This window comes from Amia ocellicauda, chromosome 4, assembly GCF_036373705.1.
Source record: "Amia ocellicauda isolate fAmiCal2 chromosome 4, fAmiCal2.hap1, whole genome shotgun sequence".
NCBI classification, from domain to species: domain Eukaryota; kingdom Metazoa; phylum Chordata; class Actinopteri; order Amiiformes; family Amiidae; genus Amia; species Amia ocellicauda.
In genome coordinates, this window is record NC_089853.1 from 20,503,846 (window position 1) to 20,648,024 (window position 144,179).

Consider the following 144,179-nt stretch of genomic DNA (forward strand, 5'->3'; position numbering starts at 1 on the left):
CAATCCTAAACGTACTAAAGGATTGTAAGGAAATGTAAGACAATCAGCAATATTTTGTTAAGTGGGTAGTTCTACGGAATAAAAACAGTAAAGCAAAACAATTGCACTCAAAGACTATGATACAAAGCGATTCTCAAAGATGCTTTTTCTCAGGACACCCCATATATAATCCTGATCAAGGCCTCTGTGCATGTAACACTCAATTTCCCATGGGAACCAATCAAATCAATATCACCTGGCATCCCGACCCGTAAATATAAAGAATACACCACGTATCATCAGACCACCTTGACTTAGAGGTCCAAGGCAGTGAAGCTGTCGGTGAGAAACATTTAACAGTTCAGAAAAAGTAAAGGGAGAAGGCCCATAGCAAGCAGACCTGTCAATTTTAACCCAATAAAATACAGAACTTTCTGCAGGATACTAACAACTCCCTACAGAGTATTGTATCTATTGGACAGAATAATGGAAAGAACAAATGTCCTTCAAAAACCGAATGAAGTTCACGTGGAATTGTCTGAAGGACAGTTGACTAATTTGGGCCAAAAACCTGCCACTCCCACTCTGCTTGATTAGTTCACTTGCACACTTTTTTGGCATCTTCTCATAATCCCTCACTGTCTCACTTTTTGAATCTTCAATTGCTGCCAGCAAGTCTGTCTTTACTGTTGTTTTCTTCTGAAACTGAACAAAAAGCCCCACAGTACCAAGTGCTGTTCCCAGGCAGGCACTAGCAGATTGTGGTCTCTGATCCCCCTGTTCAGACAAGCTGTTTAGGCCATGCCACCTGAGACTGTCTTTAATCTCACTGTCCTCTGTGTCGTCTTCTACTTAAGCCTCCTGGGACGCTCTGTGCTGCAGCTCCTTCTGAAGCCTGTTCTTTTTGTCAGAGCTGAGTAGCGGTGTGACTCAGCAGAAACTAATCATGATGATTCCAGAAACAAATATTAAAAAATAACATTTCGAGTTTTCTAGTTTTAAGACATCTCTACAAAACATAAATGGATATATGCTGAAAATCACATGCCTCAAAAGAAAGAATTTGAAGCATCTGAAGATACTCATGTGAACATTGCATAGGAGAACGAATTGTGCTCGCTGAGGAGGGGTATCTGAATGTTTCACCATTGGTTTCAATTACATGTTTTTGCTTTTTCATCATGTTTTTTATTATTGAACATGTTATTATTAAAAAAAAAAAAAAAAAAAAAACACACACGCACAATCATCGTACTAGGTATTAGGGTAAATCACTGCACCAAGTTTGCACCAAGCTGTGGGATTGTGATTGTACGAACGGATGAAGAGGAATCTTCCAGGAGATCAAGACTGCATGCTTTAACATGCAGACTAATAAGTCTCATGAGAGATCAGCACACTGCCAGTTGTCATATACAGACTACAACACCCTTGGATACGTGACACCAGTTAGTGTGTCACAAGTGTTGTACAATGTAGAGGTGAAGAGCATGTTGTAGGGGACAGAAGTGTGTCATGGGAGACTGATGTACTGCAGCCTCTTCTTTGGCCCATAGTATATACCCTCTTTTTTCCCATATCACCTGGTGTGTGTTTGTGTTCAGTGTCTTGGTGTTTATCAGATTTGGGGTTGTGTGTGTCACCCAATAGACACTATCAGATCTCCAATTCGCCATGATGCAGTGAGCACAGCGGGTGAGATGAGCACTAAGTCTGTATTACTCACGCTTTCCAGTCACTGATGTCTTCTTGCAGAACGCTGCTTTAGAGCATAATCATTATGTTACATGGAAAGGACAGAGGTACTTTGTTTGACAGTCATGATATTATAATTACAAATAAAGGCATTTGTAATAATTAATTTGGGTTTGTGGCAGTTTAATATCGATATAAACTGTGCTGGCAACTATGGAAACTTAAGCAAAGGTAAATAATTCAAATTTCACCACTCTACACGTTACAAGGTTTTTACCACAGTGCGCTACACATTACCATGTTTTTACCACACCACGGCTCTCACCGTCTGGTTCAGAATATCGCAGTAAGGTGGAGAGATTGGCCATTGTCTTCTCTGAAGCAGTTTGAAACTTTATGACTGCTCTGTTATGATTTTGGTATTTGAGAATTTACCATATATACAGTATTCTGAAATCCCTTGAAAAGATGTCTGGAAGTATAATGCATCATTATTCGTCCATTGCTGCAGTTACTAGTGAAGTGAGATATCTTGGGCTCTACAGTGCCTTCATGACTTGGATTAGTCTGGTGTATTACTGTCCACTGCACTCCCATAGATAAATACATTAAATAGTTAGATTGGAAGAAATATCCAAATTATCTTTGAAGATATATTCACAAGCATTTTTAAGTTGAGTATTAATGTTTTTTGAAGTGGAGGGAATGTTACCTACTTCAGCAAAAAACACCTAGTTAATTGTCAGTGTCTTAAAATGCATTATGTACAGTAGTCTTTGCAAGGGGGAGATATGCAAAGACCGCTTGGTGTAATGAAGCTCCTGCAACCTCAGAGTTCATTTGCCTCACTATTCCACCTGCTGCAAGGTCTTTTCTTGAGTTTCGGTCAATCTTTGGTCTCAGATACGTCGGTGAAGTAATGTCTGAACGGCAAACAATATATAGTTGTTTCAAGGTCTTAAGCCGTTTTGCTTGGGGTGTGGGAATGGGCAGGGGGCTATGGGGAAGGGACAAACAGACAACAAAACAAACAAACAAACAAAAAGTACATTCTCAGCAAGAAAATAAAAATCTGATCACCACAGCCTGGCACATGCCACAGCAGGAGGCCCAGTGGTTGTATTTTCATGTAAATGTTTCTGTGGCCCAGGCCGCAGTGCTGGCAGTGTGTTTCAGCATGTGTGTGTCTCAGTCACTGATTTTCCTCTTCCGGTGCCCGTCCCTCCTGCCCTCACAGCGCACAAACACCTTCTCCTGCGACGGCTGCAACTGCATCTGATCGTCATTCTGGGAGCAGAAGGACGTCCTGCAGAGAGAGGACCATATTTTACAGCCAGTATTGAACACAGACCGAGCTCATCTACAGGGGGGCAGCTGCTGCTACTAATTATTAACATCTCGTGGTGATTGGTCAATGTATAGGGGAACATTTGTTTTATAAACTATTTTCTTTTCTTTCTCAGAAGCATCATATCTGAGCCCCTCCTCCTTCCATAGATTCATAATTTTATTTATTTTCATTATAAGAACATAGTTTACAAAAAAGGAGGCCATTCGACCCATCATGCCTGTTTGGTGTCCATTTATAGCGATATAGTATATATTTATAGTGATTCAAGGATATTATCCAGTTGTTCTCAAATTCTAAGCTTCAACCACATCACTGGGGTGTTTGTTCCAGATTGTGACGACTCTGTGTGAAGAAGTGTCTCCCGTTTTCCGTCTTGAATGCCTTGAAGCCCAATTTCCATTTGTGTCCCCGGGTGCGTGTGTCCCTGCTGATCTGGAAAAGCTCCTCTGGTTTGATGTGGTCGATGCCTTTCATGATTTTGAATCCAGTCCCCACAGACTCCTCTGTTCCAGGGTGAAAAGGTTCAGTTCCTCAGTCTCTCAGTAGGACATTCCCTTCAGACCTGGAATAAGTCTGGTTGCTCTCCTCTGAACTGCCTCTAGAGCAGCGATATCTTTCTTGAAGTGTGGAGCCCAGAACTGCACACAGTATCCAGATGAGCTCTAACTAGTGCATTGTACAGTCTGAACATTACTGCCCTTGTTCTCAATTCTACACTTTTGACAATATACCCTAACAGTCTGTTTGCCTTTTTATTGCTTCCCCACATTGTTTGGATGGAGAAAGTGATGCGTCCACATAGACTCCTAGGTCTTTCTCATGCGTTACTTCATCTAGTTCTATTCCTCCCATAGTGTAATTATAGTGGACATTTTTGTTACCTGCATGTAATACCTTGCACTTGTCCACATTGAATTACATCTGCCAGGTGTCGGCCCACAACTGAATATTATCTAAGTCCCTTTGAATAGCCTGTGCTGCCGAGATTGTATCTGCTGAGCCACCTATTTTAGTATCATCGGCAAATTTGACAAGTTTGCTAACTATCCCAGAGTCCAGATCATTAACATAGATTAGAAAAAGCAAAGGCCCTAACACTGATCCCTGTGGAACTCCACTAACAACCTCACTCCAGTTAGAAGCAACTCCTCTAATCGACACCCTCTGTTTCCTGCACATCAACCAGTTCATAATCCATCTACTTACATTACCCTGAATGCCTGCAGCTTCCAATTTGAGGATCAGTCTTTGGTGTGGGACCTTATCAAAAGCTTTTTGAAAACCTAAGTATATCATATCATATGCTTTCACATGATCTACAGCTGCAGTTGCATGTTCAGGGAACTCTAATAGATTAGTAAGACATGATCTGCCTCGTCTAAACACGTGTTGACTGTCTCCAAGAATATGTTTTTTATTAAGATGCTCCTATATTTTCTGTCTAATCATTTTTTCCAACATTTACAGGTAATGCAGGTGAGGCTGATTGATCTGTAATTTCCTGGCTCAGTTTTGTCCCCTTTCTTGTGGATTGGTGACATTTGCTGTCTTCCAGTCAGTTGGCACATCCCCTGTTCTAAGTGTCATTTGGAATATTTTAGTTAGCGGCCTATACATAGCGGCCTGTACTTCCAACATAAGTACTGTTGGAAATATACCATCTGGCCCAGGTGATTTATTTGTTTTTAATTCTGCTAGTCTCTTTAGTACCTCCTCCTCATTTATCCTGCTCTCTCTTAGGGTTTGCCTGGACTGATTGTTGACCTGTGACATGTTATCCCTTATTTATTTTGTAAAAACCTTTGTGAAATACTCATTTAGAATATTTGCCATGTTTTAGTTCCAAGAGCTATGTTTCTTTCTATTTCCCTCTTTGCTTTCCTGATCCCTTTCTTAAGATCTCTTTGCAGTTCAACATATTCTTTGTATTTTGTTTTGTCTCTATCCCTTTTGTATGTGCTATACAACATTTTATTTTTGCATACCTCTATTAAACCATTTTGGCCAATGTTTTGTGGTACTCAATTTGTTACATTTATAGTGCAAATTTCTCCTTTGATCTGAGAATAGTATATTCTTAAAATATAAGCATTTTCAACTGAATCTGTATGCAGTGTCCTCCAGTCTACCTCTTCTAAGTGCTACCTCATACCTTCAAGGTTTGCTTTTCTAAAATTGTAGACTTGGTCCTTGTTTTTTGAAAGAATGCCTCAAAGCTAATCATATTGTGATGGCAGTTTGCCATTGGTTCTCTAACTAGTGTCCCTCTGACTCTATCTTGTTCATTTGAAAAGATCAAGTCAATGCATGCTCTCTCTCTGGTTGGTTGCCTGACAAATTGAGTGAAAGCAGTCATTTACCATCTCAACCATTTCTATTTCTGCTTCTGTAGTCCCAACTGGGCTTTCCCAGTCTATGTTTGGGAAATTGAAATCCTCCATTATAACAGCCACATCATTGCTACATGCAGTCCTGATTACACTGTACAATGCAGCATCTTTCTGAATATCTGAGTTGGGTGGCCTGTAACACACTCCTACCACTAATCCTCCAGATATTTTATTCAAAAGTTGAACCCACAAAGATTCTGTTTCGTTACTAGGATCTAATTTGAGTACTTCTGCCTCAGTCATTTCTGACATATAATGCCACCCCACCACTTCTTTGATTTTGCCTGTCACTCCTAAACTTGTATTCATCCCCATCATTTTTTGTACACCATGTTTCTGTCAACATCATAGTCACACGGCAGCACTGTGGCTTCTAGGTCTAACATCTTGTTCCTTATACTGCTGGCATTGAGGTACAAACATTTCAGGACTTTCCTACTAGCAGTTGTTTCCCTTTATTTTCTTTCCTTAGTGGAACATCTCCCATTGTCAGAGCTCCCTTCCCCCCTGGTCCCTAGTTTTCAATTACTCTGCACATACACTCTCCCAATGCATTAGCCCCCCTTCTGTTTAGAAGGGACCTGTACAAACTGGCCATTAAGAAAGACCAATGCTCCATACATCTAAAACCCTCTTCCCTACACCAAGACTTCAACCATGTGTTCAACTTTCTAATCTCTTCCTGTCTCTGACCATGCATGTGGTACCAGAAGTATTTCAGAGAAAACTACCATGGAAGTTCTGCTCTTTAGTTTCTTTCTTAACTCTTTAAATTTGTCTTGCAGAACCTCTGCCCTTCCTTTTCCTATGTCATTGGTTCCAATGTGGACCATGACCAGTGGATTTCTCTCCCCCCGGCATTGGCCAATAGCCCATCTACTAGTTTAGGGAGATCTGTAACCTGAGCACCAGCTAAGTACCCTTTTGTCTACCTGTCTGCAATTCACACCTAACTGCCTCCAACTGGATCCAGCTGGCACAACTCACTTAACTGAAATCCTGCAAGTCCTAGACTAAATCACCTATTTACTTTCAACCAACTCAGCAGCTGAACTGAATTCACTTAAATTAAGGCAAACTACAGACAAGATGAACTGCAATTAAGGCAGTTAAAACAAAATGAGATAAGACTGTCTGAAACTAGGAACACAACAAGATGGCTGCCTCTCACCTGTACTGTCCTGAGTCTGTCTATGGCAGGGGTTTTCAAACTGGTCCTGGAGTATCCCCTGACCTACTGGTTTTTGTTCCAACCTAGGTCTTAATTACTTAATTGAATGGTATATTGCTTTTTTAGGTCAATTAAGGATTCAATTAAGCAATTAAAACCTCAGTTGGAACAAAAACCAGCAGGGCAGGGGGTATTCCAGGACCGGTTTGAAAACCACTGGTCTATGGCAACTTGTAAATCCTTCTGTAGAGAGAAGCTGACCTCCAGACAAGTCAGTGTTATGGAGGCATGCAGTGTAGGTCTTTGTACACTAGAGGGAGCTGAGCACATGGGTCATACGGATCAAGGAGTCCTACAGAAACTGTCCCAGATCTTGCTTGTTCTGTTTAGAAAGGATAAACAAATTCAAATTCCCCTTAACCTGTAACATATTAACCAATGGGAGATTACATTGAGGAAAGAACATTTGAAGTGCTGAAGCAAGTAAAATTCTGTGCGGTTAAACTTCACAGATTTGCATCGGAGACCATTTTTCCATCAAACTTTTTTCCTGGATAAAAGTGATCTGGATTTAGAATCTTATTTTCTCATCTTCTGAAGTTTACTTTTATCTGGATCATTTCAGTATGTTTTTTTATATTCTGCTAACATGCTATTGCTGCCTAATTATTTTATTGAAATCAATAAGAAAACAACATGAGATTTTAAATCTAGATCACTGTTACCCGGATTAAAAAAATTAATATAAAAATTGGCATTATCCAAGTTATTTCTTGGCTGCGTTGCCATTCCAGCAAAGGCCACTGTAATTAGGTTTGCGGAGTAACCCGTACACCACGCAAAAGTCAATCGCAGCATGGGTTTCATATTGCCTTTGGGATTAAGTGCTTTTTATTTCTGTTTCATTGCGTAACTGAAAAGCTGCCATCGATATCTGTGGCTCTGGGTTATGTAATATTACTGTCGGGGGAGAAGCGGAGCCCTTGTGTCTGCCTCTGGGGTGTTCACAGCCGGTTGATGAACTTCAGTGATGTGCGCTGACGAAAGGGAGAGTGAACGATCTCGCCACACCTCCCCCCCCGCCCCACCAGAGCCAGACAAACCCAAACACTTACTTCTGCTGGGTCTCCCCGGCCTTGACCCGGATTTTGCCCACAGTCAGCTCCGGTCCCCTCTGTCCTTTCCTCCAGGGCATTATGGTCTGCATCTTGTTCCAGATGTGCGCCCACACTGCGTTGCCCTCCCACTTGAACTTCAGCACCATCAGCTCCCCGATGTCTTTGTCCAGCGTGATGAGGAACGTGTAGGTCTTGTTTCCCGATATCTCTTCGACGCTGTGGAGGAGAGAGACAGCAACACAGACTCATGAGATCCGCGGCCTGTTAGTTTGGGCCTAAATGGTTTCCACATTCTGTACTGCGGTTCAAACCATCATGTAATTTTTTCCTATTATTTAGGAAAGTCTGTGCTACTGCAGATGAATAGATACAATAGATACACATCTGTATTTTTCCATGCGGTTCAAGTCACTCTTGGCCTGTTTTCATCGGGCTCTGTTTGTGCTGTGTAGTCCACCAGTGCAGCGCCCTTTGACCCCCTTCCAGAAGAAATGTATACTCTGCTTTCTCTGTAATGGGGCTGTTTGGTAAGTTTGCATCCCAAGTTAGAGTAGGCCCCCTCTTGGTACAGTAGCAATGTATTTTGTTTAATGCTTTTCATGCTAAGGTATCTGAATTACAGAATTACAGAACAGATTTTTGGATCTCTGGGTGGAGCCATTATCTGTGTGATGGCACTACTACTGGTTAATAAACAAGGGAAGATCAACCAGGGAGGAATATCTCAAACCTGAACAGTGTAAAAACAAAAGGCTCTGTGTAATGCAGGGCCCCCTCTTCTTATTAGAAAGTTATTAAAAAGCGGATGGTGAGGGAGACATTTTCTCTACCAATATATTCCTGCAATGTATTCTAGTCCTCCAATATAAAAACATGATCAGCGAAAATAAATGAATGCGGCTGGCGGCAGCTAGCGTGGTAACGATTCTCGACTATAGTGATGTGTTGGCCAGGCCCGTGGCTCTCTATTGACTGGCAGCTATTTCTGCATTGACGGGCTGAGCTGACCTAACAAGGACAAATCAGACATCAGAGAGATCAGCCTGTATACTGCACGAGCACAGATCGGACCTCGCGTGGCAGCTGCTTTGGACAAAACAATGAGCACATGGTTTCAAACACCCAGAGAGAGAGAGTGAGTATTTTGAAGGGGTTGCAGACCTGTGTTGCCTTGTGTATAGTTACCACTTTTGCCAACGAATTCATTCAATTATATATTTTTTCTTTTTCTTGGAAGCTTGCTTGCATTTCCGCCCCCCCTCACACAGTGCACACCTCAGTGACCCCTCCATTGCACCATGCAAATTCCTGACCACCTCTTGGCCCATGGTGGAGAATGTGCTGCAGAGGTACTTCTTTATCTGTGACAAGGTGCTGGTGTGAGCTATGGGACTCGGGAGAATGCAGACGGGGGATGAGGCTCTGAGAGGAAGACGCTGTTTGACAGAGGCAGAGTACTCACAAAGTGATGGGCAGGTTGGCACTGTCGTCTTTGGTTCCCACGAGTGAGATCGTGAGGGTGGGTTCGATGTGTTCGATTTGGTTGATGAACTGGATTTTGAACTGGTAGTGATAGACTGGTTGGAGAATCAAAAAGGAAAAGTGGCATTAGGCGTTGTTTAGGTTTAGTTTTATCTGTCACTGTAGTAATGTCCCATTCAACCTAGCATGTGCTTGTGAAAATTACAAGCCCCCATGGCCTTTGCAGATCGCCGCAGCTGCATTTATAGTCGGAAATGAGTGTTTGGGTGAGGATGGCAGCTATGAGCAAATGCTGTGGAGTAGACAATACCACAACCAAAACATTTACCGGTGCTGATTGAATTAATCGAGTAGCAGCATCTGTGTGTATCTTATTCACTAGAGAGAGACAAACCCTGTCGCAGAGAGAGAGAGAGAGACATAAAAGAAGAAAAGATTTCTGTTGCCGCCACTCACCTTTGTAAGGCATGTGGGAGCGAGTTTTCAGATAGAGACGTTTACTGGTTGCTGTCCGGACCTTCTTGATGTTGTAGCCCAGGGTGTTGCAGCGGTTCTTGCGGCAGTCCAGGCAGATGCCCTTGTCGAAGGATTTGTTGTCGTTGCACCAGTAGGCCGTACTCTGCTTGTCCTCATTCAGCAGAGAGTCGATGAACAGGTGGACTGACCTCTCGTGGGCGCACTTCACTGACTGCTGAAATCCTAGGGAAGGTAAAAGGCGAGAAAAGAGTGCAGAGTTAATGAGAGTCCAGCGGCAGACCTATTATGTAATAGCAATTAACTTCCTCTAAACAGCAAGTCTGCTACAAATGAGGTGCCAGTTTGCTTGTTTTGTTTGTTGAGAAGCCTTTTGATTATTATTATTATTTTATTATTATTATTATTATTTTTAAGTTTGTCACAATATCTTGTCAGTGCTGAAACAAATGACACGTTATTTTGTCTTTGTAAAGAAATCTGCCTTGAAACTATTTTGCAGAGAAGCCATTCTGTTCAGTTTCCAGTAAATGCCTTGGCCCTCTGGAGGCACAAAAACCCATCTAATTATAATGTAAGTTTGACGGCTGTTTTATATGCTTTTTTTTCGTTTTCTTTTTTGACTCTTCTAGGCAAATTTGATTGAAAGCATCAAAGTCCTTCCTTGAAGAGTACTGACGGCTTTTTTCCATTATTCCCTCTCATTATTTATTGTCATTTGACAGATTTGTCTTTTGGAACGTATTCTGCACAATAATAAATAATGTGAATGTCTGTCTTCCTCTTAAATAGATACGGAATTGCTCTCGCCAATTACTGCTACAACAAAGCAACAGTACGAGTTTACGTGGTTGTCTTTAGCTGTGTAGGAATTCAAATGTAATACTAGTAAAAAAAACTACACTTGCTGGAACTCTATAATTGAGGCCCCCAGCCTTTGCTTTGACCCGACAGCATTACAGTAAGACACCTACCTAACAGGCCATACTGGGCCAGGTGCAGATAGAGGTCCTTGATGTGGCAGCCAGGCTGGAAGGTGCCTCCATTGGGGTAGAAGTCATAATGGGCCACGGGCTGTTTGATGCCCACGCTCAGGCCCATGTGCTGCTGTGTGAAGGTGTGAATGGCATCCACAAAGTTGGCGTCATCAGGGGAAAGGCGGTCAGTGTAGGACATCCCCTCAAACAGCGGGCCTGCAGGGTCCAGGCCTGGATGGAGGCCACAAACAGTGTATTAGCAAAAGCAGCATCCAGCCATTCCATAATGAATTCCAGTAATGACACAGGGCCATTGGGATGTCAACAAGTTGATTATTTAATTTTTCAGTGAAAGAGGAATCCTGAGTTTTGACAGGCGGGCGGATTAAAAAAAATATATATATGTAGTACTCATGATGATGGCAGTTGAACCAGTTCAGTCAGTCCGGTGCTGTGTGAAATTGTGAGAAGAGAAATTGCAGAGCCCCTCTGGTTTTGAGTAGGAGACAGTGACACTGAGCAGGAAGCTGAGGGTTCATGGCAAGGGGCAGGCTGTTCTCATGGCAGGCATTCAGAGCACTACCAGTAACAATAAACTGAAAACTGTCCAGCTTGAGTGACCTTTATTGATTTAATCCAAAGGACAGTTTGTGATTACGTGGGCTCTGCTGGCAACAGAGGAGAAGAACTGGGTGATTGAACCAGAGCTTGAAGAAATCCCTGTTTCTCATGACCAATTTCTGTCCCTTTTATGTCATAGGCTGTACTGGGTAAGTGTCAATGGTTAATCTGTTGACGAACTGCGTGTGTGTTTAGACGGCATATTTATTTTGTTTGCTCAGTAAAGCCAATATGGTGAAAGCAATTGCAATTGATTATCAATGCAACTAGAGCTGAATAGCAGGAATTCATATGCACCCTGGAAAAAACAAAGCAAATGAGCAAAACTCTCTAGGCAAAGCAACAGCGGAATTATCCTAGTGTGTTGCAGCATCTTTGTGCTTTTGTCCAGTTACACAGTGTTAGGAAATGAAGGTCATGATGTTCTCTTATCTCCTAGGGATAGATTCAGATTTGAACTTTTCCCACTTTTTACTGGACCCTCCCTTATAGTGTGATTGGTGAGAATAAATCGGCAGACGTGGGATGGCTCAGAGGGAGGGGCCAATATTGGAACACAAAGTCCATTCCATAATCTGACTTATGAAGAGGAGCATGTCACCAAGAAAATCTAATTCAGACAACAGCATGATGTTCTATTCTGTTACTTAAGTATTTAACCAGAGATTGCACATAACTGTTCCATCTGCTACATTTAGTACACCATTTCACAAGCTATTAAGCAATCAATTCACAGTAATTTATGTAACTTGTGAGCTCTGACAGGATAATGCTGTGATCCCACTTGGAAGATAAATTTATAGCTTAAAGCTAGGATCTCTAGAATGTTGCCTATATATTCTGAAGTAGGGAATATCTTAGTATCGGAATACTTCACCTGTAATCCTTCCAATCTTGCGGGAGCCACTGACATAAGTCCCAGCAAATCCTGAAACGTGAGCGCCAAGGCTGTACCCGATCAGGTGAACCTTTTCCGAGGGAAACTGGTAGGACTCCTATTAGGAACACAAGGGACAATTGTTTAAATTACAATTTCCCTTTCATACAGCACAGGCCTGAAAGGAGTGGCTTGCAACAAAACTAAAAGGTTAAGTTCCTCCTAAAAGTGCAGCCCAACATGGTGTTACGCTTAATTAGGGGCACTTAGGCTCAGAAGCAATGGTCTGGACTCACCTGAAGCCATTGGAGCAGGTCTGCAATCTCTTGGCCCACCACCCTGGTGTTCTGCACTGCGATGGGGTAGTGCTGGTGAGCCAGCAGGAGCCAGTCCGTGATCACCACGTTGACGTCCTTCAGAGTGGACTTCAGAGCGGCCGCCATCTTCGTCACCCAGCTCTCCATTATCCCATTCACCTAGACCAAGAAACATCTTAGTTTTACCCCCCTGAGTCAGATGTGATGTAACCAAATCACTGAAGGGTCAACTCCAGTCACAAGACAAGTGATTATTTCTTTCCTCATTTTGTCCTAGCTGCTATTGTCCACACCCTTGCTCCGAGAGCTACAGGGCTCTAATCATGCTTCCCCTCTGACAGACTGATTGCAGCGTGGATGTCTCACAGCAGGGAAACCATCTCCAGGCATAACATGACTGGGGTGAAGAAAGAGATGCACTTACCGACCAGCCATGGATGATGATGACCAAGGGGACAGAGGTGTTGAAGTGGCAGGATTGCAGACTCTCAGGCTGGTAGGGCAGGACTGTACAGGTGTCGTCGATGGAGTCTCCTTTAGAGTACAGCAGAAAGTTGGACTGGGGGACGTAAGGCTCCTTTCTTGTCACTGGCAGCAACTGTCCTTCTGGGGGGTCTGCTGTGTGAATGGAAAGAATGTTATGATGGGATAGATGTAGCGGTGGCTGCCATTGGCATTGTCTTTGCCACCCTTAAATGTTCTGCTAACCCTGAATGACTTTGTTTTTGTATGCCTCTTGAGCATTCTACCCAAACTAATAAGGGGTTTCACAAGGCATGATGCTTAAATATCTCACAACATTTATTTGTCTACCAGGAAAGCATTTTTGCCCTTCCACAACACATTGCATTGATGTCTGGAGTTAATGTTAAAAGGTACTCCATTTCTTCACAGACCCACATTAACTCCCTGACATGTCATTTAGAGTTTCAACGTGGCCTGCAATTCAGGTCCACATGTTCTGTAAGATGGTCCAGCATTGGTTAGGGATGCAGATCTTTTATTCATGATAATATTACAACTTGTTTTAATATGCTTTTAATATGCTTGTTTGAATGTGTCTGTGAGATCTGACCACAGAGATCCTGCCCTTTTAAATATGCATGCAAGAGCTCTGTTACAAATGTTTTAGAATGTTTTATCTAGGCCTAAGGGTGTGTAAACACACATAGTACATTCCAGTTTTGGAAGGAGTAGCAGTAAATATTGATTTAGCCTTGAGACCATATCAAGGTGTTGTCCTTTTAATTGATTTTTTTTGTCCTGGAAGTGGCTTCTGTTGGTGCAATAGGATAGGAATGGTGACCTAGCAGTTCTGGCTCAGCATCCTGAAGAGAGCATGGAAAGGTGAAGCTGTTCCTGTGGTATCCAGGAATCTAAGAAGCATAAGCCCGCCGTTGCCCAGATCATGTGTAGTAGGTGAAAGGGGCGTTGTTCCTGACGTCAATATGAACCCAGTGCCCTTCTTCGTTCACTTTGGGACCGTTTCTTTACATTTCACAAATAAGGAGGGAAGTCCTGGCCCTGGCACTCTCTGCAACCCCAGCCGCTGCACCATTGCAGTAATCCGGCTGTGTTTTCACATCCAATGCTCTGTCTTCTCTGTGTCAGTGTGTTTTTCTGTGATTTCTCATACAGCATTGTCCGGAGACTGTTGACTGTGATGGTTAATGTTCGCAGTGCATAAGGGAAGGTCACTGGTTAGACACAACTGCAGCTTATCTTTCTTTTTTCTTTTTTTTTTCAAAAGCTGTTGGAGCAGCACAGACATATCAGTGTGGGGGGGATCCAGCTCTCCATGTTGCCAGTCGGTTCAGCAGACTGCTCTCTCTAGCCCTTCATTAAAACCAATCACTGTACGCATTGTGTTGTTGATACATTTCCTGCAGTTTCTATGCTTCAGGGGTTTCTACAGTTTCTACCAAGTGTGTACATGGTGTACCAATGCTTATTGGAGGTGATAAGCAAAACATGGAGGTGAAAATACTGAACGATGTGTGTATATATATATATATATATATATATATATATTACATTATATATAAATTCAAATGATTTTTGTCATTTGTTTGGTTTAACCTCAAAGCATGACCTTTCTGTTTTCTTGCACTTTATCAGCTTATGAGACAGCATTAATTATTAACCCTGCAGCCTCACTGAATCAGACTGAGATTTTGAGAAGTCCTCTATCCTGGAGTATGTGCCCAGTGACAACAACAAAAAAGAGTATTTTGGGGAAACCGTTCACAGAATGCTCAATGCGTTTTGTCAAACACAGAAGCAGTAATGAATTTGATTATGCCATATGCAGATATTCACTTGCCTTGTTAATCTTGTTAAAATGCTGTCAATTAGCTTCTGTTATTTATTTATTATGTAAATTACACTATGTGATAGGTGTACATAATTAAAAAAATAACAAAGCCATAGCAAAAGCAAAAATATTAGTACACTACAACAGGATATGAGTTTACTCACCTGTTTTGGTGCCTCTTAGCCTTTTTCCATCACTCAAGTGATATATGACCAGTAAAGATACCAGGATCTTTGTAACACCCATGTCTCCTGTCAAGGGATCCTACTGCCAGAGGAACTGCTACAGTAAAGGAAATATTTAACTAGAGAATCGTATGTCTGCTGGTTTCTTTTTTTTTTTATTCCGTTCCAGATTGTGCTGTACCTGGCCTGGGGCTGGAGCTCGAGTGTGCTGTACCTGGCCAGCTGTAAGGTGCAGGCTGGTGGCCAAAGGCACAGTGCTGCAATGTCAGGGGGTGTATCTGCAGTCAGAATGAAGGTCAGGGGGCTGCCTGGCAAAATGTATCTGATTGGCCCTGGCCCTTATTGGAACACATTGCGAAAGGACTGACCGAGAGAGAGAGAGAGAGAGAGAGAGAGAGAGGGGCGGGGGGTTGGCTTTGTCCAAACTGCCCTTTTATATCACCAATATTTGCAAGTATATCTATAAAATACAAGGATGAAGCACTCCAAAATCTTGTCAATTTAACTTCTGCTTTTGATGGTTAGTTTCTTGCTGCTAAGGCTCTTCCTAGATTTCGGGATATTGCAGGACACTGGGTAATTATGGGGGTGGACTAAAAAGAAATGACAACTAGAACTTGAGGCCTATGTATAAAGCTGCTGTATGCACTTATGGATCTTTCTTTACACTGGTGCATTTTTGTGCATTCATCCATCTTCCTATCCATCAGGTGCATCTGTCGATCTGTCTCTGTAACAATGCAGCTGTTTCATGGTTTCCAGTGGAGTGGAGTTCCTACAAATGCAGATGGATGGAAAATCTCTGGGAACTGATCTCAGAATGACTCTCTGCACCAGTAACACCTGATAACATACCTGGGTCAGGTGTGTCCTTCTTCTGATGAGACATTCTGTCATTTGTACAGATGAAAAAATCACCACACGCAAAAAACTTTTTTAACACCAATTTACTCTTCTGAAAGTAATATTTTCAGAAACACTGTGCTTGCATTGAGAATTACAAATATATAGTCAGTAAGTTCTGAAAATGTATGAGGGTCATTATTCACTATGGAATGTAGTAAAATCTATTTACCTCTCATTTAAATGCATTGAGTACAGTGAATCTATTAATAGGTTTATGAAAACATGTCTTCTGTGCCTCCGGAGCCACTGAGAAATCTTTCGAACCACCCTCAAATTGGCAAACAGCTTTTTTTCCCCCTTTGAATCTCTGCTGATTGCAATTGATTGTTGTGGTATCCTCCTGAAAAAAGAAAGCATAGATCATTCATTTTATTTAACTGAAACACATCAGGACAGATAAATTAAGGATTTTTCGCAGCGGGGCCAGGATGTAGTTTTATCGATGTGTAAAACACTGCCAACAACTGAAGTAAAGACCAGACTTTCTAAGAAAGATTCTAGCTGTTTGTGACCTTAAGCAATTAGGGCTAATTCTAATCTGTCTCAGTGACATCCTCTTTACAGGTATTTTTTTAACAGTGAATTTCCATGTATTCAATACTGGTGGAGAAGAACAGATATTTCCTAACTAAGAGACAACAGACATGCAAACCCAGTGATCGAGGTAAGTTTTGCAAGCCTTTGAATCCACTCCAACACTGTGAATATTGCCAGTGTGACCTCAACATAACCTTGAAAGGGTAAAGAGCTCTCTTACGTTATTAATTTCTTTCTTTTGTGGTGTCACTTTTCATTGGTCCCTTTGCGTGTGTGCATGTGTTTCATTTTATTATTTTTTTACAGTGTTTTTCTTTTTGCCTTGTGTCCATGGCTGAAAGCAGGATTCCCATTCAATTAACATAATGAGATATACACACCACCTTCTTCTGCATCATGTGTGAAGTCTCATCCCAGTTTCCCTTTTGGTAGGTTTGGATTCCTGTGAAAATACAGAAACAGGCACTGGGGTTGAAACATCATGGCTTTCTAAAACACTGGTCGAGTCGAGTATATCCTGCAGCTTCTTGTTCCCTTTGAAAGCTTCGGCGGCATCGTGCTGCACATCAGCAGCTTTGTCAAAGTTAATGAGTGAGCCCACGTAATCCTGCGCTAAACTCTTCTTTTAACTCCTTAAATAGGATTTCTCCTTCTCAGTAAGGCCAGGGAAGCAGTAATTCTGTTAGAGGTCCGAGCTTCCAGCGCTGACAGAGTGTCGGGCTCAATAAACACTGCGTGGGATTTATTCCATTCTTTATTATTTTATTAATTTTAAAATTTCACCCTCCCACCTGCCTTTGAAGCAGCGGCTGACACATAGTCTCAGTGCCTGTCTTTCTTCATTAAGGCACTACTAGTGTGATTTATAGGTATCCTTCCTTTTGTCGTGTACAGCTACAGGCACGGAATCAGAAACTGCACATACATGTATGTATTCTTGGGGAGAATTCATTAGGGAACAGTATGAAAGTGCACTAATTAATTGTTAGGAACCCAGGGTGGCACTGTATGTCACAATACAGAGACCTGATGAATTGCGACAATATATATTTTGTCAAGGCTCTTTGTGGCATATATATCACACTGGGTTAAAGTACCAGGAGCGGTGTTCCTGCACATGATTTCCTGCAGATCAGAATTAGGTCAGGGAGCAAGACCAACTCAGCTGGCTTGTTTTGAGTTTATTTAATAAAAATAACACACGAAACACATGAAGGCAGGTTTATTAGTCACTAAACCACCACCTGATTGGCCACAATGATGGCTGCTCCAGTCCATGGAGACTTACTGGGAGCAGAAGAAATGCCAAATATACCTGGATTCAGTTTTTCCTCAGTTTTCAAAATGAGGAAAAGGAATGAGTTTTAAACACATTGAAGTCTGAAGAGTACAGCAGAGACACTGAATCAGAAGTGTGACACGAGCATATCAATAGCAGAGCAGGGTATGGAGGCACATCTAGATGCATACAAACTTGTTGGAAGGGGAGAGGTTGCGATCCAGAGAGTGAGAGGGCTGGAGGGTCCCTTTGCTCCCTGTCACGTCCTTCAGTTTACTCAATATCCTCTCCCTGGGGGTAGACGATGCATCCTAGAGCAACACAGACACGCACACACAATCTTAGTCTTTTTCTCATAGGTCAGCAACACCATGGAATACATATTGGGCAGAACAAAACAGAAAAAACAACCAAAAAAAAATAAATCCCAAGTCACCAATGAGTGAATATGTGTTCCAAGGTCCGTAAAAACCAAAACAATTGTTATCTAAAAAAATTATTGTGCAGATCTAGAGCAGCCAGCTGAATACTCCTAATATGCACCACTGAAGGTACTGAAATTGTTTTCCTCATTTGCTGGTATGTTACCAATAACATTTTTATTGTTGGGGCTTGAGGATCCAGGTCAGCTTTTCTTTTTTAAAATCTATTTTCAAATTAGTCCCAACTTATTATTTAGCTGGTGATGTGTGTATGTGTGTGTGTGTGCGTGTTATATATAAATCAGGTGTGTGACTCATTCAAAATATATCATATTGTTTTTTGTTCTTTATGAATTGCTTTAAAGCAGTCACCTGTGACACCTTGAGAAAATTAACTGACTTTCAACATCTGTAAAATCCACACCCAATATTCCTCCTAAGTGGTCTGAAGTGACTCCAGAGAGGCACACAAGAACCCTCCGATACAAAAGAATTCACATGCAGATGGTGTTGCTCCTAAACACAAGGCACAAAATAAGTCAAAAAGACCCTTTCATCTGCATTCAGAGCACAGGGTAAATAGCAAAAACAAACACAGTGTACCTTCGACTTTCCAAACAGAGTCAGCGCTTGTTTGTAGTATGATATGGCCTGTTCTGTGTTGCCAAGGCAGAAGTGAGTGGCTCCCAGGCCCTCGCACATCTGCCACTGCCCCTGTAGGTCTCCTAACAAGAGACAAACAGCATTAGCTTGTCCACATGGTTCAACAAACTAATACTTTACCATCGCAATTAGGCACAGCTTTGTTTTTAACACAGCGCATTTAACTTTTTGTCATTTTTACAGCCCCCAGCCAGACGTAGATACACAAGCAGAGTGCTTTGGGGAGATACTAATGTAGGAGTGCAGGACCATCTCTTTGGTGATGTTAGCATCTTCTCTGATGTTGACAAATGTAATTTTATGTATGTATGAGTCAGAGGGGCCTACATTTATATTTGTTAATTGAAAAATAAATTGGCATTAGGCGATAATTGTGTAACCTGTTGCACCTGCCTGGGAGACATGAAAACACACACATACAAACGGCCTTGTGGCAAACCAGAGTACAGACACAGGGCTTTCCCAGAGCTGACCAAGCACCAAGTCTCCACTGACTCTGTGTTACCGGAGCCTGAAGATTGACTGCCTTTTCCATGCAGTGCAAACTGTTAAAGTCAATTTGTCTCCAGGATATGAATACTTATTGGTATGAAATTGCTGTGAAATGGAAGGAATACAGAATTCGTAACAATGAAACTGATGGACTCTGATAGAAACTGAGCCGCTCTTAACCAGGAAAATATAAACATTAGTCTTTTCAATGTATTCAGTAAGAATGGACAGACTTCTAAATATTAACTGGAGTGAAAAATGCTACTCTGAGAAACTACAGATTATAACCTGGCATTCATTTTTGATTGGATAGAGAAGGTGGAATAGACATTTATTTAGCTCATATGTAACAAATTATATGGTGCAATACTGTAAAGATTTACATACAAATAGTCTGAAACTCGCCACAAGTGAAGAAAAATACTGGATTTTAATTGCATTTATATGAATATGGTCTATGCCCTGTGTGACTTTTATTATGTATGTATTTATTTATTTATTTTGAAATGCTACATTTTGCCACTATGGCCATTTGAAGACGAATGAATGCCAAAAAAGAAAAGAGGAACTCCTGAACCTTGCTCAAGCAAATGAAAAGGAAGATTCTCATTAAAAATTGATGTTCTTTTTTTGTAATATATAAATAAATGTATTATGGCTAGTTCCTTAAACATTGAACCATGCTTTAAAATAGAAATATGAAGTCAGAAATCCATTAAAATGCAGATTCTCTCCCTAAGGAACCAAGAGTGTAAATACATTATTTTCCACACAGTTAGCATATTAATGAGGCTGCATTGGCTGCAGCCCATAGAAATTGTATTTCTGCAACCCAGGCTTTCACACCTTAAAATCCTTGGTGCCATGCCTGGATATACAGCCCAGCCATCCATTACCGAGGAAGTGGTTTTTATATAAACTTCCCATAAACAGATAATCATAATAATAGCTAGCATACTCCTGATCACACAGCTAATCAATAGCACTATGTGGGTCATGTCTGCCATTTTAGTTTATTATTAACTTAAAGTCAGATGTCTGTAACTGTGCTTTTAAACCAGAATTCAAACACATTTCTTAGAAGCCATTTGTCATACAGGGGATTGTACAGGTGAATCATTAGGGTTATACCTGAGAGAGCGGCCAGGCAGACCGTGTTCACTCGCTTCTGTTCCAAGGTCATACATGGTCTACTCACTTTTTTGTGTGTGAGAGAGTGTGTGAGCTCATTTTGATATGACTATCTCCTCTGTTCCTGGTCTTGACTAGTAGTTAGGCCCTAAATCTCAATTTACCTGGAGTTCAAACTTTCTTATAACTCATGAAAAAAAGCCTTTTTGTTTCTCCCCCTTTGTACTGCTTTACATAAGAAAAAAATATATACACATTTTTCAGCACAACCTTGGTAAGATCAAGTACAATATTATGATTTTAACAAACTATTGCTGCTTTAGTGCATTGTTGTTCTCTTTTAGGTGGATCTCAGGAACAAGCCATCAAACTGCTTCCAAGTGAAGATTTTGAAGAAAACCCAAAATTAATCTTCATGTAAAATATATATATTTTTTCCTTCAGGGAAACTATGCAACTTCAAATCTTACCTACGTCACTGAATGCTTGTAGAGCCCCACGATATAACAACACTGCAGACTGATAATTCTTCATCTGACTGACCGCATAAGCCAAGTTAGAAAGGCACTCACCCTGACCCTTCCTCTCCCCCCGAGCTCCTGCAAAGAAATGGAGCAGATTTAAATGCATTGCACGACAAACAAAAAGGCCCATGCTCATTGAATGCACTTTTTGTCCCAAAAGACATTCGGTTGTTGACTTGAAGTTGTACTCTGCCTGAAGAGGATTTCAAGTAGCTGGGGTTGTTAAAAAATTTAGGAACTCATGGGGAATTTTAATGTAGTCCCTTTTCTGAATCGAGGTAGTGAAACAGTCCCTCACTGGCCTGGAGTGTGTAAGTGTATCTGAGCATTGTTTACATTTCTAAAGGTTTTCGGGATTACACACTTGTACATTTTTTAACATCACAAAATTGTTACATAATAATACTGGGGAATTAAGTTTTTATTTATTTTTTAATTTAACCAAATGTAATATGTTTTCAGCAACTTTTTTTTCCCCCTCCACTAGAAAGCACACCTCTGTGAGACACAAACTGTCACTGAGAAAATACATTATTTCTGGAGGAAAAAAACATATTTCTTCTTCTATCCTAGTTCAAAAACGCTAGTGACAGGTGAGTACACACAGTTTTCTCCCAGACGATTTAATTAAGGATGCTTTCCAGAAGCAAATATGCCACCCCTGCTCCATAAGCTGGTATCTCTAACAAAATGACATCCCTTCAAACATCTCAGCTCTGTAATAAGGACCATACCGGGTGAGATGCAGTCAGTACTGCCTGTTACAGGAGTGTAATATCTAACTACCTGTACTCCAGGGAACCACAGATCACTATTCAGGCTTGTTTCCTTTTTTTATCACCTGCATGCGTAATAAAGCCCCCCAGGCTAGTATCACATTTGTTGATGACTCATTTTAAAGCTTATCAATTGTCTGTTGTTTTGTTTTCTACAAGAATACCTTTAGTTCTGTTTCATTTCCACTTAATAAGGATTTTAAATGATGACAATGGAAAAATCTGCAGAGACGCAACCCTAACCCTGACGGAAAGTACCCCCACCCTGCTCTGAGCCTTTGAAATGTAATTGTTTGGTCAACGAAGGGCCCTAGTGTGGAGGTTTGGGCTAGGCCTGGGATGGATAGTATTGAGCCTAGAGTGGAGCTGAGAGTCAGGTTTAGGACTGGGGATTGTGGCTGGGGTTAGGGTGAGTGTCAAGCTTGTCTGCACAGATGTGATGTGAGATTTTATCTTTGAAGTGCACAAAGCACAGCATGTGCTTTGTTCCCAGACATTTCTGAAGGCATATCCGTACTGTACATGTCTGCTGCCTCGGCGTGGTACTGCAGGGACTCGGGGTACTGTGCCAGGGCGTTGTGCATGGCCCCGATGTTCTGCAGCAGCACGGCCCTCTTCCTAGCACTGGAGCTCTGACCCAAAGAGCAGCCCAGAGCCTCCTGGAAGCACTCCGCAGCCTGGCAGAAACTCAGGAGCTCGGCGTAGTGCAAGCCCACGTCATTCAGCAGCTTTCCTGGGGGAGACATGAGGCCAATGACAAAGGGGATCTCTCTCTCTCTCTCTCTCTCTCTCTCTCTCTCTCTCTTTAATTAATTAATATGCATTGCTTATTAACATAAACAGAATTATTTAAGGGGATTCAAGGGAACATTATTATTATTAAATTGGATAGAAAATTATATGGAATTGATATAATTCTACAAGAAGGCAGCTCCCTCCCACTCCCCCTTCAGAGTTAATTCCCTCTCGATCATGTGGCTTCTGTGGGGTGAGCTACCTCTCAGACTGGGGTCAGCAATGCTCTCACACATCTGCAGACACTCCCTCAGCGTGTCCAGCACCTGCGCTCGGGGGACAGAGCCGCCACCATGCATCGCGTGATTGGCCGACTCCCTCAGGGCCACAGCAGCGTCCTCCATCCTCCCCGCCCCCTGGTAGGCTCGTCCAGCCTGCCTGAAGGAGCTGGCTGCTGAGTCCGTGTCTCCCAGACTGACGGAGCAGTAGCCCAGCTTCAGCAGGGTGTCCCCGAGGCAGACCCCCTGCCCTGGGCTGTAGCAGCTCACCACTTTCTGGTAGAATCGGGCGGCCTTGGCGTACTCCTCCATGTGGTCGTAGGCAATGGCGATGTTGAAGTGCATGTCAGCGTTCCTGTCCTCGGGATCCATGAGCTTGCACTTCACAAAGCACTTCAGGCCTTTCTTGGCATTGCCTGCCGCCACGTAGGCTGCCCCCAGGTTGAACAGACACATTCTCTTGGCTCGGCCTTCCAGCAGCTTGCAGGACAGCAGAAAGGCCTTCTTGAAGAGGAACAGGGCCTGGTCCTGCCGATCATCCTTCATTGCCTCCTTGCCAGCCCTGGTGAGGCGTTCAATTTCAGCCCGAGTCGTCACCTCCTCTTCCCCCTGCTTGGCACTCACTGGGACCGCACTTGAAGTCATGTGTCTCACCCCCAGAGCTCCACTAGAAACTAAAAGTTAAAAGCCACATTGGACATAATTTAATTGAACAGCTTATGCCTGCTAACAGCAAAATATTTAATAAAATATATTATCTATCTTTATAGGCAGGACAATAGAGGCAAGGGTAATTACTGTCACCTGCACCCCGGCCTCTACTGTCCTGCCTATAATGTATGTATGTTTTCCTCCAACTGTAAGAGAATATTAGAAAAAAGGAAATTGTGTGTATATTTTGACAAAATTTGACAAAATTGTTGTCAGCTCTGGCAGAATACACTTGTTTTAAGAATACAAATCTGCATTAGTGATTTATAATGTGTTTAGAAGGCAGTACACACACTACCCTGTGTCACCGTACTGTGAGTTTGTTTCTTTTGAAAAACAGCTTCTGTGAACAGAAGCTCGGAAAACACGTTACTGAAGCAGCAGTCTTTCAGGTAGAAGAAGAAGGGAAAAAACTTAGTACTTACCACTTTTATATTTGTCACGAGCGGGGCGTGACTGGCCTTAATTATCATTTGGTGTGTTCTTTTTTTACTATTCATTATTGTGTGCACTAAATTATCTTATTTTACTGTTTCTCTTTGTTATTTTCACTTACTAACAACCTTGTTTTGGTTTCCTTTGTTCTTTAATTCTTTGAAGTTATTAGCTAATCATATGCTGCCTGGTCGCATTCCCATATGGACTTCCCCGCATCACCTCCTTAATTACTGTCACCTGCACCCCTGCCTCTATTGTCCTGCCTATAAAAGCAGGGAGCTCTGCTACTTTGAGAGGAGACACAAACCAGCAGCACCGAGGAGGGATACCATGCAGCACCTTAACCACAAGCCCGCACTGGAGGAAGGAGCGGGGGAATCGGACAGTGATGTAAACAGATGCAGGGGACCTGGAAATGGCAAACCAAGTTTTCATTTTGGGAAATCTTTAATTTATTTAAAGATATCTTCAAGTAATTCCAGATATCTCTAAATCATTTAAAGATATCTGCAATGATCTTGATCATTGATCATTGACATTTTTCTGATACAGATTGTTTAATTATTTTCCCCCAAATTACATGTGCAATTAAAATTCATAAATGTTCCCTAAAAGAAATGTATAGGAGATAAATATGATTTTGGACATGTGTTGTTTTCATTGGTGTTTAATTTTCTTCTGTGGCCCCCTCATCCATGCAATCTCTGTACATTGGCCCTCCATCACCAGACATCTGGAACCCCTGAACTAATTGGTTTGCAGATCTCTCTAAATCATATAAAGATACGTTTCAATGATCTACAGATCTCGAAATATTTGAAGATACCTTGAAATGCATTTAGAGATCTCGAAATGATCATTTGGCTTGCCCAAAGGAAGAGCCGTGAGAGTCGACTAACTGTTCGTGAACCAGAGACGTGACCTTGGGAGGCTGTGGGGTAAACGGGGACCTGCCCTGCCTGCATACATGCCTCGTCTCCATACACAGGGAAAAGTTATCAAGACCCTAATAGATTTAAAACACGGCACTTAGCGCACTTTATTTAAAATACGACGGAAAGTGGCGAAGGACGGTCGCTCTCCTTCTGGAACTGCAATTGCGTTGTTTAACCGCTGCGGTCTTCCCTCGCTCCTCTATGGTGGCTGTCCCGGGATTTACACTCTGAAATGGGAAAAGGAAGAGACTTTCGTATTTGCTAATTGTGCACAGACTGTTTTAGTAGGAACACAACTGACCCGTATCTCTCCTACAGTCCGAGCTCCTGCCTGACCCAGAACATCTACCGGCCCTGCAGGCAGCGAAGAGAAACCGCGTCCCGGACTGGACATCTCGCTACCTGGGTGGCTCATGGGTGGCTGCTCCCTGACGACCCATGATTTGTTCTTTCAGGTTAGTGTATTATTTTTTATGCGCTCCGATTAGTAAAGGAGGATTTTATGTAGGTTTTATCTAGTGTATTTATTACAGCCAGCGAAGACCAGGTGTTTATTTGCCCTCTGTGTTGCACAGCCTTCGTGCTCTGTGCGCGTCAAACCAAACCTGTTTCAATAAAATAATGACTTACCACCTGCTGCCGTCTTGGTGTGATGGAGCTGAAGGGGGTTGCGAGTCCCTCTGGCTCATCGGTTGGGCTGGCGTAGAGGTTTCACGCTGAGCCCCCCAGGTGGGACGCTTGTATTTCCTGCTGCAGCCTAGTCGCTGCTGTGAAGGACTGCCGTCTGTGTTGACAGCCGCCCTGGAGACGCTGGTGAGGGTGTACAACCTGGGGGCGCAAGACTTGGCACACCCAGCACTGGGACGGGTGTGAGGGGCAGGTTAATTCCACAGAACTGAAGTTACCTTCAGCTGAACTCTGCCCAAGCCTCTTGCATTTTCTTTTTCATATGTATTTATGCATTTGCTTTATGCTGGCAGTCAGTAGTATTGTCAGGAAACTGTGCTGATTAATGGAGGGATCTGCTCCTGTTTTGTAGCCTGTGGAGTTCTGCAGTTTGTGCAGAATGTGACAGGCTTTCAAGCATACCTTTTTGTTAATACATACTGAATTCCTTGGCAGATGCCATTATCCAGGGTGACTTACAATTGTTACAATATCATATTTTTAATATGATCACCCCTTCATATTTTACTTTTTTTTTTTTTTTTTAACCAGACCTAGATCTAGGTAATGTTTAAATCATTTTTTGAAGACCACTATAAGCAGCAATGTACTCTTCCTTCACACTTGTTTACAAACTAAGGGGTTGATGCATTTTTAGTGAGGTTCCCGACTGAAAACTGTAATCCATATTACAACTCGTACACTATTTTGGTCTAAGTGATTTGTATATATTGGGTAAGTAAAACGAATCCATGATATAGACTTTGAATAGCTGTACAAGTGAAAGTAGGGTTGGGGTTGGGGTTGAGGGGGGCACAACACAGGGATTGTCAGGGTAATTGAATGAGGATTTAAAAAACAAAAAACACAACCTCTGCAAAACCACAATACTTTGAGTAAAATATGCAGCTGCAGATTAATATTGATTAGAGTTACTGCCCAGTGCAGGATAGCAGTGAGAATTTTTGCTTGTGTTTGTTTCATTATTATTCTTCTACATAGGATTGTAAACATTCGGCCTGTAGATGGGTCAATCAGCTCCTCTGCCTGTGTGGAGGTCAGTCTTTTGCCGCTGTGCATGGTCTCCTTGGTGGCCATAGCCATGGTGCCTCTCTTGCATTGTCTGAAATCTTCAGGAGATTGTGGCTGTTCAGTCTCTGGTGCCCGAGAGGAAAAGGCGCCGTAGTGATAGTCCCCCAAGGCTTCTTTGACATCTTAACATGGAAGAGCATACAAGATGTAATTGCTATTGGCGAAATGTGATATCTTATCTTATACCATCTTTAAATCCCTGGATTCATTTCTCTGTGAAATCTTTTTTTTTTTTGGGGGGGGGGGGGGGGGTCTGGATTTATTCTTTTGCAAAATGTAATTATGTATAATTAAAAACTGAATAAAGAACCGAAATGAAAAATTAAATGCCACTAAAGAATCAAAGCCTAACTGATCTGAGCAGCAGTCCATGCTCAGTTTAAGCTGTCGAAGTGTGCAGGGCTGTGATCTTTTCGTTTCATTTGTGGAGGTGTTTCTGATAGAATAGCAGATCGTTTGACATGGGGTTTAATTATACATTATAACACTATGATGCAATGAAAGGCTCCAAGTAAGACACCCACACACAAAAGCGACTTCTCTTACCTTAGCAGTGGATTTAGAGACAGGTTTGGGAGCGGAAAAGATATGGTCAGGAACGTGCAACAATTAAATAAGTGTAGTTATGAAACTGTATCTGGGTGTGACTGTACATGAGCCTGCCTGTTAATCTTCGTATTAAGTGTTGCCAGGATATACTGTAAGTATTTGCAAAAGTAACCGCATGGCAACAAAAGTCTTTGACAAGTGGCTTCCATAAGCTGACAAACTCTCAATATCGTTAATTATTCATCATCACCAGCGCCGAGCAGTGGGAATACAGTGGACTGAAAATAACTGAGTGCCAATTCCTGCTTCATCTATTCTTTATAACAAGAATGCAAATGGTATAGTTTCTATATTTTATTAAACTCACATCTGTGCGCTTGACTGAGGAGAATTCAAACCAAAGGTGTCCTTTTTCTTTGCTTTGTATCCATTTTTGGATACATTTTGGATCACCTCTCCAAAAAAATACAAATACATTAAGAACTGGGACTCAACTGACAATGAGATGCCACATTTTAATGATGTATTTTCAGTCATGTACACATTTGTCATAGTATTTCTCATGTTTGTATCAGTATACCAAGAACACATACAATTTATAAAATATTTTAATAAGGACAACAGGGAAAATATTTTCATTAAGACAGACATAACTATATCTATATATTACTATATGTAAACCAGTATTAATATAATGCATTATCTACATACTTAGCTTTCATTTCATAATTGTTTTGAACAAAATCTGCAACATAAACAACAGTATGGAAAGTAAAGCAACAGAAAAGACAATTATCAATGAAAGTGCCTTTGCCTAGGAAGAGAAACAAGGATATAACAGTAACAACATAAAGAGTAAAAAAAAATCAAGAACAATGTTTTTGCCTGGATAAAAGAAGCAATTACTAAACACAACACATTCATTAAATAATTGAATTACATAACAAACCCACAGTGACAGAGAAACTGTGCTACAGAGCAGCTATCTACCGTGGCAAGATACTTATTTTACACTTATGTCTATCCCTTTCTATGAACTGCATACTCAATGGTTTGTCTGAACCAGGAGGATTGAAAAGCTGGCAGCTAGTGTTTTGTTTCTGTTTGTTTCATGATGGTATATACTTTTTGTGCTTCCTACCTAGCACAACTGCATAACACATTATCTTACATAGAAAAGTGTTAGTGAAGATCTGTACTGATAAACCTAATGCATGTTAAGGCTGATTTCTGTAAGAAAAAATAAAGAAAAAAATGCTGTGCATGTAGATGTATTCGTACATGCGTGTGCAATCATCAGGTCAACTGTAAATACAGACTCGGTGTTCATATTCTGGACATTAAAACTGAACATAGAACAGTAAAATATTCATGGCGCATGTGAAGGATGGTGGAGAAAGTGTTCACTCTTTAAAGGCATACAGCATGCTATTAGTGTACATTTTCATTATGGCTCTCAATTTTAGGAATTAAGGAAGCCATCTAGGGCCAGGATCTTGGCTGCCTTGACACTTCGTGCTTCCCTGAGGGGTTTTGGTTGACAAATGTGGTGATGCTGTTCAGTAAAGGGCTAGGAGGGTTATACCTCATGTTTTCAGAAAATTAAAGGTTAGAACCTCACTCTAGAAAGCTTAATAATGGTATTCCCTGTGTACAGCTTCACATGCTAGAACTCTCTGCATATACGAAGAATGAAAATCTACAAAAAAGTAAAAAAGTGATTTTGTTTGTGTGAAAGTGTGTTTTGTACTGAGGGGCTTGGTCAGGGTTGTGTTTAGATGCCTTTTCTCATACATCATGTTCAAGAAGCACCAACCCTCAGAGAGGCCTGTCTGAGATGGAAGTCCTTGGGTCTAAGTTAGCAGTGCTGAGACATGCGGTGGCCTGGGGGGGGGTCAGGGAGCCCTGTAGGGCCTTAACTCATGGTGATCATTTCGTACTTGTCCTTGACGTTGTTCTCCTCCTCCAAGTGTTTCTGCGGCTCAGTGTGGTGTAGCTCGATGAAGAGCAGGTACAGCACAGCTCCCACGATCCCCCCCACCAAGGGCCCGGCCACGGGAATCCACCACCAGTTATTGCCAGCACTGGCGAGACAGGAAGGGATGCCACCATGGGAACAGGAAGTACCATCCACGTGAGACCCAACATTTTTTATTATTTAATTTAATTTAGTTTCCCCTCAATATTCCTTTATTTATTTACAACAAAAATATAATATATCATAAAAATATGTAGTTTAATGCTATACACATGCATCAGTCCTGGAACTATGTAGAATAAAACCAAAAATATATTTATAGTCAATGTTTAAAAAAACTAAAATGTGTCACTGCGCATGTGAACAATACCAACTGGCTGGACTGGTAACTGGATCTATTTTTTTTTTTTTTCCATAATTACTTCCCAGTTTCCCTTGTTTTATGCATGTTGCTATTGCTGATATGTGGATGTGTAAGGTATTGTGGATTAATGTCTGTTTGTGATAATGCTGGATTGTATTCACTATAAGGGTAGAATTAATAGCACTGCCTGAGCGAAAACACAGCAGCGTCTAAGCCCTTGGAATCCGTCTTAAAGTTCTTACTGGTAAAGGCTGTTGTGGGATACAGGACAGAGATTGATGGTTTATGACAAATAATCTACAGTTAACTTGGGTGCGGATTAGTTCCCAGTGTGTACAACTCCCTAGGCACGTCTACACTTGGGCTTCTCTGCCGCTCCCTTTGGACGTTCACTCCGCAGGGAACAAGTGCACTCTTGTAGAAAATAATTTATATAAATGTTTTAAAAAAATTGCCTATGTGACTATTCTTAGTTACAGCAATTTCTGTTATAAACCCCATTAATAACAGCAAGATCTTGCGAAGATGCACTTATTTACATACCGTACAGAACACATCACATCACAAACCACTTTGTTTAAAATGTACTTCTGCTTTCTCAGTTCTCAAACGTACCGTGTGCCTTCATCTCATTGTCTAGAACTGTTGCATCTTCCACTGTAGGAATTTTGCTCTAATTGATTATGTATTTCATCATGTAATATTTATTCTGTTATTTTGTGTTAAAACACTCTATAATAGCATTACAGTGTAGCTTTGTAAAGTTCCTTTCTGATTGTGAGTTGCTGCCTTGAACAAACGTTTCAACCAATTAATAAATAATAAAAACAGCAATAATAACATAGGTCCTTGGCATGAACAGTAAACTCTGCTTTTGATCAATCTGAACACACATCTATACTTAAGCATCAGTGGAACTGGCTTGGCAATGCTCTCTCTTAACAAGGAGTCTCGGAGAAGGAATTCAGACCTAGGGGAAAGACTGCCATCTACTGAGCCTTGAACAGAACTCCTGATAGCCCAGACCATGCGTTGTCCACATCATGTAGCCAGACCATTTCTTGTGATTTGCCTTGTACAAATCTTGACTTAAGATCTTTGATCAACACACAAGAAAAGGAGTACAAGGCGATATTCACAGTTTCCTGATGCTGAAATAAACTATACTTGCCTGCCAGCTAGAGAACAGAATGGTAAAGGGAGGCTCCACAGTACTGGTGGTTCTGATATAGGAGCCCCCACCCCCACCTCAACCCACCCAGCTCAGGGAGTTACCTGAAGACAGCGGTGCCCCACCCTGCCACTGCGGTGAAAAGCCGCGGCCCCAGGTCACGGGCGGGGTTGATGGGGTATCCGCAGTTCAGGTTCATGGAGACGCCGATAGCCATGATGATCAGGCCAATCACCAGGGGCTCCATGCCTTTGGGGGCCCCAATGTTCTTTCCGTCCAAGATGGCCAGAATACAGAGAACCAAGGCACCAGTACCTATGACCTGTGTCAGAAATGGAGGCACACTTGATTTAACAAGGGAAGGAAACTGATGATCAACAGACTCCCAGGCTGGTCTCTGACATTGGCAATGCAGACGTATGTTTATACACCGATCAGCCATAACATTATGACCACCTGCCTAATATTGTGTAGGTCCCCCTTTTGCCACCAAAACAGCCCTGACCCGTCAAGGCATGGACTCCACTAAACCTATGAAGGTGTGCTGTGGTATCTGGCACCAAGACATTAGCAGCAGATCCTTTAAGTCCCGTAAGTTGCGAGGTGGGGCCTCCATGGATCGAACTTGTTTGTCCAGCACATCCCACAGATGCTCAATTGGATTGAGATCTGGGGAATTTCAACACCTTGAAGTCGTGATTCATCAGACCAGGCCACCTTCTTCCATTGCTCCGTGGTCCAGTTCTGATGCTCACGTGCCCATTGTAGGGCTTTCGGCAGTGGACAGGGGTCAGCATGGGCACCCTGACTGGTCTGCGGCTACGCAGCCCCATACGCAACAAACTGCGATGCACTGTGTGTTCTGACACCTTTCTATCAGAACCAGCATTAACTTTTTCAGCAGTTTGAGGTACAGTAGCTCGTCTGTTGGATCGGACCACACGGGCCAGCCTTCGCTCCCCACGTGCATCAATGAGCCTTGGCCGCCCATGACCCTGTCGCCGGTTCACCGCTTTTCCTTCCTTGAACCACTTTTGATAGGTACTGACCACTGCAGACCGGGAACACCCCACAAGAGCTGCAGTTTTGGAGATGCTCTGACCCAGTCGTCTAGCCATCACAATTTGGCCCTTGTCAGAGTCGCTCAGATCCTTACGCTTGCCCAGTTTTCCTGCTTCTAACACATCAACTTTGAGGAAAAAATGTTCACTTGCTGCCTAATATATCCCACCCACTGACAGGTGCCATGATAAGGAGATTATCAGTGTTATTCACTTCACCTGTCAGTGGTCATAATGTTATGGCTGATCGGTGTATCTATTTACAAATAAAGAGGGGGAAATCGTTTGCTTTATTGAAAAGCCTCTAATAGAAGAGAGCATGATTGTGATTGTTGTTTGTATATGAATAGGAAATTTTTTGTAATTTTGCACTTGTTAATTAAGTATGTCATAGTAATTTCCTTAGGTTACATATAACAGTGAAAGGCTTGACATTTTTTTATCGAAAGGTAATCGTCAACCAAAATTGGAAGTCTGTGTGAGGAAAGGTTAGAAACTGAGAGAGCAGAATTGACAGATTGCTTGACAGCTGCTAATGGAAAGCTGGGTTTTTAAACATTTGGGACAATCAATTGTAAGTAATTAGCTGGAGATGTTTTTACATTAGTGGCCCATCCCCAAAAGCAGAGTATCCAATAATTGAATTAGATTAGTGAATTGTTGCTGCTGCTGTTTCTGTCTGTGCAATTATGATTAGTGTCCAATAACTGTAATTCTGTTAGATGAAGTCAGATAAAATACAAAAAAAAAAGTTACTTATTTGTCATTTGCAATGGAAAACAATCTATAGGATGTTTTGTTCATGACACAAAGCATGCCATTACATTCAGCGGTCAGTGACTGTGGTCCACGTGGCTGTCAGCTGTGAGAGTCACAAGTGTCTGAAAACTTAACCCATTGTGCTTCAAGGCTGTGTTTTTTTTGTATAGAATGCTTCAGGGAGCAGCGACGGTCAGTATCAGGCAGCTATTGTATCTATATCTGAACCCCAGCTAAAAATCTAACGTATCATTGACTGTCCTCGTAAGGTCGATTTGACAGCCCTATGCCCCAGAGAAATTGTGGTTTAATGTGTCCCCACAGTGTCACAGAGATAGGAGCCCAGTCTGTCTCTCTGTCTCTCCGTCTCCCTCACCCTCTCTCTCTCTCTCTCTCTCTCTCTCTCTCTCTCTAATTCCCCATTGGTCTCGGGACAGGTCAACACTTACCTGATCGATGAAGCCATTCAGGATTGACAGATGTCTTCCTGGGTACGAAGCAAAAATCTGTGCAGTAGCATTGGGGCCAGTAACAGTCAGAATGCCGTTGGTATAATCCATAAAGGCATCTATAAAAAAAATTGCACAGTATCAGTACTAGAAGTGAACTGGTTCAGTGCATCATCTTTTAATATTATTATGATTTATTCTTTATTGAGTGTTTCTGCAGATAAGTGGCACTAAGGATAAGAATAGTTTAGACAGTCGAGTTCCTTAAGGGTGTATTCTTTGTTGAGAATAGAAATGTCTTGGCAAAAAAATATATCTGAAACAAATCAATTAAAAACATACCATGTTTAATTAATTAAACTTGTGAAAAATGTGTCCAGTAATGATAAAGCACTAGAGTATTATAAATGGATAGTTTTGGGGATTACAAAAATATGTCATCAGTTCTCAACACTCAACTTTAACTTTTTTGTTCAGTAAAAAATAAGCTAATAAAAAAAAGCTATTAAATAATACCTACTATGAACTAAATTTCAGTACCTTTCTTTGCACTCAGGTACTGGATAAATATATCGAACCTCACAAGATACATTAGCAGTCAGGAATCGGTAAGTGGTCTGTTCAGAGTACACAAAACGTAAATTGTATTTAGGCTTTGACCTCACACACTGTCATGTGATCTTGCCCTTAAAAGGGCCCTGGGACCCATTTGTACAATCACTGGTAATGATCAATACTTTCTCCATTTGTTCTAGACTTTGGAGCCTGGTGGGAGTAACAGACTGCACACAAAGCCACCAGAGTCTCTTGCCAAATAACACAGTACCTGAAACATGAGGTATGCCCATGTCACCTTAATCTAGTTTTTTTTTAATTATATACATTTAAAAAGAACAAGCAAGTTGTCTGCCCCAAAAGAGCAGGAATACCTATTCTGACTGAACCTATCCTGCAAGTCAATAACAAAAAAGTGTTAGTACATGCACATGATTTTATTGAGGTTCTAAATTTTGGTTGTTGTTTGCTGGTCACATTTTACCAAAATGGGCAATGATTCTAAATGAATGAATGTAGGACTCTCAACGGAATAACTGCACTTCTGCAGAGTTCTAATGTTGATCACATGTACAAGCCCTGACCCCAAACCAGATTAAATATCAGTTATTCATGAGTTAATCCTGTGGTATTTATGTATCAGTTAAGAACTGATTTTTTTAATCAAACCAAAAGGGTCACAACAATGTGATGACACAGACTACTGTGGGACACACACACACTGAACACAAATCATTCTTGTGCTCAAAATGGGATACGGTAGAATAGATTTTTTTTTTTAAATATAACTGTGCTTTTTGCAGGCATGCACGACTACAGTCTGGGAAAACACTGTTCAATCAGTCTGCCAATATTGAGCTGGATTATGGGAGGTTGAGAGCTTGGGATGGAAGGCAAAACCTGAGGACACCGTGGCCCACCACATCACTACAGTCCCACTCAGCCTGGCTTGGCTGGAGAAGAAGCAGGATGTGGAGGATTCCTTGGTGGGACACTTTTGTACTCACCATAGTAGAGCCCGTACACGGCGGCCGCTCCAGCAAACGCCCCAAGAAACTGGGCCACTACGTACACTGGGAACTTCACCAGCTTCAGCTTGCCCAGGACCAGCATGGCCAGGGAGACTGCTGGGTTAACATGAGCCCCTAGAGATTCACAACACAGAGAGGGATTAATTAATTAAGTTATTCCTTTTCCTGTTTTGTATTTCAACCGATCCATTAAAGCATCCCAGATGCCTAAGGTTAATGTCTGCCTGACAAGTGAAGTAACAGGGCCTTGGAATCTGAACAAATATTTATTCCGTTGTTTCAAAGATGCTCTCTGTAGCTCACTTGCCAGGTCAAGTGGAAGATGTGGTCTCCCTGGCAGTGGTCCGGTCAGCCACAGTTCGATGGGCATGTGAGCAAGCAAGAGAGGGAACTCTCATCAGGTAGCAATGCTGCACCATGTTGTTTGGCACAGTGCACACTGGGAAAGCAATTCTCCAAAGCAATATTGTATACAAGAGACTCTGAGGTAGATGTTCTGACGGCATGATTAAGTGTGACCACGTGCACCAGGAATGAACATTTCATTATATACACAATCCCTTAAAAATGTTCTGTGGTCCATTCTGTCCAAACATCAATACACAAAGGATCTGTTTTTAACCTTTGTAAGTACAATTATGAAAACACAGATGATTTCCAGCTTGTGTTTTTTTGTAAATATATATATATTAATATCTAGAGCTCTTGAAGTCTATTTGAAGAGGACAACAACACAAAATAAAATCAATAAATGTATGTGTATATTTCATCATCGTTCTGGCTTTTGAGCTGCCCGATGGCTGGCTGAAACCACTAAACGCTGGATTGAACCAGCCCTGTCCTGCTTGTCTAATGCAACTTTGTTTACAGTTTAGATTTTAATTCCTAACCGATAATTGGCCATCTGACCTGATGCACTTCCTCTGCCTACCACTTCAGTCAAGCTGAATGCGATCGGAAATCACTCTCCATTTCCAGAGCATCTCGGAGTCCTGTGACGAGACTCTGAAGGCAGTCAAATCAGATTATGGACCATGAGGAACTGCTGAGGTCCAGTTGTACAGACAGGAGATTACAGTCTTGCTTACAAAGACACAATGATATCAGCATTTGGGTATTCAGTATAACTCCAACACCTAAGCTGTTCCCCTTCCTACACAAACCATGCGAAATCAGAACTAGGCAGTGCGGCCAAATAATACAATTCTTGCACATTTAATTTCAAGAAACATACAGTGGTACAATAGTAAAACTAGATGATATATGTAATGCAATATATCCTTAACACTACCATAAGCATTTGGTATAACAAAATTTTGCTACTTGCTGTATCTTTCAAACATCGAATGCTTTAATATAGCGACACGTGTCTGGAATTCTCGATAGTACAGCCCTGAAGTGTATTCATTGTAAGTGTTCACAGGGGTTGCCTTGTGCTTTAAGAGATAGTCAGCCTGGTTGTTTTTTATTTTATTAATGGATCTCTCAAGGCTTTTTCCATAGACATATTTTGTTTTTCTCACTACAGTGACACAAAGGAGAGATACAGAGAGTTACATGAACCCTCACTCACTTTTCCTCTCCAGTCTGAACCTCAGCCCTCCTTTGTTTTGTCTTCCCCATCTTGAGCCCCGCTTTGAGGTCCTGCCTCGATGACAGACTACCCTGCTGCCATCAGAGGGATGTTAAACACTGTCCACAATCAATGCAGCTCAGGCCATTTGTTTCAACACCCAAGGATATGCATGACCTCTGTTTCATTGACACCACGAGCACCTCGTCATACATGCAGGGCCCTAATCCATATCCCTTTCAGAAAGAGCGACACAACAACTGCCTGAAGAAGCCACTCTGAATTGGGACTGACATAATCTGCCTCAATCTGCTTAAGACTGTTCCAGACTGTATAGTGACCTATCGCAGAGCGGCAGCAGAGGATAAACACAGCCTTTCCTGGGCCGACTCCTCAGAGAGTAAACAACATGATAATCGATGTCTCTTCCCTTGGGGGTTTAAGAAAGACATTTCGTGGGTTTAGGAAACAACAGAGGAAAAAACGTTGCCCCAAGCGCACACACACACACATAATATATATACACACACAATCAATGCACACAAAAGTCCTGTGCCCCAGAAAAGCTCATTAGTCTGATATCCTAGACAATCATCACAGATGTCATTTAGCAGCGTGTAAGCTTTCCATGGTCACATGGGTGGTAGTTTAAATGGCCCAGTAATGCGGAAAGATACAGTGCGTGCGTTAGTGTGATGTGGGTGCTGGTCAGAGGAAGCTCACTCTTACTACGGTTGTGCATCGCTGCTGTTACACAGGCACCCAATGAAACCCAAAAAAAAAGTCATTAAAAAGTCACCAAGGTTGGGTATTTTTGAGCTGTGTTTGCATCATGATGGAGAGGACACAGCAGAGGTGTTGCGCTTAAGACAGCTACTTCCTAAAGCTACACGGGGGGAACTCCGTCTTATCAGAGAGGCCAGGAGGTGTGAACCTATGACTGAAAATGAGTCATGTGACAGGGGTTTTGTTTGGTACTGAAGAGAAGTGAGCAGTTGTTTCTGTGGAAGGGATGGCACAGAAGGCCTTGATTCTGTGCTTCAGACTGAACTAGCCATGCGTGCGAGACACTGTAAACGTTTCATGAGATGGCGAACAGCAATGTTGTCCTCACGGTTTCTGCTGTGTATGCCTGTTGTGTGCGTGTCCCATATATGGGTCTACAGTGACAGATCATCTTCTTGCAGGTGAAACCCCAATAGGGCCTGCCACATAAATGTCTGGTTACTCAGCCTAGTATAAGTCAGGAAACCCTGTAATACAATGACAGCTCACAATATCCAAAATCTTTTGAACCTTTTGAAGTCCTCGAGTCCAAAAAACTAATAATTGACAAATCAAATGTTTCCCCATTGTTGGAAAGACATTATAAAAGACTGTCCTGTCCGTGGTAAACTAACACAACTGCTGAATAGATATCGCTGTTACTTCCTTATCCTACACCGTCAAGGCCGAGCATAGGGCTCTTTGTTGCAGTAATCCCAGAGGAATGTACCCAATAAAGTGAGTGTGCACCCTGGGAAACGGCACTTGGCTAGGTTTACCCGAGATGCCCGGCATGTTATTACACACTAACAGACTTGGCAATTAGGGGATCAAAATGTCTAGTCAAGCCATCCATGATTACTGCTATCTGCAGGAGTGACTGTGGTCTCGGGGAGAATACTGATTAATGGTTCATGTGTGCCCATAAAGATAACCATCATGCAGTCAAATGCACAGCCCACTGATAACGCCTTCCTACATATCCACGTCTCTCTTGACCTTAACACTTTTTTTTTAGATTCTCGTGATGGCAGATGGGCTCTAGGTCATTTTCATGCTCTGTCAATCTTTCTCCCTATCTCTTTATGCCTGTTTACCATGCTAGCAGATCAACGTGCTGTATGTTTCCAGTTCCCTGCCTCAGTGCCGGACAGTATGCCTTTGAGGAGTGGGGGCGGCCAAAACCCACAGTAGGGATTCACTGGATACTTGTAAACCGCCCCCGGCCAAGTGCGGGGCTCCTGTTACACGGCAGTGTCCGTGTTTCGTCAACAGCATTCCCCGCGCTTCTCTGCTACACTGCTACACTGTGCTCTTTGTCCTGGCTCCCACTACTGAGACCGTGCCAGCCACTCTGCCATTTTTTCCAAGGTGCAATCGGTGCTCAAGTGGTGGTGGATGGAGGCCAGACTTATTTAGAATGGGGAACAAAAGCCCCCATATTGTGGTAATGAGTGTCGGAAAAAATCTCCCAACAATATTTCTGAGGCCTGGCCAAACTTTTGGACACTATAAAGTTTTTTTCTGGTGACAGCATGAGATGGGCTTGGTAACCTCACTGTGACAGTATAAACAGCAAATACGCCTCTGTGGGGGGACTAAATGAAACTTAGCCCTGTGTAGAAGTCCTTTGTCATGAGCAGAGAATAATGGGAGAAAGCAGACTCTTTTACTAATGTCACAGCCTCTCTCCTCTTCACTGTGAGAGGACTTGCCAGAGCAGTCAGGGCTGGATTTAAAGAGCTCTCTTTTTCTTCCAAATTTACTGTGGAGTATGTTTTTAAAGATGAGGTCTCTCCTTCCTCTGGATATATCTAGCTCATTTCCCTGGATCAGTGCCTGTTGAGGAATGTGGACAGATATGGGAGCTTGGCGATGGTCACAGCTAGGCTTTCATCAGTGTGAATCAGTACTTGACCTTTTCTGTATCCCAACCTTTTTAATGCCACCGTTGCCAGTTTTCCCTCGAGTGGTTTTGCCTCAATGTATAGTTGTCTCTTTCTATAGCGCCCCCCCCCCCTACTTTTTATGCCAGCCCTACTTACTGTCAGTTTCAAAGCCTATCCCAAACTGGGTTGTGCAATGACAATGAAGGAGGACTGTATTAAGAGCAACTGAGGGGACTTTGTTACCTGACACTCCACCAGCCACATACACCGCCATTGTCACTCCCAGAGTGAAGCCAATGTGGATCGTCAGCACCTCTCCCACGGCACCCCGGCTCAGAACCGTCTGGGCCACCGACCCGCAGCCAAAGAGCTGGGTTTGAAGAAAACAACCACAGCAAAAACAGACAATCAAAAACAAGAACAATCAAAAGAATCATGACATTGTCTTCGAATTCCAATTATGCACATTAGGGAAAATAACGATTTGTATCAGAGCTGTCGTATCCAATTAGAAAGGCTTTTGAATCAAGAGTCCCATTCCTGGGCAAAGCTACAGATGAAGACAGGCCAGCTAGAGCTGCCCAGGGTGGGAAAATTAAAAATAACAAATAAGTTGGTGTTTTTTTTATGTTGTTTTTATATAAAGGCGACACTCCCAAAATATTTTAATCTGACGTTTTGTTTCCTGTGCAATTGTGTACCCACTGGCAAACCTGAATCCCCATCTTATCAGCCAAGTTAGCGTTCAAATGCTGCCAGCCATGTATTTTAATCGGGAGGCGATGAGCACAATGGTAGCAGGTCCATATCTGCTGTCAGATCACATGAAGAATAACTGCAGCAGTCTGCACTGTAGAAGTGACTGTCATTTAAAAACACACACATGCACATGCATACACACACACACAGCCCGAAATGAATGTAATAGGACAGTGAAGCGTTGTTTTTAAAACAGAGGTCTTCTATTTTCTGAAAGGTTGGTTCTGGCATCTAGCATACTGCATTAGTCCAAAAGAAGGGTGTATTTAAATTAGGCTACTCTCTTTGGGACGGAACGTATTATTATTGTCAAATACCAATATATTTAAATAAATTAAGAAATATAGTACCATCACAACGTTCTCCAAAACAGACATTAATACAGAAACTTGTATTCTTGCAAAACCTTATTATTTAAAACAAACTAACAAATAAACACATAAATAAACAAACAAATACATAAATAAGTAAATGCCAACTTTTAAGTCTTGGTGAACAGATAGAATGGCAACTGTTGCAGGCATTCAGAATATATATATATATATATATATATATATATATATATATATTAACCATAGTGTAAGATTTAATCTATAAATTTGGATTGGGGAAAACAAAAGATAATCGCTCCAATTCATCATCTGATTCAAGTATCATCCAAACCGGACCTTACAATTTATATATCATATGAAGCTTTTCAACTTCGACAGCGGTCCAGACCTTAATGGTTTTTAATTGGAAGTCGCAGATAATATTGCCAGGATAATGCTTTTTTAAGTTCAATATAAGTGACACTTAGGTTTAAATGGCAACTAAATAGCAACTTTTCAATAGTCCAAACAAATCTGGATACATTTAGAGAGTTCTACTGATAGAGAGTTATATATATATATATATAATTGCGCTACTACCACTATCACTTACAACTTTTGTTACTACTACTACCCTAATAATAGTAAGTGTATTTAACAGGCTCTGTACTTACAATGAGCACGAATGTCCCCAGAAACTCTGCCAAAGCCTCCTTGACGATGCTGTTTCTCATGGCAAATCGCTCCTTCAGGTTCCTCTTATTTTTCCTCTCCATTTTCCCTAACCAGCCTTTTCACTTGATCTCCTTACAGGACAGAGCTGTGAAGAGCTGTGAGGGCTCGTCTGTGTAGCTGCTCCGCATTTAAGCCCTCACAGGGGTTTGTCTGTAGCCACTAGTTGGCATTGGCCCGTCCCGGGTCGATCCCTGTACCCCCCTTGCCCTCCTCCTCCCGGGGAGCTCGCCGCACAAGGAGCTGCTGGGACAGGGGGATCAATTTAGTTCATTATACTGGTATCCAGAACACGTCCCAATTAGCTTTGTTCTGATGACAATTTCCTTTCTTTGCTTAAAGATGCCTTCCTGTTAACGCAAACTGAGCTTGAACGGATAACGTGGAAACAGATAATAATAATCAATGTCCCCAGTTTAATCATTACTCTGGGTCAAGGTTAAAACATATTTCTTTATCTTTCTTTGCAGATGTTGTTGACTCAGAGCTCTAAATGCGTTTATTGAAACATTTGTCTTGCAGGAATGATGCACCTGCGCTGCAAACATGTACAAAACGTTGTATTGGGGGTTGATTAGTGCAGGGGTTCCCAAACTTTTTTGGCTCTGGGACCCCTTTGCCGCCCAGGGGGCCCGGGGTGCTGACGGTATCTTCGCCGAAGTGCGGAGCATTTTAACGCGGACCCCAATTTGAGAACCGTTAGATTAGTGGGTTCATTAAATATTACCTGTTTCCTTAAAAAAAAAAAAAGAAATGATCGTGGCACCATGTTGTGCATTCATGCTTTAAATGCCATTTCGCCTGTCAAATGACAATACATTTTTAATGGGAAATGTTTTGTTTTTTTGTTGTTGACCCTGTTAAACTATAAACTCAGTAGAAGGACTACATTATATTTATATCTTTAAAAATGTGTCATCTAATATGCATATATCATAATGCCAATGTAGCATATAGTTCCAAATTACCACTCTAAGGATACAGGACTTCTCTGCCTAATGATGATTAAATGATTATGTAAGAGCATGACTCTTTCATACAGCACCACTAAATATTTTATTGAAGAAAAAAAAAATGTCTTGCTAAATATTTTAAGACACATTTTAGTTGCAGTGTACTGTCATGAAGAGGCTCCTTATCAAGAACTGAGACCCCACATCAGGGGCCTGCCAGGGGCAGAGCTGGCATTCAGTACAATTGTGAGATTAACGCCGCTGCTAATATTGATGCTTTTCTTATGATGTTAATTTGTGAGGGATACGTTGAGAAAAAAACATTCCTAACAGAACCCAGAATACCGACAACACATACAAATATCAAAGGAAAGCAACCATTACCAACAGAAATGCAATATTATAAATGGATCGCACTGCTGCCATCTAGGGCTGTGATGTTGGTTTCCTATTTGCACGCTTATTAACCCATCGTACCTGACCACTAAGTGCTTCATTTAAATAAATGTTCCTTCTGGTGTCAGAAATGCGCTCCTTCGGTTGTATTGATGCCAATAAAGGCATTTTATCTGGCATTCTCTGCCCTGTCCTCATCTTGGTTAATAAACGATTATTTACATGAATCTCAATAGGTGACCCATTCATGACATAAGTAGGACACAGGTGTGATTTGCATTGTGTCTGTTGGTGCAGTGGGACTGTACCTGTACCAGTCATCTTCAATATACTTTTTTAGGATGCTGCTATAAGACAGTTTTCACTGTCGTACAAGTTAATGAAGTCTGATAGTTGATGCTGGGATGCCTATAGAGGGGCCCCGGCTAAAGACTGCCCTCTAGCGAGCAACCCGATCGCTGCAGCTACTGATATTGGCGCTGGTCTCGGGTCTGTCTGCCCGCTCTGTTAGGTCATCGCAAATCCTTCTCTGGGGCCCTTGACTGAACAAGTAACGAAACGGGATGTTATTATTAGTCGTAAAATATTGATAATATAGAAAATTAATGTACCAATAATGTAATTGGTTATTATTATTATTATTATTATTATTATTATTATTATTATTATTATTATTATTATTATTAGAATTAGAATTAGAATTAATAGAAGTGGTAAGTCTACCAATAAATAAATAAATATAATACATTTCTATTGCCTATATATACACTACCAGTCAAAAGTTTTAGAACACCCACATTGTTCCAGTTTTTATTGAAATGTAAGCAGTTCAAGTCCAGTGAATAACCTGAAATGGCACAAAGGTCAGAGGTCAGAGGTTTTTTAAAAAGTTCAGGTTACCAAAAACTGAAACAAAAGATACATTTCAGAGTTATACATACATAGTGTTACTACACCCTCTTAAGCATTATTTGGCAGTGTTATGTGCAGCTCCTGTGCATAGAACATACACTGTACCCCCTCTAATGAAAATGAAATATATTGCAAGATATTTTAAAATATATTGCCATACTTACCATATATGTAGCCTTCATAGCAAAATATATTGTAGAGAATGCCACAGATAAAATATATTTCCCCGTATATTATATATTATAATACACACACACACACTCACCTAAAGGATTATTAGGAACACCATACTAATACTGTGTTTGACCCCCTTTCGCCTTCAGAACTGCCTTAATTCTACGTGGCATTGATTCAACAAGGTGCTGAAAGCATTCTTTAGAAATGTTGGCCCATATTGATAGGATAGCATCTTGCAGTTGATGGAGATTTGTGGGATGCACATCCAGGGCACGAAGCTCCCGTTCCACCACATCCCAAAGATGCTCTATTGGGTTGAGATCTGGTGACTGTGGGGGCCAGTTTAGTACAGTGACCTCATTGTCATGTTCAAGAAACCAATTTGAAATGATTCGACCGTTGTGACATGGTGCATTATCCTGCTGGAAGTAGCCATCAGAGGATGGGTACATGGTGGTCATAAAGGGATGGACATCGTCAGAAACAATGCTCAGGTAGGCCGTGGCATTTAAACGATGCCCAATTGGCACTAAGGGGCCTAAAGTGTGCCAAGAAAACATCCCCCACACCATTACACCACCACCACCAGCCTGCACAGTGGTAACAAGGCATGATGGATCCATGTTCTCATTCTGTTTACGCCAAATTCTGACTCCATCTGAACGTCTCAACAGAAATCGAGACTCATCAGACCAGGCAACATTTTTCCAGTCTTCAACTGTCCAATTTTGGTGAGCTTGTGCAAATTGTAGCCTCTTTTTCCTATTTGTAGTGGAGATGAGTGGTACCCGGTGGGGTCTTCTGCTGTTGTAGCCCATCCGCCTCAAGGTTGTACGTGTTGTGGCTTCACAAATGCTTTGCTGCATACCTCGGTTGTAACGAGTGGTTATTTCAGTCAAAGTGGCCCATTCTCTTCTGACCTCTAGCATCAACAAGGCATTTTCGCCCACAGGACTGCCGCATACTGGATGTTTTTCCCTTTTCACACCATTCTTTGTAAACCCTAGAAATGGTTGTGCGTGAAAATCCCAGTAACTGAGCAGATTGTGAAATACTCAGACCGGCCCGTCTGGCACCAACAACCATGCCACACTCAAAATTGCTTAAATCACCTTTCTTTCCCATTCAGACATTCAGTTTGGAGTTCAGGAGATTGTCTTGACCAGGACCACACCCCTAAATGCATTGAAGCAACTGCCATGTGATTGGTTGGTTAGAAAATTGCATTAATGAGAAATTGAACAGGTGTTCCTAATAATCCTTTAGGTGAGTGTATACTGTAATATATTGTGCTTGCTGTTGCTCTAAGAGCAAGTAATAGATAAACCCATAAAATAAGACATAAAATAAGTTATACATTTGGGTTAATGTTAGAATATTTACTTTGTTAATATTGTGTATTATTACAGTACAATAAAACATTTGTTAATTAATTAATGTATATATATGAAAACATTTAGCTTATTATAGAGAACATTTTGCACCTGTGCATACCAGTAAAATATATTTTTAGCTTTACTAATATAATATATATGTATATATTAAATCTGTATTTTATATGTACCACAGACATATAAACATTATTATTTTGACATCTATAAAAATGAGTCAATCACATTGACTTGTCATTTTAGAAATATATAAACAATATAAACCTATAGGATCACCCAAAAAGTATATGATACACAACTTTTAATTGAAAGTTATGTGGCTTCCAAGCTGGATCCCATAGCTATAATTAATTCACATTTAAATTGTTGTTTCAGAACTATTTCACTAATGGTTATAACAAAGTTAATCAGTGTTAAAGTCTGTTACCAACATCCATTCTTTCTCAGATTACACCTGTTTGAAACTGGTGGAGGTCTGCTATGTAAATGAAAGCATTATAACAAAGGCAAATTATATCATGAGAATATTTTACAAAGGTCTTGAACAAATAATCCTGGACAGCAAATAACTCTTCAGCCTATTTCTGATGTCTACTACAACTAGCATTTCACAACCAGGGATAATATATATCCCTCAGCAAAAAAAGAAACGTCCCTTTCTACTGACTCTGAAAAACACAAAAAGAAAGATGCCCAGGGTCCCTGCTCATGTGAGTGAACATGCCTTAGGCATGCTGCAAGGAGCCATGAGGACTGCAGATGTGGCCAGGGCAATACATTGCAAATGTTCGTACTGTGAGACGCCTAAGAGAGCACTACAGGGAGACAGGAAAGACAGCTGATCGTCCTCGCAGTGGCAGACCATGTGTAACAACACCTGCACAGGATCAGTACATCCGAATATCACACCTGCAGGACAGGTACAGGATGGCAACAACAACCACCAGCTGATGTCGCCTATGGGCACAAACCCACCTTCGCTGGACTTGATTTCCTGCAAGACAGGAAATGTTGGTGTTCTGCCATGGCCAGCGAAGAGCCCGGATCTCAATCCCATTGAGCACGTCTGGGACCTGTTGGATCGGAGGGTGAGGGCTAGGGCCGTTCCCCCAGAAATGTCCGGGAAATTGCAAGTGCCTTGGTGGAAGAGTGGGGTAACATCTCACAGCAAGAACTGGCAAATCTGGTGCAGTCCATGAGGAGGAGATGCACTGCAGTGCTTAATGCAGCTGGTGGCCACACCAGATACTGACTGTTACTTTAGATTTGACTGCCCTTTGTTCAGGGACACATTATTCCATTTCTGTTAGTCACGTCTGTGAAACTTGTTCAGTTTATGTCTTAGTTGTTGAATCGTTTTATGTTCATACAAATATTTTATATTTTTATAATATATGACCGGGGGGGGAGTCTCATTCAGATGGTCACAGATCACTCAGTTTCAATCGGATTTCTTTGCAAATAACAATTAATCCAGCATATATTATTTATTATTTGATGTTGTATCAAACACAGAGAAGTTCAGACCCAGTTATGTAAACTCGTTGTATATTAGTACACTGTAAACATAGTTTTCCATCTTGACAGTTTGAGCTCTCTACAGATGTGTGTTTCTTCAACCAAAACGTGGATGGTCTTGCTTTGATCAGTAGACTGTCTGGTTTCAGAATATGTCATAATTGTCAATATTTTCTGAGATTTTGTATTCCTACTCAGACCAACCTTCAATGCTTCAATTTCAGAGTACATTGAGATATTAAACTGCACACATTTCAATACAAAACTGGAACAATTGAGGTCTTCTAAAACTTTGGACCAGTAGTGTATATGTAATGATTCAGAGGACAGCTGAGGTGGACCCAAGTGCAAGCTCTTATACAGAGGAGGCACAGCTGACAATGCAAAGGTGATATCCAAAAGATGAGGTTTAAAGACAGTCCAGGGGTAAACAGATCGGGCAAACAGGCTGAAACAGGTAATCCAAAGAGGTGGTCAAAAAGTGACGGCAAAAGGTCAGGAACACAAGAAAGTCAAAAGCCAGAGGGAATGCTTAGAAATGCAACAATTAATGAGACAAGACTTAGCAGATAGTGAAGGGCAAACAGGGCTTACGTGCAGGGCAGAGTGGAGTCCGTGGAGCTGGTGGAGAGAGGGGGAACCAATGGGTGAAGAGGGTTAGTAGGACAAGTGCACATGGAAGGTAGGAAAGTTAATTGGAAGATTGCAGGGTTAGTATTCAGGTGATGATGACCTCTGGTGGTGAACAGGGGAACTGTGGCTGGCAGGTGTGACAGTATATATAAACTTCTGCAATTTTAAAGCAACACCAGGGTACCGTTCCTTTGGAACTATTTTACTTTTTACTGTTTGATCAGTTTCAGAAAAATAAAATAAAAATAAAAGTAAGATATGGTATTTGTTCTGTTGCTTTTATCAATTAACCGTTTTCATGCAAAATCATTATTATTTGGAAAGATGTGTGGGAAGAAAACCTGAAAGGTCCAAATGGTTTTCAGCGGCCTTTCGGACCCTCTTCAGTCAGCGCCCCGGGAGATGTCTGCCTTTCTGCGGACCCGTTCGTCTGTGGACCAGATTTTATTCCAACACGGTGAGCATGATTCCTCAATATAGGCGTCTGGATAGGCCTATTCACTTTATAAAGCAGTGGTTCTCAACCCTGGTCCTGAAAGTAATTGAGAGCTTGGTTGGAACAAAACCCAGCAGGGTCGCGGGTCCGCAAGGATCAAGGTTGAGAATCACTGCTGGTAAAGGACCCCCATGTACACCTCTACAGCCCGAGATACGAAATGCCTCTCTTTTCCAGCAGAGGGCGCTCTGGGAACACAAAATAAACAAACGGTGAAGAAAACGGGATCCAGCATTTCATAACACACCCAAATGTGTTGGCGAGGAGGAGAGGAGGAGAGGGGGGATGTTTTGATTGCATCAATCAGTGTCACTCTTTCAGAACTGTCTGCTTTGATGTAAAACAGGCATTTTCAGAAAGTCACTCATGCTGTGAAAAAAGAGATGTGGCGATGGAGAGAAAACATCCCAGAGAGGCGTTAAAAAAAAAGAAAAAAAAAACGATTTACAAATTATAACAACCTCGACACTTTTATTACCTTGTCAGTCAAGCCAAGCTTGCGATAAACTCAAAATCAATAGAGGCCGGAACTCCAGGCAGCGCTCGGGTTGTGTAATTGGTTTTATGTATTCTTATCTCGGCTGTGCTGAAATTCCTCTTGGTAATTAGTATACTTATTACTGAGGAATACCCTGATTCAACAAAAACATAAGTAATAACATTGACATAGGTAATTTGTTCTTCATACTACAGGATTTTACATTTGATTGTGTAAATGAGTTACAAAACATGTACTTAAATGACATTGAATACATTGACTAAATACATAGGTGTATAGGTATGTATACAGCTCTGGAAAAAATTAAGAGACCACTTAACATTGATTTCTGAACTTGGAGTGGTCTCTTAACTTTTTCCAGAGCTGTATATGCAGAGAAAGTAGGAAGATGGATGGATTGACAGAGTCTCTACCAGGGTGAATTATTCCTCTCTGCAAGAACAGAACACGTCACATTATTCATGCCTCAGACTTGTATAGGCTGTGGACTCCTGTCCACTGGCAGAAGGCAGCAGGAAGTCTCCAGAAAGGGTATGAATTGGTCAGATGCTATTCATCTGTACCAAAGACTCCAAAAGACCAACACTGGTCCTGCGTGTCCTGGAGGTCCAAAGTCAACAGAAAAGACATTTGTTGCCACAAAGATAGTAGGAACTGGACCCTGGACAGCTGATTGTACAGGTGACCAATACAACCACCAGGAGTTACCTGATACAATGGACCAGATACAATGGACAAGCAGTCAGACACAAAGCAGTGGCCGCAACACTGCAATGCCCAGCGGTTAACTGCTGTGACCAATCCAGATGCTGTCCAGTTCTCCTTGCCTTTTCAGAACATTGTCTACCGCCTTCCCTCCCAATGACTCCCATCTTTTCCCTGTCCTCAGGCTGGGCTTGTCTGTGGGACAGGAGGGCTGCTGTCTGATGCAGGTGTTTTTATTTTTATTTTTATTTTCTGTTGCTCCAGCTGCAAGCCACTGCAAAAATAAAACAAATCAGTCTGTGTCTCTCTGTGGTGTCGAGTGCAGTCTGAGCTACTGGAAAACATTTGGCTTGTGGTCCTACTATAGTGAAGGGAGGTGTACCATGTTATGCATGAGCCATGTACATCCTTGCAGTAGACGATTCTGCAGTTTTAAGAATATATATTAGCCAGCACCTCACAGTTCCACCATGGTTATCTGATATGACCCCAATTGAGTGTGTGTTTGTGGGATGGGGACGGCAACCTCCACTGATCACTGCCAGAACATCCTGCTGCTCCCTGGCTCTGGCACTCCCTCATACATGATTCTGTGCCAGTTTTGGGCTATGGCCCAGGACTGAGAATCTCTTACGGTGCAGTTTGTAAGCGCCTTTCTGCTACTAACAAGTACTGTTCACCAATACACAAATCCTTTTCAATTGACTCATTGACTCTTCTTTCTCCATGTATGCGTGTGTGCGGGGTAGTAGTATAATAAAAGTGGGAAGATCTCTGAAAATCTATAACTATACATATTATCCTTATGTATGCATGTATATTTATATGTGTATAAACGTGTATATTAATAAACATTATATATTATATAATCATTTACACATTATTGTCCTATTGTTCAGCATAGACTATTTCGAGTCCTGTAGTTGGTGGGTCTAAAATTGTCTGCGTTAAAATGAGACGAGTCCCTTTTGCCCTTCGAGAAATCGAGTCTAGCAAACCCTTATGCCTCTTAAGGGGATTTGAATGTGTAAAGGTCTGCTAGCTCCTTGTTAAAGATACTGGCTCCAATAGCCTCAGTTGATCGTGTCACACTAAATGCTTATTCGAAATTAAATGGGAAACGCTAACTGCAGCTCAACGCCTTCGGGATATCTTCAGTATGACAAGAAGAAAACACTGGGGGACGTTTGATCACAGGAGATCAACACTTGAATGAAGCCCGGCGCGCTTTGGAGATGCATCAGTGGCAAACGGCTCATCACCAGCCATTACGCAAACCCGACTCATCCATAAGGTATCAGCTTTTATAGATGAAGCAATCCGACCAATTTTGTTTTTGTGTAATGTATTTGATTTTTACAAATATGCATTTTAATGGATGGGTTTTAATTTTGTAAAGCACTTTGAGACACCTCGGTGTGAGAAGTGCTATAATAAATTAAAGTTCTTATTATTTTTGAAAAGTATTGAACACCCAACGCATGCAAGCGAAATTGGCAAATGAAAGATACTCTTTAAACCAACATCGAAATGTTATCAGAAATGTATAAGTTTAAACCGAGAAACAAAACATTTCTTTTTGGCTAATACACAAAAGATAGATCACACTGCCACCCGTTAGCAAGTCGCAACTCATTCGTTTGGTGAGTTTAAGTGCGCTTTGCTTCTAGCAGCTCAAACCCCAGCATAGTGTGATTGGAGACCCCCTTACGCGTACAAGTGTTAATTCTCCTTAATTACAACGTGTAAACCCTCAGTTAAACACGGATTCGGAAACCTCCCACCTTTTTAGTCTTCTTTTTAAATGTAATGATGTAGTGTAATAATAAATAAATAAAACATGAGATAAGATCAACCACACAAGTTCTCTCACCCCCCGCCCTGTAATCTCTGATGCGATTTCTTGGAAGATGAAGCTGAGTCTTTGGGGGTGGGGGCTACTTTCAGTTTCCTGACACAGCTGTCCGCCGAGTCGTGTTGAGTGGTTTATGTAAATGCGCAATTTTAATTATATCGTCCATGGGAGGACGGTCCAGCCCACTGCCCAATAAAACCAGACCGAAGCTGACACCTGGGTATAGGCTCATTCACAGGAAGGATCCCGATCTCCTGGTCACAATTCAGCAGAAAAAAAATAACGCAATTGAACCGACAATGACTTCCAGTAAGATTGAGCTCCCGGGAGAAGTCAAGTCAGACCCCACCACCCTGATGGCTTCTCTGCATCTGATGCCCTCGCCGGTGCAGAACCTGGAGATCAAGTACACCAAGGTTAGTGGACAGACTACTAAGATTGGGTCTGGACGGGTCGGGAATACACGTATTTCTTTCTTTTTTGGGGGTGGGTGCTAAACACCACATTCGTTTTTATTAATGGTTTGCAAGTTTTGCGTCTTGTGGTTGTTTGGTCTTTTATTGGCAGGTACAAGTTACTGTGTGCTTATCTGGGTGGGATGGGATGGTTACCACTTTGTAACTTACTGACCAAACATAACTGTCCTGTTTGTCCCGCAATGGGCGAAGTAAACGACAACTATTTGTTTTGTAATTTTGTAGCCTAATCTATATTGCGTTACATGTGCATTATATTCCTAGGTTATTTATTTATTTATTTATCATAATTAAAATATATATTTCGGACTTTGAAGAGAGTGTTAACGTAAAATTAATTATTGAGTTTTAATACATGACATTATTTATTTTAATTCAAAATAAAATGCACTTTATTATAAATATATATTTTAAAAAGGGCCATTGCTCTTTCATTTACTCAACCAGGGGTATAATGTATAGTGTGAGATTGATAGTGTGGTTTGAATATAATGAAATAGTTTTAGAAATGCTTGTGAATCTCGCAATCTATCTTTTATGGCACTTTTTAGTGTCGCAGATATAGGGACAAGTACATATGTTTTGTCTTTGGAAGTTAGTATTTAAAGTATTTTCATTCAAATTCGTTATGACTGACTTTGTTTATTTTGGATTTTATATTAGAGCCATAGCTTTTACTGATATAAAAAGTCTTAATGATTAATAGACCGCGAATATGACTTATCAAGAAAGTTAAGAAGAAAAAACAGACACACAGTCCATCTGATATAGTGTGTTAAATATTACTTTTTATGAGTTTGAGTAAGAGTCATTAGCTCAGCAGAGATAGAAGACACCCATAACGGCTCGTCTTGCAATACTCTAATTTTCTTATCGTTAACTATAATCTTTTTCTAACCACCTAGTCTAGGATAATGAAAACGTCACCGATAAGACATACAAGCGTTTCTTATATTGCTATGTGGTAGTTGTGTGTGTATCACAAACGGGGAGTTATAAAGTCGTAAAAGTCTTTGATATGGGCTACAGTTCTTCCAAAGCAGACAGGGATTCACCACTAAAAAGGAAACATAAGCCACACCACTGATTTGGTTGTTACATGTATTGGTATTTGTATTTTAAAACGTTACATAGCGTAATATTGATTATAATATTAATCTGCGCGCATTTCATTGTTAAATCCGCCATCGGATTGCCGGCAGGTGTTTTCCCATGTACAGGTGGTTTCAGAAAATGTTATAAATGTTTTGGAAGAGGGGAAAGGACAGCGGTATCTATCTATCTCTCCATCCAAGAGAGGGATAATCATGTGCATCAATATAATTCATCCACCCCATGAAAGTAGCACTGTTAGTTTGTTTAGTAGTATAAGGCTTATGTTGGGAGAAGTCCATATGATTTTTGCTGTATTTCTGGTACTCATTCGTAGTAAGCTAGGGCCTGACTGCATTCATATTTCAGTGTGTGGGGAGGTGGGGTGCACGGGGGGGTGTGGGGGTTGGTTTGGCTTTCTATAATATAAGGCTCAACTAATTTTCTGTGGTATTTCTTTAATTGATTTCTTACACTACTGATGAAGTGTTATGGAGACACCTTCAACAAGGAGCTGACATTGACAATTTCCTGCTACAGCGAGACTTAAGGCAGACTCTTCAGCCATATGACATTTTCAAGACATATCTTTAGTTACAGACCCTAAGCATCGCTGGTGTGTAGGCCTATTTTTTAAGCTGAGCCAGGAGCTTCCCAAATTGTATGTATATATATATATATAAATAACAGTGCCTTGTTGCATCTTGTTGGTTTTCAGAGAGACAGTGTTAAAGTACCTCAAAGTCAAACAACACAGGATTTCTGACCTTTCAGAATTAGATTGCGTACATGAAAACCACACAGTTTTTCAGACAAAACCTCTGCACTTTCTTAATGGTCTGTTGACAAGGCTGTGTCAGTCTCTAGCTGTTACTCAGATGGAACTACTCTTACTGGAAGCTGTTTAACAAATGCTCAGTTTGTGATGTTTTTTGGCAGCAGAATTGTTTCTTTATTTTTTGTTTTTTAATGAAAGGTTTGAAGTGTTATCCCAAAGTTGCCACTGCATGGAGCAACATAGTTAGAAACTGCAGAGGTTTTTCTAATATGTATTTATGTATTTATCTGTTTCTTTTTACAGCATGTTTTGGATCTCCCCAGGGCTTAATTCCAACGGTCTTAATCTAATGTTCTTGAGTTAAGGTCTTTGCAATCAAGAGGAGGCATAAGCTATGAGCTTACAATTACAAGTGCAATCATGTTTGATTAAAGACAAAGAGTCTGCATTTGAGTAGAGAAATTTAATTATTAATACTTTTCCCCAAAGAAATTTTAACATGAAAACAATTATGAGGTTGGAGTCCAAAGGGTCCTTTGTCTCTTACTCCTCCCGACCCTGTTCTCCTATCAATCCCCTCCCATCTTGAGTTAAAAAGATGCTGCGAATGAAATACCGTAGGGCAGCAGAGCTGGGTGAACTAACCCCCAGGAATTTCGATGGGTTTTCTGCCTCTGGAGAGCAGCTCTGTCTGTTGGGTGGGCCCTGATTTATGACGGGGCTGGGGTGGAGGGAAACAGACCCAGCGTGACTATTCCTTACAGTCTGGGCCCACTTTCCCATTTAGTACCCAGGAAAGTAAACAGGATTTGTATGAAGCTTTGTAAATTGATCCATCCATATAGAATTCCATGACAGGAAAGCAGATATGTGTGTGTGTGTGAGAGAGAGAACCATCAATAGTCCTAATTGAGTATTTAATTTAATGACCATCAGAATAATCTATTGTAGATCCTAGTATGTTACTAATAATATCTACATATTACAAAAAATATATAATCTTGACTCACTAAAATAGTGTTTTCTTAGTAACCTTAATGATGTTCTGTAGCAGTTACGGGAGGTTTGCTTGTAGAGTGATAAATCAAGTGTCTTCTGAACACAGTGCTGGTCACATGACTGTGGAACATCTGCACAAGAATTTCTGAATCATTCTTCTTCCTGGTGCCGGATTTATACATCAACAGTTGTGTTGGATACATTTTTGTTTTCAACATCTAAAGATTTTCAAGTTTAGTTTTTACGTTTGTTTTTGGTTTTCATAGTAATGTGGAGTTGAAGGTATTTTTATACTTACATCTATTAAGGTTCCTCAACTGAAGTTTTATCTGTATTAATCTAGAGTTGAGTGACTATTTATTTGCTAAAACTGGTTTAAAACATCCAAATATACAGGTCAACAAAAAATTAGTTAATGCAACTCACACTAATTTGTTATCAGCAGAAAACACCAATCACTCTAGATCAGCTGTCAAGAGCTCTCTAGGCTTGCATTTATAATTTGAACTCTAAAAGCCTGTATTTGAGATTTATTTCTATAGACCTTATGCATATGGAAACAGTTTCTAGTAGCTGTATCTCATCTCACTTGTTCTGCTATTTGCTGAAGGGCAAAATTGCTCCTAATCAGTGGAGAGGAAAGAAAAAGTAAAACACGAGATGTGAAGGTTACAACTCTATCGACACTCTAAGTTATGGAAAATGGGCAATTAATTTCAACTAACACTCTCACATTTTTTGAATTTTAGTTGTACTTTTGTCGAAAGAATGGAGCACAATTTTGCACAGAAGCAGATACCGCTTTTAAAAATAAATACATACATACATACATACATAGAAAATAAAATACATAAATACAAATAAATAGCTGTATGTTGTGGAAGGGCAGCAGTGATCAGGCAAGTCTTAGTCACATACTTAATCTCTCTCTCTCATGCAGGACGTCTCCCAGCTCTAACAAGTACAAATTGCTTCTAATTTTCCCCGAGTCTCTGCATCAATAACATAGCCTCCTCTTTGCTTTTATCTGCACAGTCCTCTTACACCAGCACGATCTTGATAACTTATTTGTAGTCACTGGCTCTCGCATCGTACTCAGGAGTGGCAGATCCTGACAGAGGGGGCTCTTTGTAGTTAGCTCCCCTTGCTGCTGGGGTGGTGGTATCTCAGGCAGTGAACCTAGAACTCTGACTGAGCCTCAGGAGAGAGAAGCTGGTGGTGAAGAACAGCCTCTGGTCCTGGTAGGCTCGAGGTCTGTCGATAATGGCCTGAGGAAGCCATAAATTACCCTCTGCTGATGGCTATTTATTGACGTTTGCACTGTCCGAAAAGAAGAAAGGTGGTGATCGGGCTACATGTGTGAAGCTGTAATTAATATGACCACACCATTCTCCCTCTCATGGTGAGGGCTCTGTGCTGTCTTGGGGAAGCATTTCTCAAACTAATGTCTGACCCGGTGGTTCCCACTATTTAGTGATTACGTGTCAATGAGTTCAACGCCTAAATCATAAATCCTGCCTTGTAAATGTTGTGTGTTTATCAGGAGAGAAGAATACCACCAGCCGACATGTTCCATGCAAAACTCCAATAACCTTTATTGACCTACCTACACAACCTCTCAACCTGGAAACCCTTCCCACTACGTCATGGCTGTCGGAGACTTAACTCTTTAGTTGCTTACCGGCACAGTAAACAGCAGGGTTCCCCCTTGTTTTGTTTTTCTCTCAGCCCCACATTGGCACCATCCAGGCCAAGAGTGTATATACTCAAGGAGACACTAAGACACAGAGATGCATTGATATAGTATGGATGCGTTGCAGTGTGTTTACATGTCCGCTGATTTATATGGTGTTTCAGAAGTAACAGAGGCTGCCTGAAGCTTTCTGCCTTCTCATATCTGTCTCCGTTTTATCCCTGCTTGTCTGGAGGGGTAACAGCCTGGGTTCTTGCTACTGACTTGTAACGCATAGTTAATTTTAAACTTGCTGGTGAAGTACCTGTGGCTCCTGTTCAGTTAACTAGTAAACCACTGCAGAGCACAAGATTGAACAACTGCATTTTCTCTGAGGAATGTCGGATGAAAACTTCAGTCAGGGGTAAATATTTAACTGATCGAATTGTGAAGAAACACATAAAATGTTGCGGGGGGACAATTTAAGGTTTTCTCAACATACCTACGCCTATGTAGCTATGATATTTTAAGCCTTGTTGAAAACTTCTGAAAGCACACCAGATAATTGTTAAATTTGTATCACATCTGCTTAGGGAATATCGGCCGGTACAGCATAGTTGCTTGAGCAGGACTCAGCTAGGGATAGTGATGATAGGGATATTACAGAGGCATGGCTCTCCAGGAGCTGGGTGGCAGACCCCTGAGACACAAGACGCCCCACTGGGCCATGGCACGGTCTCTGCTATTTGCGCCTGTCCTGTGGGGTCTGGAGTTCCTCAGTTGAGAACTGTGCTTTGCTGAGATAAGATCAAACGAGTGAAGGTGGTGATGCTGGTGGGTGATTTATCACACCGTTGAGGTACGCACAGCCCGAGAGGGGCCCGTCTGAAGCCAAGATGACATTCCATCAGCTATCAGCCCTCCCTGTCCGACTGCATGCCTTCTTCAACCGCAGAACTCGGTAGAGCTCAGCGGCCTAGGGCACACTAGCACAGCAGCGTCCTGACAGCACAGCACAATTTATCAAGCACTGCAATAGTTATTTTTTATTTGTGTTTTGTGTATGTATGTGTTTGAAAGTATTCCTGTTCAAATGTACACACTCACACACACACAGACCAAATTAATGGGTGGTGGTTCAAACTGGTTATGTCTCTAGGGTCAGCAGTGAGCTAGAATTATGATTTTAGCCTTAGACCTTGTTACTCAGCTGTGCTCTTTGATGTTTATTCTCTAAACTCCTTTAGTGCTACGCAATATAGACCATTTCCCTTTGTAATTATTAGGTCATTGCAAAGAAACAAACAACAACAATCACTACAAAAGGCAATTATTCAGGAATTAGAGATTTGGCACAAATGAAGGAAGTTCATATTCATTTATTACTCTTTGTGTAGTGGAAATGTAATTTTAAATCACAAGCTTTTGAAGCATCATTAAGCTTTTCTTTTGTTACCTGTTAGTGTGTGAGCAATGTAAAAGGGAAAGGCGATACATTTATTTGGCAGATTATTCATCAGCTTGACTTTGTTTGCAGCAGTAGCAGTTATCTTGATGAAGAACATGCAATGATTTGTAGAGTTTGCTGGAGTGGCTGATTGCAGCACACACACACATTTACACTCAGATACACACACAGTGGCTCAGTGCTAGAGACCATATCCCTAATGAATCTAATTATCTTTAGGTATCTCTGAGGAAGGAATGTTGCACCTCACAGAGCCCCTGCTCTCTGGGATGCGGTTGTGATGACTCCTTCACAGATACCCCTGATTACCCAAACTAATTAACCATCTAATCCCTGGTCTTATAAACAAAAACAAACTTGCTTGTCCTTTGTGCTGCTTTCCCTTTAACGTGTCCCCCACGGTCACTAGAAAAAACAAACAGACACCTTGCTTCCCCTTGCCTAGCTGTGCTGTCATTTGCAAATGAAAGACTCTCCCCTGCCAGCATCCCTTCCTCAGTTTCAGAGAATAGACCAAACTTGTGTGTGTGTGTGTCTGTGTCTCTGTTTGTGTGAGAGTGTTGTGGGGGTGATTAATCAGGGAAATCCGCTGACTTTCTCCCTTCCTGAGGACAGCGATCAGTGGTATAAAGGACCAGGCCTTGTCTCCTCCTACTCAATCAGGGCTGGGTGGGCTTCCCACAGAGCAGTCTCTAAAGCCTCACTGCACTGAGCACTCCCACATTTTGGACCCATACCCCCTCGCTTATTGGGAAGAAAGTTAAGTTCCACTTCCAGCATTATTTCAGTACTTACAAACAACCATTAAGAAACCCATGATCTGTAATATTATCCAGTAGGATATGGCTATTTTACATGACTTTATTTGAATATGATGTGCTGCATGCCCAAAGGTAGTGCTGCTCTCTGTTTTGTGTATATTAATGCAGAACTGTATTAACTTTTACAAGAATGGCATCAACTTTAAAGTGTCTTTACCCAAGCAAAAGACAACACGGTGAAACATTTAGTATTTAGACCATCTAGTCATATTTCCATTATATATTTTTGGAAAAATGGATGGTTGTCTGACAAACAGTTAGTCTCACGGCCCGTGCTTCTTCAGAATGAAAAATGTCATGCTGGGCCTGCTACACCCATGAGACCACGGCAACGAGCGTGTGAATTTGCAAAAGTTAAAGGTTTGTTATATCAGACGGGCAATAAAGAGGAGAAAAAACACACGCTGGGCTTGTTTCACTTATCCTCCCCTCGCCTGTTACAATAATAATTATAAGTCCTGAAATCTGTCCAACAAAGAGAGCGGAAATGAAGTTCCTGTGATACCAGAGGATATGAAACTTCCTGAGCAGACCCGGCACAGGTGCCCTGTTCTGTGTGCAGCGCCGTGGAATCTGAGCCGCTGGATTTTTAGCATGCCCCCGAAAATTGTCAAGAAATGGGTGTCATTAAATATTCCATAACTCTTCGAGTCATGAGAAGATGCTAGGGGCCAAACAGATGTGCTGTTCTCCAGTAAATACTTTGGCATCTCATGCCCTCTGTCTTCGCAGCCTAGGAATCCTCAAGAGAGGAGGAAACATATGAAAAATGGATCATCTAGGAGAAGGCTACGTAAATCAATGGGACTGAGCACCTCCCATTCATTCATTCCACTATTCATCCAGAACACTTTCTCCTTTGGGATATTATTATTATTTGGATGTTAACATTTCACTTCCTGTGGTGGGAAAAAAAGCAGGGTTTTAGAGACACGAAAACAAGAATGTGTGGATAATTATTGCATTTCTAAGCATCTGAGAGGCTAATTTGGTGTGCTCATTACTGGCCAGATTTTCAGTTTATAGTTAAGATATCACTCGTCATCCCATTATACCAGCATAGCGGCACTGTAAATATCATTTAAATGTCAAAATCTATAAGCCATACTCATACAGACACGCAAGCACACACGCACACACACAGACACGCACACACAAATTGGCCTCAAATGGATGTTTGCAGCTGTTCAGGGACCTAAACACTTTACCTATCTGAAGAGTGACCAGTTCCCATCATTTATTTAAAAAACGATGTTAGTAGGATAGGATCTCAGGATGACATGAGGGAATAGTTTCTTCACAAACATCTGTAATACCAAGAGGCCCGTGTGTTTACAAAAAACGGGAAGTGAGACAGCTGCTAGCATTTTGCCGTAAACACAAATGGATTCATTGAATTTGGTCGGCCATTTTTCACCCCTCCCAGCTCTGACAGAATAAGCAGTTTCTCCTACTAGACAAACATAACGAAAGAGAGGTGTTGTTCTGACAGTCGGCCTAGGATTTCAGTTTCTCATCAGCTTCATTTCAAGTATAAGCCTACATTTCAGAAGTATGCGAGTGCTAACCGAAAGACTGTCGAGAGTATCAGATTCAGAGGTTTGAAAATGTAATGCATCAATTCGCCAATCCTTATTCTTATTTCATGATACAATTGGCAGAACCAGGGAGGACAAAGAGAAGGACTGACTCGTCATGTGTCAGTGTCCCACTTTGTGTTGTATGGGAACCGAATTATTGCCGTTCAAAGCTTGGAGCGCCCATGACCTGTTTGAAGTTCTGCACTTTTGCACTTTTCTGTATTCATTTTTTTTATCCTTAAGTAAAAAGAGTTTTGTTTAAAAAAAAAAATCCTGGAGAGTTGTAGATTTATTGTGCAGACCCCCTTGTCTTAATCAACTTTCTCAATGGGACTAACTAAGTTAAAAGCCATTCAGTGGGCAGATGGAACAAAGGCCTCTCCCAGAGTCGTCCTTGACTGGGCATGATTTAAACAGGAGCCTGCTCCCCTGTTTTCAGCCGTTATCTTTTCTTTTACCCCGCTGCAGTGCGAGAGGGGTTACGTGTAGCATAAAGCTACCCACGGATTGCATTCTTACGGAGCTGTTTTGGCTGTCAAGGGGTCTGCCTGATTTAAAGTGTTCCACTGCAGTGGTCACGATAAATTAAAATCTCATTCTGTGCTCTATAGAGCCTTCTGTTTTTGTAGTGTGTCATCAGTTGTCTCAGCTGTGACACTTTTATGAAGTGCCCATAATGAGAGTCAGATTAAAACACACCATACGCATGAGTGTTGGAGCCCAGGTGATGGCCTTGCAACGGGCTGAATGGGTTATGGATTTGTGTCAGTGGGAAGTTGGGAGCCTAACCCAGATGAATCGGGATGGAATCCGAGTCTGTGTAGAGTGAGTGTCTGCTGAATGGTACAAGCTGATACAGAACCCCTAAAACCTTCAAGAGTGAGTGATTTAAGTCTAAGGTTTTCCTTGTAAACCTGCCAGCTGAGGGATTCAGTTTTGAATCACTTCCAAGTGGCTGGTATTTTATACCTACTCTAAAGTAAATACTCTGCAGTTTACTGCCAATTAAAATGTACTTAAGCCTCTAGGTTTACGTTGATAAATATGCAGAAGAGTTTCTAATGCTGGGGTCAGTGGAGCCCTTGATCCCTGTTTTAAGGATAGTGTTCAGGGTTTTTTTTTTCCTCCCACGGAGAAGAGCCATAAGAGCAAGTCTATATACAAAGGTTTAAGAGAGCAGAGCTGTTCTTAGCACTCTATCCATCAGACACACTATCAGCTATTAAAAAGCACAGGGGAGATTGAGTTAAGAGTTTGCTTTAACACTTCCAATGGCTGGGTGATTATACCTCCATAACTTGTTTTTAAATATTGCATTCCTTTATTCCTTCACAGTGCTCTAGTTTATGCAATTTGTAATTGGTTAAATACAACAAAACACAATCAAGAAAATGAAACTCAAAAAAGGATGAAGTCTAGGAAATAAAACAGCAAAGGAAAACACACAAAATATCTCTAACCGGATGGTTAATCACTTACACATTGTACACCATGGTAGTATTTCTTTGAAAGGTGTATTTGTTTTTTTTCTAGTGTTTCGTAATTCCGCATGTTAGACCCTGCAAGCCTGTAATATGGACTACTCCTATATACAGATGACAAAACCAAGTATGGTATATGTCTTTTGATCTAATAAAGGAGTTCTGAAACATTGCATGTGTGTGTGTGTGTGTGTGTGTGTGTGTGAGAGAGAGAGAGAGAGAGAGAGAGAGAGAGTGAGTGAGTATATTTATATATATATAGAGAGAGATAGAGATGTGTAGTGTCTGTTAGGGCTATTTCTCACTTTCATTGCCAGTCTGGCCTTTTTCTGACTCCCCTGAGGACATGGCTAATGAGCAAGGCTTCCCCCCCGAGACTTTGCTCAGTCTCCTCATGACATGCAGCTGACCAGCCCAACACCTGTGTGAACCAGATTACTCCACATGAGGTCCTGAGCATTAGAGCTGCCCCCCATATGAAGGTGTAGCGCAGTACATTTCCATGCTAATTTGGCAGTTTTCTTGTGGTCATCTTATGCTTTTACTCTGCATGGACTTTTCTGTTGCCGTTGTTTGCGTCATGGATTACTATAGCTCTGTATGCTGATGTCTACCTGTGTTTGCACTAGATTGTGATTTACAACAATAATGAGGCATACTACACATATACAACAGTCAGCATTGAAATTGGAAATTGAGGACTTTATAGCTATTCTGCTTGTCTTGCTGTTTTAATTTTTCCTTTTACATTTTGTGACTAACTGTTGGAAGAAAGAAAAAAAGATTCTTGTTTTTTGTGTGTTTTTTTTACACTGTGCTACTTTTGCGAGAAAGCTGCACGCAACAGAGATGGATACTGGTTTCCAGTAATGACACGGATCAGTGAGTATTGAGTGTGGTTTGTGTGGAAATATGCAGAGTCAATTAGATGAAAACCACTCAGACACCACAACCGATCCCTCTCTTCACGAGGCTCCAATTTCCCTGATGAAGGGTGTTGAAAGAGAGCTAAATAAATAAAGTCAATTATACACATGTGACCGCACATAAGAAAACTGTTCTCAAGTGTCTGACCACATTAATGATTTAATGATTAATTTGTTAGGCTCCAGTAGAAGAATAAACATGCAAATTGAACCCCCTTTAGAGAAAACTGTAATTAAGTGTTTCGTGTCTGATTAATATTCTTTATTTTTATGGTACCGGTCTGCGTACCTTCTGTTTGTTTTGGGTGTGGTTGAGGAGAGCTCAGCTGTAGGGAGTAACTTAACTCACTACTCTTCACACGAGAAGCCACTTGCGTTGTATATGATTTTTATTATTTCATTAGTAGCAGCTGGTAAAAAAGAAAAAACATAAATGTGCTGGGAGGGAATGAATCTCCCCCTAGTTGCTGCTCAGCTGCAATATTCCTGAGAGTCCAGGACGTTACGCAGGTGCCAGGGGCTGGACCATGAGAGCCATGAGGCGTGTGTCCTGCTTTTCTTCCAGCTGAGTTCTAAAAGACGTATCAGGAGCAGTATTTTATGTAATTGAATTGCCACCTCAGTCAGGTCTAATGAAGGTGATGGTTTAAAGAGCCCTAGAATCCCTGCTGTACTGAACTGTGGCCCTCAAAGACTGGAGCTGCACTTTTTCATGGTAGGGGGACATTTTCCCTTAAAGCTTACACAGTGCATGTGTTACTATTATTATATTTCTTTTCAGACACCCTTATCCAGTGTGACTTTTGTTACAATATCTCAGATTGTTAATTATATAATTCCCCCCTCAATATAATTACCCATTTATACAGCTGGGTTTTCACTTGAAAACTCAAGGGTAAAACAGCAGCATCCCTCATCTGGGATTGAACTCATAACCCTCTGCTCCAGAGCCCTGACCACTACTCCACATGGCCACTTTACTTGTCTTTGCTGCAGTTTTCCACAGTTTATGATGGTGATGTCACTGTGCTGTACTATACTCTGCTGTGGTTTCAGCATGGCATTCACTGCAAGCAGGTTTGTATAAACCGCATTACACTTGTGTCTCTTCTTTAGATATTCATCAACAACGAGTGGCAGAACTCTGTCAATGGAAGGATATTCCCAACATACAACCCTGCCAACGGAGAGAAGATCTGTGATGTCCAGGAGGCTGAAAAGGTCAGAGCAAAACACGAAGACAGAATCCCTCATTTATTTTGTATTTTTCTTCCTGAGAACTGGTTTTATGTTAAAGGGGGGATATTTTATTTAAACATATATAACTACATGTTGATCAGACAGCGGTGCACACATTGCTCTTGAGTTACACCCCTGGAATGCTGTACATGTGTTTTCCACTGCATTTCGCCTGGCACTCTCTCATCTCGCTTGTCCAAGTTTAAATGCCCAAGGAAAGGATGAAGGTGAAAAAAAAAATGTAGTTTAGTCTAATGTGGTTGGACGGGCGGGCAGGCATTTTCAGAGAATGCATTTTTACTCCACCCTGGCAATCAGCTTTTTATAAAATATCTCAGTGGAAAATCAACAGGAGAAGGAAATCAAAGTGCCTGTCTGCAGACAGAAGCTTGCTGCATCGCGGTGCTGGCATGGGTGCTGTGCCTGTGGCAGGATGCACATACATAGGCCAATCCCTCCTGATGTTATGGACCACAGCCTTTTTTAATATAATGCATGTTTTCTTTACGTTTGACAAGTTCTGTCTCTCAACCTTGCAAAGACAACATCTCTGTCGAAACTCCAGACATGCAGATAAAGAGTCTCCAATGCCTGTGTATGGAATACTGTTATGCTGCCAGGCTACTTACAGGTTCTATCATTCTGGAATACATTTTCTCTCTCCCTGTTCTCACTCTCTCTCTCTCTCTCTCTCTTTGTCTGTCTCCCTCTTTGACCCGCCACCACAGGCCGATATTGACAATGCTGTACAGGCAGCACGCCTTGCCTTCTCCCTGGGCTCAGTATGGAGGAGGATGGATGCTTCCGACAGAGGGAGGCTGCTGGACAAGCTGGCTGACCTGGTGGAGAGGGACAGGGCCCTGCTCGCGGTAAGGCTGCCCCTGGATCCATAAAGGGAGCACTGGGAAATATGATCCATCTAACCTCCCTTTTGTCATACTTGGTTTTGGAATAGATGAGCTTTTACCAAGAATACCATCTTGCACAGCTACTCCTGTTTTCTCTTGATGTTACTTAGCTTCCCTTCTGATTTTAAGATCTTAGTTTTCTTTTTTTTAAAGTTTCAAATCACAAAAATGTGGGAAAACTGGTTCAGTTCCTTTCAGGCATCACACACAATAGGATTGGATTAGACATAAGTGGATACAGTACAGAGATTTATCTTCAGAATTGTTTAAACTTTTTTTGTTGTAGTTTTGGAATTTCAGAAATTTCCCTTAATAGTCTTCCAAACTGCATCGATGATAAGTTTCCTTTTAATCAATGAATCGCACCACGTTGAATCAGGTTAAAGCCAGGAGGTTAGGTTAGGTGACCTTTTGAATCCCTCAGACAGGATTGAATTATTGTGCCAGCGTTTGAAACATGGAAATGGCTACGGTGAGTTTAACACATGGGGCTTTCCGTGCTAACTAGGTCGGTAAGAATAACTGTAAGAGAAAATAAAACAGGATTGTGCTGTGCTTGATGTTGCATGAAGTACTTTCATCCTGTGCCTTTTATTAAGATCACATACACATGCTTCTCATAAATGTAAAGTTACCAAAAAAACAAAAAACGTACAAATTATGATTTAAAAGTTTCAAAACCCGTGGAAAAATATAAAAACTTGTCTTTAAAAAACAACAACAACAAAACACAGGATATATAACAGACAATGTGGAATGCCTGGGCTCTGTGTTACATTTTACATATCCTATGATGTGATAAGAATGTATCTTTATGTGGCCTGTTTTAGAACTTAGATCTTAGTTGAAATGTAAACATTATGCTATCGTGGGGAGCCTAGCATATTATACACAGACAAGCACATAAAGTAAAGGTTTTTTTCCATCACATCAAAACTTGTCACAGTTGGTAGTGATTCAGATGTCTCAGACGCAAGTAGAGAATCAGTCATCCTCTGCAAAATATATAATCTTCATTCCTGTGGGACTCCTCCCTCCGCTCTCCTCACACCCTGCCCATCTCTTTTCTACACCTTTCCTTTCAGACGTTGGAATCACTGAACGGGGGGAAGCCTTTTCTCCAGGCTTATTATGTAGATCTTCAAGGAACCATTAAAACGCTGAGATACTTCGCTGGATGGGCAGACAAAATCCACGGCATGACCATTCCCATGGGTACGTTCACAAAGCACAGGACTCTGTATGTGAGATGAGCTGAAAGAGAGAGAGGCCTAAAAGTTTATTTCGTGGACATGGTGGCCCGGTTGGGCTGTGAGGTTCTGTTGTGTCTGTGTGTGTATAAAGCCTTAAACTGCCATACACCTTGCTGCTGTACATCACCTTAGATAATAACCCTGAAAGAATAAGCTCACTTACAGCAGTGCATCACATTGTCCCAGCATGTGCCAACTGCTGAGAAAAACAAAAAAAAAACACAGAAAAAACTGATAAACAAAAAACCATGCTTAAAGCTTAGTCCTTTCATCACAAATCTGGTACATTTCTGAGTTTCTCCTCTGATCCCTGTGCTAGACAGCTGACAAATGAGGAAGTTTAAAAAAAAAAGCTTCCCAGGACCAGGGCGCCTTTGTAAAAACTTCCTGGAGAACCAACATCTTGGCATTCCGGGATGACAGGACACACATCACACATGGCAGTGACAGGAGCTTTGAAGGAAGCGGGGAGAGGGTGGAGGGTGGTGGTGGTGGTGGTGGTGGTGGTGGGCGGGTGGGTGTGTTTGGGGGGATGATTGCTGATAAGTAAACATATGCAGTCCCTGTACAGTTATAAATCTGAGTGCTAATGGCCAACCCCCCACTGAGAGTGCCACCTCCCGGGCCCTGGGAGCAGCGGTGGGGGCCGTAGAACTGTTCTGGCTAATTTAGCTGTTTGAAAGGACACCGGCAGGGAGTCGGCGTGGCAATGGGGTGTCCCCAGGCCGGCGCACAGCAGCTCCATTCCCTCATCACACTGCCAGTAGTGGAGCTCAAATAACAGTGGCCTGCTCTGAGAATCAGGAAGACAGGGGTTCAGGTGACCAAGCATGGAGCAGATGGGACTGATCTGGGTCTTGTAAATATATATATATTGTGTGAATACCTATATATATATATATATATATATATATATATATATATATATATATATAGAGAGAGAGAGAGGAGAGAGAGAGAGAGAGAGAGAGAGAGTATTCACACTGGTCATGTTGTCCTCCTGACATTCATTTTGTTTAAGTTATCAATGGAGTTGTAGTTTATACAAGTTTACACACCCAATAACCAAATGGCTTTGTTTCAAACAAATGGCTGTGAATTATTTTAACCATGTATGCATATATATTTCTTCACATACCTTTTATGTTGGTTCTTTGTCCATGGCTTCCCTTGGGTTGGTTGTAGGCTTAAAAGTGGCTGTAATTGAGATGTACAAGCTGACCTAGTGTTTGGACACAAGAAACTAAATGCTATTTTTTTTTATCTGACCACCAGGGCTGATTTATAGCATAATGTAAACTAGTAGACTGGTCTATGGGGTTTCTTCCAAGTTAATGTTTAATCAGCTGAAGCCTGTGTTAAAGCTTTTCTGAGTCCCTGCCTCTACAGAGAGAATAAACAGCTCCAAACAGGTCTTATCTGACATGTTCCTACTCAGAACCTATAGCATTGTTTTTCAAAAAGCTATTCCTTCTTGTGAAATAATTTATTTTCACAGGACATTACATCCGTCACCCATGTTTATTTGAAGTTCGCTTCTGTTTCATTTCCTGGCATTTTTCATCTAAATTAAAAATATCAGCCTTCAAAAGGCCTAGGAATTTTTAATTACTTTTTTTTATTTCATGGGGTGAAAACACAGTTTGAGCAAACAGTATAAAGCTTTTGGTCTTGATGTCTCATGAGCAAATGGTGAAGATCACTGTTCTAAGTTTGTGACTGCTGCTCATTTCTTTTTCATGTGATGCCAAGTCCAACTGTCCTGCTGAATAATAATGCTCTCCATTTTTGCAGATGGAGATTATTTTACATTCACCAGGAATGAGCCCATCGGTGTCTGTGGACAGATCATCCCGGTGAGTATCTAACGGCGCTTGCTGCTTATTTTCTATTGAAATCAGCACCGAAAGACAAATAAAACTTGTTCTGGCAGCTGCAAGTTTTCTATTAAGAAGGGACATGGGCAGGGGGGCTCAGTCACTTTGTTGAAACACTTTGAACAGGTTCACTGAACATCCTGACACGCTTTATAGTCACTGGTGGTGTGGCTGAAGCACAGGGAGGCTCACGAGCCAATTGTAATTTCATGTGAAGAGTGAGCAGTGTGGGTATTGTGCAAGAACCTTCTGCAGTTTGGTTTCCTTTTGGAAGGGAGTAACAAAGTGAATTGATTTAATTGATTAATTGATGCATGCTTAATGTATGTCATCGGAAGCCAAGGCATTGAGTGACTACACTTGAGTTTCCATCTCACGTCACTCCAGTTGGAAGCCAGAACTCCATACTGTCGTTGCTCACATCTGCCGTGGCTGCTGTGCTGGGCTGCTGTCTGTCCTCACTCAGAGCCTGCTGGGAAGTCCCCCTGAGTGCAGTTTTTGCTACCTTGCATAAGTCAGTGCATGTTAACAGGTTTTCTGGGTCCCTTAGTTTCTAGTCATTTTAAGTTACCAAAAAATATCATGCAGGACTGTTTTCTCTCTGAAGACCAGAGTGGGGGGTTGTTGTTGAGTGTGTGAGCTATAATACATGTATGGCTGTTCACAATCAAGGTAAAAAAACTAAAAAAACAACAACATTAAAACGGCTTAGGTTCGTGTAAGAAAGCTAAGACACAGAAACGGCCTCCAAGCAAAACACAACCCCCCCTCCATAAAGTGTGTGAACTTCCCCCTGGACAGTAAACAGCTGCTAGAACAAGAGAAGGGAGAAGGAGAGGGAGAGTCTGTTGGCCTGCTTGCCAATCCTCTTCTTTTTTCCGCAGTGGAACTTCCCCTTGCTGATGATGTGCTGGAAGATCGCCCCGGCGCTGTGCTGCGGAAACACCGTGGTCATCAAACCTGCTGAGCAAACACCGCTCAGCTGCCTCTACATGGGAGCTCTCATCAAAGAGGTAACGCAGCTCCTTTCATGTGAAACAGATTTTGTTTCTTCTTCTTGTTCTTCTGTTGTTCTTATTTCAGCCCCCTTCTAAGCCACTGCACTAGAAAGCCCAGAATGAGCCGCTCTTCGCTCGGCCTGCGGTTTAGCTTGGCTCTTTCCCCTAAACCTTGTTTCCTCTGATATTGTTTTGACAGGCTGGGTTTCCACCCGGAGTCGTCAATATTTTGCCAGGATTTGGTCCAACAGCAGGAGCGGCAATAGCTTCCCACATGGGCATTGACAAAGTAGCATTCACTGGATCAACTGAGGTAACTCCACTTCTCAAGAAGAAGAGTTTTCCCCCCTTTCTTCTTATCTGTCTCTTTGTTTCACTGAAAAGGGACAAAACTGTGTTGTACGGCATGAGAAGGACCTGATCCTCAGTGCAAATGTTTCAGTGACTTTTAGTGTCTCTCTTCCAAAGAACACACAAAGAACAAAATGTGTAAAAACAAACATCTTCACATAGACACCCTTGCTCCATGGGGCATTTCTTACCTGTACAGCTGCAGAACCTTTTTTTGGGTTGCCAGTAAAAGTTAATGATTTAAACTGACCCTCTATATAGTAGTATAGAAAAGGAATTTAAATTAGAACGTAAAAAAACAAAAACAAAAACACAGGAGACTAGTGCGTTTTTAAATCTCTCCCCTGTCTTTATTTCTTAATACATCCGATCATCTAGAGGTGGTCTGAATAATCTATGGCCCATGCTATCTTATATTATGATCCAGTTTCTGTGATTGAACATTGCAGGGCTGTTCAATGGCTCCCTCTTTCCTGTTCTTGGAGTGCCAGTCTTTCTGTTGGCGGTAGAAACCCGGAGCCCCACGTGGAGTTGTCTCATGCTCCTGTCAGCACTGTCCCGAGGCTGACAGTGCCACCCGCAGTGGTTTACTTTAGTTTCTCCCTGCCTGCATGCTGAAGGCATGGCGTACTGCTCAAACAACTCCTGCGTTGCAGTCCAACCCTCGACGCCCAGAGAGCAAGAGGCCGGCCAATTGTAGTACATTGCTCTGGCCAGGATGCTCTACAGTATTGTACAGAGCCCCTGGCTAGTAATGCACAATCACACTTTTTGTTTCATTTGCATTTCGTCTTTAAGTCATTAGGGTATGCGACATGCGAATGTGAGTTTGTTCTCGCCACGTGCTCCCCAAACAATGAACTGCAAGTATGCCGGGTAAAAATCATAATGCGGTCACACTGTGCAACCTGTTTCCATTATCATTGGTTTGATTGGAAAAATACAGGTGTAGGATACTTCCGTGCCTGCTCAGATCTTTATAGATCGGTATTGATAAGTAGACTAATGGGTTTCTTCCTTTCCAAGCTGTTAAGAAAGTTATGCAAATCAGTTTTAACCAGTCTCTCCTTTCTCAGGCATTACTCTGTGCATTGCGTCAAACAGAACACACATCATAAATACATGGGAATGTTTTAGTGTCGGAGCTATTATTTCTGAATTATATGAGTGTGACTGTGTGTGTTAAAAAAGGCACAGGCTGTATCTGCAGAGTGATATCTGATAAATGGTTCTCCAGAAAGAGGAAGTTAGACGATTTAGAAATCATCATCAGCAGCAGCAGCAGCAGCAGCAGTCTTTCCACAAACGCTATGCAGAAACTTTTGCTTTGTCTCACTGTAGAGCCCCTGCAAACTGCTTCCCAGTACTTTCACATTTCCTATGACAAAGTGGTGTTGTATGAACATGGGCTGCAGTGCCAGTGCCAAATTACAGTCTGGCTCCTTCAGAACCAGAATGCCCCTTCACCTCAGAGTTTGTTGACCACTCTTGGTGAAAGCTGGCTATCTGCTGTGTATTTGTGTGCGCATGTGTGTTTGTGTGTGCATGTGTGCCTGTGTGTGTTTGTAAATGAGTCTAGAAACCGATCTGACCAAGTTTTACCTCACACCCACTGCAGTTTTTTATCGCCTGCCTCTCTAGCATTGCTGAAGAAGATTAATTTTTACACTGGGAAAGTGAATGAATGTCTAATGGGGAAGAGTGTTTGAAATTTTACAAACTATCATGAATTCATGTATTCATTTATTTGGTTTAGTTGGTTTAGTTTTTTGTGTTTTTTTTTTTTTTACATGTTGGGGCAAAATATAATTCTAACACTGACAAATTGTTAGAGCACGAGAAAGAAATACTGGCTTCTCTGTTTCAATCCACATATTGGGGTAGTTATTTTTACAGGAGGGTCCATCCAAAGGTCTGACAGCATTTATCCAGTGTTCTGTATCATGTGCACCAGCTACTATGAATCAGTCAGGTCCTTGTTTGGTATTCATTCAGATTTGGGGGGGGGGGGGCAGGACAGAAATTAGGCCATTGCAGGCTCAGAATTGCTTGCAACCTGGGAAATTTGAAATAATGAATATCATATGCAATTTCTAGACATAACAGATTGCTGTTGTAGATAAGGCAAACCGAGAACAGTTCTGAAACATTCCCATATTACAGCTGCGCAAAAGCTGTTTTTTTTTTTTTTTTTAATTTTCTGTTGTAAGGTAAGGCCACCAAATAGTTAGGTAAAGCAACATGCTGAGTACAGGTTGATTACAAGAGGGGGAATTTTCAAAAGGCTTCACAGACACTACTGGTTTGTCTGTGGAGGATTAGTTATAACAAGGCCACGTCTCCCCAGCTGGGCACTATGATCTCCAGTTTTCTCCCTTTAATTCCAAACAGAAACAACCTGTCAGGCAACCTGTCATAACCCATTATAAAGTGCTGTATTGCAGGTTTGTGAAATAAACTTTCAAACGCGTGTCTTGCAGTCTTGTTGTTGTTGTAAAAGCAGAAATGATATCGTGAAAGCAAAAGCAAGTTTGTGCTTTATGCCAGTGTGTCTTCTGAAAGCACTGGCAAGCCAGCCTGACACTGAGACAGAGAGCCGGCTGGAGTCCAGAGCACTTTGTGACCAGCAAGAACGTGTGGGAATCTGCTTTTCTGAGGGAAGATATGGCGAAGGCAAAGCAAAAGCTGGGTCCCTTTGTGGTTTTCTTTTCATGCTACCAACAAATATAAGGCCTTCCTTTTTATGATCCGTGGTTAGAGAACATTTCCTCGAAAATTACCTTTTTTTCCCCCTTACTTCTTGTTGTGCCTCTCGCTTCCTAATCTGGAGTCAATTAAGAATAGTGTAACTCAAGCACCAAAGCTTTTAAATATACAGACAGTGAGTCACAAAGCTTTGTTTATGGAAAGAAGGGACAGTCCTCGGTGTCCATTTCAAGAGCTCATCATCAGTGGTCTGAGGCTGTCTATTGCACCACGGCACACTACGCTGTCTATGGACACAGCGCTTGGAGGATTGGCCCATTAGACAATAGATCAGGTGGCAGAATGTTTTCTTTTATTTGTTAAATTAACGTACTATGATCTCATCATTAGTCAAGTAGATGTGAGCGAGAGCATCAAAGCAAACTACAGGAGAGCTGGGAATGATTCATGCCAAACAAATGTTTGCTTCCTAACAGCTGTTCCACCACTTGTCCCAATTTTCTCAGCAGGCTTCCCTTTTCATTTCCTAAGTGAGATTAATGCAGCCTTGCATTATTTTGAAAGACAGTCATCCACTGTTAAAACATCCGCATTGCCACAGACCGATCACAGCCCTCCCTGTCTTTATCTGTCTTCTCCCTCTCTCCTTCTCTTGTGCCGGCTAATGAGACAAGAGTGCTGTTTTTGGTTTTGCTTTTTTAATCTTTACTGTTTTCTGGAATACAGTTGTTAAATTTGTACGTATTTATTAATTATTATTTATAATTTCTTTAACCAGGAAGTCACAAGTTCCCTGCATTAGTCAGTTTGCCATGCAAGAATCCTTTTTTCTTTTACAAATTCTCAACTGCATCACTTTGCTAAAGCGGTCAATGCTAATGCTTCAGGGGAGGTTATAGAGATGTGTGTAAAGCTTGTAATGGGAACATTTGAGAAGCACTAAATGTAGGAGCCCATGTATAATTAAGGGATACCTTTCACTATAAACTCTTGAAAGGGAGCTCAGGAGGAATAAAAAACTAAAAACTAATGTTAGATGATCAAACATGTAGTGCCATACTTGGCTATTCCCTAAATTCAAAACTCCTGTCTTTCCTACAGGGATAGAAATGCTAATTGGTACCAAATAAGCAGTAAGGGCCAGAAATGCAATGGTGCAATCCTGTACCTGCACCACTGCCACTTCACAAGAATGTGCACTCTCCTAGGCTAAACAGGAGGACAGCATGTTTGAAAAAATAAAAATGACCTTTTAAGTGCTTTAACATAACTAAGAAAAAAAAACTGAAAAACAAGACAACAACAACAAAAAAACCCTAATTGATATTTCGGATGTGTCTCTGGCGATCTCCTGTTTCAGAGGGCTGGCTTAAGTTACTCTTCTCTGGAGCTCCCTAACCTGCTAAATTATTTAATGGCTGCCCCCTCTGATTTACGGAGCTGGTCAGTGCACAACTCCTGCCTGCCCTGTGTGTAAAATGTTTCTCCATTTCCTCTCAGGTTGGGAAGCTGATCCAAGAAGCAGCTGGAAGGAGTAATTTGAAGAGAGTCACACTAGAGCTGGGAGGAAAGAGTCCAAACATTATATTTGCAGATGCAGATTGTAAGTCCCTAGGTTTTTTTCATCACCTCAGCAATTCAAAGCAGGAACATGTCGCTTGCAGACAGTCAGACGAGCGCTTTCCAAAGTGTAATTTGCTTGTTGCATGTATGTTTTTTTCCAGGCAGTTATATTCCTGGGTTAGGTATTCACTTCAGAAAGATACAGATCTAAAGTTGGTCCAAAATCAGTAAAATCTGCTAAACTTTGTGTAGTTGTTCGGGGGTTTAAAGCTGTTCAAAGCATGACTGCGCCGAACAGAGATCTGATCTCTCGGAGACGCCTGTGCATGAAAGGATCAACAACTGCTTTATCTTTATGGGGGGGTTTCAAATTTTTGTAATAACCTTCCCCACAAAATGAACAGCGTTTTGGTGGTGAGACCCTGTGGGTTTCCAAATATAAAGTACAGCTCTATACAAATGATTTCAACAGTAGTGGTTCTGACTCCCTGGAGGTTTTGTAAATCATTAAACGGAGCCATCTTTAGCTTTTTATATATATTGAAAGCAATTCTTGGGCCCATATGTAGGGTTTACTTAAAGACTGTTTAGTGCTCAAATGCAATCCAGACCCCCATAGTAAAGACCGTCTCCTCCTGCCCTGTTCCTCCCACAGTGGATTTTGCAGTGGAGCAGGCCCACCAAGGGGTGTTCTTCAACCAGGGGCAGTGCTGCACAGCCGGCTCCCGGGTGTATGTGGAGGAGCCCGTGTATGAGGAGTTTGTGCGGAAGAGTGTAGAGAGAGCCAAGAGGAGGATTGTGGGCAGCCCCTTTGACCCCACCACTGAGCAAGGACCACAGGTAATTTCTTCTTCTTCTTCTTCTTCTTCTTCTTCTTCTTCTTCTTCTTCTTCTTCTTCTTCACCCATTAAGAAATGCACGCAGGGTAGAGCTAGAGTGCTGATGGGATAAAATAACCCTGTTCTAGTTTGCATGCTTAGTAGTGGAAGCTTATCACCATCAGGGCTTTTGCCTGTACTGCCCAGGAGCGTGCAGCCTTGTTCAGGTTGGTCCCGAACTCCAGAAAGTACGTTCTTCTGACCCCAGACTTCTGACCTCTTCTTCCAGATCAACAAGGACCAGCAGAGCCGGATCCTAGAGCTCATACAGAGCGGTATCACCGAGGGAGCCAAGCTGGAGTGCGGTGGAAAAGCCATTGGCAGGAAAGGGTTCTTCATCGAGCCCACCGTGTTCTCCAACGTCAGGGATGAGATGCGGATCGCGAAGGAAGAGGTAATCTTTGCTGTCTGGGCGTGCTCACGGGTGTCTTGCCTTGTCTTTACGGAAGCAGAGAGAGAAAGGGAGGGATGGTGAGAGAGGGAGAGAGAGGCATCCATAATTTTTTGTTCTGTTTTGAATAAAGCACTATAGTTGAATAACCATAATGAGGCTGCAGAGAAGCTTACTTAACATGTTCAAGATTGAAAAGATCCAGGGCAAGTTAGACATAACAGACATACACAACAACATATAGTTGGATCAGCTGTACATAAAAATGAGCCTCAATAGACTCTACTGACATAATGTATAAACACCAAAGCCATGGGGATTTCTCTGTTTGTTAGCTTCTGAGTGACAGAGGTCCTACAGGTGCAGTACTGGCAGCCAACACACACAGATCTAGAATCCCAAGTATGAGACACATCCCATCACCCCAGAACGCAACTGTATTTTATTTTATTTTTAGCGACTGACATCTAGCCTCTAGCCCCAGAGTCTCCAGGCTGCACAGTCTGGCTATGTGATGGGACTCAGTGCTTAACTGTTGTTGTCTTATTGTTATTGTTGGCAGATTTTTGGACCAGTTCAACAAATACTGAAGTTTAAAGGCATAGAGGAAGTAATCGAAAGAGCCAACAACTCAGAGTATGGATTGACGGCAGGAGTCTTTACAAGGGATATAAACAAAGCCATGACCGTCTCAACAGCAATGCAGGCTGGGACAGTATGGTAAGATATCCATGACACACAATTTGAACTGATACTGTGTTTTGTTTATTTTTTTAAAATCTGTAAATTCCACATTTTATTTTTAATTAAGCTTCTTGTCCTATATTTATGAAAGCAGTGTTTTGCCACATTACTTACCTGTGAGACAAATATCAGCGTGAAAGTCTGTGGCAGGCCCTGCAGGGTGGGCAAGGCCAAGTTATGCCTGGCACTGCTGTGCTTGAGTCTGCTTTACCTTATGCTCAGTGTTGTGTCCTACTGACATAATCTCTGTGTCAGCTCTCCTTGTTTGAAAGCTGCAGGGCTTTGTATTTAGTTGGGGTGAGTCATAGGGTTTGGTTTCAAGCAATATATACATATATATATTAATATTTTAATTGCACTGCTTAATGAACTGCGCACACGCTGTATTTACACTCTAAGGAAATGCTGTCAGATGCCAGGCTTGTTTAGCAGAACACAGATCTGGGCCTCCAATTAGTGTCAGCTCTGTGTGCCAGCGTGAAGCATTAATCCTTCTGAAACATAGTTCAGACGGGGGGGGAAATGAAATATGAAAAAAAAAACTACAGAAAAACAGATTGATAATATATTTTGTATATTTTGCAGGATAAACTGTTTCAATGCTCTGAGTGCCCAGTGTCCATTTGGAGGATTCAAAATGTCTGGAATTGGAAGAGAAATGTAAGTAGCCTCCCCTGCTGTGCTGTCTGGCGTGCAACCAACGCGCGGGAGCATTCGCCAAGCCCGTAATAAACTGCAACATGTTCTCCGCAACGATGTAGGGATTTGGGTAAAAGTTTTAGGATTAGAGCCCGTACAGTATAAATATTGACATGCACCAACTGCTTTTCTCGTTTTGCAATGTGCCAGGTGCTTTCAGCCTGACATCACGATGTGTGTGGAGCTGACATCAGTCTCCTGGAGTGTGGCTTGTTTGGCAAAATATCTTGGGGTTCTGTGTTCCATTGCAGACATCACTGTGATTTAAAATAAATGTTAAATAATAATGATGATGATGATGATGATAGTAATCAACTTTATTATTGTTGTTGTTTTTATTATTATTAACAATAATATATATTTTTAATTAAAACGGAATAAATTGACCTCTGTAAAGTACTGAAGCTTATTTGCATGTCAGAATGCCACTTGGTTCGCCCATCACGTCTTCACACAGCTGAGCCAGAAGCACTGAGCACTTTGTGTTTTGCAGGGGCGAGTACGGTCTGCGGGAGTACTCTGAAGTCAAAACCATCACAATGAAGGTCCCCCAGAAGAACTCCTAGGGTTTTCGTCTCCCAGCCCTGCTTGGAGGAGGAGTGACACTGACATCACTAGCTGTCTTCCTGTAAAACCTCATTGGAAGGATAGAAGAGGATCCCAGCAACAATGTAACACTATTGGGGGGTTTTGGGGGGGTAATCTGCAGCTCAGCCTTATGCCATTAGTGCAGGACGTTCTTGTGGCCATAACTGTGTCCCCTGCCATTAAGTTATTGTTAATGTGTGGGTTGGGGATAAGGCTGTGGAAAGGGATATTTAAAACCATGCACAAACTATTTTAATAAGCCTCTGTATCTTTTTTTATGATTTTAACACTCATGAATACATGCTGATGTAGTGAAGACTGACCCTCCCTAAAGTCAAATGATAATAGATTATAGATTATTCTAATTATTGTCTCTTTCTTTGATCACTTACACTGTATATTATCTTTTACTGATATGTTTTTTTTTTTATCTTGGTAAATGTAAAAGCAGAAAATTGTTAACTTTTAGAAACTTTTACTCAAACCCACAAACAGAGTTGATATATTTTATACAATCTTGTATTATTTTACATGGATGTTCAGTTATAATCATGTGTATACTATTATGTACTATGAAAGTATAAGAACTAAGAAGATATAAAAATTATTTTCTAGAGATTTTTTCATTAAAAACTTTTTTCAAAATAGCTTCCTTCTATTTATTTTTAAAGATGGTATGAAAATGTACACCTTTCCAATTCAAACTGATTATGCCAAGCTCTGTGAGAAGGTCAGTCATAGTTTTAAACCAGTTTTTAGAATATAAAATGAATATAATGATATATACTATGCCCTGTTTGTGTAGACATCTTTTGCGTATGGCATGGGAATGCAACCTGGTTGTGTCATGATATTCACAGTTTAATTACATATGTGAAACTGGCAAAGACTTATTTAACATTATTTAACAATAACTACCGGCAGGATAAAGAAAAACTGGTGAATATTTACTGTCATGATCATCTAAAAACTCAAAATACTGGAAAAATATGATCATTTTGAACTGAGAAGCTGTACATTTCTAGCTTGAAACTATAACATTAGATAAAATCTGTACGGTCTAAATGCAGTATCTATATAAAAAATAGTCTCTCCTCCTATTCTGCCTGCCCGCCTGCCCTCTCGCTGTGTGCTCTCTCGCCCCCTTCTTTTTGTCCAACCAGTGCTGCTTATATACCTCTCAATGCGTTCAAGGCAGTTTGGGATCGGTGGCTGTGTGCACTCCTGGTCTACAACAGGTCTCTCGAACTGTCAATCAAGTTATACTCTGAAAAAGGTATCTCACAGCCAGGTTAACTAAATTTGTGTCCAAAGGAAATGATTAGTGCAAAACTCAGTCAACAATTAGAAATGTGACTAATAGTGATAATAAAAGTGATGATAGTAATAATAACAATAATAACAATAATAATAATAATAATAATAATAATAATAATAATAATAATAATAATAATAAAAAGTGAAAATGCAAACAATATCATATGTGCATAATAGATAAAGTAAATTTGGCCACCGTATGGCACAAATATTGCACAAATATTGAGAAGGAAGAGCTGTGGAGTGGACTTCACATTGCCTTCCTCCTGCAGTTTACTTACGTTGCTTCTATCTTCTATCTTCTCCAACAAACCCAGTTCGTCTGCTGCTGCAGGGTCCGCTGAAAACCACAGCTTTGCTTTATTCTCCGTCACCCACTTCAGTTTTCTGTGTGGGTGCATTTGTGTCGGCAACACTTCAAAACACAAAAAACTGTGTTGCAATGCATACCTTTCCATCCCACTGATCTGGGGCCTTGGCTTTGGTACTGGCTCATTTACTTTCCAATCACCTTGAAGAACACAAGGAGCAGAACATACCTGGCACACTCATGCTTTGTGAGCTGTTTCATGGTATATTGGAAGCATAAGCAGCAGTAAATTAAAAAGATGAGGAAACATTTATAAATGTTTATGTAATCTAGGCTGAGAAAGCAATCTCCACTTGAAACTACCAACTACCACAACAAACTACCAACTACTACGAAACTACCAACATTTACATATATATCTTTCTCTCTCTCTCTCTCTCTCTCTCTATATATATATATATATATATATATATATATATATAAATAAATGTTGGTAGTTTCATAGTAATAGTAATATTTGGTAGTTTTATATATGAACCTTTACTAACACATATACAATTTGTCCATTGCCTAATACCCTTAATTTTTCTCAATGTGAAAAGTCGAGTTGGTTTGCACAGTCAATACCAGGCAGCACTGTGAATATCCATTGTTTCACCTTTAGTATGTCTGTCTCTTGGACATTACAAACATGCTCCACTGAATGTGGATAAAAGAGAACTGTGGATCACAACTGTGGGCTGTACTGCAGTTATATACACACACAATTAGAATCCTTCACACTTTTAAAAGATCACTTTTATCTTAACAAAATACTTAATGCAACCTGTAGGGATGGCTTTTATCAGGATACAATATGTTTTTCTTCACAACCTGACCCTGCCTGTCTGTCAATCATGCCCCGATGGAGGGGGAAGTGTGCATGACATACACCACACTTTACACCACTGTAGAGAAACCACACCACTGCACTCGAGCTAGAAGGAATATGAGATAGGAGTGGGTTTTCGGGAATAACCTCTGCATAAGGACACAGGTTTGGACATGGGCCATTCAGGGATAATCTACAAATAAATTGGACCAGTCCCCTATTTCCAGGGCGATGCTACGTTGAGCACATCCAGTCACACAGGAATTCCTGCACGGTGCTCTTTGCAGGATGTTCCCCGGTGGTCAGAAACTGAACTTCTGGGAATCTGGGAATCCTGGAACGTCTTGCCTGCTTGTACTTCTAATCTGCTTTTAATTGATTCCTGTTTGTTTTTTATTTTCTTTAGGCAGTGCCCCTAATCCTTTTCCTCTGAGAGATTATTGCACTGGTTCCTACCTGGCACTCTGCTCAGCGGATGTAAAATCCCCCCGGAAGTGTCCTGTCTCAGAGTGGGACTGAGAGCTGAGCTGATAGCACCAGGGCTGGGCAGAGGGGTTGGTGGGATGCTGTGGCCAGCTGGCTGATTCTTGTCCTCTGAGACTGCGAGACCACGCCCTGCAGCCTCACAGCACTGCGGGGTGTCGCTGAGGAATCGTTCCAGATCAGAATCCAACCCTACAGGAATCTCGGAGAACAGAGACATGTTTTTATTTGTTTTCAGGCACAATGCAAAACTTTCACATGAAGATTGTGTGTTTATTTATTTATACACAATGTGATTGAAATGCCAGACAACAATATGTATTTATTAAACAGAACTGCATTATACCATACCAGAAACCACACAACAATACACAAGTCTAAAGTGACACCACAGGCCAACTTCCAGAAATACTTTTATGTTTTTTTAATGGTAGGCTTTAGTTCCAGTCATCACTTCAGCTGCTCAGATACACAGAGGTCCCTGGATGCATGTATTATTTTAACTGATGGCGATGGAACCTGTATGATATGAACAGTCACTGTTGCCAGACTGGGGGATTTTCCCCCTAAATTTTTAAGTGCCCAGGGGGAAATTTGGGGGCAACATTTGTATGGGGGGAAGTCTTGGGGGATCATTTCTTGAACGTGGGGGAATGTAGGGGTTTTCACAGTTGATTTGCACCTCTTTTACTGTTGAGATACAATGCTCTAGGAAGCTGAAAACACTTCACAACTCATACCGACCTCACTACCTCACTTCACCACCATCCCCCAGAACTCACTTTACCTGAACCCCCCCCCACCAACCCAGCCCCACTTTGTTTAATTGTTTTGGGGGAAAACATGTATTTGGGGGATTTGTAGGACCAGTTTGGGGGGAAATTACGGAGAAGACCTGTCAACACTGTGAACAGTTAATGTATGAGGCAGTGGCATTGAAATCAATGGGGTGGTAGTCCTGGCCCCCTCCCTCCCCCACCTCTCCTGTGCATGAAGTTACACTGTGTTCCTACAATGCGCGCATGGTTTGAAAGCTTATTCTCTTGTCTACCAGCGCGTTTCTTTCTCAGACACATCAGATTTACAGTGTCCTGTCATTCAGAGCCCGGGGGGTAAACCCGCAGTCTGCTCGGGGGGAGGGGGGTCTCATTCAGACGGTCACACATCACTGTGTCGATCGGATTTCTTTGCAAATATGCTTGTTTTGTTCGGAACAACCTAACGATTACTCCATTATATATATATATATATATATATATATATATGTATATGTATATGTATGTGTATGTATACATATGTATGTATATATATATGTATATGTATATGTATATGTATATATATATGTATATGTATATATGTATATATATATATATATATATATATATATATATATATATATATATATATATGTATGTATATATGTATATATATATATATTTATGTATATATGTATATACGTATATATATATATATATATATATATATATATATATATATATATATGTATATATATATATATATATATAATCATCACACGTGCATCACACACATATCATCCAGCGATCGATCGAGATACGCTGACGGTGATGATATGCCGGTATATATCATATATAATATATAGGCTACATAGAATATATACATATTGTAATAGAAGTAATTATTGAATGTCACATTATTATTATTATTATTATTATTATTATTATTATTATTATTATTATTATTTATTTATTTATTTATTTGGTGGGGGGGGTGATAGCCCCAACTCAGACGCACTTAGCCAGAGAGTGATTCATTGCACAGGAGGTTTACGTAACGTCGGTTCACCATGGACAGGCCAAATTTATCTGGCTAGGAGTCCTCCCACACTTCTATTTATGATTCTTTTCACAGTTATCGTTATTAGCCATGGTAATAATCTGTTTTACCGAAACAGTGCGATATATATATTTGTCATGACTGGTCATTATGCAATGCTGCAGACACACGAAAAAAACAAAAACAGTATGATGAAGACTTTACGGGAAGCCTCTGTCCTAATCTCCTTTCCCCATAATGGAGACCCCCTAACTTTTTCTGTCAAACTGCCAAAGAAGGATCAACAAATAACAGCATCATATAGGAAATATTTTCAAATTTAACACTATTGGTTTTGTACCTCACGTAGGCCTATTCCTTGAATTTACTCACAGGGGGTTATTTATTGTGTTAAATCAGTGCACTTGAATTCCTTAGAGATTTGCTTTCGTGAATAGCGCCCTCTTGTGCACGGATGCGTGGGCAGCAGTATATTTTACACCTTCTCCAGGTGATCCAGGCATCAAGTGGTCCTAAACACCATCTTCCTTTAGTTAAACTGCCCAACACTATGACTATGCATTGCATTTTAAGACACAACACACACACACACACACACACACACACAAAATACACACAAACATACACACATACATATATACATACATACATACATACATACATACATACATAAATAGGGTCTGTCAGTAGAGTCACAGTAGAAATGTATGACACCCCTGTGTCTCTGTTGCTCCACATCAAATGAAGACAGACTGGAAAGAGGGCCTGGGAAAGGCTGGCTGTGAACGGCATGTGTCCTGTTTCCGCGAAATAAACTGCTTTTTTTTTTTTTTTTTTACACATTTACTTGGTTACCAGCCAGTATTGAGGCACTGGATGTTCCCTCAGATCTCCATTGTGCCTTTGAAGTGATGACTGTTTGGATAATATCTCCTTGCTCAATTTATCTCCAGCAAAGACACGCACAGAAAAATAATGCAGGAGACTATTAGAAATTACTTTGTCATTCAAGCCCACCCCCACCTACTTTCACATTTTTTTAGCAGGAAGTAATGAGACATAAGACTTTGTTTATCTTAGTTTTGTTATGAACTGCATGCATACGGAACGCATCTCAAAGCACGTTAAACAGGCACCTTAGCACGTCTGTGTTTGGCTGTTTTTTTGGCATGGCTATTAAGTGCCAGCAGCATGTTATCCTAACAATGAAAAATGTTGTATATCTGTCACATAGTAGAAAGAAAACACAATTAAACAATATTTTCCAAATGCATGAATTCAGTTGGATCGGTGCAGATTTTAGTCTGCTGTCAAGAAGGGAAAACCACATAAGTTGTATGTCATATCTTGTAGTAAACTGCCAGACAGTGTTCAGTCATGTGCTTAAACTGAGATGAACTAGTCATTTTAAGCTGACAGTAAATCTTGATCTTTAATGAAACAGCTAGACTTGTATTATAATCATTTTGGTCATGTGCCATGTTTGGCAGCAGTGCCATATCTCATATTTATGTAGTCCTGGTATTTCAGCTTTAATCTTCTTTACATAAAACAGTGAGGGGGGTGGGGGGGGGCTGGTCCTGTACAGACTGCCAGATGAGAACATTTATCTGCAGGCTTGTAAAGCCCCTTGTCTCCTTCAGCACTGTACAGGAGTCCAATGGAATCATGGGGAGAAACTACCTTGCCATCTTTCTGTAAACAGAGCTATTTCTCTGTAGATAACAAAAAGAAAGAGCAAAGTGTGTTTAAAAGATTGTCATGATTGTAATTTAATATAGGCCTATGTGTTTTATTTTTCAGCTGCTTCTTTGAAGTAAAAAAAATCCCCCCCCCGCACAGTCATCCAAACCACTCTGACCATTGTATTTCTTATTAATTAGACTAGTGTCAGAATTCTGATTTAATTGACCCCAAACCAATAAAATTGGAGCACATGCGAATCCTCAAAACAGAATTTGTAGAAAATGTAAAGTGTAATAATAGTTTAATCACCGTTATGACTAGTATGACTTCTATAAACTGCTCTGAGACAGAGCAGAACACTCACACTGCACTTCTCACGACCATTAAAGCCAGATGCCTCTGGTATGATGTAGAGACTCACTCACAACGCACAAACGATGGCATCACTGTACCACCTGGAGAAGGAGTATCTTCCCTCCATTTCATACACTGATGTCTTTCACCACCCCAAAGAACTAACAGTGCTTCTTCACATTAGAAAACTGCTGGTCTACTCTCAGGCCTTGTTCTAACCCACCCAGACATTGCTATTTAACACAACCAAATCCATAGCCTGATCTCAGTTAGAAATGAGATTGTAATCTCAAAAAACCTTAACATTAATATAATCATCTTCTCCACAGCTCATCTGGATAAAATATGGTTGTATATTTTATGGATTTCATATAGAGCACAGCAGAGCCCGTCTGATTTCCCCGAAGGATACTGGCAAGAACAAATTGCAGCGAGAACTTAATCTGTAACTTTCATCGTAAACTTCTCACATTGGACAATGATCCTGTGGAGGATTAATGATCAAGTTCTCAGCAGGTCAGTATGGGTTCAATTCAATTATCTTGTTAGCAGGAGGGACATGTTGGGGGAACTTAAAAAGCACTCAGGAGTTTGAGAGCAATGCCCTGGGAAGCTCAGAGCTGAATTCTGTCACAGTTTGCTCACTTAGGTACACGTCAGACCTGAATATTGTCACAGTTGACTCACTTAGGTACATGTCACTTTTACACGTCCCCCTCATATTTCACAGCTGTTATTCTCTGGCGATTGTATCTTTCTTTTCTGCAAACAGCAGTTCTTGTTGCTTGTGTAACGTTTGCATTACAGAGCAGGCTTTCGGGGTGGAATATCCCCCCTGCCTTTTGTGGCAGAACAATCAGTGGAATGAAGGTCTGAGCCCAGTATATGACCAGATGAAAAGGCAAAAAGAAGCAACTGGTACCTTGTCGGCCACCAGAGACGCCAACAACGTTTACGGTCCTTAACACAAACACAGTACCAGTGTGTGCTAGTTTCGCAGCAGCTGTTTTTATAATTCAGTCGGCCAAGACAGGTAGGAAAGCAGTAATAAATCAAGTGAGCACTGGATGGCTGGAGCGTAGAGCTTCGTTTACCAAACTGATAAGTTTTATTCTGTTATCTGTGGTTGCCATAGCCATGAAGAAAAGGGAGGCAGTGTACTCGAAAAGTGATAAAAGAAACCTGACTTTAGGGGAAGGGTTGAAACGTAATCCTCGTGGGGCACAATTTGTTTTACGTACTGTATGACTTTAACTGCGTGATACCGAATCATGCGAGAAAGGACGGCTCAGTTTCTTTTGACACAGGTTAATCTTTCCTCCAGCAAGTTTAGTAAACAGAATGATATTTTTTTCCCAGCCCGCCTTACTAGTCTTACTGTTACACGATAGAGCACCATTCTGCACCATGAAAAGGCCTTCTTAATTTTTCTGACTCATCCTGCAGAATAAGCAAGACGCTATAAAAAGGCTTATGCAGTATTTTCTAGGAAAGCTTCCTAGTAGTATCATTTTTATAATTTTGAAATAATATGAATGCCCATTGTTTAAGGTCTACTATGCCCAATTCTGCTTATGAGAAAAACATTTCGACATCAGAAAAGTGAACTCTGGAAATACATATTTTTTACACAAGGTATTTGAAATATATTGCAAAAACACATGCTGTTGAACACGGTGCTATTTATAGGGAAATATGGTTTGTTTTTAAAATAGTATTTTGTGCTGGAATTCTCTGTCAAAGTAATAATTTAATAGAGCATTTCTTTCTGATGCAATTTGACCCCAAAAGACTAAAATGCTTTAATGGAGACAGATCTAAAAATAACCCCTTAGAACAAAATGCATAATAAACATTGTTCACATACTCAAATTTATCTTCATTAACAGCAGTTAATAAGGCCAGGCGCTTCAAGAGAGTTTCATGGGATCTTTTTATGATAAAGTGAAATTTGATATCATCTCACAAGAACCATTACTCAGGGCTAATAAATTATTGCTAATAGGAAAATAAACATTAGGAAGTGTATCTTTTCTGATGTGGGTGTAACTGATTTTTAACCCCCCTCCCCCCACTTTAAAAAAAATAGCTGAATTCAATCTGGGTTTTTGCCAACTCTAATTTAACCTTTGCCCCTATGGTTGGGAGTTAGCCCATTTCCTTTTTCCTCTTGCATCACTCTTCGGGATTCAGACAAAAATAATATGGCCCCAATTGCATGACATTACAGCTTCCTGAAAAGCACATGGGAGGATACTGTTAAAAATCCCTACACCAGTTCCCTACACCACCAGCTGCACAACTGGTGTGCATGAGGGAGATGGAGAGAGAGAGACGTGAATTAGAAACCCCAGTCGTCTGGACTAAAGCACTCCGGTCAAGTCATACAGAGCCCCTGGTCCCTGTGATTAGCTGAGATGCAGAGTTTGATGTTTATCCTCCAGTAATTTGGATTTCTGTCAGGAAATTTTACAGACATTCAGGCCGCTTAGGCTACACAGGCACTGCTCAAGACCCGTGAAAGCAGCCAAAACGAAACACGATTGTTTAATTAATATGTGACAGCCAAAGACTCATCCCATGAATAATATAAAACTCTTTGTAAAGTTTTTTAGAAAGGAAAAAAAAGTCATGGAGAAACGGCTGCTCTGGCGAATACCGTCATCTCCAGCTTGGTGAGTTAAAAGCCTATTACTTCACAGGCATGTTAGCATCCAGACTGTAGCTCCATGAAGCCATAAACCTCTGTGAGCTATTTAACTCCAGAGTCTAATATACCCAAACCCTCTGGAGATTCGGTTTTGAAATTTTAAGCAAATTGCTGTTTGAAAATCAGTGTTGTTTTCCAAGCTGTGGATTATAATTTGTTGTTCTAGCCTACTTAGGAAATACAAGCCAAATGCTTAAGCTCCGAAATAAATAAATTAAATTAATAAATAAAAATGGAGGAGGATGTGGGGAGGTGGGGGTGGGGGTGGGGGTGGGGGATTGCACCTTGTGTGATTTTAATAGAAGCCAGATGTGCTCAATCTCAGTGGAAGCAGGTGATGACAGCATTACACTGGTATTGCACACAGATGCTGAAGGGCCTGAATCACCTCCAGGCTTGCTGTTGGGGTCATAAATATTTTTTCTCTATGATGAAAACTATTTTTAAGTGTGTTTAGTTGGGCGAAGCCCTACGCTGCGTAAATCTAGCGGGTCAGAGACTCTCCCTCTGAAGTGAATTCTTTCTCAGGCTAAACAAATCATGCGATACACTTTATTAATGATTAATGCCTCAAGGAGCAGCAAGGCCAAATGAAGTGAGGTGATTTCAGATATTCTAGATGGAAGTTAGATCATCTAGTGAGACCCAATGGACGCATCTCACGTAATGGCTAAATCTGACGTGTTTGTGTGCGTGTGCTTTTTCACGCAGTTATGTGGGTCTGTTCTGCATCGATTCCCATTAAGGAGGTTGTCTTTTTCTTATTCTTCTTTTGTTTTGTTTCGATGCCGTAACCATGGAGGAGATCAATTTAGGAAGCATTTTTTAAATTCCCCAGTCATTCACTTCATGCGCAAGCATTTCGGAGAGATGGTTCTGTTTCGTGTCAGGTGCAATTATGTTGCATTGTCAATCAGATACAATTACCCTGCATGAGCCTGCCAGTAGGGCTGTCCAGTAAGACAAAGTGAAGCTACATCAGGCTATATAAGATTGCAGTGAGGGACAGGGACGTCTGTACCTGCACTGCAGCCTGACAACAAACTTTCCCACACTTTAGCTTCAATAAACAAATATTGTGTAACTGCACTGATACCCCGGCAAATGGCCAGTCTCCAATCCACAAGCTGCTCCATTTGGATGCTGCGTCTGGGGCCCCCAGTTAAGGAACATTTTTCTTTTTTTTTGGTTTTGCATATGTATGGTCTTGCTGCCGGGGGAGGGTGTGTGGAGATTGTTGTGCCTGGTGTTGCTTCCCAGCAGACCTGCTCCATGGGGTCCTGTCACCCAGAGGCTCCTGTGGGACCAGAGGTGTCAGGCTTAGTCTGGTTGAAGACTAGCCAGCTGTGCTTTCTTATTCCAAGTGTCACGAGTGGAGAGTGACTGGCCTTAATCACTAATTATTTAGTTATCGTTTGTTGGGTTCTTTTTCACTATTCATTATTGTGTGCACTAAATTATCTTATTTTACTGGTTTTATTTGTTATTTTCCCTTATAAATAACCTTGTTTTGGTGTCTTTGATTCTTTATTCCTTAATTGTTTTTGAATTGGTTTTTTGCTTCACCTGTGTCATTTAAGTTAACACCCAACCATACGCCGCCCGGCCACATTCCCACATGGACTTCCTCCCCTCCCCTCCATGATTACTGTCACCTGCACCACTGACCCTATTCTGCCTATGAAAGTAGGGAGCTCCCTTCACTAAGGATGGAGGGACACATTAGTAGCAGAGCTGTACAAGGGATGCAATGCAGCATGTCTAGAAACAAGCATGTGCTGGAAGAAGGAGTTGTGGATTGGACAGAGCAGCAGCAGCAGCAGCAGCAGCAACAACAGCAGCAGCAGCAGCAGCAGCAGCAGCAACTAGAGACATGACGTTAGGAGGCTGTGGGAGTAAGACGGACCTGCCCAGCGTGGATAAGTACTTGTCTCCCTGTTGATGAGGAAAAGTGATTAAGACATTACATTTAAAACATGGCACTTGGTGCACGTTTTATTTCAAATACCATGGAAAGTGGTAAAGGACAGTCGAAGTCCTTCTGGAACCAGGACTGAAGTTGCAATTGCATTATTTAACTGCTGCAGTCTTCCCTCGTTCTCCTCTGGTGGCTGTCCCAGGATTTACAATCTGAAATGGAAATGGAAACGGGAAGAGACATTCATATTTGCTTATTTTGTACATAATATAACTGACCCATATCTCTCCTAGAATCCAGGAATCGGTGCTGAGCCGGTCCAAGCTTCTGCCTGGCCCAAAATATCAAACGGTCCTGGAGGCACCAAAGAGAAACTGCGTCCCGGAGTAGTCATCTTGCTTACCTGTAGGTGGTGCGTGGGGTGGCTGTTACCTGACGAGACGGAAGTAAATTCACAGTATCCCTGGCTGTGTGTTTCACTCGCTATATTTGAGCATCTCTGGGAGAGATGCCTCTGAATCTGTTACCGCTTACTGTGTGACTGTTTTACATTATGGGAAGATTAGTTTTATTAGATCTATTTATGTCCTTTAGGTTATAGTATTTTAGTCTTATGCACCACGATTATTAAAGGCGGTTTTAGTTAAGTTTTGACTAGTGTATTTATTGCCTTTGTGATCTTCCCTGATTGTTCTTGCTTGTTTTTCACAGCCTTGTGCCCTGTGCATGTCAAACTAAAACTGTCTTGGTCTGATCGAGCCTGCCCGGGCAGAGAATTCGAAGGGGGTTGCGAGTTCCCCTCTCGCTCATCAATTGAGGTGGTGTAGTGGTTATGCGTTTCACACTGAACACCCCCCAGCTGTGACAAGGGCACAGCTAGACCCTCGCTCCCTCAGCTTGCAACAGGTGTCTAAACTGCTAGCACTGCAACAAGCAGTCCATGGTGCAATAAATTATCTTTAAGTGTCACACCTAAAATAATTATTAAATCAATTTGATCAGTTAATAAAATCAAATTTAGCCTTGTCTTGCAAACGTTCATTCATGTTGTAATTTGGAATCACTTTAAACTGGACCTCCAGTTAGCCTGCAACAAACTAGATATTTTACAGATCTGCTCTGAGATTCCCAAACATATACCCACAGAACATCACCTGAAAAATAACAACTATGCTTTCCAAGAAACCAAACTTCTAACCACTGCAATCTGTTGAAATAGCTTGGGAACACCGTCTTATTGCAATGCTTCAATGGAAATCTACAGTAATAGCTTGGAAATTAAAATATGTTTAGGAACCCTCACAGGAACACTGTGTTGTGCACAGTTTGAAAGATAGTTATACTGATGGAGGCAGCGAATTTTAGCTTTAATGCAGCTTCATAGCTTTTCTCTGGAAGGATTTGTGATAGAGTATTTCATTTGACCTAACAAGAAGGTCAGAGATCACCCTATAGGGCATTTTCAGATAGATCATGCATGGTTTCCTATATGTGTTCCATAATAAGTATGAGCCTTACTACACTCTTTAAGGAGTTCTCAGTTCTCCGTTTGACCTTAAGGAGAGGTCAAAGGTTACAATGGAGGACATTTTCGAACAGACCACATGAGAGTTCTTATCTGAGTTCTATAGCAATCATTAGCCTATCTACAGTCTTTAGGGAAATATAAGGAGTTTTAGGCATTGATTGACCACTAAGGGGAGGTCAAAGGTCAAAATGAAGGTGCTTGGACTATTTTAGAATTAAACATATGATGTTCATTACAAATCTGAAGTCAGATTGCAGTATTCAGCCTTGCTTCTAGGAGAATAAAATGAGTTTTGTATTACCCATAGTGAACTTGACCTTGAAGGAAAGGTAAAAGGTTTTCTATATGTGCTCCATATAGACCAAAGGCCTATTTCCACTCTGTTAGGCATAATAGATGTACAAGTTTAAAAAAACTTGCATTTTACCTGAAGCAAGGTCAAAAGGTCAAAATTTGGGACATTTTCAAATAGACCACTTATGGTTTCCTATACAAGTCCAATACTATACAGTGAGGGAAAAAAGTATTTGATCCCCTGCTGATTTTGTACATTTGCCCACTGACGAAGAAGTGATCAGTCTATAATTTTAATGGTAGGTGTATTTTAACAGTGAGAGACAGAATAACAACAAACGCATTTCAAAAAAGTTATACATTGATTTGCATGTTAATGAGGGAAATAAGTATTTGATCCCCTATCAATCAGCAAGATTTCTGGCTCCCAGGTGTCTTTTATACAGGTAACGAGCTGAGATTAGGTGCTCTCTCTTAAAGGGAGTGCTCCTAATCTCAGCTCGTTACCTGTATAAAAGACACCTGTCCACAGAAGCAATCAATCAATCAGATTCCAAACTCTCCACCATGGCCCAGACCAAAGAGCTGTCCAAGGATGTCAGGGACAAGATTGTAGACCTACACAAGGCTGGAATGGGCTACAAGACCATCGCCAAGCAGCTTGGTGAGAAGGTGACAACAGTTGGTGCGATTATTCGCAAATGGAAGAAACCCAAAATAACTGTCAGTCTCCCTTGGTCTGGGGCTCCATGCAAGATCTCACCTCGTGGAGTTTCAATGATAATGAGAATGGTGAGGAATCAGCCCAGAACTACACGGGAGGATCTTGTTAATGATCTCAAGGCAGCTGGGACCATAGTCACCAAGAAAACAATTGGTAACGCACTACGCCGTGAAGGACTGAAATCCTGCAGCGCCCGCAAGGTCCCCCTGCTCAAGAAAGCACATGTACAGTCCTGTCTGAAGTTTGCAAATGAACATCTGAATGATTCAGAGGAGAACTGGGTGAAAGTGTTGTGGTCAGATGAGACCAAAATCGAGCTCTTTGGCATCAACTCAACTCGCTGTGTTTGGAGGAGGAGGAGGAATGCTGCCTATGACCCCAAGAACACCATCCCCACCGTCAAACATGGAGGTGGAAACATTATGCTTTGGGGGTGTTTTTCTGCTCAGGGGACAGGACAACTGCACCGCATCAAAGGGACGATGGATGGGGCCATGTACCGTCAAATCTTGGGTGAGAACCTCCTTCCCTCAGCCAGGGCATTGAAAATGGGTCGTGGATGGATATTCCAGCATGACAATGACCCAAAACACACAGCCAAGGCAACAAAGGAGTGGCTCAAGAAGAAGCACATTAAGGTCCTGGAGTGGCCTAGCCAGTCTCCAGGCCTTAATCCCATAAAAAATCTGTGGAGGGAGCTGAAGGTTCGAGCTGCCAAACGTCAGCCTCGAAACCTTAATGACTTGGAGAGGATCTGCAAAGAGGAGTGGGACAAAATCCCTCCTGAGATGTGTGCAAACCTGATGGCCAACTACAAGAAATGTCTGACCTCTGTGATTGCCAACAAGGGTTTTGCCACCAAGTACTAAGTCTTAATAGCTTCCTTGAAGGAGTAATGAGATGTTAAATATCTGAGGACACTTTCTGACATTTCCAACCTGCAGTATCTGGCCCAGAGAAGGTCAAAGGTCAGAAGTAAAGACATATTCCGAAAGGAAATATATAATTTCCTATTAGTGTTCAATTGTAATTATGGTGCTAAAAGTAATCGATCAATAGTTATTAGCCGTTTAATTTTTTGGTCCCATAAGAATCTGGAACACCAATCAGTACCAAAAGTAAAACCAACCTTTTTCAGATATAGTGCAAAAAGGGTACACAGTGTCATTTGGGTGGCTGAAGAACTGATCAGAAATGAGAATAAGAAGAAGTAGAAGAAAGGTAATAAAGAAACTGAGTAATAACAAGATATGCGTTTTACAATGCAGATAATAATAATTACATTAATAATTATTATTATTATTGTCAGCTTGTGAATTAAAAGCTCATAAAGACTGAGTGACAGAATGCACAAGAGGATAAACTCATTTCCTCTGCCACAAGCAAGGGAAATCCATGGCTCATACTTTTTTAATCAAGGGCCTCCTTAGAGCACCAGGGCTGTAAAGTGACTCAGATTATAATAATTGCGGACGGTGTTGTGCTGTGTGATGTTACACAGCAGGGACCACACAGAGACCACCTGAGTTTTTACCGTCAAGGGACCTAAACAGCTGCCTGAATATCTGGGATAATTTAACTATCTTTCATTTGATTTTTCCAATGCTGCAACAAGTTGAATTTCATATTACAATACACACTAGTAACTTACCAAAAGAAAAGGGGCCAGAGAAAACAATGTATATATATATAGATGTATCAGTGTCACACTGAGATCATACAGTTCAAGTAACATTAATGAAGCATATTTTGTATTATATATTATAAAATGACATTGCAAGATGTGCCATATATAGAGCTGTAAGGGAAATGTATTGTACTTTAAAACGCACTCACACACACCAAACCCTAGATAAATTGTCCAAAAGATTTGAATTGAGCTGATGTGATATGAAGTTTTATGGGAATATTCTGGCACCGTTATGGGTTTTAAAACTAAACAGTTTATATTTTCAGTCTCTGTGATTTACAGTTTTGTACTCTGTTACAATTCTTTAAAAAATACAGCTGTGAAACTATAAAATACAAAAGGAAATTGGATTTGACTTTTTTTTTTCATTCTTCCATTCGCAAAATAGTGTAACGTCCTATTTTTCTTCTGGGTTGAAAAAATAAAAAAGTGGGTTACAACTGAAGATCATCTACCAGAAGGTGACTTAGATGTATATTTTAAGAAGTGTTTGTGTGTGTGTGTGTGTATGTATGTGGGGAGATCTGGATACAAATTAGAAAAATAATTTTAAAAAATCCTTCCAGACTTATCAAATTCTCACCATCTTTCCAGTCATCTTAATTGTGCTCTGTTTCATTTTAGTGGGTTTTGGAGGGTGTGTGTGTGCAGGCCACCCAATTTCCATCAGTGACGTCACTCCACAACATCTCAATTCCAAAGTGATTGCTGGAATGTGACGATGTTTCAGCACCAGCCATCAGCCTGACGAAGTGCTGACACATCTCTCCAGTTGTTATCGCAGGACTTGATCAGTCCCAGTTGTGAGGACATTACCATCCTGAGTACACACGTCTTTACTGCTCTGAGCCATTTGCTTTGTTAACTACGTGTGAACGTTACAAAGTGCTAATATAGCAGTGCGCTGCGTACGCAGTCTCACAGCCCTCCTGCATAAACGCCGGAGGCCTAATTCCACCTTGAACTTCTGAGGGGGTCTGCAGGTTCATCAAAAACAAAGACAAGTTCACCTGTGACGCCTCTGGGGGCTCCCTGGCCTGTGTTTTTGCTCAGGTTTTTCAACTAGAACTTGTGCCATGGGCCCAACATCAACCAGCAATGGAATTTATACCATGAAAACAAAAGCAACCCCCCTACCATTGTCACAGGTCATTGTCTTTTTTTGTATACTTTTATTCTGATTGCCTTGGTAGCTAGCTGGAAATAAATGTATTGATTGATTGATTTGCACATCCATGAAAAGGCAAGTTTGAAATCAAATAGAATAAAAAAATATGAAATGATTTAAGTCAACAGCAGGTTAATGGGTAACAATAAAACACAGCATAATCCATCCTCAACCATGCCTCTGTGCTAACAGTGATGCACTTCATTTTAAAGTGCATGGTTTACAGAGAACTGGCCATGTCATCTTGCAGAGTATATTTCTGTGTTTTGTGCACTGAGAAAGGGGAGGCAAAGTTGTATATTTTTATTATTGTTATTATAATATTATTTTCCAGCACCAGACATATTTTACAGCTGTAAAGCCATACTAGACGATAGTTGGATTCTATTAAACACGCCACGATAATTATTAAGGACTCCCAAAGCAGAGAGAGAGAGAGAGAGAGAGAGAGAGAGAGAGAGAGAGAGAGAGAGAGAGAGAGAGTGAGTGAGAGAGAGAGAAAGAGAGATGGAGACAGGGATAGCGAGAGGGAAATTGTGCTGCCTTTTAGGATATGATACGGTGAAGCTGAGATATGCAAACTTAACCACAGCTAGGAAATGGAAAAGAACAACTGAGGTGGTATTGATTAAAACACACTGTGACTTCGTCCTTGTTTGTAAGGATGGATATCAGATGCATGATGTCATGTGAAACTGATGGAGTAAAAGCTCCAGCAGCACCTCCCTAACATGCTGTTCTGGTGCCGTGTTCCCCAAGTAATCCACAAAACAAACAAATACACAAGGATACTGCTGTTCATCTTAGTAAACACAACCTTGTATTTCTTATTATTTTTCTTGACAAGATTATTTGTACAATATTCAGCTAAGTAGTTGAGAAGGATAATAATAATTTGAATATGCAATTAAATAAACTAATGAAAAATGCATGCCAGATTAATATTTATAACACAAAATGCTTAGCCAGAGTGGATTAAAATACAAGATTTGTTTTGTGAAATATCTGTTACCAATATGCCATATCTAGTTATTATTATAATTTTTATTTTTATCCTCAGCTGTTATACGGTTATGCATTAAGGATGACTATGGATGTGACTAAACATTCACACCGTGCTGTATGCACTCGTGGTACAGTCCTTTCTTGGTTTTAATTAAACTGAAAGGATCTCTGGTTCTCTGGTTATCATTTTCAGAAGTGGCCGCCAATTAGATGATAAAATGCTCCATGAAAAAAATATGTTGCGAAATGTCTTGTAAGATTTATATGATGTTGTTTGTGTATTTCTCTCTCTCCCCCTTTACAGTCTCTTTTTTTTCTCTCTCAGTCTGTGAAATCAAAATCTGAAGTTTGATGTATGAGAACGGGTCTGCAGAGTCAACACAGATAAGGTAAGCAAGGCTGCCAGAGTCCTGCAGCTCTTGGTCCCCTTTCAGTGTTTGTCTGGGAGTCTGGTGTAATGCTGTCTAAAGTCATTGCAAAATATGTTTTCTTTTTTATTCCACTTTTTACTTTGGCCAGGCCACCCAGTTTGGACTTGTCCCCCTTAAGTCGTCGCCCTGTGTGGTCTAAAAATAAATAAATAATTAATTAAATAAATAAAATAAACAAACTAAAACAAAACAAAACAAAACCAAAAAATCAAATGTGACTGGGTTTTAGAGATGAAGATGAAATATTTACATGACAGCGCATTAAGAAAATACATTTTTCTCGTGTGAAATTTCAGTCTCTTCTACATGTAACGCTTGCGAATCATCTGGGACAAAAGGTGTCCTTTAAATCGAGACATAATTATAATAAAATACAGCTTATGTGTATGAGGCTAACAGAAATAAATGAATAAAGAACAAACCAAGGAGACTTGTCTCTGGTATGCTGTTGCATCTCTGAATTAACTGAATACATTTTAATTCAGTTGGATTATCATTAAATTTAAGGACAGAAAATGTTGTTATGTCAATAAAATATATATATATGGATACATTAGAATAGATTAGATAACCTTTATTATCTGAATTTTTATTGTTCAAATGTAACAGTATATATTCCAGTTTTTCCTTTTAAAAATTAAATGGATAAGGTACATGGATAGACAGATAGATAGAGATAAGAATGCATCAGTGACAGTGCAGACCTGAGGCACCGTCTGGTCCCAAAGACAGATCCATGGTAAGATGATATATGAAGTACAGGGCAGCGGTACAAAGCAGCTGGAGTAAGAGCTAGTCTGTGTTACAGGGGGCAATTGAGTACAGATATCAATTCTGACAAGGAATGTCAAGGACGGGTACGACGGTGTAGACCGCTTCAACGTCTGCCATGACATGTACGTCTCCCTTACACTGCATCTACATTCTGGTACAGCTGTGTGAGTGAGCGATGGATTATGACTTTGGGGGGCTCCCCAGCCTGTCCTGCTTAACTCCCCTGTGTTCTTAGGGTGAGAGGTTGGGTCACAGATGTGGCCCCTGGCTGCCTACGTGTCACCCAGTTCAAAGTGCAAACGAAAGAATTCCATCTGTCCAGCCTAAAGCCAGAGCTAATGTGACGTTATACGTTTTTTTTTTTTTTTTTTATCATTTTGCAGTTTGGCCTGCAATTCGAAGTACACACACAGACACACACACACACACACACACACACAAAAAGGGAAAGCACCCAGCTTTCAGACAAAAGAGGGACCATAACACTGACGTGTGGCTTTAAGAAAGATGTAATTAATACCAGACTGACCCCACCAGGGCTCTCAGTATCTCTCTCTGTTGTGTCATAACACAGTCATGGGCCAGCCTCACTTTCACCATTTCCCTGTCAGTATGGAAACTGGATATTGGGAATGACATGAGAAACCCTATCTAGTAACACACACAGGTAAAATATTACACATCTGCTGCCTGTACCAGGCCTCTGTTCATACCAGTCTGCTGATGTTTTCTCATTTCACGCTAAAATACTTTATTTCACGATTCTTCAAAGTGCTTTTTCTCTATTTTGTACATGTATTTTTATATCACATATTCATTTCCACTAGCGTACAGAAACCGCAGTTCAATTGATTAGGAAACTATTTTCTCCAAGAATGGGAATAATCAAGATAATTTGAGAATATGAAGCCGGAGCAATTATTTTCTTTTCCCTTTTACATCTCGAACAGCCTAAACATACAAAGTTGTTTTATTCAGGTAATTACCATAGAGAAACCTACTTTATGAGAAGAGTAAAATATCAAACTGGAACAAAAAATAATTATTAAAAATCCTAATTATAAAATAAATGAAAGAGAGAAATGTTCACAAACCTCAAGTCAAGTCTGGTTATCAGATTTGCACTTGATGGATGTTAGAGGCATCTGTCAAAGAGAAAACTGCAATTATTATCAAGTACTGGGGTTGAAATTTGCATAGACAGGGGTACTAAGGTTTTGATTTAACCTGGGCCTCATTTTATGAAAGATGTGGAGCATCACAGAGAACCATGTCTGTATCATTAGACACACAGGCGGAAAATGGTCAAGAACAACAACTATGTTCAACCAAATCATGTTTGTGAGCTTGGTAGAGCTAACATTAAGATTTTTTGTTCATCCGTTTTATCCTGTTTTATTTGTGGCTTTTTAGATTTCAAAGAACACATCTGTGACACATTGTTGCAGACTAATCGCCTGAAGGTGGTTTTTGTTACTAAAACTAATACAGCTGGGAATAATTAATAAATAGGTGAAACAGCCAGAAACGCTGCAGACTTTTGTGATTAATGGTCAGATCAAACTGCTGGATGTACAGATAAGAGATTCAACAAAAACACTCTGTTCCAGTCCAGAATGCCCAGGCCAGATTCATAAAACGCAGAACTGCGTTCTCAATCTGCACCTGTTTTCTTTCTTTTGTTCCCTTTCAAAATGAGAACACAACAAAATTAGACTGTTGTGAGTCACAAAAAACATCTTCCAGGATGTCACTTCAGGAGAACCTTAAATGTGGTTTATACGTTTTCCTTTGATTTTGTAAAACTGAGAGTTTGTTTTTCCCCTGTGAAGAATAAAGGGTACACACGGCAAGGCTAGACATTGACCTATGAGCGCAGCCTGCGGTGTCATTCACGAGAGCTCCTTTGGTGCCAGTTTTGAATGTTTCTGAGACAAGTTCCACCAGACCTGAACACAGCTCCTGAGGGGCACACTGTAAACACTCCTGTGGTGGAATTTGGGAAAAGAAGAGCGTTGTGTCTTGGGAGTTGTATATCGTTCTTCGTTAGAGTTGCACAGCACTCCTCAAAGTTGCACCAAAAAATGTAAAATGCATGGTGTGTACAACACATTGAGGTACAAGCACAATCACACACAATAAACACAGCAAAATAAACCGTGGGGCTATCATAGGATATCTGTGTACAGCACCCAAACTTTTATTTTTATACAATTGTGAAGCAAATATGCTGAGATTAAAATACAAGGAAAAGGGGAAATAATTAAATACAGCTTTGATTGAAATCACTGTGTGGTAAGTGGCAGCAGGTGGTGAACTTATCTCTTGTTCTTTTTCTAGTCTTAAATTGACTTGACTTCTTCCCCCACAATACCTACTTCGGTTCTCCAGCTTCAGAATTAACAGATGGATCAAGTACATCATTCACAGCTGTTACAAATGGACCAATCAGGCTCCTTATCTTAGAAATTATCCCTGATGTTTATCATAATAACCGATTATCTGGCATTCGTTTATTTTCCGTACCCCAGAGTTAAAATTAGTGCTGGGTTACAGGTTGACAAGATCCCACTAATGCATTTTTTTAACCTCACTGAAAAAGGCCGACAGACTTCACCTCGCAACAAGATGTTGGATCGAGACGTCTCCTTTGTTTTCTTTTGGGATTCCAAAGGGAAGAATGAGGTCACAGGAGTGTGCTCCTGGCAGCCCTTTTCAGTTGTACTTCCAGATCTCAGATACAGACTTCACTCTAAAGGTATATGATCATTAAGAGTTAAACACAGATGCACATACTTGTATGTAAATAATAAGCAATATCTTGCTCTGGCAAAGTCAAGGAATGCTGTGGTTTTACAAATAAAACAAAAAAACAACAATATAAAGTAACCTTTTGCCCAGAGACAGGGAAGGAGGTGGTTAAATACATATGTTATGGCTGATCAGACTTCCTTGGAGGAAGGGCCTGAACACGAACCAAACTGGGGGGGTTTGCATGGAGGGAGATGAAAGCAAAAGGTAGGAATTCACAGGGTATATAGGTTGGCTAACCTCTGCCCACACTGATAAGACATTAACACAATAATGGCCAACAAGAACTGGCTTTGCTTTCGATGCAATTCATTTTTTCATATTTTTTTCTCCAGCGAGGACTGAACGTTTTCACACAAAGACTCTTACTACTTCCTACGATGATTGATGGACTGCAAGCTCCTTTCGCAAACAGCCCTGGCTTAATTGGAGATATTTAAAATAATCATGACAAAGGAAGAAAAAGCCTAGCGCATTCCAGAACTCCCTTTTCCTACAGCGCAAACCGCAGCAGAGTAATAACGAAAGAGGGGTCCTGCCAAAGAGAATGATTAATGACTCATATTTTCTCATTTCGATTCAAAATTTTAAGGGCATGTTAAAAGTGTGAACAGTGGTGAAGGCATGGGATAAACAATGGAAATGTTAATTTGGAATAAGTATATATTACTGCTAATAGGAAAGCTACCATTGAATGAAAGCCTTCAATCAGTGGTTAAATTCAGGAGTAAGTTCTCATCGTAAGGGATCTCTAATTGGCCTTTACAAAGTTGTGACAGCAGATTCATATTATTAATGGTATTGTGATCATTGCATTCCTGTTGCTGCTTTGTGCAAGATATTATCATAATATCCTTAGCAGCAGTTGTAAACCCTGATATTATTCACAGTAACCATGACAGTTAAGGCAGCCATTGCCATCTGGAATGAGGCGAGGGAGGAAAACAGACGCTATCCACTATCCACTATCCACTATCCACTATCCACTATCCACACTCGTCAGCAGGGTGTCGCCCCCCAGTGGAAAGGGTGAGAACCGTTTCCAGAAAGCAGTGCAATAAGCCTATGCGACTGTGTAGAACCAATTAAAACACATGAAAGTGCAAACTGCATCCTGCATTTAGACATGCTATGAAACCTGTGGCTCACCTATGCAGTGGGAAAAGTGTGGATCTGCACAGAAAGTGCTGTGACAATTCAAACAGAAGGAAGATGAAGGCAGGCCATCCAAATATGTAGACACATACATATGGAATTTGGACTTTGCCCCCCTACAGGTCCACTAATAAAAACTTCCAGCATCAACCTTCTTTTCCTCTCAGGTCTCCCTTTCCAGTACTGACCAGGCCCCCGCCTTGCCCGGCCTCTAGATTGCTGTTGCACTGCTGCTGCTTCTCATTGGCACACACTCTGCTGCACGGCTGTGTGTCAGTGATGCTCAGCAGTTACAATTCATCGCACCACTTCCTGTTCTCTTCTTTCTACGCTGTTTGTGCACAGTGTCGCATGCCGGTCCATGAAAGACTCTTTCGCAAACTCGGCTGCCCTTGCTCTGAATGCGTTAAGTTGGCTGCTATGATGTAACTCCCGTTCCGGTTTGGCTCCCTTCTTGTGTTTCACCTCAGCAGGGGCCCTACTGCAAACAGCAACTTTAATGCTGCTTTGTATGGACTGTTGTTTTCCTGAGCAGACTACATGGAGTCTACTTAACTATTAGGATATTATTTTTTAATAGCATTGTGCACAGGGGCCAGCTTTCTGATCCTGCGAGGGAAATGTGCCGATTGTATTCCTCGGTGTGTCTTTGTTTGCTTTGCTGACATGTTTCTAAACAGTCCCGAGCACTGGTGACAGACAGCAATATTGAATTTTTATTGCCATTCCCCCTCGGACAGCCAGATGAATTCTGGGACATGGACAACTGTTGAGTCAGGCACACCAGCAGCATGAAATGCAGTGTGGACTCTAGCTGGGATGTTATCTGCTGCTGCTTTTCTAAAGTTAATATTGGCTAACTCCAGATCCTCACAGGCTTCCTGTAGAGGGGAAGTGTATAAATGATCTAGAGGAAGAACTAAGATCAATACCACTAGGGCATTAGAAGAAGTGTGATAGAGGCGAGTGTCAATGTATACCTACTGTGCAAATACAGAGCAAAGGACGCAGTGAATATGTGGCTGTTGGAGTGCCCTCAACATGGACTAGTTGCAGCCACCATCTCTGACGGATGCCTTCTAGATTAGGATCAGTACATTCTGAACCATCCCGACAGCAATGGAAGGCAGTATTGTCAGTCTTCGCTTAACCTGATCTTATTGTTTTCTCCATTACAAGCACTACGAGATGCTCTGACGGGAGCTAGAAGAAGGAGGGTTAAACTGTAATGCAGCATCAAGTTTTCATAGTTCTATTCCCAGAATGTAGCCAAATACCTCTCCTCAATGTGGAGCTGGTTAAGGCCTGCTTATTAAAGTGAACAGGCTGACAGCTTCATCCTTCTTCTTCGTGTGGCGTGTTAACAGCATGAATGTAAAATGTGAGCAAAAGGTCTCCCTCCAGTGTCAGGTTAGTCCTGAACCACAACCACAAAAGCTATGAGGTGCTGCAGTAACTTTCACACACACACATACACACACACACAAAACGAAAAAAAAAAAAAAAAGAAATAACACAACCAGCTGAACGATTAAAGGGGAATAAACTATGATGATTGTGCCCTTTGGGGCTTTGTTCCCACTGTCTGATGTTGTGGATGTCTGGGTGGCTTTAATTCCCCTAAACTCTCAACTATGTTTGCTCTGAAACCCACAGGAAGACGGCAAAATTGGAGAGAAATGGGGGATTGCTGCTTCACGTTGATGGACGACACCACGCTGCCCTTGGGTTAGAGGCCAAGGAACTTCAAATGCCTACAACATCCGTTAACACTGTCACTTCTCCTCCCTCCTATTCCCCAGCTCTCCACCAGAGGTCTTCATCCCCAGAATATCGAACTCAGCTTCTGACATTCCTCAATCACCCAATTAACATTCCAAGTCACCACCCCAAGACAGGGGCTTGCGCCAAAAACTCTGAAATCAATAAACTCTCCTGTCAGGTTCACAGATGAAAAAGTAAAAAAAATAAAACAAAATTAAAAATTGTACTGTAAACACAGACTTTTGCAATGTTATGACAGACCAGCTCCACAAATCAGAGGTACCCAAGCTGCATCCTCTTAGAGTGCTAGGCCCAGGTTTAATCAATTTCCAACCGACTTGGAAATTTCCAAACTAATGTTTTTAGGCCATGAACTACAGGATAAGTTACTCTTGCACCACTGCTCTTCTGTACACATTTACCCTGCAGCTTTTCCCCTTCTGCTGTATGTTTTCTCTGTACACCCAAGCCAATCTGCAGGCCTCATCTGATGCCACAATACAGAATATGGAAGTGGACCCATGGTGAGAGAGAGAACTAGACAGAGATTATTATTTATTTTAATGATGTTTAATTGTTGTATTTATTTTTGTACAATTGTTTTTTTTTAACTTTATTTTCTATAAATTTATATTTTCCTGTTTATATGTATCAATTATATATCATGCTTTGGCAATAAAGCTTACATTGAATTGAATTGAATTGAATTGAATTGAGAGCAAAGCGATGGTGCTAAAATAACTGCAAAAATTGAAAAAGCGAAGGAGAAACCGCAGTAATTACAGAAGCTGGCTACAGTGCCGTGGTGTGGCCGAGCTGTGGTCATTCTCACTTGAAGAGTAACACATGGCTCTACAGTAAAAATGCTCAGCCGTGATGTGACTGGAACACGTCTTCGAGCTGCAACATCTATGAGGAACATCTGTAAGACAATTCCTTTAAAAGTAACAAATGCTGAATAACACTGTGGCATTCACATCCCGCAGCCCTGTAACAGAACAGAGTGTATATGTGGCACTGCCAGTCTCAAAAAGTAAATTCTCTGTTCAAAGGCAACAAGACTTAAGAACAGTTTACAACCGAGGGAGCTTCACGGAGGCCCATTTCTGCTGGGTTGGTTTCTATTCCTCAGTCGGTCTCAGAATCAGAGTGTTCTTTGAAGGAAACCAGAGAGTGAGTGTTTTAAACTCAATGGAAACAAAGTAAAGATAGATTGTACATAACAAGACAGCTAACTTCTGGAGCTGCGCACTGTCGATGCAACTATATCGTGGGGTGCTTCAGAGGTGCTCCTGGGCAGTGTAATATCTGTCAGTCTCCATAACAACACGGGAATGCTTCTGCCGCGAAAAGGAAGGAGAAACAGTCCACTGTTCTGTTTTCATAGTGAAGTGATATGAATTGCACAGTGCTTACTTAAACTTGCCATGTATTTCTGTAAAAGTACTGTAACTGTGCCAAAGGCATGTAATAAACAAGGGGTCTAAGTGGACAGTTTTGCTTCCTGTTCTTCTGCAAATTTGCAAAGGAAAATCCTGCATACAGTGAAGAAGTGGACCGTTCTCTTGTGGGATCCCATGACATTTTGTGTCACAGATAGTGTATTGCTGGCTGGGCAGTTAACCTGATGTACCTGCTGTTTGACATTTACCCACGGTTATAAGAACATTTTGTTAAATTAAGGAACAAGAGAAGTTGAAAGGTGACCTATACATTAAAGCACTTTAATGTTTCTTGTGCATTGTTTAAAAGTACATATCCTATTTTCCAAGGAGTTAACAAAAAATAGATGGGTAGTCTGACTTTTATTTCTCTTCCCGATTAAAAGATTACATATTGTATAAAAAAAAGACGTTTCTAATAAACTCCTCGGGCGATTTCAATGTTTTTTTGGGGGAGGTGGGGCAGTTTTATGAGTTTGCAGTGAAAGCAGACACCGCAGTGTAAGCATTATATGAGTGGTAATATTTCACAGAACACACAATCTCCAGTACCACTTGAACCCCCTTCTTGGCAAAAGCAGCGAACTCAGGTAGACTGAGAGCAAGACGAACAGAAAGCTCTGGCATGTGGCCGATGTGATAATGGCTGTATTGTTTCAGACAGGATTGATAGACGCTGTCAAGGAAACCCAAGAACCCTCAGGAGCATTGTCATGGCCCGTCTGAGTCAGGATCAACTGAGAAGCGTTTTATTAAACTCTCGCCAGAGGATGTCCACCTATAACGGGGAAGTGGCAGACTGAAAGGGATACCCATGCAGGTTGCATTGTGTGAGCGAGTGTTTTTCATTTTGAGATTTAGATCACGAACAGATGTAAATTCAAGATGAATTATCCCCTGTGGAAATATTAATCCAATGGGGCTTGGAAGATTATGTTGTACTGTAAAGGTATTTCAATAACTGTCAACGGTGACATATTTCTCTTCCTGTAGGGAGAGAGAAAAAAAAATAAAATCAAATAAATAAATAAAAACCCCAAGCAGTCATTTTAAGACGTCTGCCATTGCCTTTGTAAATTGTACATATTTTATTTATTTCCAGAAACAATGGCCCCTGAAATCCCGGTTTCCCCCTTAAACAGGAAGTGCTGACCGATCTGTCATGTGGCTGGGTTATGAGGACTTCCATGCTTACGTTTTACAGCACCTCTTTTGGTTCATTCATATTGACAGAATAACAGGCTGGATTATTTGGGGCACCCACCTGCCTCTCTAAAAACACACCACAGCCAGGGAGCCTGGGAGGAGGGAGGTGGAGTGGAGCGTGTGATGGCCCCCCCTCTGGCCATTGTCCAATGCAGCACCGGGTTTTAGTTACAGGCGTTCTGTTTTGTATTACTGAGCTCCACGGCACCTGTAAGGAAACCTGAAAAAATAAAAAAAATAATTAAAGTCCTCCGGCTATAAAAGTTGTGCCAAACCGTGTTGTTTTTCTGTGGCTGTTTTAATATTATTATTTTCCAAAGGCCAAAGAACAAAGACTCTCAGACCACATTACAGACTATATCAATTTAGTTAAGAGCAGGGACTAACTCTTGCTCTTCAATGAATCACCATTTCCCCTTCAAAATGGGAGCAGCTCTGGGGTTTTCTTGCTGTCTAGTTTGAATCAGTCAACCGGTTGAGTGAGAAATCCTCTCTTTTCCACAGCCCGGTATCTTCCATTCTCACTTTATCCTCATTTCCATCCTCCCTTTTCTGTCTTTTCCACAGCTCTGACTGTTCTTTCAGGCATTGATATTTTTTAAATTACTTGCTCATGTTGTATCAGCCCCGTAACAGAACAGTTCCTTCAGCACTGCTTACACATTACTTTTGAAATTAGTTATTATTTTTTTTTATGCAGTGATGTTTAAAAGAAACCAAATCAATTCATAGTCCCCCCGGTCCCCCGTCCCCCATGTATCTTGCTCACAGATTTGTCAGTGGTCTTCTAAATGGGATAATATTCATAAGGGAGTGTCATCCACCTTCAGTAAAGGAGTTTCACTCACGACAGACCCCACTCTGAAAGCACAACAACTTCACACACTCACAGGGCAATGTATTCCCACCATAATGGCTCGAGCAGCGTAATAAATCTGCAACGCAGGCTCATTGTGAAGATACAACAGGAGGCTTTGTTCACCGCTCATAAAGGGGAAGAGGGGGAAGCACAGCTGTGGCGCGATTTACTACCTGTATGAATGCGACTGTCACTAACTGCAGCTGAGTTTTCATATCCATGTCCATGCCGTAGAGCCCCCCCCCATCGTGCTGGTGTCTGGGATGGATTTGGGAGAGAGGCCATGGAGTATGGATAACCAGACACCATGTAAGCATCTTAAGGGTCCAGTAAAAATAGTCTCTATAAAAAATAAATCAGAACATGTAAATATCTACCAACAATAAAGAAAAGGGGTTGAAGAACATATTGTGAACATTTTAAGATTATGATTATTATTACTAATAATACTAGTACTACTACTATCATAGTAATAACATTCTCACACTGCGTTTTGAGGTGATTACATATTGGACCATGCTTCCTCATAATTTAAAAAATGTGTTTCCTTTCCTAGAGGTACAGAAAAAAAACAAAAAAAAAACAACTCCTTTCCTGAGAGCAGTTTCAGCAGAAAAACCATGGAACCAACAAACAAACAAATAAAAAAGCAAACAGACAAGACACACCCCTCACTGTCTCCTCTGGAACATCAACCTCATCATGCTGCGTGCTCAGTGAAGAGGACTGTAGTCACGCATCTGCCTGTACTCTCCAGCATGGCCTAAAAGTAGCTAAAAACAACCAGCCATAAAAACCTGTACAGCTGTTATTGTCCCTGTAATATTGTGCCTTACAGTCCAGTAATGTCCAGGGTTTCACTCTATATTACAGCATAAATGGTCTACTCAGTTATATTATCAGGCTGGCTTTCTTCTCGCGGAGTTGCTTCCCCCTGTGTCTGTACTAGTTGTAGTAGGCAGGAGATGGGGGGCCACATGAACAGAATTGTGTTGTGTAACATGCGAAAAAACATAGATTTTCATCTTAATCATAATAAAGCTATATCTCCTGTAAAACTGGCTGCAACCAAAAGCCGAGTGTGTTTTGGATCGTATATGCGTGTAATCAATATTACACGCGATTGCATGGATACAACTGATTTATGCATTTACAAACACATGCCTAATAATAGCCTAATAATGATAATAGAGGGGGAAACTGAAGGATAGGAAGTGAACTACGTTTGCAAGCTTGACTGCCAAGAGCAGAGCTTCGATGGATGGATTAAACATGGGCTGCTGTACACTATCCACAACAAATCACATCCACAATAGGCCATTGTTTTTATTATATTTTGCACATAAGCTCCCCCCCGACTCTTCACACCTGCAAAGTTACAGAAAATGCAAGCAATAATAATATTTGACATTTTGCCTATTATGTTTCATGACCTGTTAAATGAATTTAGTACTCTCAATTTGTAATGTCTGGCAGCACGCCCTGAGAATCTGCTAATTTACACTCCTGGTACTTGTCAATTTGTGTGTTAGAAAGAAAAGAAAGTATAAAAAAAAAAAAAAAAAGAATAGGAGGGAAGGGGGGGCATGATTTCACTTATGGAGAATGCAAATAATGAACAGATGAACAGGGCACAATCTGCTTCACAGCAGTAAAGTCATTTGTCTTGGGAATTCTGTCCAGCAAAACATGTCCCACAGAAGATATCGCTATGGTAATATTGAGAACCCCGGTTGCTGAATGCTCTCCAAGTAAACGCACTGCCTGCCTGATTCAGTTTCCTCAAACCAATTAAACATCATGACTTACTACAGAATTTTGAACTACAGAACACTGACATTTTTTGTTCTTTTTTACAGTTTCAATGATGACATACATCTTAATGTAGCAAAAGAACATGGTGATGAATCCAAGCAGAGAATATATAAGATACCCAGGACACACACATTAATACACACATCTCCTTATTGCAATTGAATCATGAAAAAAGTAATCATGTTAACTTCCACTTAAGCAACACCAAGCAAAAACAGTAGAGATTTCCCCAGCTTCCCCTGGAGATTCCAAAACGTAAAAGAACAACTTTCCAGACCAGGCAACTAATCATTCAGTCCCCGATTCGGACACCTCACTGCTCAAGACATTTTCTAGAATGTGTAGCTGTAAACTTAATACCTAGCTGTAGCCCTTCTTATGAATGAATGCACAGTTCTCAGGTTGTAAATGACAGATTTACCATATGCAAGAGTAGACAGTGTTAATAGTCCATGTTACTCTACTTTATGTCCCAAAGTCACTTTTTGTGAAGAATGTGTGTGAAAATGTGTTTTTTGATTATGGAATGTGTCTGAACCCCAATCACACATAAGAAAGAAACAAAGAATGAAAAAGAAAAACTAGAATCGCCAACACCAGTAAAGCCCTGCCGGAAGAAAATCCTGCCTTGATTTTAAGCTGAGAAGGAGTACATGCCTGTTTATTATTACAAAAGCAAAAACGAGAGAGAGAGACTATAATAAAAAGCCTTGTTGTTACAATAATCCAACTACAAGAAAGGAAATTGTTCTCCTTATTATAACACGCACTCTGGGGTTTGCCTCTTTGGTTTCTCTCCCCCACTGTGCCTTGGCAGGAGCTCAGACACCCTACAATGCCAGCTTCCTTTAAGTGACGAGGTTTTGACAGGTCCTCTGACTGTCCTGCTTAATGCCCTCCCAGTTGATAGAAGGTGCTGCTGGGACGCTGGCAGCTTCCTGGCTTCTCGGAGGTTGAAGATCTCCGCCTGTTTGCAATCCCCGGTCCACGATTGCCACAGTTTGGACATGAATGCGTAGTATGTTACGATTTTAAAAGTAGCCAGTCCATTTGACAGGAGAATCCGCAACAGGGCAACCAAAAGTGCAGGACCAGCTTATTACACAGGGAACGAGTGGCTTAAAAACAGGCAGTCCGTCCACACAGCTGGACAGCCATTGTCTATCGGCAAATGCTTGAAAAGAAATAGCAATTGTACTAAACTACATTCATTTCAACTGTATCCATTGTCAAGCAATATGGAAGCCTAAGATTTCTTAAGTACTTACCCTGCTGAGACAGTTAAAACAGATACGAATTAAGATTTATACAAGGACCTGCCCAGTATTACTTCACTCTTTGCAAATGTCCCTTTCAAAGAAAATTAAGATCATTAAAAAAAAATGCCTGCCTCACTCAGTTCAGTGGCAATGCAGAAATGAAGTCACTTTTCTTGTTGTGAACTCCATATACACGTATTGATGTACTGCAATTATATTGTCTAAGGCACTGCAAATATAAATAAATAACACCCTCGGTAAACATTGAGAGATTCTCATTGCGGCCAAGGGTATAGGGTTTCACAATACATATGGTTAAACTTAAATAAAACAGTTATCAACAAAGTAAATGTTCATGCATATTTTACTAACAGGGGCCCGGATTACATAAAAACTTTGACATACCCGCCAATCACCAGTTATGATAGATTGATGATGGCTTGCTGCTTGCCAGACACTTCTTGCTTCTGCTCAATGGAAATGTGCCATAAAGTCCTGGGACTGAAATGTGTGCTTGGTGGGTGGGTCACTGTTATGATTTAAACCAGGCCAAAGTCACATTACTCAACTGGGCAAAAGTATGCAGACTCCTCTTCTGTATGGAGTATCCAAACACTTTGTCAACAACAAAAACCTCAAAGTGGAATAAATTGCAATGCAGCTATACTTGAAAAGAAACAAAGAGGACAAATCCTGTGGGGGGGGGAAGGGACATCCCATCACTGCATGTTTAACATGACAAGACGTTGTGGAAAGATGTAAAAACTGGTCCCAAAAGCGGTCAATTCAAATGATTTCATAACCCACAGGAACAAAACAAATTACCCTGTGACTGACAAGCTCCAGGTTAGTATATTCAAAACATTATATACATTGTTTGTATACACTTACAAGACTTTGTATGTTTGTGCTTTCTACTGTAATTAGGCCGGCAAACACAGGGACAGGAAGGTAGGTTATTTGAAAGCAAAGACACAAACAGAATTGGAATACTCACTTCAGGGCATTGTTGCCATCTAGTGGAAAACTCTTGTAATTGCATACTGTTGGCAGTCTGTAGGCATAGTTTTGAATTGAAAAATGGCTCTTAATTATTTTTAAAATGTAATTCATGGCTTACAAAACAACCCCAATATAAAATAAAATATCCCATGTGTCCTCTAGATTGGACTTAGTTATGCTGTGCAGCAACCCATAAGGACAAGTTATGCATTTGCATTATGCTAAACAAACAAGTGAAAACTGCCCAGGAATGGTAAGTCACACAAACTACCTGTCAGTGTTAACCATGCCTGTGACTAACCGTCTTTTTGTTTGCATTGTAATCAATAATACTTTGGTATTTCTATTTCTATATAGCATCAGGACAGGACCAACACAATGCATATGCAGCACATACAAAAACAAAAATACATCATGCACACATGACAAGCTGAACTAGCTGATGGCAGCATTAAAAATCAGCGTTTTGGAAATACACACCATTTTAAGTCATGCACTGCTGTGTGGATCCCAGCCGTTTGTGATCAATCGGTTCACAACCAATGTGCGGGATTCTGAGAAAACATAACATGCCAGCAAGGAATCCTGGATATTAAGCATGCATATGGAGTTGATAAGGAAACAGATGTTTAATGATTTCATTCTCACATGGCCATCAAATATGTGACCCCCATGCTGAAGACATTAGAGATCATATAAGCAAAGTGCTAATCTTCATTACAGTTGTTCTCTCCGAGCATTTACATCACGTCAACTTAAATACCTACCTATTCTTTCAGGTCCTGATGGCTATACAGAGATATGGGCAGGTCAAATATTTGCTCTGGACTTCCAACGGCTCTTTAACGCCACCATTAATGCAATCTGAAATGCCACTGAATATTTTCTCAGAGCATCACTATGCATGTTTTTCTATTGCTTTCATTGTTATTCTTTAACTTTCAGACATGTTTGTCTTGCAATATATGATCTGTCACACCACAAAAAGCAATAATTTACCACAGCCTACTCTTGATTGTACAAGAGGAATCACTTAGTTTGGTAGCTGTCCATGCTTGAGTTTTATTACGTCCTGTGTAAGATCTGTACCTGCACATATCAGGCCTGTCTAAACGACATTTAAAATAAACAGGAAAACAGTATAATTCAATGTTAATGTTACAATTTGAGAGGTTTCATTAGTAATCAATTATTGCACAGGCCAGGAAGCACACAAATATAAAATTAAAACTTAAACATAAACTTCTAAAAGCCATATACTCTTTTCTGTGTTCCTGCTGGAAGTTAAGGTAAGTTTAAAGGTAATATTGTATCTAATGGCTGATCTATATGGAGTTTAGCACACTATTATTTTGGCCAACAAATGCACAGTAGCAAACAGGCTGAAAAGCATACATCGTAAAATTATACTGAGAATTAAAAAAAAAAAAAAATAGATAACAGCCTTTACCTACCACAGCACAGAGAAGTGTTTCAATACAACAAAGGAGTTTTTTAAATAAAATCAGAAGAGATACGTTAATGAGATCTTACTTCACACAGTCATCACCACTGATTGTGTTTTATTGTTCTGTTGAAAGTTTACACTATCAGACAATGTACTGATAGGGGCAATAGGTGTAAAAACTACATTTTGTAATTTTCCCAATAGCCTATAGCAAGACAGTCCTGCTGACAGGCAGATTTAGGGTAATTATACAGTTGTATACAAGGGGTCCCCGTGCACTTCTCTTCCACATGTTTGTAGACAGCACTGGTCTACACCCACACACCACTTCTGTCTAGTACTTGCTTCAGTCATTCTTTAATTCATGAAATCTTTCATTTCAAGCTGCTTTTATCCTCCATATGACTGTTTAAATATTTGCCCAAACACCTAAGATAGTTGAACGATTGAGAATGCTTTTGATAATTTAACGAACCAAAGCTGGTTATGAAATGCATTAAGGTGCAACAGCACCACCCAGTGGATATCTGTGGTTTTTGTTTTCACACTGTAAAAAAGTTTGAATCCTATGATCCTAACTAACCTACATGCTGCTCATATGCGTCTTTACCTTCAGTGACACTCTGACATCTGTGAGGTGAGTTGAACGTAAATGACAGGTTCTACAGTTTAAGGCAAGTTCTTGACCAGGATTTGTTCTCTCTTTCTACTTTAACCCACAGTATGTTTCTGTAGACTATTGTTGTACAGTGCTTTGTGATGCCTCTGCATAATAAGGCTCCATAAAACAGAAGAGGTTGTTGTTGTTGTTGCTTTCAGAAGAGCAAATAGCAACAATCATAATTTTCAGTGAATACGTTTATACAAACTTTGCAGTACAGTTAGCAATGTGCATAAATATATAATCTCTGATGACATGCATAATCTATTAGTCTAACCCACATGAAGATTTATTATGAATCTGGATCTCACATGAATTCCAGAAGAGTCAAATAACCAAGAAGCAAATTAACCAACCCTTATATATTTTTTAGAGAAACATTCATCAAAATATTATTAAAGCAAATCCTTTCAGAATGGAATTAAATTTTAACCAAGTTTATTTTATCTTTTTCAAGGCCATCAAATTTTTAATTGGGGCTTTGTAGATAAACTGAAACCCAATCCTCAAAACCCTGCTCATAACTTAGTGCAGAATTAGTTCACATCCTTCAATGCTTAGAGAAAAGAAAACATAAGGTGAATAATCTGATCCAAATGCAGAGAATGTGTGTTCATGTTAATGAGAATCCATTTTGTGCTTTACTAAGATCTATATATTACAGTGTAGGGCAGGGGTTAAAATTCATCCACATGCAAAACCACAACTCCAACCCCTCTACAGCTGATTTGATTTATAAAACAAAAAATTGCATTACTGGGTGTATACCATTACCCACAGCTTTCACTAGCAGGGTTATCCTTGAGTGACAGTATTCATTTTAAGCAATTAGAGCACAAAACAAACTATTAATCGCAGGATTTCTTACAAATAAATTATTTGTACTGAACAAGTGTCTATCCACAGCCTTAACTGACATTCTTTGGTTCATGTGAAGAGAATTCAAGACCAGTAAAAAATGAGAACAGATCTGCAGAAAGCCGTCGTCACGTCAGTTTGGGAAGCCCAGAATCTCGGCAATCAGGAAATGTCTGAGGGCAAACTTCCCATACACCGAGATAAAATAACGGTATTAAACTCGGAATGGCTGTTTTATGAAATATGACTACTCGGGGACTTTGGCCTATAATTCGACCGGATACCAAAAAAATCTTCAAAAGAAATGTAATACTTAAATTGGTAACAGTCACTATATTTATGTAACCAAGATAATTAAGAACAGTATGAGGAAGATCCTTTAAGACCTCGCTGAAATATTTATTATTGGAAGTCAATGAGACTTGTCTGGACTCTGTCATCCGCCATGTCTAAACACAGTGTCCAGATGTTTATTTAGGCAACTCCCACGCAGCCCGAATGTCAATTATCAGAGGTTATCACAGAGCATCACTGGGTGGGCACTTCTCCTAACGTATAGTCTCATTTCAATCCCTCACCCACTGCCCTCTATCCCCCCCACTGCATCTTTGAAGTCCTGTTCATTCATTAAAATTCCTGGCATGGACTTATAAAACAAAATGACTGGACAGGTTTGAGAGCATGGCAGTGTTGTGAGCGCTGCGGTGCTCATCTTTACAGACATACTGAAGGCCGTATACAACTCTGTCACATTTATCAGCCGCAGCCTTCCAAGCCAAGGATCCAATCAACAGCGCAGGAGTGCAACTGCCCATCCTCACACACACACAGAGGTCCGGCAAGTGGCCCAGTTGTGAGCAGCTTTTCATCGCCTTTTCAATGAGCTGTTGTCTTCTGAACAATAAAGTTAAAGTTAAACGCATGTGGTCTGAATTTATTTTATATTTTTAAATCACTTCTTGTTTTGGAACATTACATTTCAAGTTTTTTAAAAGAACACGAGTGACACTAGGTTTAAATATTGAACTATTAATAGTCATTCATTCTTCAGCTTAAATCAGGCAGCATTAAATACGTGACAAGAATAATTGTGAAGATCAAAATGTTACAAGTTATTAGTGCTAGATTGTTTTCCGTTACAAATGTGACCTACAACATATTTCCACAAAATCACAAAACACAGTAGAACTAGCAAGTTATAGAGATTTTATTTTTATTTTAAATAATCATTGCAAAAGAGATAAAAACACTTTAAGAATTATTTTTCAACAGACAAACATGATACTTTTCTTTGAAATCACAGATTGCTGTCGCTCTCTGCTCCTTTGCAAGAATCACGACTTACTATCATTCTATTGAGAAGGCATGGTGGTGGTACAGCACAGGCATCATCTACTAGGCAGTGCACAAAATCAGTTTCATGCACAGTTTCAAATATGTGGGGAGGGATGGAGAAACAAGAAAAGTGGTTCAGAGATGTCATATGAATCACATCCAGGGAGACACCATAAAGGAGTCGGAAGAGCAAAAGACAACACCCCCCATAGCTGATGCAATCTCCTCCAAATGGAGGAATACAGAACACACAGCTTGGAACCCTGACACTGCGCCGTAATGCCTCCCAGCACTCTGAATTAGCGAGAGCCTACTCCGGTCCCAGCAAACCACAGGGCTGAGAATTATGAGAATTTTCATCTATTATTGCCAGGAAATTGATTCACTTAATTTACCTGGAAAGGAAATCCCAAAGACCCTGTAGCTCATGATGTCCAGAGAGGGCCACTACGCCCTCCAGAAACCCCTTGCTGGGGCAACGCCACCACGTCCACACCATCCTGCACAAACAAGCAGGCTGACTGAGCTGTGCCCGCTACTTCACAGATCACCTTCTGCACGTTGCATTTCCTTAAACGTCCAACAGTGTTTATGTCACCTTGAAGAGAGGGCTCGGGAAGGGAAACCGTGGCGGTCAGTGCATCCCTAGTCTGAGCTAGTCATCCTCCGAGTGGTAGGCTCCATCGTCGTGGATCTCCCTGTACCGAGCCAGGGCTCCCCCCTCAGGATTGAAGCTCGACATTCTGATATTCATCTTCTCGTACAGTTTCTGTGCAGCAAGTTTGGCCTGAAGTTCCTGAAATACACCAGCCTTGTTAGATAAGTCTGCCTGCCCTCCAAGCCCCCCTGTTGCATGCAGACAGTTTTTTCTTACTACATGTGTGTTTTCTCAGTTGTCTGTTGCTTTACCTGTGCTTGCCTTTTTCACATTAAATATACATTGCTTGTTTGGATTCTAGAGCCAAACTGACAACTCTCAGTGCACAATATAAAGTGTCTTTAAAAATATTATATATTTATGTAAGTGAATTGTGTCACGCATTATTCTAGTTCCAGTTTTATTACATTAATATGTCTCATATACCTCCCAAATGTTTTGGGTACATAAGGCACATAAGAAAAGCAGGATATTCTATTACTTTTCACATGGTGTCAATATCATGTGACACATGCACGTCTCTATGTAAATTATACACATACAGAAACACTATTGAATAGCAATGAAAAGGAAGGTTTTATTACACCTCCGCCTGCAGAAGATTACAAAAAGCTTCTGTAAACGACTGACTCCCATGAGAAAGACATCTTCCGTTTCATTTTTCTTCTACAGCCCGGCTTCCCTCCATGCCAACACTAGCATCCTCTGCATGGGAATCCTGCTGCCCCACTAAACTACCAACAGCACTGCATGTGTGCTGGGATGAGTTCCTTACCTCATACTTCCTCTTCTGCTCATCCTGCAGGGCGGTCGACTCCTCCAGAGACAAGAGCTGCATCGGGGTGTGATGGAGCGGAGGTAGGTTGGCGGCTGTGATGTCATCCAAGTGCTTCCTGTCTCTCAGCTTCCTCTCAGCGGGTGAGAGCTGGGTGACAGCCCCAGGAGACTGTCCGGGCGAGGAGGAGCCAGATGAAGCTCCACACCCTGTCCCTGGTAGCCTGCAGTGAAACAGAGATACAGAGCATAATTCATGGGGAATTAAGGACTACACGTGTTTAATGTCTTTAGCATGGAGGTGCCCACAGAACCAGATGATGACTTGCACGCATGCAGAGGTCTGGAAATGTTTACTGCCATCTCCTGTATACGTCAGCCATGCCACACACAATACCCAAACACTGGGTTGATTGTGTAAGTTCTTGATAAGATTTTTTTTTTTGAGTTTGTTGTTTTAAATTCCAAAGTATATGTGGTCATTTATAAACCTGGCAAAATATTTTGGGGCTATTATTAATACGCAAGTGCAACAAGCAGTGATTTGAGGAAGAGTGCACCACACACTATAAATAGAGGTGGGGTGGATGAAAGGGATGAACGGCGCTTACTGGTGGGGTTTAAATTTTGGTTTCCTTACAGCTGGATCTCTCTCTGTTTTCTCCAGGACTTCCATGTAATGCGGCCTTCTCTGGAAACCTTTAGTCCCAATGGGACGGCCTGTCAGGCCACCATCCCCCAGGGACAGCCTGCCTCTCGATGCATCACTGGATTCCGACGTGGAGTTGTCCAATGTGACCCTCTTGAATACTTCAACCAGTTCTTCCTCCTTACTGGCAGCAGAGCCTGTCAGTACAGCTGCCTCACCTGGAGAAGAAGATGCGGTCTCCATTTTGACCGACGCAGGGTTATCAGCCTGCGCACCAGTGACGTTTGAGGGCTGGTCAGGATTTGTTATGAGCTCTGATTTGCTGTCAGACAATTTATTTTGGGAGGTTGCATTTTTAATGTCTGCATTTCCAGCACTCATGACTTTGTGGGGCTGTTCTAGAATGTTCCAGTCCCGGTCTGAGGGTTCCCGCGGATTGCCCTGTCCTCTCTCCTCCAAGGACCCTGGGTATTTGGATTGAAACTCCCTTTTAACCGACAGCAGCATTGCCTCCTTCCTTTCAGTTTCTTCATGGTCTGCAAGGGCTGATTGCACCTTCTGCACAAAATCCCTGATCTTTTGCCCTTTGTCAGGAAGCGACTGAATGAATCTCCTATAAAAAAAATAAAAATAAACTTTGTTGTTATTGCTTTATTCTGTATAAACTAGAGTACAGTGCTTTTTTTATACATTATAATATAGGTATATATACAATAATCATAAGAAACACTTCAGTCAGTCAAATGTATTCATTCGATTATTTAATCAAAATAATGCATTTCTTTCAGACAGTATAACTGAAATTAAATCAACTGCATTACCTCGATTACACACGCACTATGGATAACTGTTCACTTAAAACCACTAATTTTAATTTCAGTTTGAATCTAACTTTTTGGTTTGTGCATTTGCATGATGTATCGTTAAATTATAAACGTGAGAGAGTGATGAGTAAAACTATCACACTTAACACAGCACTATGGTAGAGAATAAACGAGATTGTTCAAGTGTAGAACCCGGATGTACAGTGTGTCGATATGATTATAGGACTTGCTATGCCCTCATTCTTGAGAGATACCGAAGGAATGGCGACAACCACCATACACGTTTTGTCCCCACAAGAATACACAGGATATAGAAAACAAAAAACAGCAAAACATATACATTTGGTTTAAACCCTGTCCACCGCGATCCATGAGGTCGTCTCGAACCTTCCCCCCGTCCCGCGCTTTACCTGTTGGACAGCAGCCTCTCCTGCCGACGCAAAATGTCCACAAGCTCCTCTTTCTTTTTAGCGTGCAGGTCCCCAACGTGCCCTTGTGGTTGTGTCCAAGATGAGGACATTATCCTTTACAGAGAAACGACGAGAAACGCAGTCTTGTTATTGTGACATACATGCATTCACCGGTTGCCTGACTCTCCGTCATTACCGGTTGTCATCGCTGCACGTTTTGGTTTATGTGACAGAATCGCATTCTAAAACCAAGATGTCTCCCGTGCTTCGGCATACTTCGCGATGTTTCGTGCATTTCCGGCGTTTTTTGTTTTTTTTTCCTCAGTATTTCAGTTCAGTCTTAGGTCCGGACCAAATCAACTCGCTGCGCCAATCACAAATACAAACGCGCTTGTAAAAAGTAAAATATAAAAATGATTAGTTATTGTTATATGACTGTACTTCATTCACCAGAATATAAAACTAGGCATATACCTTTACCTTCTTATAGTGTACTACAATGTACTGTAACAGTCATAATTATACACATTTTAAAATGTTTACCATCAATATTTTATATTTGTGTAACATGAGGTTGGCAAGCTTGTAAGGTTGTGTGTATAGACCAGTGTGCCAATGTTTGGAAAACCATGGGAGTCTGCTAAATAATCATCATAATTGTAGTAATGTAATTACTATATATATATATTTCTGCCCCATACAACACTTCTGTCTGTCCCTTTCAAAATAATTTCCTCTACAGGATAGAGAATATAGCTTAATTATTGGTAATGTGTAGCATCTTGGGAACTGCAGCTGGCAAATCAATAACATTCTTTGAGGCACATTGCTTTTATTTGATGTGGCATTTTATTCAATGTGACGATGACAAAGGGTGGAACAATTGCCACCATCACATGACCACACCACCCCTATTTTAGGCCAGTGAGGAGGGGGTCTCACTATTCCCACCCAGCTTTGGGATCTTGCGAATGTACACACCACAGAGTCAATATTTGGAATTACAACAACTTTATTATTACGATGGTTGCCAGGGGGGGCACGAAGACCGCCGGCCTAGAGAGAGAGACACACATGTCTTGGCCCCCCAAAGTCAAAGTCCCGGAATTAAGGTGCAAATATGCTGCAAGGAGTCTTTGTCACCAATGTCCATTATTCAAGTTCATGGCAGGTGGATTCCTAAGAGGCTTGGCAGTACGGGGTCCCCCCCCTCCTACTGTGTCAGCCCCTGGACCAGGCTCTGCAGTGCCACCAATCCTAGGCAGGGAGAGAGGAACAAGGAAAGGACATTCAGAGGGGACACGTCATTAAAGTCAGGAAAGTGAAACCACACACACTACAGTGGTTATGCCCCCCCGCCCTAATTCACATCCCTCCACTATCCTTTTCCCCAGCAGGTCTCTCCACAGGTGCACTGCTTTCCATCTCAGGCCCAGCTGACCACCAGTGGAACACACCATCTCTACCAGCCCTGTCAGGTAAGTAGGAAATCAGTCCAGTATCGATTCTCACATTACCTTTCCTCTTCTCCTCAGGATACCACACGTTACACAGAGGCAGCCAGGAAGGGTGCACAGCAATCATCAGCCACAACTCACTCATTCACAGCCAAGGAGAGTTTTCCCATACGACATCAGATTACTTATCCTGCCATGAACAATTCCTCTGGTCTCGGTCTCGGTCTCGGTCTCGGTCTCGGTCTCGGTCTCGGTCTCGGTCTCGGTCTCGGTCTCGGTCTCGGTCTCGGTCTCGGTCTCGGTCTCGGTCTCGGTCTCGGTCTCGGTCTCGGTCTCGGTCTCGGTCTCGGTCTCGGTCCAAGGACCATCCACCCTCCTTCCTGCTCTCTGCACTCTTTTTAAAGCAGGTGCTCTTCAGTAGGGGTCAGGAGATGAATGAAAACAGTTGTGCTAATTAAAGGAGTGGGGGACACTGCCCAATCAGACGGGTGTGTCCTTAATTGGTGCAGTTGGTGAGAATGTTGCCTTTAAGTGAAAACAATTAAGTGACAAAAAAGCAAAGCAAATCAAGTGAAAATGAACAAGTAGTATAACAAATACAAAAGTAATGACAAGTGAAAATAAAACCCCACAAACTCAGTAATAAAATAAACATAATAAATAACACCAATTAATAGGCAACACCAATCACCCCTCCCAGCACCTCTTGTAACAGCAACATAAGTCATAATTATTATTATTAAATTACAATACAGAAGAAAGTATGAAAGCTAAATGTAAATGTAAATCACAGTATTTTATTTCAACCTCATCAAATTATGACACATACTGACCACGGGGTAAAAGTACATTGATCCCTGGGAAATTCAGTACAGTATAAACTTGTAGTGAAGCTGTTATTGCTATTTTTATTTGTACTTTTAAATAATTAATACTTTCAATACAAAATCAATTTTAAATATACATTTATCATTTAGGCCTGTATCAATAGCAAGTCAGCATCACTGGCAGTATTTAAAAGTTAAATGTACTGTGAGCCCAGATATGGCAGTCTGTTATATTTTTCAATCAATACCTTTTACCATTATTAATGGGCAATAAAGAGCACTTTATAAGATCGCTGCATATTAACATAATAGAGACCCAATATATATTAAAATATTTTTAAAAATATACATATAGATTTCATTCAGATTATATGCTTCATCCTGAGCATATGTGCAACACACACACACCTACACACATACATAGTGTGTTAATTTATATTAAAAATATAAACCTTTCTATAATAAAGTAACACGATCATCATTTTACATTAGTTTGTATAAAACACAACAGCGTCATTTCATTAGTGACAGAAAAAAAAAACTTCAGTTTATTCAATTTCATAAAATCTTACATGATAAACTTATTTACACGTATCAAAATTTAATTTTCTTCATGTAATTCAACAGGCGGGCTTATCAGTGTTTATGTGCAAAGTTAAAAGGCTTTACACTCCTTCTCACAGTGAGCCCTGGAACACTGACAGACACTGCAACACTTAGGACCAACATTAGTCTTGTCTGCGCAGCTACAGGACAGTCTGTTGGTGACTGCAGACCCAATTCAATGGACCGGCATTGCATGGAGAATTAAGGATGAATTGCAATTGATGGCCAAGTCACTGGTATTGATTGGACATTGTGACTTATTTAATCTAATATTTTCCCAAAGGGTCATCGAAATCCATTGATATGTAACTGCTAGGCAGACTGTTAATACTGGTGTTCCTTGGTGAACCATGGAGGTTTCATTCAGCAATTTTTACATGAAAAATTTTATGTAGTTCAGTTATTTCCTCTGTATTATTTAAAAGAGGGATTGAATTCTTCTACTGGAAGTCTTGCACTTATTTCCATGAGCTGCATGTAGGGGGTGTAGATCCGTGATTGGTGGCCTCTTGCTGGACTGGACTGCACTGGACTGGTAGGGACTGGACTGGTTGGGGCAGAGCTGGTTGGTGTTGGACTCGATGAGACTGGACTGGTTGGGTCTGGACTGGTCTCCACTGCACTGTCTAGGAATGGGTTAGGCTGGACTGGACTGGTTGGCCTTGGACTCGTTGGGAGTGGAGTGTTCTCCTCTACGGTGTCCAGGAATGGGTTGGGCTGCACCAGGTTGGTTGGGACTGAACTGTTCTCCTCTGGGTTGGCTAGGAATGGATTGTAATGCACTTCACCCTGGGGTTGCAGCTTGGGACTGAAAAAAAAGAAAACACGTTTCCATGAAGCTTGACATTGATAGTTCTGCAGTCTACTCCAATATTCACCACTGATCAGCACAAGAGCTGACCACACAGTTCAACACTTCCACTTTGTGTGTCCATGTCAAATACCTGTTCAATGGTGTTCAGCCCTGAGACCGTTGGAGTTCTCAAGCTGCTTTAAAAACAAAAGCTTGTACACAATATGAAGTGTGTGTCTTACTGATGTGTGACAAGGGCCAACCTTAAAGAAACCAAAGGAGAATGTTTGGAATTTGTGTCAGGAATGGACCTAAAAAACATCCCAAGACACCAAATAATCAGTGGAATCTACATTAGATTAGAAGAGGCTTGCGCTGCAAAGCTGTCCTATAGTAAATGAAGTTTAAAACTAAAGTTTGGGAGGAAGACAACCCCCAATCACACTTCACTCTGCTCTAAGCATAACCAATGAAATACACCCTCATGTATACACATGATCATGAATGCCACGAACCAGGTTTCTTCCCTTTGCGTCACGATTCACATAGCACCACAACCTCTTGCTTAAAACATTGAGAACAAGATCCCTCCTCCTCCCCAGTTTCCATCTCTGCAGCAGTTCCTTGGCTCCATCCAACACCACGCCACTCCCTCAGCCAAGTGGGAAGCATTACTTCATTCTCTACTTCTTCCACCAACTTCTATAGGGAAGGGAGTGGTCTGAACTACTGAGAGTAAAGATGATGATTGTATTGCATTTGTTTACCTCAAGGGCAGGTCACTGCTCAGCCCACCATCTAGGGTCTCCACTGATGCCCACGTTCCATTCTGATGTGGCAGAAAGAAATTCAGCTTGTCTTGCAGTTCATTGTTCTGCCAAAAGATTTGGATGAGGTGTCAAGGTACATATCAAAGTATACAAATATTAGATAATACCGACATTTGAAGCTGGGCCAATTCTACCATTCACCCCATTGTAATTTACCCTGCCATTACAAACATTGCCCTAATACCAAATAAAGTCTAATTCTTTTGCTGTTCATTTATTCAGATAAAATATTTTCACTTCACAGTGGACAGATGGTAATATTTGATAAAATCCTGCCATATCTCACCTCGCACTCCACGATGGATATCCTGTCCAGCAGTTCCGCAATATACATGTCCTTCCGCATGAGTTTTGACTTCAACATATTAACCTACAGGAATGCAAATGGAAATGTTACTAAAATTAGGTGGTGCATGTGCACATGTAACTTGTGGAAAATGTTGCATCTCCCTGTCTTCACATTTGATTTACTTTTTAAACAGTAAGTTTACTTACTGGAGATAAGCAAGTCTTCTTGCACTTTAAAAACACCTAATGAATTTGGTTAAATTCAATCAGTTAACATCAGTGTTAAATCTAGTTCAAACAGAAGGAGGGAAAGCTTTCAAAGCTAAGGTGTTGCCTTTTAAAGCTACTCAAAATTCATCAGGATGCTGGCAAGCTTGATTAAGTAACACTTTTGAGTCCACAGTATGAATCTCATATACCTATCATAACATGATTCTTAAACTGTTTATTACAGTGCTAGTTGTGCATGATGTCCCTTATCCCTCAATAGAGTTGCTCCTCACCTCCTCGATCATGTCCTTCACCTTCCTCTGCTGGCAGAACACCATGTCGTTCAGGTGTTTGATCCTCTCTTTCAGGCTGGATGCCTCTTCTTCCAGCTGTCGAGACCTGAAAGAGGCAACACTCAGTGAGCAGCAGCCCTATGATGAGCCCAGGTCACCACACTGAGAAGGACAATCAATGCAAGTGACCTGGCAGCTCATTTAGATGATCTGAGACACAGCCACTGTTTTCTTCCCACTTCCTCCAGACAGTGAATGGAAAAATCACAGAGAGTTCTGGACATGCCCTGCAAAGGATGAGGGATGGAGCTCAGTGTGGGGAGGTCCACAATGGCTTGCTTTCATAGAGACAGAAGTCTGTTGAGTCTGAAGTATGGCATTACCTAATCTATTAGCTGCTTCTTACCTCTTGAGCACTGCGGCATCCACATGGTCACATTGTCTCAGCCTGCGCATCCGCATCTCACACTCTTTTAACTTCTGGGTAAAGTGGCTCTTTTCCTGTTGTCAGGGACACATGATTGATCATTGTCTGCATATTTACAGCAAGTTATGGTGAACCCTGGTCCAGGGGGGGACCAGTCTTCTGTAATTTGTCCTACCTAACTGATGTGTCCTACCCGGTACAATAATGCTCGCAGTGGACATTTAACAGATGTTTTAATTTTGGATGGTCACAGTGGAACAGTGAGGCAGAGGTTTAATTTAAGTGCTTTGTTTTGAACACACATTTAAAAGTTGCCACAATTCTTGCCACACCTCTAAAAAGATCAATACAATCAACCGGCACGTCTCCAAATCAATATATTATCCGGCAGCACTTAGAGCTCGCATAGCTTTATATAATCTCCTTACATGTTCAGGATCGCATTAAGTCAATAGAAGCAGATTTGAAAACACTTTACACAACCAATTAAAATGAAAACAAATAAAGCCAATAATACTTCAGAGATTATTATTATTATTCTGCCAAGACCATTGCCTTGGCTGAAGTTTGCTAGATTGGGACAGAGAGAATTATCATGATTCTTACTATTAAAATAACTGATCTCATTGTGGAAATAGCCCCCCAAGACCCTTATAATATACAAGTGTGAGCCTCATGAGGAAAAGACAGACAAAGTGTGGTACAGGACAGCCACAAAACGTTTTTCCCTGTCAAAAAATGCCATGCACCACTAAAAAGTGTCATAGGACCAGAAAATGTAATATACGCACCAAAAAAGTGTTTTGGGAGCAAAGACGTGGGACTAAAAACATGTTCTAGGGGCCGAAATGTGTCACAGTAGACAACCACAATGCATCCATATTAGGGCATTGTACTGTATTACACTGTGCTGTACTATAGACGTATACAGTATAATACACTACTACTGCACACTGTATTGCAATATACTTTAGTGTATTGTAGTGTAATATAATGTATAATAATTTGCTGTCCTGCACAATACTATAAACACAAAGCCATAATTTCTCAGATTGCCATTTCTGGTGCTCCAGTCCAGTCCAGTTCTCAGATTTACCTGCTCCATACAGCCAATGAGTCGCTCCAGCTCAATGAGCCGCTCATCCCTCTCGATGATCTTCGCCTCCATTATTTTCACTTTCTCGTTGGTTTCCTCTATCTGTTTCACATAATCGTCGATCCGTGCCTGCCGTCAAGGGAGAGAGGAATCAATGGTGTGTCTTTTGTTGGATGTATTTACCTCTCACTAACTTGCAAATGAGCACCTGTACTAATGTAACACAAAATAACAAAGAGATACCTAATTGTGTTCTTTCACCCTTAATCTCTAACTTTGGTAATAAGGTTGGGTTACAGGAATAGTCAACGCACAGAAACAGCAAGATGAGATCTTAGATAATCATGTTCACAACCTTTAATTGACAGGTTTTTCTTTCTGATTGTCTGCTCCCCCACCTAGTCTAACTGGTAAATCAGCACTTAACATTACCAAGAGCTAAGTTCAATAGGCAGAACATTTTAAATATAGTGGGTTATATATTTAGCCTTAAGCACAAATGTTTGTTGTTCTTGCATGCCAGTTAGTTCATGATTAGTTTAGACTGTCTGTCTATTACCAGGCAACTAATGATCTGGCTTTCAAATTCAACGTCTAAATCCTTGTTTCCCAATGAAATCCCTAAAATATCCAGTAATAATAAGCTTACATTGCCAAGATTTCACTGCCACGGCTAAAGTTTTAAGTTTTATTTCTCAAGCAGTTGCCTATAAGGAAACCAGGCTCATGGGCTGCAAATTCTAGCAGTCAGCACTAGAGGGGGCTGGAATCCCAATGAACCACACTGCGGACATGCTGAGGTTGGAAGTGCTGTTTGGGGATGTGAAAGCACCAAGGCCAGCTTTGTTTATTTGAGGTTGTGCACTAGTGTACCTGGAAAGCCTCTATCTCCTCTCTGTGTTTTCGCTGCTCTTCCTGCAGCCGTTCTTCATATTCCTTGTACATCCTCTGTGTCATTTCCTTAAGAACCTCCGAGTTGGCTTCTTGTGAGGATTCTATCTAATGCACACAAGTAACAAAACACTGTCACAGAGACCTGCCTGAAGCCAGGGTCTTGTTTTACAAATTAAGACAATTTCCATTGATAAAATCTCAGGTTTTGGCAGAGGTAAAACGTTCTAAATTTAACACTGGACTCATCTCTCGACTGGATAAGTCGTAGTGTTAGAAATTCCTTAAGAGATTTGAGATGTAAGGTTGCATAATACAATTCAGATCAGAAGAATAGGGAAATGTCTGGCCAAGACCTGTCAGTGCCTGAGAACAGAGGGTCTGGCTTATGTAAATCTGCAATGGAGTGAAGGAGATTAATAAAGCCAGGGCGTTGGGGAGGAGGTGGAGTAGGAAAAATGCCAGGTCAAGTCCAGCCAACTGGAGTGGAGATCAAAACGGTGGATTACACAAATCTTCAGACCACTTCCCTTTGGAAAATGTGAACATTTTCCAATTTGTAAATACCACCGTCGTAACAACTCTCCAAAAATGCATAACTCTTTCAGGATCGACTGCCTCGGGGCTTTTGGGTTATGCGATCGCCTGCCATGATGGTGCCGCATCAAGAACCCCCTGCCATCTTCAAAACAGGCCTCCCGCTTTCTTCCTGGCACAACTATTGATACTGTACTAACAGCCTTGCCAGATAAACACAGCCATGTTTCTGTAGCAAGAAGCGCCCAGAATGTTAAGTTACCATCCGTAACATCACAGTACGGGCAGCGGCTGGCTTCATCTAGAACCAGCATGAGTTACACTATCAGTGCAGGGCAGGGGTGGCCAGCCCTGCTCTTGTGGAGACACATTCCTTCATATATATTAATAAATATGTTTTGTGTTATTTATATATGTAAAGCTATTATTTCTGATTTCTAAGTTTGCAGCATGTATTAAACAAACAAACTTTAATCAGTTGAGCCCAATAAAGTCAAGCTGATTATCCAACAAATTCACAGATCACGGGGGTCCCAACAACCTGAGATAAAAGAGTCAAAAATCTGTGAGCGAGAGAGAGACAGGCAGTGAGACAGGGAAGGCTGGTTGAGTGATTGCTTGGCAAGGGGACTGAGAACCCTGCCCCAGCTTGTGTGAGGTTGTAAGTAGTTGTACAGTGCTGGGGCAGTGACAATCTCTGTTGTGTTGTGTTGTGCTGTGTTGGCCTGGGGCAGTGACGATCTGTGCTCTGGCGACACTGCTGTACCTTCAGCCTGAGATTTTCGTTCTCCGCTAGCGCTGCTGCCAGCTGCCGCTCCTTCTCTTGCATGCTCTCCAGCGCCCTTTCGTAGGAGCTGCGCAGGCTCTTCACCTCCTCCCTCCTCTCTGTGCGTTCCAGGCAGTTCTCCAGCACAGTTTTCTGTAAAAACAGGCGTACCCCTCAGTGACCCACAGCTGCAACCTGCCCACCACTTATCCCAGAACCTCAGGTTGCACGTTATAGTCCACTGACACCTCCTGCCATTCAGCAGCTTCTGCTTCAGAGATAGTACAACCAAGGCAAAACACAAAGCACGAAAGGGAGGAGACACAGTGGTATATGGTGGCTGTGTCTTACATCTCATATGTGGACTGATACAAATGTGCATGAGAAAACTGGTGGTAATAATACAGGCATGGCAGTACTGTAAGGAGGTTGAACAAGTCAGCTGGAACCTCCAGGATGAAATATTTACAGAACCTAATTATACGCTGGGGGAACTAATTTAAAAACAAATTAAACAATTTTCAGGCATATGTTCTTAATCTTCAAAACATATTAACACATACCCCAGAAAACAGCTTTCTGTTTGGAAGATTTTCAGTGATACAGCCACTGCGTAGGAAGCCGCTGACGATGTCTATGTAGCTCTAATTTATTCAGGAAGCTAAACTGAAAGTGTTTGGCTGACGGCTCTGACAGGGACATGACAAGCGTTATTAATCATGTACCTGCAAATCAATTGTCGCTGACATCAGAGAGCTGTTCATCTGGTCGAAACTCTCCAGCGCCTCAGTCTTCACCTTCAGTTCGGCTTGTATCGTCTGCTGCTGTGAATTGGCAACCTGCATGGATGAAGCACCGAGAGTGAAGACGCGTCTCAGAGCGCAGTGGGAGCCTGCAGTGAAGTCTGCAGCAGGACAGCACACAATACCCCGGGGGCTTGTCTACCTAAAGCCAAGTAGGATTTTTCGGTAACACACTCAAATCTGAAAACTGTATTATTTTCTTGTTTTATTAGTTAGGTTTCTTTGTTTTGTCCGTTGTGTGAGAGACAGTTGCCTACCCGGACAGCCTGGATTTACACATTTAATGGGTAAACAGATGAGTTGTGTGTTGTATTTGACTTCTGGGTTGACTAAGTCCTGCAGTATTGCTTATAGTTACAGATGTAGGAAAGTAAGCATCCTCTACAAATTAAACAAGAGAGTATACAAGAAAGTAAAGGTGGGCCTGCTTCAGTTTTTATGATCTCTCGTGACATGATTTGGTTTAATATCAGGAGGTCTTAGTCTAGTGCTGACAGTGAAAACCAAAATAAAAACTCTGGCTCTGAACCCATAATGTGAATTTAAGACACTAAAAGAGAATCACTGGGATAGTACAGACAACTAGATTAAACAACATCGTAAACTGTGAAAGGTAACATTTACACAGTTCAGTTTAGTAGAACTCAGTGTTGGCTAAGATGGGGAAATAATAGTATGCAAATGCTACTATTATTAGAAATGGCTTTGTGATTTCAAGATCAGATCCCCTAACACCCCGATTAATGGGCAGATGACAAGGTTTTTAAATTTTTTATTATTTGATTTGTTACTCACATGCATTTCCCTGGACAGCTTCTGAATCGACCGCTTCATCCCACCAAACTCACCGTACATTCTCTCCCTCACCTTCTCCAGAGAGTCCCTCACCTGCAGGGGGCAAGCATCCATGTTTATTAAATTGTATTTAACTCTATCATTTCATTACTATTCCTGTTTTTTGTGTATCTTTATTTTTATCTTTAAGTAAGAACAATAATAATAAAGCACAATAAAACAAGAAACAAAAACAATTTATTTTTTGAGCACAGAAAAGTCACAAATGATTTATTTTATAGTTCCTTGTCTGTCTGAGAACAAAATCTTTCACCAAGCATCCAGGATATAGACTCTCATGCTAAACCAGGCGGGTGTGCTCCTGTCCTGTTCTGCAGCTCTGTGGTCTGGCGTGGTCCGTTGCTCACCTCTCTGATGTATTTCATCTCGTCCTGCAGCTGATTCAGTGACCACTCGCATGCCACCACCTCCTCCCGGCTGCCCGAGGTGGGCCGGTGCACCACACCGTAGATCTTGGCATTCTTCGGGGTCGCCCCTTTGCCTCTGTTCGATATGCTGGAGAGATGCTGAACAAGACAGAACCATGCTTTTCATCAGTGTTGAACGAGGAAACAGGCTGGAGACTGGACACTGTTTCTTATATCAGGAATTCAATACCTGGACTGGATTATTTTACCACAAACCTAGATTTGTTTACATAAAAGAAAGCCACAGCAATCTGCACTGAAAACCAATTGGAATTTCTGATTGCCTTATGTGCTCTCATAAGAACAAGGGAAGATTAACTTTGACACAGCAGAAAAGACCTAAAGGCTATTTTTACAAGAAACCTACACATTATTAGGGTATTATACAGGAGGGGTAAAACAACGGGTTTGGTTTGCTCTCTCTACTCTCTTATTTTGATAGCTTCCTACAAGCCATTGGTGATACATAGTATTTGGAATAAAGATCTGTCTCTTGAAGGGGATAACATTTCTTGGGGTGCTGTATGGAACAATTTGAGATTTGCCTCCAAAAAACTCAATCATCAGCTTATCCATTTTAATTTTATTCACAGGATTTACTTAACTCCTTGGAAACATTTTTTGATTAAGCTTGTAACAACCCCTATGTGTGACCTCTGCCCTCAGGACGCCGTGGGCACTGTATTACATATGTTATGGGAATGTACTGATGTGATTATGTTTTGGACCCAGATTGCTTCAACCTTATCCACTATTCTTGGGAAAGAGATTCCTTGTTCTCCTAGAGTTTTATTGCTTGACGACGACTCTTTCCTCGGTCTTTCCTTAGAAAGCAGAAGTGGATTTGGTTGGCTGGCCTTACAGCGGCTAAAAAAATGGTAGCACTTTGTTGGCAGCTTCCTCATTCTCTTCCTTGGCCTTGTTGGCTCCGCACCTTTCTTGATATTATCTATTTGGAGCTTTCGATAGCGCGGCTCCACAGGGCCAGGGAGAGGACGTTATTGGCATGGCAGTCGGCAGCAGACATTGTTAAGGCATTGATTTGATTTTTCAGTACGGTTGTATATTTCTGTTTAGATTTTGTTTGGGTAAATCCTTCTGGGGAGGATGGGGGGGGGGGTTGCCACCAAGGGTAGGGGGGAGGGGGGATGTTCTTGATATCTTGTTTTTTTTATGCTGACGTTTGTTCCCCCTTGTATATAAATACAAATATTTGATCACAAAAAAAGATTAGGGTATTATAAATATCAAATCAGTAAATAAAGCCAATTCCATCAATATATACTAATTAATTTATATATTGTTCTTAGCACAAAAGGATCATTCTTGTTATGAACAGATATTGTGGCCTGTCATTCGCTGCGTTCTTGTAGCATCACTATTTCATGAAGGCAGTGGTAAAGATGTGGTGAGTCAGAAGGCAAACATTCTTCTCAGGAGTAGAGGTATAGTATTTTTTTGTTTGTTTTTTGTAAGTGCTCAGTGTGTGGTTTACAGTGCAGAACAAGTCAGCAACATCATGCTTCCCTTTGTGTTAACAGAATTCACTCAGATTCCTGCTAGGAGTGGCACAGAGGGAGGAGCGGCCTGCACAGTGTCCACAGCAGGAAGCTTCTGTAGCACAGACAGCGTGTGGTACCCCTGTACAGATCTGACGCAGAGGATGTTGATGCATTGTGTGCGCAGTTAACAGTAAACGGTCATACCAGTATGGGGAGCTCGCCCACCGTGGGTGTCTCCTGATGTGTGTAGCCATTTCTCCTCCTTCTTGAAGTTTTCACCGCCTGAAGAAAAAAAAGCTTGATATTAGACTGACAGCTTGACCACAGAGTTTTATACATATTGTAAAGACTAAACACTTTAATCAACCATATCGGTTGGTCAAGACGATTCTATAAAGAAAAAAGATCACAAGATGTTTTTGTTTTATATTTTTGAAAGACATCTAAATAGTGTAAAATGTTTTGGGGGATTTCAAGAAGTCTTTCCGGCTCTCTGTCACTTGTAGAGGACAATGGTTATGCTTAATAAATGTTTAGATATGGTATCAGCAGCTATGCATGCCAGGCTTTGTCCCCAGGTATAAATAAATGAACACTGTAATACCTAAAGTGCATTATATAAGTCAGTGGATCCCAATCCTGGTGCTGGGGACCCAATGTCATGTTCTCTCAGTTCCTTAATTGAACTAACAATTGGCCTAAGCAGAGCTTATTCGTAATTGTAAACCAATGGAGACGTCAGGTTAAATATAAAAGTATAAGGAACACAGATTCTCCAGCTTTTTGTAATTTAAAACATTTAAAAAAAAAACAGTATAGCAAATTATTAATTCAATTTAGATTTCAGTTAATTAATTCAGGGTGCAGTTGGGACAAAAACCTGTAGGACATTGGGTGCCCAGGACCAGAACTAGGAAACAATGGTGTAAGCAACTAAATTCACATTAACATTCCCAACTATAACCTGCATTTCTCACTACAGTAGAGCAGGAGTCTCCAGCCCTAGTCCTTGAAAGTTACAGTACAGAACTGATGTGTTGTGTTAATCTTCCATAAGAAACTGCAAGACCTTGCTACGAAGATTGCCAATAAAGTAATCCCCTGTCATGAGGAGGTAAGAACAGGACACATATGAGAACATAGTGTCTACTATGTAATGTTTCTGTTGAACAAAGAGCCTGCTCATGCTGGGTTTTCATTAGCACCACCCAGCTTGGCTTGACTGTGTTCGGTACGTGGCCACAGCTCTTTGGGATACAGCAGTGTCTTTTAAGAGCTGGCTTCACAGACCCAAATTAGACGAGTTGTGTTACCACTCAGTGTTATTTTAGGTACAGTAGTCCAAGACTACTGCTAATTGAGCTCTATGAAACCAGTCATAAGAGTACTATCTGACAGCATTGCGTGGTTAAGCAGCTGTATTTTTCAACTACACATACCTCACAGGACAAGGTTTCATGGATAATAATGTTCTTGCATCTCTCAAAAACAAATAAAAAATGAAAAACTAAACCCAGGCTATGATCACAGCCTTTAGTCAACACAAGCGATGCCAGTCACAGCCATGACACTGCTCACACAGCCTCGCTTTCAGCTTCAGCGGATTTGCCTTCCCGAACAATAAGCTCTTTTCTTCATCAGTCTGTTTGCAAACTCATTAAAAACTCTGCTGATTGCTGATTGTCCCTTCACTGTGACTTCACAACCCCCCAGCTTCAGTGATCTCCTAAACAATATCACAGGGTCACATTGCCAAAATGTCTGAAGCAGACCCATTGTAATTGAGCTGTTCTCACTTCCCCAATCAGCTACTTCATAACCATCAAGAGGTTTCAAATTCCTCTTACTTCTCTCAGCTGGGGGTATGTGTGTATGGGGGGGTTGGGGTGAGTATGTGGATAAAGTCTGTGCACAGTTGTTTAGCAACCTAATGTTAAAATGTTACAATCTCCACTATTTAGACAAGATGGCGAGCAATGTCTAGGGGGCAAATGGACATGACAGGAAGGACGCGTCTTTAAAAAGTGCACCCATATCTGATGTTTGCAAAAAAGGGGGGTTAGATCACACACCAGCAAAACATAACCTCTGTCTGCACTCTTCCATTGCCTGGGGAGGCGTCACATGTCCTATCCCATGACAAAGCTTAGGGCTGAAACGTGTGTGCATTGTGGATAATTCATGTGTGATCTATGGGAATGACTGACCCTCAACCAAGCAATTCCAAGACCAAAACCAAGATCAAGACTGTGGACAACTAGCACACATTTACCCATACCCTACTGGAGAGAAAATCATTCCCTTTAATTGCAGAGCAGCAAGGCACACAAACTCTTCTTGAGAATGGCCTCAGGAGACGGTAACTGCTCACACTGCACACTGTGGGGTACACATCTCACACACAGCTAAGTGTTATTGATAGGTTCCTCTGGAGTGTAAAATTACCTGAAAGCACCCTTTCCCCCCTGGGATTATCACCTTTGCTATTGTCACTCAGGTAATGGGATCTTGCCACCGACAAAACACAAGCTCTCCCCTGCTCTCAGCTATGTCAGCTAGCCCACCTGGTTTTTCTTGTTGGCTTGTCGTCTTTAAAACAAAGTGCATTGCTGTTTTCGAGCCGCCCAGGCTTCAGCAGCAGTGGCCCATCCTCATCATCAGCCTGAAGTAATTCATTCTACACCTTTGCATATAGTGCTCCTGCCGATCGCTACAAACAGATTATACCACCAGGCACTGTGTTAATCCATACGAGTGATTTCATTACAAAGGGAAAATTGTTAAATATGTAAAACTGTGAGCCCATGAAACCAGAGATAGGCACACCTTTTGTGTTACATATTTAAAATACGGGTTAAAATATGCATTATATAAAGTAGACATGCACTGTACCTTGCTGAGTGTGCTTCTTTTACTACAATTTCTATACACTGGGTTCTATTTTTTTTCTCTAATGTTTTATCCTGAGAATACCTTGGGCACTCTCTGAATAATGCATTTGAAAAAGAAAAAGAAAAGAGAAAAGAAACAATCTGAGGTGGGTGAAAACTGTATGGAGCAGAATAAAAGAGTGAAGCCTCATTAATCTTTAAAGGGATCCTCCTTCGTTCTGACTCTGGTTCTTTATACTCTAGTCCTCCTGCTGAAGCTCACTGTAAAGTTCTTGTATTAACTCTGACCTGTACTTTCAAACTTCCTTTGCATTGTGGTTTCAGTCATTTCAGGTTTTGCAGGCAGCAGGTTTTTGAATTGAAACAGTTGCAGGTGTTGGATATTACATGCTTATGACTTTATTTTTGGAGAATCTGCACAGAGACACCTGGAGCTTTGTCATATGCTGATATTGAAAGCTTTATGCGTTTGCATTTCTGCTCCCGCAGTACAAGTCATAATATTTCTACAAGGGCCAAGGTCATGGAAGCAGAAGCAGAAACAGAAACATGTGAACTGTCTTTCACTTCTTTGACACAAACATACTGTTTATACATTAAACTTTAACTTGGTTTTGTATCTTATTACTTCCCTAACCTCACCCCTGCTCTGCCCGAACACTAACAGACTGTGATATCTTTATCATGTTTGTCTAGAAGGGACAGGAAAGGCACAAATTACTGCTCTTTGTGAGACAACAATTGTTTCCTTTACTAGGCACCGATAAGATCATTTCTAAGGAGAAAACAAATTATATGCAAAATAAATCTGTCTTCTCAGCTATTGTTCCCTCCACTGATGGATTTACCAGTGTAGACTCTCTTACTGGTGGAACAGAATCCACAGTGGCTTGTTTGCCAAACTTAAAATCCAGTCATGCACCAAGTCTTGAAATCCTTCAAGCCCACTTTAGGGAATATTGACAGTCCCCTCTAACAATGTGAATACTGTAGATGCAGTACCTGTATACCCTGTGAAGATTACACACAGTTCCATTGTGCCAGAGCTGCGATTCAAGCCCAGCATACTGGGAGAGCAAGTCCGCACGCACTACTGCTAGGCCCAAAGAGTCATCTCTCCCATCGTGCTGTAGCTACATGGGTTAACTCATTACAGCCCTTAACGGAGATGATCAGTGGAGTGCCAATTGTAGCAGCGATTATCTCCAAGTTCACCAACAATGTCAGAAAAACAACCCCAACAGTAAGACGCCATGCATGAACTTAACAATGAAAATATGCAAGCCTAGGTCTACTTCAGTGAGTTCAGTGCACTACCCCACAGTCTGCCACAGTCCTGTAGAAAGAAACATCTTCAGGTCTGCCTCCTAATGCAGTTTAAACAGCATATCCTTCCTGCTGAAAGCTGAGCAAGGGGTGGTTTATAAAGTGGTGCTTATGCACCTTTTACACTACCTCTGTTAATTTCCCAAGCAATGGCGTATCAGTGGACGTTCATGAAGTTAATGGGCTGTAATAATTGATGTCACAAGCAATATGTCCTTTCTGCTCTTGAAGGCATGCCTCATTAGCTTAGTGCATCTCATTAAATGGGCTCCCATTTTAATGGCATTGTATAAGCGGCTCACGGAAACAGCTGGCCTGGCAACAGCATGAGTCCGATTAGGGTTAAAAGGGACCCGCCTTGCCAAGGACTCTGTCGTCTACAAATGCAGCCGATGCCTCCCTCCCCTGCCATAGACATTGCCAATGCTGTATGTGACATTATCACGATTTTATTCACAGATGTTTGCAACACCTGCCGAAAACGAATCCACTTCTCTTTGTTTTGTCTTGTTGGCGATTAAATAAATAAAAAAGCACATGTCTTGCAGACCAAGCACGTAGACAACCTGCCATCACTGGATTGTTACAGTCTCCCTCACTCTGCAGCTAACGACCATACACTGTATCTCTCCAGCATTATCTTTTCCTTCCCATTGCACAGACTGTACTCTCAGGCCAGTGGTCTAAAATAGCCCTATGTGAGCATCACCAACTGCAGAGATAACAGCTGGAAATCTTTCAGTGGATACTCATCGCCTCAGTACTCTTGGAATGTTGTTTAGCATTGACACATAATCCAGAATCTGTGAGCGCTGACCTGCCAGGCCTGTCACTCAACAACCGCCCCTTACAGGAACAGCAGGAGAGCAGTGAAAACACACGCAGGAAACTCTTATTGACATTAACCAAACATACCAACTTTCTACCTGTGGAAATAAAACAACAACAACAACAACAAAAAGAAAAAGTGTTTATGTCTTAAATTGACCTCTGATATTCATAAGAATGTGTTTTTAATTAATTTGTTTGTTTTCCCCTTTGATTTGCCCACTACTGACACTACTTTTGTTTTGTGTCTAGATGAAAATGTATTCAAATGTATTCAAATGAGTTAGTACAATTCCACTGGTATAATAAAGGCCTTCAATGTTTCCATAATAATAATAATAATAATAATAATAATAATAATAATAAATTAATATTATGTTTCTTATGGAAAAAAATACAAAAAAGTAATCTCCTGTGTTAAGATATCAATGAAACTGGGTGCCAGTGGAAGGTGTCTCAAAATGGCTAAAGACCTGTAAACTGCGGTGATTTAGACCCTTTAAGTCAGTAACTTGTTAACTTCAGTGATTAGCAGTGCAGGTGGAAAGAAAACCAGAAGGCCGCGTGGCTCCTGAGGAACAGCTGTGTATTGCTGCCATACGCAGTGAGTGACAGCTGCATCTCCTGCAGCCGAGAGCAGCGTCTAAGTGTGTGCTGTGCTGTGCAGTTCTAGTCTGTGCTGTGCAGTTCTGTGCAGTTCTAGTCTCTTCTGTGCAGTTCTGTGCAGTGCAGTTCTGTGCTGCAATGCAGTGCTATCTCTGCAATTGGCCACTGTGTCCCACAATGCTGGGGGGTGATGTGGTGACTCACGCTGTCTGGGGCCCCCATCTCATCCAGGTGCACGTCATTGGAGTGGAGGGTCAGTCTCAGTCTGCGCACTCTCCTCTGAAGGGACACAGAGACAGAAACAGGTACAATATTATATATGCTTCTCAGTGATCCCTTCACTCAGACTTGCATTACTAAACAGGGTGTGTCCCATGAAGAATATCCTGCAGGATATTTACAATTTGTCTGCCTGTCTATCTGCAACTCTAATAAGGTAAATATGTAGTTATTTCACACACTAGACATACACACAGAACATTACATAAATGTAACACAGATCTCCAATAAACAGCTTCCTAAATTGTTCCCTAAAGAGGTCTATAGAAGTTTTCAGTATCATAGAGCAACTGCCAATGGAGATACCCAGAATAACATATTTTGAGTGTATTTTTGCTCAGTACGTGGATGTGAAAGTTTGCCCTGTGAAAGGAGTGCTGTGTTAGGTCAAAGAAGAACTACATAGTCATTTGCTTCAGTTATTGTCTGTATGAATGCAATGATACAAACTGATCAAAATTATGTTTTTTTCTGATTGTCAATTTAGGATGAGCATCTTATATACACACACCTACAAATGTGATAAGGAAATGCTTGCAATGATAGACATATTTATTGAAACACTTTCCCTTAAGATATGAGATTGAGATTGATATGAGATCATTCCTTAGATTACTCACTAATGTGTGGCACTGCAGAGACTGCATTTCAAAAACAAACAAACATGAACAGCCTTTGGTTATTACTCTGCAAAGGATTTTGTCATTTTGAACACTGCATTAAGAATATGAATAGGAGCACAATATGCCAATGTAAACTTCCCTCTTTCATTTAAAATATATCACATTTATTTGATTTTACATTTGCCTCAGCTGAGGTTATTCTGTAAAGATCTGTTCTATTTGTTTTGCCAGTTATGTAAAAGTGGATGCGTCAGTTACATAAGGCATCGTCTGATTATCAAACAATGCGGGCATTCCAACGTGTTCGTGCCGGAATAAATAGTACATTTTAATTGAATCGACAGGAAGCATCTGGAGCGCCAGCTGCCGTAACAATACTTTTTAAAAGAATGAATCGTTAACCCTTTCATGTACACTGCATATTCAAACACTTAGAAAATATCTTTAAAGGTAACTACCGGATTTTCACAGTTAGTTTTCCTGTAGTTTCCAGTGGGTTCACCATGCCCTCACTGTGTTTTACAACAGTGTAGTACCAAGACATTCCATGATGTATATAAAGTACTTTAATAGTTTTCCATCTGTTCAAAGAAAATTAACTACTTGAATCTCAGATGAATTGATATATTTAGCTTGTGTGTAGCTTGTATAAAATCTGCATTTCAAACTGGCAGTGGCTAGGAGGGATGCCCAGCTCCATGACAGAGCCATGTGCAGGGATACTGCCTCTACGGTGAGCAGAGACAGTGACCATAAACATGACTTGACACACATAACTCTGAAAAAACAAAGTAAGAAAAGGAAAGAAGAAAATAATATTAATAATAATAAACACATGGAAAATAACCATGTCTGGAAAGAGTTAAATTAAGTTTAGTGTTCAGTTGTTTTCACAGATATCCAGGTCACTATGTGATCTTGCTAAAGATATGTCCCAGGGGATAGAAGCTACTTTTGGTGACCCAGAGGAGTCTGTCCTGAGGAAACACTATTTTACAGTTAGTCAGAACTTCCCATTGTACTAGAGCAGGAAAATAAGGGAGAGCTGTCGGTAATACACATGGATATATGTTGCCTGTTAATAGTGTTAATATTTTACTACCTCATTTGATATGTAATCAAATCTTATATGATATGATACATTAAATTATTATGGTTACAATACAGATCCTCTAAATTAATTAAATACAAATTCAGTCTTGTACATTTTGCAATATTTAAACTTCAGAAAGCAAAAGAAAAAACAGTATTGGAGAACATATTTAAAATTTGCTAAATACATCAGGTATTGATTAGATCATCCTTTGATCAGTTTTAAGATTCAAAATGAAAGATAACAGCATAAACTCTCCAAGCTCCAAGTATCTTCTTTCATGAGCATGAGTATGGAGTCCATACTACGCAGACCCATTGCAGAACAACATAGTAAATAAAATAAACCTGACATGCTTGCCTTACAGACAGAAGTTCTCATTGAAACATTTATTGCAAAGACACGTAGTAAAGAAAAAAGGGGCATTCCTACAGCGCTCGAGTATCGAAGTGCCATTGAGAGAGAGGAGAAATGATTAATAGTGATTCAGCATGCAATTATATTAACAATCTTGTAAAGCATAGCCACGAGCACGCACAACTATGTGTGTGGGGCAAAAGACTGAAAAGAAACAGCAAGAACACGCCAGAACAAATCTAATTTCAAGCAGAAATGAGCAATCAGGCTAGGGCTAGGTCTCTGATCTGTGGTGCCATTATTCTGTGAGAGGCGGCTGTATCAAATTATGCTTTCTGTTCTCCGCACTTACGTCACTGGCTGGGTCCTGGGTCTCAGAAGTGGTGACAGTAGATCCAGAGCCGTACTTGATCATAGCTCCTCAGGAACGGTATCCGTAGCACAGAGGGAAGCCTTTCCAAAGTCCCCGAACCAAGAACAATAGCACTGGGCCCCTTCTACCACCTGTTTTGTGTCCTGCAGGCAAACAGGGTAAAAAAAAGAAAAAAAAAGTTCCACCCTGCGAGAAAAGCTCATGTGTTTCCCGTCCAAGAGAATTCCTTTCCCAAGTTGATAAGGACAAGCGGGCCTTGTGGCTATCAGCAAAGCAGGTCTGCTCTCAGTGCCAAGAAGCAGCGCTAAAGAAAGACATGAGTGCTACTCTCCTGAAAGGGGTAATTAGAATACTGTGCAGTCAGACAACACCTGGCTACATCAGAAAGACAGGTTCATTAGTTGCTCAGCAACATGAATGCACCTCTGGGTCCAATCTTCTCATATGACCTGTTGAGTGGCATTTTACCTGCACCGCCACTGTGTGCTGCACAAGAATGTTTTCTGAGGGTGGTTCTCTGGCAGACAGGTGTAGTTCCCTTTCTACCTGTGTCACGTCAGAGGACGCATGTTGAATCACACCCAGAGCAGCTCTGTACAGAAACAAACAAACAAAAAAAGGCACATTTACTCACCACTGACAAGTCTTCTTTTTTTTTTTTTTTTTTTTTTTAATCTAAATGTCATTTAACAGCAATAACAACAACCAAAAATTAAATTAAAGGTCTAGCTTCTTGAGTGCTACACAATGTACTAGGATGATTTTGGGAGAATTATGGAACCTGTGGCATAATAAATAAATACAGATATAAAATTTAAAAAATGCACGAACCTGATATATATGATTATGTAAAATTGTAGTGAAAATTTTGAAATGTCACTGCCAATTTGGCATGTATGTTTATTTGTTGATTTTTTTTTTTTTTATTACGAGATGATCAGGAATTTTCCACCAGGACTCCACCCTATCTGCATTATTGTTAAAGGGCGTCGATGTATTTGCATATACAGGGCAGTGTGAATCAGTTGCAGCCCAGGGGAAAATGAGCAGAGTGCCTGTCTTGGGGCATTAGCCACATGAGTTTTGTGGGAGAGTTTATAATACTACCTAATGTCTCCCCTGTGTCAATCATAAATAAAGCAAGCAGATTCCTGCACATTCCTGACAGCACACACCCCAGACCTGCCAGATTCCTCTCTGTGTGTTGCTGTCACGCGATACTGTGGGAGATTTCAACAGAAACCAGATAATATTAAAACCGGTATGGCACAAATAACTCTGAGAGTTTCATCACAGCAAAGGAATTGTATGAAAACAGAGGGACCAGATGGGTCGAGTGTACTCTGAAAGCAGATAAGGACTGAAGAATATTGTTTGCGTATGTGTTCCATGTTCAGCATATTTGTAAGATTATACCCTGTTAACTATAGTTTAAACTTGCACAATCAATATAAAAAAAATCACTCACACACACACACACACACACACACACACACAAACTCTTATTAAAAATATATCTACAGAAATGGATATCAACAATCCAACTCGGCCAAGACACTGAAAAGATCAAGATCTGCAAAGGATTACATCAAGGAGACACAATCTGTCAAAAACTCTTCACAGCAAGAAGTGTTCAAGATTCGGGAATTGAAAGAAAAAGGAATCGAGTTAAAAAGAGCTTATTTGAATAACTTACGATCTGATTATGACATCTTCATATACGTGCAAAAACAAGAACTCTCATCAAGAACTCTCGGATGAAAGCAAGAAAACTTAAAACTGGACTAAAAATGTACTTGAGTAAAACCAAAGTCATGTTAACCGGTTTATTAAATCTAAGAAAACTGAAGTACATCAACGGACAATTAGAAGTCAGAATTTATGTCTATCTTGGACAACAAATCAGGAACAAATTTGGAAGAAACAGCACACTGCTGAAAAATAATCAACCCATTTGCCTGAAGAGTATTTCATCAATAAAAACTACCAGTGCTCACTTATAGCTGTGAAACCAGGTCACTAAACGCAAAAGTTACATAAATTTCAAATGACACAAAGATTAAATAATAAACTTTGCAGGGGTGAGATGGAAAGGGAAGCTGGAGATTGAAGCACGTGGAAACATCCTGGGGAGGCCTTCATCCAGCAGTACATCAATATTGGTTAATGATAATGTTGTTTGTATATGAACAGTATATACGTGTGTGTGTATGTATTTCCCATTTATTTTACAGGGGTACATGTTATATCAAAAGCAGAACAATGATCAAAGTTAAAATATTTACATGGGCAGGAAGGCATTTCTCTTCTATTCTATTGAGAAGTTAATCAGAAAATCAAACATGCTTCATTGTGCATCGACACAATTATTAACCAGAGGCATGGCTTTGCATCTATTTCTAAGTCCCATATCAATGTATAGCAGGACTCAATCTGAACTGAAACTATGCAAGTTGCAAAAGAAAGTACCAAGAAGAGTAAATAAGTATTGGTATAATAATATACTAGCATAATACATAGATAGATTACAAAAAAGTAATGTAATGTTAAGCCTTTTCACCCACGTGCCCCCACCCACGTAAGCATGAACACTACTTATGAAGCTGCTGCTCATCTTATTGTCTGTCTGGTCGATACAATTCACTGCACTTCACTCACGATTGTGCTCACCTGGTCTTATGAGAAATACCAGATACCTCGAACAGGACAGTTGTGTGCTGTATAAGAGATGCCCCCAGGGGAATTAGGCAAAACGTAGATTAAATGATCTGATATTATAGATAGTTCAATATGAACACACATGCCATGGGAGTTTGCACCAGGAACATTCTTGATGGCTAATTGCAGGTTTCTCTGAGGAATTTGCTGCATATGATCTATGTGCATTTTTTTAACATACTGTATTTCCTGGTATTAGTGTATAGTATACATTCAGTGTGTATGTAAGCACTGTAGTGATTCCAGGTTAAAATAAGTGAAACACTAGTTTTAAAAAGTTTCTCCAAAAACTTCCCAACATCTAGTGGAGAGACATGTCTTAATTGACAAAAAAATACAAACATTTTTTTTTTACATGAAAGTAACACAGTACGAAATTCAGAGAAAGACAATATGCTTTACTAGTATGAAATATTATATTTTAAGTTTACAGTGTGTATTTTATATTTTGAATATGTGCATGCTGATAAAACTGATGCTGATAGATAACAAGGCAATAACCATAAATATAGCTGTCTTCAAGGACTGCCCGGAAATGCTAGGTTAAAAATTCAAAAACAGATGTACATAACAACAATAGCAGCCATTGTTGTTCCAGCATACTTTTACATTTACATTTTGTATAACTAATCGGTCACCTGGTGCACATACCTGGAGTTCTTGCATCTCAGGAAAGACAACGACGTCAACTGTGAACAGTACAGGCAGACATTTGTTTTGTATTTCACAGTGCGTATCCTGTTTGGAGCAACCTAGGAAAATATGGTGTGCATTCAGCTCAGGTTAGGCAAAGTTGTTCTCCCTCTTTCTTAGTTTTGCAAGTACAGATTGCTTGAGGGTTGGGTTAAAGACAAGAAAGTCTGAAACTAGAGTTTCCTGCGGACACGATTAAATACACAAGCCATTTAATAAATCAAGCCTAATGTATTTACTAAGTAACCAGATTTCTGAAAAAGAAAAATGTTAGCTATTAGGAACCATGCTGCTGGCAGATTGCTGTGTATTCTCCTAGAGCAAAGACTGACAAATATAATGAGCTGAAGAGCACTCGAGTGGACAATGGAGATAGAGTAATGAGAGCCTGGTTATGAAACGAGACTCGACCTGTGTTTGGCTAAGTATGTAAACACTCCTCAGCTTTGTGTTTACACCACAAACCAATATCCCCTCCCAGCGTGTCACACACCCTTCCATCGCGGCTTCCATCTCAGGCCACTTTCTCTCTCCGTCCCTCTCTTCCTTCAGCACACGTCAGACACACAAGAGAGTCTCAGGAGGTGCCCGCAAGAAGTAGTTACACAGTTTTTAAGCCACAACAAAAGGCAAAAAAGCACTGAGCTGACCTGAGGGACACTGTTCCACATGACATGAAATGTGTTTCGAATTTCTCATTTCCACAGTGAATGGCCTTCTTGGGGACAAAAGAGAGCGGAGAATGGCCGTGAGTGGAGCTGGCCTCTTCTCCTCCTGTGGGCCTTTTTCTTCAGGGACACATTTTGTTTACTGGGGAGACATGTTGTCTGCAATGCAAAAAAACATTCAGAAAAGCCATCTGTCAGAGGGAGTGTCGCCTCATGGCATTTCATTACCTGATTAAAATCATGCCATCGATACTCAGTTTTGGATGGGACTTTTGTTTATTTTTCCAGCTGTTTAATTCTCCTTCAATCCATTTAATGATTCACTTATTGCACGTGTGTGTTTAAAGATTGAGAAGGATACATTTTCACAACCAAAACGGGAAGCGGCTTAATAGTTTAAGGCAGTGGTTCTCAAACCTGTCCTGGAGTACCACCTACCCTGCTGCTTTTTGTTCCCATGGAGATCTCAATTACTTAATGTAACCCTTAATTGAACTAATCATTTCTTAAATCAGCACTTTTTAATTATTTTTAACAGTAGGGGTTTTAAGATAAGTATAAATTGTATAAGGAAATTATCAAGGAATCAACTTTTTATCAGTTACACAACTTAAAGAGTCAAATGTAATCAGATTACTTCAATTAAGGGTTCACATAAGTAATTGAGAGCTCTGCTGGAACTCCAGGACATGTTTGACAACCACTGGTTTAGGGGATTAAACAATTAGGAAAGTTAAGTCAGAGCCTCAAATCTTGTTCCATCTTTACAAGGGCACTTGATGCATGTCTGAAGAAATGGAAGGTATGCTTGGTATGTCAAACAAATAATCTTTACTTTTATATTTTATGAAAAAGTTCATATTTAAAGGTATGTGAGCGAGTTCTGTTTCCATGAGAAAAGGTTCAGATTAGTTGCCCTGAAAAACATGACCCAAGACGTGCTCTGACTTTAGTCTTTAGATTGGATCGCATGAGGAACCGCTCAAGCTTAGCATGACTAGACAGGAGCAGGAGCCGGTCCTGTTGACTGGCACTTTCCATCCTGCTGACCAGGAATGATTCAGATTTTCCAAAAGGATAACAGTTTCTGTAGGTCACTGCATTTTTTGCAATAGCAATATTTCAGTAGTAAGCATTTCAATTGTAAGCTAGTTTAACACACACACACAGCATGTATTTCCCATTAGTCTAATGTCTGTATATTTTGCTCTGCACTTCTCTTACCCTAATGATACCCTCAACTATTGTCTTTGTATGCGTGTTGTGCAGTGCTTGACTGATTTCCCCTTGATGCAACTGCACTGTACCTGGCTACAATATCTGATAACAGAACAACATGTTTGACAGGAAAGTTGCAGACTTTGTGGGAAACCTCTGAATGTAATGCTGAACTGACTATTGCTAGGAACTATGTAAAGCATGAGGTTTATGTTTACAGTTATGAAGGGTTGTCTTATGATTATTGTGAGGATTAGTTCAGTGGCAATAATGGCAGCTTCCCATATTGAAATGAAATTAATAGGACCATAATTATCTCTGATCAGTCGCCCTCCATTTGATGACAACAAAATGAAAAGCTCTTACCTGCAGCAAAGTTATCAGATTCACCGTCCCTGAGTATCAGACATTTCACAAATAAAATGAGGCCATGCCTTTGTTTGTTTCAAGACTCACCGCTAGGGGGCAGTAGGGGATTAAAAAAATACAAGGAAAACCTTCAATGAGCCAAGAGGCCAACTTCTGAACAATCTTATACTCATTGGAGTTTTCTTGGTCATTTTACATGGCGTTTCTGCAACTCAAAATATAACTTGCATTGCAGTTCTGTCTATTTCGATTGCTGGATAATGCATCATTGTACTACACACTAGGTTAACAACCATATTTTTAGGCCTATCACCTGCCTCAGCCCCCACCCCAAGCTAGGCCCATACAAACGCACAAGCAATTCAGATATCTCGGTAGAAATGCAACCTACACCGTAATGGAAGTCAAGTTTTACTGGGGGACTCTAACACTAACCAGGGACGAACTGGGACCAAAAAACAGCACTGGACTTTGAATCAATTTGTGGTGCTGGAGGTGCTGGCGAACTGTGGCCCGGTGTGGGGTGCGGTCTGGAATGGGGATTGCTGCAGCTGGCCCAGTACCCACAGATATAAAAAATAAAATATAAAACAGCAACAAATCACCTCAGGCCCACAGAACAACCAGTCCAGTGGGAATTCTCCTGGTGCTCCAGATTGCCAATCCACTACTGCTAGTAACTAATATTCCACTGCAACCTATACTTTTATACAGACTGACTGTTACCTGGTGTTTCCCATTGTTGTCTAAATCTCAGTGTCAGCATGTCTTTCATGTGTTTGTGAGATATTAAAATGCTAAAGTACCCTCTTTAAATTTTTAAGTACCAATCCAGACTTGTTATTCATAGAGATGTTATATTTAAAAATACAGGTAAGTATTATATTATTTGTTTTTACTGTACCATTGAACTTGTTCTCAAGTAATTATTTTTGGTATTTCTATGTTAAACTCAAGTGATCAAATAAAGGTTACATATTTAAACAGGGTTAGGGTAAGAATTCCCTGTAGACTAATGGATTTGTTAAGGTTGGGGTTGCTATTCTAGTGACTTAACTGAATTCTGTGTGGTTATGTATGGACCTAGTTTGAAATTTTGGTATTGGCTAAGGTTGGGGTTCAGGCTGTTATCTGGCATTAAAATGGGGTAGGTAGTAATACAATGATTTATAGTGAAAAGTCTCTCCATTCTGCACTGCAGTGGTCTTATGGTTATACTGAGCTTGTTTACAGAGCATTATTTTGAGTCATTTAGCATAATTCTGCATTCAGATGAAGTTACGTGATGATGATAGGGTTCCTGTTTGGTTAGGGTTACTAGTAGGGGATTTCAGACACTCGTCTGGTTTTCAACATTGGCCTTTCCCTGGGTTAATGTGTACATCTATGTCACTAGCTAATATGTATTTGAGCATATACATATACATAGTGTGACATCATTGACAGAGTGAAAATGGTGGAAAAAAAAGATAAAGGAAACTATTGAATGTATCCCATGAGATACAGAAAGACCACATGAAAGATGAGAAGAAGAAACTAACTTTGGAGACATGACACGGAAAAGGGAAGTTGTACATCGAAGCAAGTGGAAACATCTTGGGGAGGACCTTATCCAGCAGTGGATCGATATAGGATGACATTATATTATATATTAATGTATGGTTCCCCATGTAGTGCACTGTAAAGTAGGCTTCATGAGTTTACCTCAACTAAAAGCTTGCGTTTAATCTGTTATATTGGAATCTGTCCCTGAAGTATTTCATTTAAATAGAAATAGAAATTGTCATAAAACAGAACTCCCAGGCACTTTGTACAGAACATGTGAAAATACCTCTTAGGTCGAGCTTAAGGTGTTTACTTTAACTTAAGGCTTTAGGCAGTTGGCCTGTTTTTGGATTAGTAAAGGATTACCACAAACTCAATCAACCGTAAAAACTGTTCTTTTACTAAACTGTGTGCCAATGCAAGATACATATTTTTTCTTCACTACATTAATCTCTCATGAAAAGTGATCGGTCGAAGATAGTTTCCCCCTCT

General features: G+C 41.0%; 5 protein-coding genes and 1 long non-coding RNA gene across 15 annotated transcripts; 2 read left to right on the plus strand and 4 right to left on the minus strand.

The window, feature by feature from the left end:
• Positions 1–1,840: 1,840 nt before the first annotated feature.
• lipca (lipase, hepatic a) lies at positions 1,841–15,227 on the minus strand. 2 transcript variants are annotated; one of them, XM_066701308.1, is made up of 9 exons: positions 14,931–15,227; positions 12,877–13,067; positions 12,432–12,611; positions 12,136–12,253; positions 10,635–10,868; positions 9,643–9,885; positions 9,167–9,281; positions 7,702–7,920; positions 1,841–2,980 (listed from the first exon to the last, which is right to left on the minus strand). In XM_066701308.1, the coding sequence occupies exons 1-9, from the start codon at positions 15,010–15,012 to the stop codon at positions 2,863–2,865; spliced, it is 1,500 nt and encodes a 499-aa protein (XP_066557405.1). In that variant the 5' UTR covers positions 15,013–15,227; the 3' UTR covers positions 1,841–2,862. The 2 variants fall into 2 exon arrangements, with proteins under 2 accessions (XP_066557405.1, XP_066557404.1); XM_066701307.1 differs by having other exon boundaries at positions 12,877–13,070.
• A 655-nt stretch (positions 15,228–15,882) lies between these two features.
• On the minus strand, positions 15,883–25,785 carry LOC136747953 (tetratricopeptide repeat protein 24). 8 transcript variants are annotated; one of them, XM_066701315.1, is made up of 8 exons: positions 25,412–25,785; positions 22,679–23,368; positions 22,199–22,414; positions 20,852–20,980; positions 18,699–18,820; positions 17,865–17,984; positions 16,775–16,836; positions 15,883–16,197 (listed from the first exon to the last, which is right to left on the minus strand). In XM_066701315.1, exons 2-7 carry the CDS (start codon positions 23,337–23,339, stop codon positions 16,789–16,791), a joined length of 1,296 nt encoding a protein of 431 aa, XP_066557412.1. In that variant the 5' UTR covers positions 23,340–23,368; positions 25,412–25,785; the 3' UTR covers positions 15,883–16,197; positions 16,775–16,788. The 8 variants fall into 8 exon arrangements, with proteins under 8 accessions (XP_066557412.1, XP_066557413.1, XP_066557411.1 ...); XM_066701316.1 differs by having other exon boundaries at positions 25,409–25,785; XM_066701314.1 differs by lacking the exon at positions 25,412–25,785 and adding an exon at positions 24,882–24,972.
• Positions 25,000–34,664, plus strand: LOC136747956 (uncharacterized). Of its 2 annotated transcripts, none has more exons than XR_010816552.1 (3): positions 25,000–25,233; positions 33,623–33,705; positions 34,226–34,664. It is a non-coding gene; the product is annotated as an uncharacterized LOC136747956 (long non-coding RNA). The 2 variants fall into 2 exon arrangements; XR_010816551.1 differs by lacking the exon at positions 25,000–25,233 and adding an exon at positions 32,982–33,475.
• Positions 27,581–40,803, minus strand: aqp9b (aquaporin 9b). The gene is made up of 6 exons (XM_066701317.1): positions 40,425–40,803; positions 38,924–39,050; positions 34,430–34,567; positions 32,868–32,986; positions 30,703–30,920; positions 27,581–29,169 (listed from the first exon to the last, which is right to left on the minus strand). Exons 1-6 carry the CDS (start codon positions 40,524–40,526, stop codon positions 29,001–29,003), a joined length of 873 nt encoding a protein of 290 aa, XP_066557414.1. The 5' UTR covers positions 40,527–40,803; the 3' UTR covers positions 27,581–29,000.
• A 9,368-nt stretch (positions 40,804–50,171) lies between these two features.
• aldh1a2 (aldehyde dehydrogenase 1 family, member A2) lies at positions 50,172–76,150 on the plus strand. The gene is made up of 13 exons (XM_066701318.1): positions 50,172–50,433; positions 62,427–62,531; positions 63,278–63,418; positions 64,543–64,672; positions 66,505–66,566; positions 67,472–67,600; positions 67,785–67,898; positions 72,143–72,245; positions 72,861–73,045; positions 73,313–73,477; positions 74,037–74,194; positions 74,804–74,878; positions 75,411–76,150. Exons 1-13 carry the CDS (start codon positions 50,182–50,184, stop codon positions 75,481–75,483), a joined length of 1,692 nt encoding a protein of 563 aa, XP_066557415.1. The 5' UTR covers positions 50,172–50,181; the 3' UTR covers positions 75,484–76,150.
• A 35,904-nt stretch (positions 76,151–112,054) lies between these two features.
• LOC136748789 (uncharacterized) lies at positions 112,055–136,931 on the minus strand. The gene is made up of 21 exons (XM_066702834.1): positions 136,456–136,931; positions 133,956–134,030; positions 128,305–128,382; positions 126,539–126,697; positions 126,132–126,224; positions 125,259–125,372; positions 124,534–124,686; positions 123,213–123,338; positions 122,340–122,468; positions 121,223–121,317; positions 120,817–120,922; positions 120,312–120,395; positions 119,963–120,069; positions 118,820–119,210; positions 118,478–118,485; positions 117,155–117,381; positions 116,730–116,769; positions 115,513–115,629; positions 114,241–114,891; positions 113,631–113,853; positions 112,055–112,993 (listed from the first exon to the last, which is right to left on the minus strand). Exons 1-21 carry the CDS (start codon positions 136,516–136,518, stop codon positions 112,853–112,855), a joined length of 3,180 nt encoding a protein of 1,059 aa, XP_066558931.1. The 5' UTR covers positions 136,519–136,931; the 3' UTR covers positions 112,055–112,852.
• Between the last annotated feature and the right edge of the window lie 7,248 nt (positions 136,932–144,179).

Excerpts from the sequence above, each read along its gene's own strand:
- LOC136747953 (XM_066701310.1), bottom strand. The coding sequence starts at position 23,905 with ATGAATAGTAAAAAAAGAACACACCAAATGATAATTAAGGCCAGTCAC. Across the intron at positions 23,369-23,703 it reads TCACAGTACGGTGACACAGG|TTTCTAGTGGAGCTCTGGGG; the intron begins GTAGTGTGTGTA and ends TTTAACTTTTAG. Across the intron at positions 20,981-22,198 it reads CGAGGCAGCAGACATGTACA|GAGCTCGGGGGGAGAGGAAG; the intron begins GTACGGATATGC and ends ATTTCTTTGCAG.
- LOC136748789 (XM_066702834.1), bottom strand. The coding sequence starts at position 136,518 with ATGATCAAGTACGGCTCTGGATCTACTGTCACCACTTCTGAGACCCAG. Across the intron at positions 128,383-133,955 it reads AGATGGGGGCCCCAGACAGC|GCGGTGAAAACTTCAAGAAG; the intron begins GTGAGTCACCAC and ends TTTTTTCTTCAG. Across the intron at positions 119,211-119,962 it reads AGCAGTGACCTGCCCTTGAG|TCCCAAGCTGCAACCCCAGG; the intron begins GTAAACAAATGC and ends CTTTTTTTTCAG.
- aldh1a2 (XM_066701318.1), top strand. The coding sequence starts at position 50,182 with ATGGGAGGACGGTCCAGCCCACTGCCCAATAAAACCAGACCGAAGCTG. Across the intron at positions 50,434-62,426 it reads TGGAGATCAAGTACACCAAG|ATATTCATCAACAACGAGTG; the intron begins GTTAGTGGACAG and ends TCTCTTCTTTAG. Across the intron at positions 63,419-64,542 it reads GGGACAGGGCCCTGCTCGCG|ACGTTGGAATCACTGAACGG; the intron begins GTAAGGCTGCCC and ends CTTTCCTTTCAG.
- aqp9b (XM_066701317.1), bottom strand. The coding sequence starts at position 40,526 with ATGGAGAGGAAAAATAAGAGGAACCTGAAGGAGCGATTTGCCATGAGA. Across the intron at positions 30,921-32,867 it reads TGAATGGCTTCATCGATCAG|GTCATAGGTACTGGTGCCTT; the intron begins GTAAGTGTTGAC and ends TTTCTGACACAG. Across the intron at positions 29,170-30,702 it reads TGGGGCACCGCTGTCTTCAG|TGCTGGCAATAACTGGTGGT; the intron begins GTAACTCCCTGA and ends CTGTCTCGCCAG.
- lipca (XM_066701307.1), bottom strand. The coding sequence starts at position 15,012 with ATGGGTGTTACAAAGATCCTGGTATCTTTACTGGTCATATATCACTTG. Across the intron at positions 10,869-12,135 it reads CAAGATTGGAAGGATTACAG|GCCTGGACCCTGCAGGCCCG; the intron begins GTGAAGTATTCC and ends GCCTCCATCCAG. Across the intron at positions 9,886-10,634 it reads GGCCCAGTATGGCCTGTTAG|GATTTCAGCAGTCAGTGAAG; the intron begins GTAGGTGTCTTA and ends TACCTTCCCTAG.